General features: G+C 45.5%; 3 protein-coding genes and 1 non-coding gene across 11 annotated transcripts in view; 1 reads left to right on the plus strand and 3 right to left on the minus strand.

The window, feature by feature from the left end:
- Positions 1–16293: 16293 nt before the first annotated feature.
- TRNAF-GAA (transfer RNA phenylalanine (anticodon GAA)) lies at positions 16294–16366 on the minus strand. Its single transcript has one exon. It is a non-coding gene; the product is annotated as a tRNA-Phe (tRNA).
- Positions 16367–28037: 11671 nt separating this feature from the next.
- On the minus strand, positions 28038–69192 carry TGDS (TDP-glucose 4,6-dehydratase). 5 transcript variants are annotated; one of them, XM_074989165.1, is made up of 13 exons: positions 69040–69192; positions 65972–66038; positions 62248–62316; positions 53919–54009; positions 51930–52046; positions 49551–49693; positions 39729–39827; positions 39027–39086; positions 37001–37044; positions 36482–36647; positions 35343–35401; positions 29880–29977; positions 28038–29417 (listed from the first exon to the last, which is right to left on the minus strand). In XM_074989165.1, exons 1-13 carry the CDS (start codon positions 69126–69128, stop codon positions 29326–29328), a joined length of 1194 nt encoding a protein of 397 aa, XP_074845266.1. In that variant the 5' UTR covers positions 69129–69192; the 3' UTR covers positions 28038–29325. The 5 variants fall into 5 exon arrangements, with proteins under 5 accessions (XP_074845266.1, XP_074845272.1, XP_074845289.1 ...); XM_074989171.1 differs by lacking the exon at positions 51930–52046; XM_074989188.1 differs by lacking the exon at positions 28038–29417 and having other exon boundaries at positions 36553–36647.
- Positions 69193–70213: 1021 nt separating this feature from the next.
- Positions 70214–106624, plus strand: GPR180 (G protein-coupled receptor 180). 4 transcript variants are annotated; one of them, XR_012643115.1, is made up of 10 exons: positions 70214–70329; positions 71355–71488; positions 78769–78969; positions 89838–90018; positions 90237–90286; positions 92309–92466; positions 93383–93574; positions 94264–94341; positions 103571–103786; positions 106210–106339. XR_012643115.1 is itself a non-coding variant. In XM_074983100.1 (10 exons), exons 1-9 carry the CDS (start codon positions 70301–70303, stop codon positions 103727–103729), a joined length of 1182 nt encoding a protein of 393 aa, XP_074839201.1. In that variant the 5' UTR covers positions 70214–70300; the 3' UTR covers position 103730; positions 106210–106336. The 4 variants fall into 4 exon arrangements, 3 of the variants coding, with proteins under 3 accessions (XP_074839201.1, XP_074839203.1, XP_074839202.1); XM_074983100.1 differs by having other exon boundaries at positions 103571–103730; positions 106210–106336; XM_074983101.1 differs by lacking the exons at positions 70214–70329; positions 103571–103786 and adding an exon at positions 71024–71261 and having other exon boundaries at positions 106210–106624.
- Positions 106625–143155: 36531 nt separating this feature from the next.
- SOX21 (SRY-box transcription factor 21) overlaps positions 143156–143554 on the minus strand; it is a 2682-nt gene continuing 2283 nt past the window's right edge. The window contains exon 1 of the mRNA XM_074983103.1: positions 143156–143554. This exon is cut by the window's right edge and continues 2283 nt beyond it. The gene's annotated coding sequence lies outside the window, so the exon portion shown is untranslated.

Raw genomic sequence — 143554 nt, forward strand, 5'->3', positions numbered from 1 at the left:
TAGAAGTTCATGATGGGAGCACACTCTCGGATTTACTACTTCTCTGTGTCTTGTCTGTCTCATGTGCTTTGTTAAACTTGTTGATCTCACACTGCGCCTAGGGTGATTGGGAATACAAGGCTTTTTTGTTTGCCAATTTGAAAAAAAAATCAAAACCCTTTACACATGTTAGAAGTAAAATAGCCCTCTAGTTTTTTAAATGTTTATTCACTGGCTGGTGGTGGCATCTGCAGTGAAGCAACAGCTTGTAGACTTGGAGGCAAAGAAAAATAAAGCAGACACCCACAGCTACTATACGGTTGCAAAACTAACAAAAAATAACAAATCTACTCCTAACAGCTAAAGACAAGGGCTGTAACCTGTTAATGGTGTGGCTTTTCATAACATTCTTGTTCTTTCTAGCCACACAGAAAGAGCAAAATACATCCCTGCAGATGTATTATGCACAGTGTAAGTAGAGCAAAGTTAAAGTTCGTTTTTTCCTCTCTAGCCTTTCCCTACACAAATGATCAGATAAGTAGTTTAGCCCCCACAAAGTTCCTCACATTCCAGGTTTCTTACCCTGTTTTTGCCCTCTACTGACATCAGAGAAATACATAGTACTGAAACGAGCACAGGATGGTGATTAGAGACATCCTTCTGAAACTGTGGAGGCTCCCCAAAATCAAGGATTTGTCCCACACTGTCAGATGTTAAATATATATAATTAGTAGTCATTCAGGTGTTCCATACTTCTTGAATTTCCTTATCTAGTTCCAAAGTTATTTATGGAAAATCTTCTCCCTGGTTCTTTCACTGAAGACCAGCTGTTCTGATTTTAATATTGCAACAAATTACTTTGAAAACAGTTGTGAAAGAGTTTGAAGCAATTGCTGTACCAGGGTTTGAAGTGTGAGGGAAAGGCACTGGCTCCTCTAGTCTTTAGCCACACTCCCTGCACCTGCCAGCTCATGTCGATTAGATTGGGTCTGTTACAAAACTCGTATGAAAGACTCCTTCACAAGTATTGCATTAAAAAGCTTCAGTAATACAACGGTAGCATTTAGCCATGAAAATCTTTTGGCACTGGCAGCAACAGGGACTGAGTGTAATATCTATGGCAGGGGGTCAGCAATCTGTCTGAAGGGGAGTGCCAAAATTTGACCTTCTGAGCTCTAGATATGGTCCAAGAGTCAATGAAACTTTTTAAAGTTACTAACAATCCTACTTACAACAGCTTCATTAGCAAATAAATTAAGGTGCAGAGCTTTACTGGTTAGGTGGTGGCTGGTAGCATTAGCTGGTCTTTTGTTAATCCACAGGCGGCATGGCTTTGAGCAAGCTCCTGGCTGCTTTGGGGAGGAAGAGTGGGGGCTGAGCTCCTGCCTCACGTGCCAATGAAAATCAGTTTGCATGCCACTCTGAGCACCAGTGCTGGGGGTTGCTGATCTCTGACCTAGGGGGTTCTTTTCAACAATACAACATAAACCCAGCACTTGTCCCCCAATAACATGGGACAATCACATCCCACAGCTGGGTGCTTCTGCGAGACAATCCTTCCCCACTGGCGAGCACTGTGTCTGAGTGTAGCAAAGAAATGTTTAATAAAAGGAGGGAAGCAATGCAGCATTAGCTTGGGAAAACACTTCAAGCAGGGCTGATAAACCAGTATCAAAAGACCCTCCCCACAAGTAAGTTGGGCAGCATCCTTTTCCATCAGGCTCTTACATCCAGAAACCAAAAGTGAATAGTAACAGAGAGGGAGCCGTGCTAGTCTATACACTATCAAAACAAAAAGCAGTCAAGTAGCACTTTAAAGACTAGCAAAATAGTTTATTAGGTGAACTTTCGTGGGACAGACCCACTTCTTCAGACCATCTGGTCTGGCTATGGTCTGAAGAAGTGGGCCTGTCCCATGAAAGCTCACTTAATAAACTATATTGCTAGTCTTTAAAGTGCTACTTGGCTGCTTCTTGTTTTGAAACCAAAAGTGACTTTAACATGCACTGCATCCCATTCTGTACAGACCCAGAGCCCAGCAGTGCATCTGCAGTGTTTACCTCCCGCTCTGGGAGGAGCGGGTTAAGAAGGCACTTTACTCATTCTGATGCCTGGGCACCCATTTGTTGCTCCTCTTCACTGGCTGCACTACTGGCCCAATGGTGATCCACTCCTCTTCATCAGCCATTCTGCTGGCTCGTCATGCTGCCTCTCCATCCATCACCTTGCCAGACAAACTTCACACCTCACTACTGGCCACCCTGCCAGCCAGTCACCAATTCACTAGGATCTCATCAGGTCCCAGCACTTAACTCTCAGTAATTTCAGCTATTAGTGAGGCAACCTCATTGCAGGTGCACACAAGGCAGTCTGGGGGAATCACCTAACCATCACAACACACACTTCCCTGGTGAGTAGAATCCACCTCCCTTGTACAGCAAGTGCCATTGAATTGAGGGTGCGTGCCACAGTGGGGGTATGCCAAATACAGCTTTGCCACCCTTGATTCACACAACAAGGATAAAACCCTTTAGTACCCTCTGCTTCAACAACAAAGAGACTGGGGAATCCAACAGCGAACAAAATGAGCAGTTGGATGAGAAATCTCATCATGCTGAGCACCAAAGCAGGATGGGTGTGTCCATGTAAAACGAGGTGTGCTCCTGAGGTCCTCTTCCACAGCTCATCACTATGCAAGTGACGTCGAAAGGGGTAAGCGACTACACACAAAACGTGGATTGATGTCCTTTCAACACATGGCTGGCCTCCTGCAGGCTCCCTCCATGGTGTATCCAGAGCTCCCCCTGCCCTGCACCTGCTGTCATCTCTGGCAGTACGCCACCACCGAGGAATGGTGGGACAACATCGTCCTGGAAGAGTGGGACAATGATCCGTGGCTCTGAAATTTTAGGATGACCCAGGCCACCTTCATGGAGCTGTGCGGTGGCTAGCACCAGCACTTTGCCACCAGGACACCGGCATGCGGCCTGTGCTCCCCCTGGAGAAAAGGGTGGCGATCAACATGTGGGAGCTGGCCACCCTGAACGGCAACTGCTTGGTTGGCCACCAATTCAGGGTGGGGAAGGCCACTGTTGGAGGCATCCTTCTAGAGGTAAGACAGCCTGGGCCATGCGCCCACAGTGGGGCCCAGGGAGCAGGTCCCCTGCATGCCACCACACACTCATGGGTGTCCGTGCTCTCCACCTCAAGAAGGTCATCAATGCCATCAACTGGATCCTCGTGCACCACCTCATCCTCTTGGGGAACATGGACACCGCCATGGCCAGGTTCCAGCAGCTGGGATTTCCCATCTGTATCAGCGCATTGGACAGCACCCACATCGCCATCTGGGCCCCACCACACAGCTACAGATGGTACATAAATCAGAAGGGCTACCACTCCATCATCCTCCAGGCCCACGTTCCCCCACAGGAGCTCCCCATGGGGGATCTGACCATGTTGCCGTGCATTGTTGCTGATGAGGCCTGCCCCCTCCAGGCCTGGCTAATGCGCTCCTACATAGGACACACCAGTGACAGCCAGGGCCACTACAATGCCCGGATCAACCAAGCCATGAATACGGTGGAACAGGCATTTGGGCTTCTGAGGGCACACTTCAGGTGGCTGCTGATGCGCCTGGAGGTGGGCCTCCCCAGCATGCCTGTGGTCGTGGGTGCCTGCTGTGCTCTCCACAACCTCATGAAGAGCAAGCAGGAGCTCTTTGTGGTGCACTGGGTGGATGAGGCTGTGCCATGGTATGACCAGCCAAGTGCAGTCCTGTGACGCCAGGTGCACCAGGACAGGGTGCATGTGCAGGAGGCCCTCTGAGAGGCCTTCGCCCAGGGACCCCTATGACCCGGCTCTGTCCCGCCCTGTGCAACCCCCCCTGCACCTTCACCCCCACCTCCGCCCCACCAGCACCACCACCCGCACTGTTCAATGAAGTTAACTGTTAATTTTTCAAAATCTAACAAGCCTCTAACCATTTACAATGGGGGGTAAACTATTTACAAGGGGGTCAGAGGGCCTCAATCTGCTGTAGGGGTGGTGGGATATGAGCCATGGTGGCCCCTGGAGCCGTGACCACTCTGATTCTGGGATCCATGGCGGGGCTGGGACGAGGCAGGGTGCACAGGTAAGTACGGGCGTGCTGAGATTGAGACAGCCTCAGACTTGGGCAGGAGGGTAGTGGAGCCATGACCAAGCTGAGTGCAGCTGCCCACAGCCACTGCACAAGCTCCTCCCTCTTGAACACAGTCATGCCAGGTGGGAGCAGGGCGGGGAGAGCGGGAGGGGCCCCAGGGGGGAAGGGACAGGGGCAGGAGCCATGGGAAAGGTCATCCATGGAGTGGGCGGCTGGGCCAGGCAGCTGGTGACAGCCTGGGTTAGGGTGACGAGGTAGTCCGCGACCTGGTCCTGGGCCGCCCGCTCCAAGGAGACACATTCCTGCAGCAGGCGGTTTTGCTCGTGCCATGCAGCCATGGGGGCGGCCACCAATTTATTGGCTCAGCTGTGGCAGCGGGCCCACCCAGCATGGGGCCCGGTCCTGCGGGGTGTCACTCTTTCCCCCTCCTTGGCTGCTGTGGGGCTCCCTGGAACATCAGGGGGCTCGAGTGGCCTGCAGATGTTGAGGCTGTGAAGACATAAAGGGAGAGGGTGGCGCCCTGTCAGTCACATGACCGGTTACCGTGGGCCAGTGGCCACGTCCCTGCTGCTGTCCCTCCCTGCTTGTGGTGGGGAGCCAGGGGGTGGCCTAGCTGCTGTGGGGTCCATCCACCCTGGGCCGTTGGCAGGGCTGGTTTGGCCCCACTACAGCCCTCCCAAGCATGTGCCCATCATGCTTGGGCCCCTCCCTGATGGCAACCATGGCCATCCCTGGGTCCATGGCCCATGGCTGCATGCCCAGGCCCATGCCAGCAGTGGCAGACTGCCTCTCCCACATGCCCAGGGCACCCCACACCCAGGCACCTGAGGGTGCCTTTGGGGGGGTTCAGGAGAGGCCTGAGCGAACGTGGCCCAGCTCGTGCCCTCTGATGCCTCTGCAGTAGATAGAGGTACCTCGCTCCTGCCCTCACCATCACCGTTGCTGTCGTCGGCTGGTGGCTCCCAGCTTGGCATTGGTGGTGCAACAGGGGGCCCCAGCTCTGGCTCCTCGCCCTGCCCCACAGGCTCCATGGTGTCCAGGGTCTCCTCTGGTGGTGTGGCCTCCCTGGAGCTGAGGAGCTGATGCAGTTTTGTATAGTTGGGAAAGGTGGCAGGCGCTGCCCCCGATCTCCTGGCTGTGTCCCTCGTCTTTGTGTAGCCCTGGCGCAGCTCCTTCACTTTTGACCGCACCTGGTCAGGGGTTCGGGGGGCGGGCTGGCCCCTTGCAGCCAGGCTGGCACCAGGCAGGCAAAGGCAGCTGCCTTTCCTTTCTGCTCTTTCATCCTGAGTAGGACATCCTCATCCCTCCAGATGGCCAGCAGGTCCCAGACCTCAGCCTCCAGCCACAGGCCACCCCTCCTCTCCAGTGACTGCCCAGGGTCCTGGGGGCCCTGCCGCTCGGCGCCTTGTGATCCCTGGGGCTCCCAGGGGTCTTGCCTGCTGGTCATGACTCCAGCTGAGTCCTTTTCTGTATTTCTGGGGGTGCTGCAGAGTGTACGGCCATGAGCACGTGCTCCTGTGGCTGCCAGCACACTCTCAGCTTCCTGCATCGGGTTTCTGTATCCCTGCAGCTTTAAGACAGCTACAGATGACAGCCTTAGAGCCCTGACTGCTGGCCAGGGCATCTCTGTGTGCCGGGGAGGGACCAGCTCTGTGGAGGACTTGTGATTTCGAAATGGTGGCCAGGGGAGTGGGTACACAAGTTTCATTTCGAAATTGATGTCAAAAGAGGGTATTGTTCCCAACACGGGAACATCTTTTTATTTTGAAGTTGATTTCAAAATGAGCGATTTGTGTGTAGTCGCTCTGCTGTTCATTTTGGAATCGCCTCTCCTTTCGAAATCACTTTGAAAGTTACCTCTAGTGTGGCCGCAGCCTACATGTCAGGGACAGTGCATTCAGATTCTGCTTACATATCTATTACTAGCATGTGATCTTGTGTTTGGCATAATGCTTTAAAAATCATTTGTATTTGTTAGAAATTAATTCTGTAGGTATTTCTTTTCTTTAATGCTAGGATCATTTTCAATGTGCAGTTTTAAAAGTGGGAAGTTAAAAAGCTTTATCTGTGCTCCCTTGCCCTGCTCTTTGCAATTTCCCTTCTCTGTCTTCCCCGCAGTTCATTGACTCTTCTCCTACTTTCTCCCCCACGTCTACTCCCTGACCTTGCTTCCATGAAGACTATCCATTCCTGCCTTCATTCACATGCACAATATTTCCCTCTCTTTTTCCCCTCAATCTGTCCCCCTCTCTTTTAAGTCTCCCAGCTGTTTCTTGTCCTTTCATCAGCTTCCTTCATTGCTTCCCACTTTTTCCCCCCACTCAAGTTAAGCATGTGGCAAGAGTTAGGCACATGAGTAGGCCTACTGAAAATCCTAGGCAGTGATTATGTTCCTGGTTAAATTAGGACCTTAATCTCCTTGCTTCTCCAACCTTTGTTTTCCTCCATTATTCCCTAGACACTATTCTGCCCAGCCAGGGCTGACCCAAAGTGCATTGCTCACTAACTAAAGATGGAATGGAATGGCTCCCACCCCACTACTCCTTCAGCTGTTCCCAGCCACCTTTGCACTGGCTTTAGTCAATCTTCAGAAGAAGTACCACAGCAACCACTGCAAATTATTCTGGGAGTGATTACCATTTCATTGTTTGGTGTTTTTCCTTCTCTATCTCTGTATTTCTCTTTCCAGCTTCCACACATTTTCTCCCACCCTCGCTCTGCTTTTTCGTTCTACTGGATCTTTTTAGGGTTAATGTGACAAGGTACATACGATTCTGAACAACAAATTGCAGAAGAAAGAGACTAAACTTGTCAGTCTTTGCTAGCAGTGATAATGGCATCCTAATGCAACCCCTAGCCAACAGAATTATATAAAGAGACAATTAATGCAGCTGTACAATATCAGAACTGTGACGACTTTTCAGACTGTCACGGAGTAATGTTTGTAATTTTTTTTCACTCTCCCCCTCAAAATTCTGGTGCTATTTTTTAAAACGTATCCTTGCTTGTTTGCCTAATTTTTAGAGGAGTTTTGGGGAGAGATTCTCAAATAGGGATGAAATGAACTTGTGAGGGCATCAGCTGAGACTAAGTCCTTTCACAACATGTGTGCTAATACTGAATCTCTGTCAGAAAGATGAAGGGTAATTTGTTTTAATTACTGTGTCATGTAGTTCTGTTTTATACCTGTGGCCACATCATAGACCCAGAACTAACTGAAAGGCTCTCTCTCAAAATGTGGGCACTACAGTGTCTGTGACCTAGTTTAATGAATTCTGTCTTCCCAGTTCAGCCCATACCACACTAGTTTCAAACAGAAAGGCCTAAGGTTACCATATTCACAGTTTATCATGGGACTTTGAACAGTACAACAATTACTTGTAGTAACACTTTTTAGCAGGAAAAAATGAAAAGTGATGATATTTTGTCAGGGATGGATGGAGGGGGCCCTACAGCCTCACTGTCAGGAAAACACCAGTGTACGAAATAATGTAAATTAAATACACTGGACTAAATAACACTTTTGGCAAGGTGGGGCAGGGTACCAAATTCTGGCAGGGACGGTATCAGTAATCAGGATTCTTAGAGTGAGTCACAGAATTCCTGCAGCAGAAATCATCCTGAAGCTCCATTGAGAACAAGAAGACAGCAGATTCAAGAAGAGTTTCTGAAAGACAATATTATTTTGCATATTCCCCCTATCATACTTAAGGATAGATCAATACCGAGCTGAAAAAGTGGCCCATATGGGAAGTATTTAAGTTTTTGGACAAGTGGAATATACAGACAGGACATTCCAGCCATACATTTAAGTGCACCTCAAATATAAAATGTCTCAGAGAGGTAGCTGTGTTAGTCTGTAACTTTAAAAACAACAAACAGTCCTGTGGAGCCTTAGGCTGTGCCTACACAGCAGGCACTATTTTGGGATATGGAGGTATTCTGAAATACCTGCTCATCACAGGAGGAGTACAGGAATGCCTCAAAATAGCACTTTATTTTGGCATGGGGTCCTGTTTAGATAGAGCCACTGCTGAAATAGCTTATTTTGAGGTATAGACACAGCCTTAGAAACTAAAACAAATTTATTAAAGGGTGCATCTACACCAGGAATTAACTTCGAAGTTAACTTCAAAGTTGGTCACCCTATCAAAGTAGCCAGCAGAGAGTCTACACACATTTCCCCTTACTTCAAAGTTAACTGGTGTAATGGAGTAAGTTAACTTTCAAGCAGTAACAGAGAGGAAGCTGTGCTACTCTATACACTATCAAAACAAAAAGCAGTCAAGTAGCACTTTAAAGACTAGCAAAATAGTTTATTAGGTGAGCTTTCGTTGGGACAGACCCACTTCTTCAGACCATAGCCAGACCAGAACAGACTCAATATTTAAGGCACAGAGAACCAAAAACAGTAAGCAAGGAGGACAAATCAGAAAAAGATAATCAAGGTGAGCAAATCAGAGAGTGTGGGGGGAGGTCAAGAATTAGATAAAGCCAAGTATGCAGATAGTGACTCAGAAAGTTCCCATCACGATTTAAACCATGTGTTAATGTGCCGAATTTGAATATAAAAGCCAGCTTGGATGGTTCCCTTTGAAGAATGGTTGGAAAGTTCTTTTTCAGTAACACACATACCTTTAGGTCATTAATAGAATGCCCCATTCCATTAAAATGTTGACTAGCTGGTTTGTGGATCTGGAGTGTTTCGATGTCTGTTTTGTGCCCATTAACCCTTTGTCTAAGGGAGTTAGAAGTCTGTCCAATATACAAAGCATCTGGGCATTGTTGGCACATGATGGCATATATGATGTTAGCAGAGGAGCATGAGAAAGTGCCCGTGATTCTGTGAGTAACCTGGTTAGGTCCAGTGATGGTATTTCCAGAGAAGATATGTGGACAAAGCTGGCAGCGGGCTTTTGTGTTTTTTTTTTTTTTTTTGAAAAAAAAGGTTTTTGGTTTTTTTTGAAAAAGGATGGTGCTTGGCCCTGTTAAGAAGGCAGGAGACCAGACTTCTCAAGGTCCCTTCTAGCTCTATGACATGTATATATTTTTTCTCTCTCTCTCTCTCTATATATATATATCTAAAGCCTTCAACACAGCTTTCTTCTTCTGCTCTCCTCCCCTGCCATTCCCTCTTAAACTTAAAAACAAAAAATCAGAACACTTTACAAAAGAGGGTGTATGGGCTGAAACAGTCATTTCCACTCTGTGGCCCTTTGATAGGGCATAACCCACCCTGTACTGACCAGGGGCCCTGGGGATCAGGCTTATTGGGTGGGGAAGGCCCCTCCCCCACAACCCTGTCAGGCATGCCCCAGCTGCAGCCCTGGTATAAAGGCCAAGGAAGACGGATAGTTGGGGCCTGGCCACCAGGGGAGAAGGAGCACTTGCCCTAGCTTGAGCAGCAGCAGCAGCAGCCGCCGCCGCCACCGCCACAGATTGAGTGGCGCTTTGTGTCTGGAAGTGGGTAGGAAGTCGCCCAAGGCAGGAAGCCAGCAGGCTGCCTGTGAGCTTGGTGTGTTGTGGAGAGATTCCCCACTGAGCTGGTGGTTAGGGAGACACGCCCATCACCAGCTGGGGCCTGGTGACGAGGGAGTGCCCAGGCTCCCCTACCCACACCCCAAGGAAGGGGGACCAATGACCTGCTAAGAGTGCACTCGACTGCTAGTGCTGGCTGTGACATTCATGAGGCCACTGAGGCCTGCCTGGGCCACATAGCCGGATGGGAAGCTTGACTAGGCTGCTGAGGATATCGACTAGGCAGTGGAGGTTGGATGACCTCAGGAGAGGTGTGGGGCTGGTGACCCCATTACCAGCCTTCTCAAGCATTCTCCCAACCCCATGTCTTTCTGCATTCTACATCCACTGCTCCAGGGGCAGTTCCTCTATCTTTCAAATTTTTTTTCACATCTGTCCTTGGTCCTACATGATGTGTATGCTATGGTCTATGATGGTGAACAGCCCCCGCCCCCAAGCAACACTGTTACACTGGTGTAAGTGCTTGTCCGCACAGTGCTACCCCAGCCCGACAGCTCCTCCCAGACAGAGCTTCTGCCGTTTCTAGAAGGGATTTTTTTAATGCCGACAGAAAAAGCTCTCTCCTGTCAGCATGCTGGGGAGATGTGCTTCCTCCACTGCGCAGAAGCAGAGAGCAGCCGGCCAGGAGAGCAGCATAGCTGGGTAGAATAGGCTACTGCCCACATGGTGAGTGAGGGGGAAGCCACAGTACCAGGCCCCCCATTATCCCCCGGTCCCTCCCATCCATAGAGCATAGGGACTAAGGGGGCTGCCCCATTTCATCCTATGGACAGGATGGCTCCGGAGCCCACTTTTGTTCCCTGGGAAAAGCTGTTCCCACTGAAAAGCTGGTGGGAAACAAACTCCTATGGCATATCATATTTTAACCACAGAAGGGTCCATCATGATGGTTTATTCTGACTACCTGCACAACAAGGGCCAGGTAAGGTGAGGACGAAGTCACATAGCTAACCACAAGATGTGGAATGGCACCATCAGGGATGGTGCTCCTGACAGCTTGTAGGTCCATCCTTGGCTGTGTCTACACTAGCCCCAGACTTCGAAATGGCCATGAAAATGGCCATTTCAAAGTTTACTAATGAAGTGCTGAAATGCATGTTCAGCGCTTCATTAGCATGCGGGCGGCCGCAGCACTTCGAAATTGATGCGCCTCACTGCCGCGCGGCTCGTCCCAACGAGGCTCCTTTTCAAAAGGACCTCGCCTACTTCAAAGTCCCCTTATTCCCATCAGCTCATGGGAATAAAGGGACTTCGAAGTAGGTGGCATCCTTTCGAAAAGGAGCCCCGTTGGGACGAGCCGCACGGCAGCGAGGCGCGTCAATTTCAAAGTGCCGCGGCCGCCCGCATGCTAATGAAATGCTGACTATGCATTTCCGTGCTTCATTAGTAAACTTTGAAATGGCCATTTGCGTGGCCATTTTGAAGTTTGGGGCTAGTGTAGATATAGCCCTTATGTGGAATATCGGTGTAAAGAGCTTCTACATTCATGATGGCCAGGATTGTGTTTTCAGGAAGATTACTGATGTTCTGTAGTAACAGAGAGGGAGCCGTGCTAGTCTGTACACTATCAAAACAAAAAGCAGTCAAGTAGCACTTCAAAGACTAGCAAAATAGTTTATTAGGTGAGCTTTCGTGGGACAGACCCACTTCTTCAGACCGGTCTGTCCCACAAAAGCTCACCTAATAAACTATTTTGCCAGTCTTCAAAGTGCTACTTGACTGTTTTTTGTTTTGATGTTCTGTAGTTTTCTCAAGAAGCCCGTGGTGTCTCTGAGGTAACTAGAAGTGCTGGTAGCATATGGTTTGGAAAAAGCCAACATAGCAGGATAATCCTGCTGTAAGGGAGCCAATACCTGAGACAATGAAACGGCCAGTGTTTCCTGGTTTACAGATCTTGGGTAGTAGACAGAATACTCCTTGTTGGGGCTCTGGGTGTGTCCGTATGGATTTGGTCCTGAACAAGGCAATTTCTTGAGCAGATGGTGTAGTTTCTTATATTTAAGATGGGAACTGGACTTTAACAGGTGTGTAGTGCTTAGACTTTATTAAATGCTTGTAAATTGCCGCATGCATTAATCTCACTTACCATACAATTACAATCAGACATAATATTTGCGGTTTTGCTTTGTCACTGGAAAAAAATGTTTGCTCTGAAACTGTGAACCTGTCAGAAGTGATGTGCCCATCAAAAAGGCCAAGCAGAACTAATTTGGCCACTGTGGGACATCACAATACAAAGATTTTTTCATTGATCCTTGTAGTCATGAAGAAGCTACTGGCTCACCCATCAGCTTGAATTCTGGAGGAAGGAAAAAAATAAAATAATCATGTAATAATAAAAATGATAAAATAAAAACAGGTGACCAGAAAAATTTTCATTTCTTTTGCTGTTTTGACTCTCACAAGATTAGAAACAGAGATTCTAGGGCTGACCTGAATTAGCCCTAGAAGGCATTTAAAACTGATGGACTATCATATTTCTATCACATTTCGAACCCCTGGACATTAACTCATTTGCACTCTATCTTTGGTTGAATGCACATATCCACAATTGGTCAATTTGGTCTGCAGGCTATATAAAGTCTTGGATTTCTTGCTGACACTACGATCACACATAGCAGCAGTAATGCTTGCTATCACCATCAACTGGCTATAATGTCACTCTGTTCCCTCTTGAGAAACGAAGACCTGGCCTCAGTTCCTCTCCTCCTGGCCAGTCTATAGCAATGCAAAATAGGCAGGCATGAAGACTCCAGTCTTTTGGAAATTCCAACTAGCAAAGAACACGGCAGGATGTTTCCCCAGCATCACAGGCTACCATGAAGTCCCACTCCCTAAATTGTTTTCCCACACTATTCCAAATCAAGTTTAAGGTCCTGAGCCTTATCTTCTGGATTCTGTACCCAGGATATATAAAGGACCACCTAAGACTCTGAGATGAAGACCACGGCATACTCCTCTGGCATAATGGGACTCTCTACAAGTAGCACAAAGTTCATCTGTGTGGGACACAGAACTTTCTCAATGGCCAGGCCAAGACTGTGGAATGAAATCCTCCAGAGGAGGGACTAAGGAGTGGTTGGTAGCTTTCGGCACACTGTTTCTCAGGGTAATCTGCTGGCAAGCCATGAGATATTTTGCTGACAATGAGAGCTGTGGGTAGGGGCAACTAGCACATCTCTGAGTATGGTGGAGCTTCCCGCAGTTCCCATTTGCTGAGAACAGCAAACTGGCATCACTGGGAACTTTGAGGGGTCTGTGGACAGTCAACATAAATGAAATGTCTTACAGCTCACCAGTGGATTCACCATGCTGAAGGTTGCCAACCCCTTCACAAACCTTACCACCTTCTGCTCCAAGTGCAAGGAACATTTCTTTGACTTTGCTTTATTATAAATACATAGCACATGTTTCTCACTTTGTGGAAAAGATGAGAGGTCAAACATGTGACATACACACAGTCATGTTCATGACTGCAATACTGGAAGGTGCTTAGATACTATAGTAATGTGACAGAGGGGTAGCCGTGCTAGTCTGGATCTGTAACAGTAACGAAGGGTCCTGTGGCACCTTACAGACTAACAGAAAAGTTTTGAGCATGAGCTGAAGTGAGTCTGTGCTCACAAAAGCTCATGCTCAAAACTTTTCTGTTAGTCTATAAGGTGCCACAGGACCTTTCGTTGCTGTTATAGTAATGTGAGGTATAAGAAACTACATAGAAAATAACAGATTGGCTAGATTAAAATATGTCTACAAAGTGCTTTTCAGATATAAACTAGTCAAGTACATGTGGCATATGGTTAAAGTACAAAACTGTATGTGGGCTAGCTTTTCTATAAACTAGATCCTTCAAAGTGGCATTGTTAGCAGGCAAAGTCATACTACTACCAATAAAATAATTATTTTCACTGTCCCACTTCTATCTCTGAAACAATGAGAGCATTTATAGTCTTTTTATTTGTGAAACAGATTTCTGTATAGAGATGAGTGACAGCGTACTAGCTTCACTAGCTATAATTTATGGTTTCTTCATCAGACTATCATGATTATAGAAAAGAGCTCAAATTAACCTTATTAACAGACCATGCTGAAACTATTGGGAACTTCCATTTATTTCTTTGTGAGGTGACAGCTTTATATTCTCCAGTGACTACATACTATGTGAACAACAAGGAGTCCTGTGGCACCTTACAGACTAACAGATATTTTGGAGCATAAGCTTTGTGGACAAAGACCCACTTCATCAGATGCATCTGATGAAGCGGATCTTTGCCCACAAAAGCTTATGCTCCAAAATATCTGTTAGTCTATAAGGTGCCACAAGCCACCTTCTTATTCTCGAAGATACAGACTAACACGGCTACCTCTCTGATACATATACTACGTGTAAGTTAAAATATTCAAAGTGCTCAAGTGACTTAGGAAGACTATGTCACATTTCCAAAAGTGGCACATTTCCCCCAAACCCTAAATCTTATTGAAAACATTTTTTAAAAAGTGTAATGTGGAGATGCTGAGCTTAGAGAGGACCAATCGCAGCACCACCATTACTTCCTGCACTCAGCTGGTATGATCTGGCAAGGCCGCAGCTGTCAGTAGGGAAAGATCCTGAATTTTCTGGGAATTAAGATGTACACACAATTCATGGGTGGAACAGCCCATCCTTTCATTATTGGTCCACCAAGCAGGCTTAATAGCTAACACATACATTTTGGTTAATTGATTTCTGGTCCACATCTTCTATTTTTAACCAAATATGATTTCAGCATAGTCCTTGAATTATATCAAGATGCTGCTTTGTTTTTGTTGTTGCACTAATTTAATCTCTCCGGTTCTCTTGTGACTATTTATAGCATCCATTATTAAAAGCAACTTGACTTACTTTCCATCCACATTTGTTATTATAGGTTGTTGTAACACCTGATAAGCATTTATACACTTTTTACAACTGAGCTCAACCCAATTATATATCACTAACAAACAGAAGGGGAACAAGGATGGACAAGCGGAATGAACAACAAAAAGCACAGTACGTGAAAATAATGAATGTTTCTTTTGTGAAAGAAAGCAGCATATGAAGAGGTATACAGAGATTAAGAAGTATGCCCACAAAAATCTCTACATTGTTTCCTCTCAGAATCACCAATTAATAAAGATAAACAAATTAAGAGTGAAGGCTAAACGTTTCACCAATGGGCATGTGACCTCAGTTGTTCCAAATCAGATTTAGCACACAAAACTCTACATTTTCATAGATGCCTGAGACTATCCAGTCATTATTGGAATTACTCGAAAATACACTCTGCTATTTGCAAATTCTCATAGATTACAAGGCCAGAAGGGACCAAGGTAGGACCATCTAGTCTGACCTAGTCCAACAAAGGTCATGGCACCTCCCCAAAACAAACCCTAGGGCATGTTTTAGAACAACATCCACTCTTCATTGAAAAACTGTGCTTTACATAACACTGACATATGATTGGTTAAGCTTCTTCAAAGTACTCCCCAAACTTTTTACTTCACACCTCACAGATCTGCTGGTGAAGACACACAAAAGTAAGGGGTTGAGGCCACAGCAGAGGTCAGGGATGGGGCCAGGAATGGAGCTGTCTCTCAGTCCTACCCTGGACCCCAGCCAAGCCCCCTGACAGTCCTCTGTACAACACAGCAGCAGGGCACACATCCCCTAGTTTGGGAGACCTAATAGTTTAACATTACTATTTCCAGGGCTTGCTTACTATTATAAATGTAAATGGAATAGCACAATACCAACAACCTGCTCAAACTAGGGAAATGTTAGTGCGTACACACAACAATATGTCAAGAAAAATGTTAAAGAAGGCCACTTGGAGAAGATTACACAAAAGGAAGGCCAGCTGCAGCACTAAGAGGAGAAAACGTGTTGTGCTGCGATACGGCTCTCCCCAGAGGAGCTGCACACCTTGGGAAACTGACAAGCACAGCTTTGCAGAGCTGAACACCTGTGACCACTATGATTTTGAGGCTGAGATGTGCAACTGAGAGAGCAAAATATTTCAGGGTGTGGAGTCTCCAAAACCCACTTCCTCCAATGCAGAGACACTGCATACTTGGGTCCACTGAATGCAAGGGGAGATGGGTGCCTAAATGCCTGGGAGGATAGAACTGTGAGGCTCCTTGGGGCCTTTAACCCTGTAGCCAGGGCCAGTGCAGCTCTCATGGACCTGCCTGAGTTACACCACCACCTCCCACCCCATGCCACCCACACGCTGCACTACCCATCACTGCAGGTGCCCCCCACTCTGTTTCAAGCCATTTTTCTCCTCTCTGCCCCCCCTCACGGAGAGCTGCTCCCCCCCACTACCTAGTAATGCCACCCTCCCTCCACCCACTTTGGGTAGGCACCATTTGTCCTCTGTGCCCTTGCAAGGAGCAGGGGCTGATGGTAGCAGCTGACTGGCTGCTGTTACCAACTTGGGGGCTGCTCCCCTTCTCCAGGTCAGGGAGCAGCCAGAACAGGGAAACGCCCTTGCACGGGTTGTGCTGCTCTCCCTCGTTTTTGCCCTACCCGGATGTCAAGGCTGGGCCGGGCCCAGGCAAAGGAGACGTTCCCACGCTCACTTCCAATTGAGCACACAAAATAAAAACTCATCTGCCGAAACCCGGGATCGAACCAGGGACCTTTAGATCTTCAGTCTAACGCTCTCCCAACTGAGCTATTTCGGCTCATGCTCAGAAGCCTCCGCGGGTGCTCTGAAGTCTCTTTTCCCGGCGTTCCCCGTCCTCTGTAACACGTTCCAACCTACTTCCTGATTGCTACACCGCTCAGCCCCGCTTCAACACGGGCACGGGCACCTCCTGCGGCTCCCAGCGGCTCTTACACTAATGCGCGCGCCCCGGTGGGCTTCTCCTACATGACACAACGCCACGTTTGTAGCGGCCTCACCCTCTGCGTTACCAGCCGGCGACCATCGGCGTTTTGCAGCGCCCCCCCCCCGCCGCAAACGACCCGCCCGCATGTTGGAAATGGACAGCCGGGCGCTGCTCAGCGCACGCGGCGCCGGCCACACAGAACGCGGCACGCGCGTTTCCCTGGCGCCCGGCACCGCTGTGAGTGACAGCGGACAAGGCCCTTCGGTGCGCTCAGCGCTTTCTGGTCGGCACTGCAATGGCGCGTGCTGCGCCCAGCCCCTGTTTCAGGCCGGGCTGCTCCGGCCGCCACCCCGCAGCGAGCGAGGCAGGACGGGAGGGTGACCTCGCGCCTCCCCCCCCCGCGAGCACGCGGCTTTGCAGGCCTGCGTTTGGCTGCCGGTGGTAACGCAAAGCCGCCACAGGGCGCCGCAGAGGCAGCGAGCGCGCTGCGGCCGGCTCGCCCCGGCCTCGTCTCTGACACCCGCTCCCACCCCGCTCTCGCAGGCACACGTGGCGCCGTTCTTCCCTCCCAGGCGGGGTGAGCCCGGCTCCGGCCGCGCAGCGCCCAGGGTGACGTACCCGTCCAACACCACGCCCATAGGCTGGCCCGAGCGGCGGCGTATCTGTCGCCCCCCAGTCGTCCCGTTACCTAGCGCTGGGGGCGGCGGAGCGTGTCAGCGGGAGGGAGGTAAAGCGAAGGACTCGCCCCTCGGTGCGCTCACGCGTCTCTCGCCGAGGGCTGCCAAGGGCTCTGCCCGGGGGAGGCCGCCTTGCACCCAGTGCCCTTGTGGGGGGCAGGGTCTCGGGCATCGGCCTCTCTCTTCCCAGTGGTGGACGGAGCAAAAGGCACCAACGGCAGCCGCGCCACCTCCGGCTGTGCTGGGCTGCACCCCTGCAGGAGGTAGCAAAGTGGGCCGTGGGGCCTGCCCCGGGCAGCCTCGCCCAATAAATAAATAGAGAGAAAGCCATTCTAGCCTAGATACTAGCAAGACAAAAAAGCAGGCCAGGAGCACTTTAAAAACTGACGAAATAATTTATTAGGTGACGAGCTTTGGTGGGACAGACCCACTTCTTCAGACCACAGCCAAACCAGAACAGACTCACGATGTAAGGCACAGAGAACCAAAAATAGTAATCAAGGTTGACAAATCGGAAAAAATATTATCAAGGTGAGCAAATCAGAGAGGAGAGGGGCAGACAGGGAGGGGGGAGTCAAGAATTAGATTAAGCCAAGTATGCAAAAGAGCCCCTAAAATGACCTAAAAAATTCCCATTCTAGTTCAAATCACATTAATGTGTCAAATTTGAATATAAAAGAGAGTTCAGCAGCCTCTCTTTTCAGAGTGTTGTGAAAATTCCTCTTCAGTAAGATGTCAAGGACCTGAGAGTTTGCGTCTTACTGAAGAGGAATTTTCACAATAGTTTGGAAAGAGAAGCTGCTGAACTCTCTTTTATATTCAAATTTGACACATTAACACGTGGGTTGAACTGGGATGGGAATTTTTAGATCATTAGAGGGGCTGTTTTGCATACTTGGCATAATCTAATTCTTGACCCCCCCCCCCCCCCCCCCGTCTGCCCCTCCACTCTCTGATTTGCTCACTTTGATAATATTTTTCTGATTTGTCAACCTTGATTACTATTTTTGGTTCTCTGTGCCTTAAATAGTGAGTCTGTTCTGGTATGGCTAGAATCTGAAGTGGGTCTGTCCCATGAAAGCTCATCACCTCATAAAGAGAAGTTACTCACCGTAGTAACGATGGTTCTTCGAGATGTGTCCCCGTGGGTGCTCCACAATAGGTGTCGGGCTCGCCCCGGCGCCGCAGGTCGGATCTTTTCAGCAGTTTCTGCCGGACCGCGCATGCGCCAGCGCGCGCCGCTCCCTTGCGCGCTCCCGGCCGCGTGCGCAATCCGGTCCCTGCCAGTTCCTTGACCAACCGCCTCGGATGCTCCTGAAAAATACTATACAGAGATCCGAAGCGGGGAGGATGGGCGGGTGGTGGAGCACCCAAGGGGACACATCTCGAAGAACCATCGTTACTACGGTGAGTAACTTCTCTTTCTTCCTCGCGTGTCCCTGTGGGTGCTCCACGATAGGTGACTACCCAGCAGTAACCCAAGATAGGAGGTGGGTAATCGGTTTATGTGCAGCTTGTCCCCGAGAGGACCGCTGTCGAGAGACGGGTATCCTCTTGGAATACCCTGTGAAGGGCAAAATGCTTGGCGAAGGTGTCATAGGATGACCAGGTCGCCGTTCTGCAAATGTCTTTTAGCGCAATGCCCTTGAAAAAGGCTGTTGATGCCGCCACCGCCCTAGTGGAGTGAGCCCTAGGCGGGGCCAGTAAAGGAGTCTTTCTTAGTTCGTAACACATTTTTATGCAGGATACGATGTGCTTCGAGATTCTCTGCGAAGAGAGACCTTCTCCTTTTGATTTGGGAGCGAGAGAGACTAGGAGTCTATCCGTTTTCCAGAAGGACTTAGTCCTGTCTATATAGAAAGCCAGCGCCCTCCTCACGTCCAGGAGGTGTAGGCGTGCCTCTTTGTTGGAGTTATGAGGCTTTGGATAAACGAGGGTAAAACTATAGGTTCGTTAATATGAAACTCTGAAGAAACTTTGGGAACAAATGCTGGATGCAGCCGTAAGGTTACCGCCTCCTTGGAAATTACTGTGCAGGGTGGCGTTGCCATAACTGCCGCAAGCTCGCTCACCCTGCGAGCTGACGTGATTGCAAGAAAGAAGCTCGTCTTTATCGTAAGGAGACGGAGGGAAACCGTGGCTAAGGGTTCAAACAGTGGTCCCGTTAGCGCATTAAGCACCAGGTCCAAGCTCCACGAAGGTGGAAGCGGTTTCTGAGGGGGGTATAGGTTGACCAGCCCTTTGAGGAACCTGGTAACCATGGGATGGGCAAACACCGTGTGCCCTTCCTCCTCATGTCTGAAAGCCAATATAGCAGCAAGGTGGACCTTCAACGAGGATAGGGAGAGCCTGCCTCTCTTGAGGTCCAGTAAATACTCTATCTAGTATTACAGGTATATGTGCAGCAAGGGGGGCTAATTGCTTGGTAGAACACCATGCAGTGAATTGAGTCAATTTTTGCTTATAGGGCTTCCTGGTGGAAGTCCTCCTGCTACTTTCTAGGACTTGTTGCACTCCCTCCGTACACGTGCTCTCTAGGGAGCTGAGCCATGGATTAACCATGCTTGCAGTCGCAGGCCTTGGGGATGTGGATGCACTATGGACCCCTGGGCTTGCGTGAGCAGATCCGGCGCCACCAGGAGGGGCATCGGTGGACGGTCCGACATGCGCAGGAGTAAGCGGAACCATTGCTGTCGATCCCACGTTGGGACTACTAGGATCATTCGGGCTTTCTCTCTCCTGGCTTTCTGCAAGACTTTGTGGATAAGCACTGAGGGAGTAAAGGCGTAGAGCAGGGGGCCCCTCCATGAGATCGCGAATGCGTCCCCCAGGGACCCCCATCCCAGTCCTGCCCTGGAGCAGTATTGTGGGCACGTCTTGTTGTGTTGAGTGGCAAACAGGTCTACCTGGGGAAATCCCCATGCGTGAAAAATTGGTTGTAGCAGATCGGAACGGATCTGCCACTTGTGTGTGAGTGCGAAGCGCCTGCTCAGCTGGTCTGCCTTCACATTGTGAGCGCCTGGTAAATACGAGGCTTTCAAGGTTATATTGTTGGCGATGCACCAGTTCCACAATCGGACTGCTTCTGCACATAAGGCACGGGACCGAGCTCCTCCTTGCCGATTTATATAAAACATGGTGGAGGTATTGTCTGTACTGATCCTGACTACTTGCCTTGTATATGGTCTCGAAAGTGTTTGCAGGCGTTGAACACTGCTCTGAGCTCCAGTATATTTATGTGCAGTGACTGTTCCGTGGAGGACCACAGTCTTTGCGTCACCTTTTCGCCCATGTGTGCTCCCCACCCTATGTGGGAGGCGTAGGTAGTGAGAAAAACAGATATTTGTGGTTGGTGAAAGGGCACCCCGTTAGCATGTTCTTGGGGTTCACTCACCATTGCGGGGATCTGCGCACCTCTGTCGTGGGTGACACCACCCTGTGGACAGTGTGTGCTGCTGGTTTGTAGACGCTCGCCAGCCAGTACTGCACGCTGCGCCTATGCAATCGGGCATTCTGTACCACAAACGTTGCTGCTGCCATGTGGCCCAGCAGCTGTAAGCACGTCAGAACCAGCACCGTAAGGCTGAAGGTGATGACTTGCACGAGGGAACCAATGGCGTGAAAGCGGGCATCTGGGAGATAAACCCTTTCTGTGATGGAATTTATACGTGCCCCTATGAACTCTATGTCCTATGCGGGGTCTAACTTTGATTTTGCCAGATTGATGACCAGGCCCAGCAAAGAGAACGTGTCTGCTGTGACGCGTATCATGCGAAGTACCTCCTCCTTCGAGGCCCCTTTCAGTAGGCAGTCGTTTTTTTTTTTGTTTGTTTTTTTCAGATATGGGAATATAAACACCCCCTGTCTGTGCAGGTAGGCTGACACCACTGCCAAGGTCTTGGTGAAGACTCTGGGGGCCGAGGAGAGGCTGAACGGCAGAACCTTGTACTGAAAATGTTCTTTGCCTACCATAACCCGGAGAAAACGCCTGTGAGCCGGGTGAATAGTTATGTGGAAATACGCGTCTTGTAAGTCGAGAGCTGCAAACCAATCTCCATCGTCCAGTGCCGTAAGTATAGAGGCAACTGTGATCATCCGAAAGCGTTGCTTGCGCAAGTACCGGTTGAGGCCTCGAAGACCTAGGCTGGGCCTCCAGCCTCCTGTCTTTTTCTCTGTGAGGAAGTATCTTGAGTAGAACCCTTTCCCTCGGAGTTGCTCCGGCACTCTTTCCACTAGCCCTATAAACATAAGATGGCCTACCTCCTGCTTGAGTCTTGCTTCGTGGGAGGCGTCCTTTAGGTGGGGTCTGGGTGGAGGTCGTGGCGTTGGGCGCGACTGGAAGGGAATCGCGTAACCCGTGGCTATGATCTCCAGTACCCATTTGTCTGTGGTGATCTTTTGCCACTGGTCGTAGAATGGTCGTAGGCGATGGTGGAACAGTAGCTTCGGATGACATTGCGCGATGGTAGTGATAGTGCAGCCCTCGATCTGTGTGTCAAACTTGTGGCCTTTGGCCCTGCCCCATAGGGTTGTGTTGAGAACGTTGCCTGGGAGTTCTGTACTGTTGGTGCTGTTGCTGTCGCCCTTGCTTGTAGCCCCTGTGGTACTGGGGATGCTGTGGTTGATACTGCAAACAGCTTCTGCGTGTCAAAGGGGAGATCAACGATCTTCGCCTGCAGATCCCTGGGGATACCCGATGTCTGGAGCCAGGACTCCCTGCTCATGACCACTGCCGTAGCTGTTGAGCGTGCTGCCGTATCCACTACGACTAGGGCGATCTGAACTCCTGTCCTCGAGGCTGCGTAGCCTTCCTGCACGATGGCCTTGAGCACCGGCTTCATGTCCTCTGGAAGCGAGTCCATGAGGGAAGTCAGCCTGGAGTAGTTGTCGAAATTATGGTTCGCTAGATGCGCTGCGTAATTCGCCATTCTCAACAGTAGGGTAGAAGAGGAGTAGACCTTTCTGCTGAACAACTCTAGTTTCTTGGCATCTTGTCCATTCCCCCTGTCTTGTACTGAGAAGTTTTCGACCTCTGTTGAGACGGTTACACCACGAGAGAATTTGGTTGCAGGTGGCTGAACAGGAACTCCATGCCCTTCATCAGGACGAAGTACTTCTTATCCGCTCTCCTGTTTATAGGCGGAGTGGACGCAGGGGTCTGCCATATTGTGGTGGCGGACTCCATGATTGCTTCATCAGCGGAATAGCTATTTTGGAAGAGGCCGGAGGTCTCAGGTTTTTAAGGAGCTTATGGTGTTTCTCCTGCACCTCTGCTGTTTGGATGCCTTGCGTGAAGGCCACCCTTTTAAACAGCTCTTGGAACTGTTTGAGATGGTCCAGAGGATGGACGTCCCCTGGGGCCGTGTCCTCGTCAGGGGAAGATAGCGAGGAACCGCTAGGGTAAGCCTCTCTGGACCCCTCTGGGTCCTGCTGACGGCGATACATCCTCTCGCTAGATACTTGCGAGGGAAAATCTCGGGGTTCCAGAATCAACTCCCCCTGAGATATCTGCGTTTCCGTCCTCGTCCGCGATTGCCCTCGTGGATATTGAAACATCTGGGGGGATCTGTCCCTGGGAGTATGCCTATGGTGTCTATGCCCCGCGTGATAGAGGCGACCATGGCAACACGGGCACTGTTCCGGAGATGGAGACCTGGACCACTCTGGAGGCGCATACCCCCTGCGTCTGGGGGAGCGAGATTGTCTGGATGATTGAGATAATGGAGAGACTGATTTGTGGCAGTACTCCAGGGGTTCAAAGCCCAGGAAGGGCGATGGTGGTCCAAGTCATGATGATGCTGGCTGTAGGAACGGGGATGGGGGCTCAGGGTATACTGGAGGTGACCCCTGCCGCCTCGTTGGAGTCTGCAGCATAAGTGGAGGGCTTAGAGCGAGTAGCCCTGCAGCCCTGTCTGGAGAAGGGCTGTGGTACCGGGTTTTCTGTGCTGCCTTTCCCCTCCCCTGTGGGGCTGGCTCCGCTCCTTTCCACGTCGGGGATCTCGGCCCCGCTGTCTGCGCCGCGCTTAGCATGCTCCACTGCGGTGCCGCGCGGGTGGTCTCCCCTGGTGCCTGCAGGCCGTGTGCCTGCGAGCTCTGCACCGCTGGTTCCCCGGGGGTCGGTGCCGCTAGCTGCGGTGCCGCTGGTTCCGGCGCTTGCCTGGCCACCGCCCTGCCCACGGTGCGGGGCGGCTGTTTGATTATCGGAGGCTCAGCCTCTGCCACGTGCATCTCCGCGCTGCCGCCGCTCAGCTGTGACTGCGGCTGGGGGTATGCGCTCCACCCGTCCCGCTCGCTGTGGCTGCCGGCGGGGATCGGGTTGGTGAAAGCTTCCTCCGTTTTTGCACTGATGGGGTTAGGGAAGCAGCTTTCCTTTTATGGGCCCCTGCGGGTCCCTCCTGCTGAGGCCGCTCCGGCGCATCTGGCTGGAGGGCCTTGTCAAAGAGCAGCATTTTCAGCCGCATCTCTCTGTCCTTCCTTGCTCTGGCTGTGAGCTTTGCGCAGAAGGAGCATTTCTGTGCCCATCGGAGGCTGGCATCGCTTTGCGGCATGACTCACACTTTTTGAATCCTGAAGAGGACATTGTGGTGAGTCTTTGAGTTGTTAATAGGGTACTTAGCACCTTCTCTGTGCCTGTTCCCCTCTCGGACTCAGCCTGCCGCGGCAGGAGGCCTAATGGCCTTACGTCCCCGGGCCTCCGCTGCTCCGCTCGCTACTAAGGCTGTAAAACTTTACTTTTTACTCTTTTCTTTTTTTCTTTTTTTTTTTTTTTGAAAACAATAACAAGCTAACTTAAGCTAAAGACTGAAAAAGAAGCTCTAAACACTTTTAAAACATTAAATACGCTAACTCTGGCCGTAGCCTGAGCAGATTCCGTCTGCAGCCGATGGCAGTTAAAGAGGAACTGGCGGGGACCGGATCGTGCACGTGGCCGGGAGCGCGCAAGGGAGTGGCGCGCGCCGGCGCATGTGCGGTCCGGCAGAAACTGCTGAAAAGATCCGACCTGCGGCAAGCCCGACACCTATCATGGAGCAGGGACACTCAAGGAAGAAATTATTTTGTTAAGTCTTTAAAGTGCCACTGGACTGCTTTTTTGTTTCAATAAACAAATGTGTTAGTGCTTACGGTGCTCCAGGACTGTTGGTTTCTAAGGGACAAACCTAAGAACCACATGCCCTCAGCCCTGGATGTTTCCCAGGGGTGGGTTGCGAAGTGGAAGTGTAAAGGAGAGATATTCGTTCAGCAGATATATAAAAACATACCAAGTGTGATTGTTCCAGGAGCTTGAGTGATAGGCAGTGCTAAGCAACCTGATCCTTTCACTGAGCAGTTGCACTGATCACTGCGCCCATGTGACTCCTCCTTGCCCTGTTTCTCCCCTTCTTGTGTCTGCAATTAGCTCCCTCCCTAAGGGAAGGATGATTGGCCTAGATACGTACTACAGATTTCAGCTCTCTGGTCTGGACTTCTATAGTCTAGCACCATCTGTGATTTGGCATCCTCTTGGGTGCTTCGCAGAGAGCAGCTGTCCCAGCTCAGCAACACCTCCTGCATTCTCCCAGAGCATGAGGACCAAACTGAGGGGGAGGAGGAAAAGTGGGGAGGGCAGAAGCTCAGAAGCAGCAGCAGGGTGGTTACAGACCCCCACAGCATTTGAACTATTTTGCCAGGAGGGTGAAGCAGCACTAGAATGCATAACCTTGAGAGGCGGTGGAATCTCCATCCCTAGAGGTTTTTAAGTCTCAGCTTGACAAAGTCCTGGCTGGGATGATTTAGTTAGGGTTAATCCTGCTTTGGGCAGGGGCCTGGACTCAATGACCTCCTGAGGTCCCTTCCAGCCCTCGGATTCTATGATATGCTCACCCTAACCCCCAACTGTGGGACACTACACTCACCCTGCTTCTTCCCTCAAGCAACACAGCCCATGGCAGCAGAGGGATCACTATTGAACTTCCCTAGTCTGGAAAATTCCCTGGGTTGCTACAGGTCAGCTCCCAAGGGTGCTATAGCAGGGAGGTATAACTTGTAGAAGACAGCACCCTAGGTTTGGATACAGATGACCTAGTTTCTAATCTCATCTCTGCTGTCAATCTACTAAGTGACTTTAGGGAAGTCAATTTACTTCTTTGTGCCTCATTCCCCCACACCTCCTAAAAAAAAGATGATATTGATCTCCTTTGTAAAGTGCTTTGGAATCTACTGCTGAATAGCATTATTAAGGATAAGGTATTAGAATCGGGAGGGATAGCTCCGTGGTTTGCACATTGGCCTGCTAAACCTAGGCTTTTAAGGTCAGCCCTGGAGGGGGTAATTTAGGGATCCAGGGCAAGGGGGATGGTGCTTGGCCCTGCCAAGAGAGCAAGTGACTGGACCTACTGACCTCTTGAGATCCCTTCCAGCTCTATGAGATGTGTCTTTCCTTATATTTAGTCCATTGATTCACAAACAACAAGCAGTCATCTAACATTCTAGAAACTAACCTTTATGAAGTCATGAACTTCTGTGGGCAAGACCCCCTTCCTCAGAAGAACTATATTTTTGTAGTGTGCAGAAGCCGGTCTTAAGCCATGAAACTGCACTACCAGTGTTTCCTGTAAGATGAGCACTCCAGCGGCCACCAAGCTGATTAGCAGTGTGCGCCTGGATGCCCTGGAGCACATAAATTTTATCCCACCCATAGATGGAAGAAGTTAGAGAACCCTGCTCATGATCCAATAAAGGTGTTAGTCTTTAAGGTGCTACAGGACTGCTTGCTATTAGGTATTAGTATTCTGACTACTGAAACGCCTCAAGCGCATTTTTGAATCATTAATGCAATAGAATGCAACGAAGGGTCCTGTGGCACCTTATAGACTAACAAAAGTTTAGAGCATGAGCTTTCGTGAGTTAACTCACTTCTTAGAAGTGAGTTAACTCACGAAAGCTCATGCTCTAAACTTTTCTGTTAGTCTATAAGGTGCCACAGGACCCTTCGTTGCTGCTACAGATCCAGACTAACACGGCTACCCCTCTGATACTTGCAATAGAATGCTCTTCCAAAGAGGAGAGGGAATGTGTGCTGTTAGTGATGATTCTCGCACTGCAAGTAATTCTGCATCAGCAAGTGCACCTTAGCTGGGAGCAGGACTTGGTGAAGGTGACAGATTTTTCTCTGTCTAGGGGCTAGCCCTTTGAAGTCTTACCAGCCTGATTCTGCTGTCTGCTGCAGGATAGAAGCAGCAATACACCACACCCTTCCCCTAGGCAGGCCGCAGGGGAGAATGTGGTGGCATATGACCCTATTTTTTTTTTTATTTAGCTTTAGACTAAGCAGTGTGCGTATCTCAGGGTTTTACTGTATTTGTAGGGACTATTTAAAATGAAGTAGGCAATTAATACCCCTGCAGTCTCTGTCTTCACCAACAAGGACTCTCAACTGGAGAAGTGTGTGCTGAAATGAGCCACACAAATACCCCAGGAAACGCTGCTTCCCTACAGAGAAGAAAAAAAAAAAACAAAAAAAAAACCACAACCAAACCATACCTCCCCCCACCACCACACACACACACACACACACACACACACACTCTGCACAACTCTAATTGTCACCCATCACCAAGACCACCTAATTGGGGGCAGAAAACAAATACAACCCATATTTGATGAGGACCACATCCTGAAAGAAATCGTCCCCAACTCCTATTTCTGGCCTTCGAACAACTCAAGCTCTCAGCAGAAGCAAACTCCCCACTAACTAGGATACAAACTCAAAGCAGCACCAGACCCTGCCAGAACAGATGCAAAGCCTGCAGTCATAGCACCACTACGATGATGACCAATAGCACAGCTCCCCATACATACCCTTTAAAATCCAGTAGTCCTACATATACACTTTACAATATGGGGAATACCTTGCCCAATATATCAAATACCCGAACAACTGTATAGATGAAGTCAGACAATCACTGTGTTCTCTAATGAATTCAGGCAGCAAAATGATAATAAAATATTATTTCACTCAAAGATGAAGAGCTTTCAACAGTTCGTGAAACAGCTAAACTGAGTCATCATCCTCAAAAGGAAACAAAAGATGAGCCTGAGATGTTAAATTTATAGCTGTGCTAGACACTAAAAACCATGAACTTAAAGACCTGGTCTTATGGCTCATTACAATTTGTTACACTCTGCTGCTTTTTGTTAACCCTCCATTGTCCTATGACTGGAGAGCTATTCATTGCCTACTTAATTTTTTAAGTGGTTTCTTATAATATGTAAACCCTTCTACTTAACATATCCCATCTCACATTTAGATCTGACACTGTGATTATCTTCTCTAGATCAGAGGAAGAGCTCTGAAGCTCAAAAGCTTATCCTTTCCACCAACAGCAGTTGGTCTACAGAAAATCTAGGCTTTTTTCCATTCTTTATGACTATACCTACAACAGCAATCTGTTGACAGAACTTAGTTAGAAGATATCTTCTGACAAAACTTCTGTTGACAGATTGCGGCCACAAACGAAAGCGGATCACTCGGTCTATTTGCTCTGCTGAGAGAGCAGCCGGACTGCCTGGCGCGCTCTCGACAGAACGGCCAATCAGAAGCACAGTACACAGGGCTGCCCAGTGACCCAGAAGCCCTGTCTGTCAATAGAGGGCCTTCCCCTCCTGCCCCCCGAGCAACCACCCAGCTTTTTTATTGACAGATTTTTTCAACAAAGGCATTCTGCCTCATGGGAGAGACGCAGAAGGCTGTCAACAGTATGCACTTTTAGTGTCGGCGCTCCACGAGTTGTCAAGATAACTCTCTAGTATAGACATAGCTTATGTGTTTAGTTTTACAAGCATGAACATATATTAAACTAGCTTATGAATGCACAATTTTCCTGTGGACAAAATCTCTCCATTTATGCCCTTAACATTTCCAAGAATCAATAATATCTCATTCTCTTACTTAGGTTTACTCTCCAATACCCCTGGAATATTCAGCTAATGTACACTACCATTATTTAACTTTTTTACATGAGACACATTGAATCAACTTGTGCACAAGAGAAGACAATCAAGTCAGACAAGCATTTTATATTCAAAATAAACTGAAAAATCCATCTGAGTGTCTTTTCCATAATTAAAGTTGAAAATTCAGAATATTTCTCTTCATTTAAAAAAAACCCAGCATTTTACAGGAATATTTTACTAACAATGTTTCATCGATACGTGATTTAAACCGATAATGCAAGACATTTCACAATTCAGATGCACACACAAAAAAAAACTGTTCAGCTTTTATCACTATTGAAAAACATTTGAAATACAAACTTAACATTCAAGTTTTTTTCCCCAAACATTCCAGTTGTAAAATGTTCAGAAAGAATTATTTAGGGTAATACAAGAGGTAAAAACTGGATAACGACCACTGTGCCAAAATCCTTTGAAAATAATCTAAACTGATAATGGAATGAAATTAAATACAAGCTTCATGGAAGCTCTATTAGGGTGAGAACAATTTCCCAAGAAAAGTTATGTGCGCTATTTAGGACATTTAAAATTACACCTGACAATGTTCCAGAAAAAATCATCCATAAAGAACAATACTGCAATGGCAATGAAATGGACTAAAAGCATTTAGCTCTCCTCTGTCTTTTGTGATTCTATAACCTTTTGTAGGTTATACAACACTTGCTCCTTAATGATTATGTGCCTAAACAGAAAATACAATTTTGTACCTAATGAGATGGAACTAGTAATGACCTGTCTGGTATGTATGATACATTCCTGAACACCAAGAACTGATTTTCATCAAAAATGCCAAAAGTTGTATCGGATATGTTTGTCAATCAAGATGAACAAAACAGATTGATAAGTTTATCAATTTATAGTGTTATAAAATCCTTCATACAGTTTATTCAAAATAACTTCCTATAAATATTTAAGAATATTGCACTGAAAATAAGAGTTAAACAGATTTATGTCTATAAAATCAAATATTAAAAAATGCTGAATATCTTTCCCATTTTGTTCCCTATTTGTATCTGTAAATTCATAATTGTTCATGTATCTTGAAGCGTGACGAAACTTCAGCTTGGTCACTTGACTGCAAGTTTCTTTGAACAAGAAACAGTCACAAGGAGAGATGATGATTTCCTTTGTTCTTTCTTCACACTACCATACATCAAGCTGGTCTGTCATAGGAAAGGGCCTCAAAGCTTTCTCCACGTTCTTCCAGTTGTGAAAATTGTCTCTGTACCATTCAACTAGCACAAGACAAGAAAGTTGAATTTAAGACACAGATTAAATTAAAAAGAAAAACTGATAGGTAGGAATATGCATAACCCTTTTCCAGATACCACAAATCAAAGAATGCAAATTATGAATAATTAGTATCAGTTTAAATATACAGGTAATAATATTTTGAATCTTCAATGAAGTCCTTAACCAAAACACTACTGAACCATACAAAAATGCCTACATTTGCCCCTGCTTTTACATGACATTAAGATGGGTAAGGTGACAATTTTAAATACTAACAGACATATAAGCTACTTAAAGTGGAGTTGATTCTAACTAGATAGTTTGGAAGAGTAAGGTCAGCAGCATTCTAACTTTAGCTACTCATAAAGTAACACTAAATTTCAAAACCAAAATAGTCTATTTCTTTACACCCAAATAACGCCCCCTTGCCCCCCAGTCAGCTGTAGATAATAAGTGTGGCATACTTGTTTTCTTTATTCCTTCCTTCCAAGGAACTTTAGGTCTCCATCCTAAATTGTGCATTTTTTCTGACTTCATTGGATACCTTAAGTCATTGACAGGCCTTAAAGAAAATAAAAGTTTAGAGAAAAACAGTTGAAGTATGTAAAATATTTTTCAAAACAATTTTGTACCCAGTAGTGTGCTCCACACTGCCCTCAAGCACTTCTATTAGGCATTTTTAAAATTAAAAATGTGATTTTCCCCACCCAAAAAGATTTGCTATGTCACATTTTCAAAACATTTCTAATCAGGCACAAAATTGATTATGTTCAGCTGTTCAGAAAGAAAAGCGAGCCATGTGGATCTCAAGATAACTTAAACCCCACTGTGCTAGTATGTTTGTTTATCCCCTTTACCCCCATCCACAAATCTTGAGGGCATCAGATCCCAGATGTTGCTTTCCCACATAAGCCATGTGGCCTCTGGCAAAGACTACCAGAAGAAGCTACCAGAGAACATCTGATGGGGCAAAAGCAGCCAAAGCAGAGATGTCTGATCCTTTGAACACTCAGACATTTGGCCACTGTACAGTTTTGACTGGACTTTTTGTCCTGTGCTGGTTTCCCGTTTGATCCTGTTCTCCACTTCCTGCCATTTCACCTCAGTTTTACTCCACATCTGTACCTCTTACTGTCTTCTCTATCTTGTCTTTCTCCTTCCTAACAAACCATCCCATACCTCAAAAAGATTATGGAGCTCACTTGATCATAGAAATGTAGGTCCAGAAGGAATCTCAAGAATTCGACAGTCCATCTGGCTGTACTGAGGCAGAATACATCTCCTAGACCATCTCTGACAGATGTTTGTCTAACCCAACCTTAAAAATTTCCAGTGAGTTAGGCAAACATGTCAGAGATGGCTTAGAAGATGTGTTCTCCTGTCACAGAACAGGCAGATGGACTGTTGAATTCTTGAGATTCCTTCCGGATTTACATTTGTATGGTCAAGTTAGTTCCCTAATCTCCATAAGTGATCCATTCTAATAATAAATATAGGAATTTCTATAATCTCCATTGTTACAGAATGAACTGATTACTTCTTGTCCTACCATGAGAGCCAAGGAAAACAAGTGATCACCATGCTCTTTACGTATTTGAAGTCTTATGTCCCCTTTCAGTTCTTGCACCTCGAGAGTCAACATAACAATTCTTTCAGTGGTATTATTTTCCAAACGTCCTGTTTTTTGTTCTCTTCTAGAGTCTTAAATGTATCTACTTCTTACAGTATAGTGCCATGTGATGGGGAAGTTGCCCTGCACTGGAGTGTAAAGGATTAACAAAGCCCTGGGAAAGGGCTGATCCCAGGAGGCAAATCAGGAAAGGCCATCAGGCAGCCAATCAGGGCTCAGCTAGGGCCTATAAAAAAAAAGGCAGCACCACAGAGGAAAGTTAGGGTATGTCTTCACTACCCGGAAGGTTGATCTAGTTGAACTATCAGGGCTCAACAGTCGACCCTGTAGACCTCAGTCTCATGAGTAGTAAGGGAGGTCAACAGGACAGTTTCTCCCATTGACCTCCCTCAGCAAGTATGGCCAGGTAAATCAATAGTAGATAAATTGACTCCAGCTACACAATTGCCATAGCTGGTACTTGTTAGAATAAGGTCCTGATGAAACCACGTTAGCACGTGACCAGTTGTCTTATTGGAACTCATCACATGTGCGTAAACTGATGTCCACAGCATGATTCGAACCCGGGATGCCTTTACCATAGTCAAGGACGATACGATATCTCCATGAGCTCAGAGCATCGGTTTTGGGAAAGGAGCATATGTAGATCAGCTGGACTGATCGCTTTCCCAGATAATTGGACCAACAACTGTTGGTCACGTATGCTACATTCACAAGCAACTGAACTGTAAGCACGCCCCAATCGGGGTTGTGGTAAAGGCCTGAGGAGGCACTAGGGATGCAAAGGGGCAGCTGGGGTCAGAGCAGGTGCGCGTGCAGACACACGTGTGCGCACGCTAACAATAAGCATAACCAAGTGTAACTACAGTTTGTCCCTGAGAGAAGGGGCTAGAGGAAAGATGGCAGCCAGTTACTGAGGCAAGTAGCTGGCTTAGGGGTAGCTGGGTTGCTTGGCAGGGGAAGGCCCAAGAAGATGGTTGCTGCAGTAGGACATTAGCAGGGAAAGGGAGTGCTACAGTCTGGGATTGAGATGGGTCCTGAGAGAGTGCTGTGATGATCTGGGAGAAGCAGGTAATGGCAAGTGAGACAGCGGCTGGAGGAGGGTGGCCCAGAGCTAGAAGAGCTAATTCCTGGACTGACCAGCAGGAGGCATGGTAGTGGTGAATACAAACTTTTTAGGCATGTAACGCAGGACACCACTCCAGTTGAGCCTCACTACCAGTAGATAGGGCAGAGTAATTAACATCCCATGTCTTACATAAAACACTCATAAGAATAAGGGGACTTGGCAGCAGCTGGGGTCCTTTTGAAAAGGAGCCCCATCTGGATGAGCCGCGCAGCAACGAGCCGCGTCAATTTTGAAGTGCCGTGGCCGCCTGCATGCTAATGAGGCGTTGAATATGTATTTCAGCGCTTCATTAGTAAACTTCGAAATGGCCATTTGCATGGCCATTTTGAAGTTTTTGGATAGTGTAGATGTAGCCATACTGAATAAAACTGAAGTCTGGCCAGACCCCTGCAAGACCCCACTTGATACATTTTCTAAGTTTGACAGCAAAACCACCAATATTCTTGAGTAGCCTTTCAACATATTATGTACCCACCTTACAGTAATTTCGTCTAGACCACACTTTCCCATTTGCTTATGATATTTAAAATTGTATAAAAAAATCCAGATATATCCTGTTTATTGCTTCCCCCCAACCAGTAGGCCAGTTACCCTGTCAAATAAAGGAATCAGATGTGCTACAATTTGTTCTGAGAAATTCACTTTGGCTATAAAATTATCACCTTATTTTTCCTCTAGATTTGAGAAACTGATTTAATAATTGGTTTCAGTGTCTCTGCAGGTATCAGACTGACTGGTCTAGAATTCCCCAGCTCCTGTTCTTTTTCCTTTTTCTGAAGTTTTCTGAGACCTTTTCCATGAGTTCTTGAGGATAATAGTTAATGTTCAACTTTCAAGTTCTTTAAGTACACTAAGGTATATTTCCTCATTGTCTGTTGCCATCACACAGTTTATTTTGCTAAAGTGTAATACCCTTTTCCCATATACTACTCTTTATATGCAAAGAGTTGGCTCTTAGAGTCTACCATAATAAACATGATTCATAACGTTAATACTACACTGTTAGGATGCATCAAATATTCACCTCGTTCAAAGCTCTCAAGACATGGCAATATCCTAGAAACCTAGAACAGCAATGTCATCATTAGCGAGAGCTCACTGCCTTGGAACCTAAATTTACCAAGATCTACTGATGGAAAGTGAGTGGGGAGAATCCTACTTAAGTATCTCAACTTTAACCTCAAGTGCTGCCTACTTGAAAAGATGCTGCATCTCTACATCTAGGAACTCAAACACGAGGCAATAAGCTGCACCTACACTCCAGAAGTTGACCCCACTTCCACAGGCAGCAAGAGTAAAGACAAACTATGTTCAGCACTCTCCCAGTAACCACAATGATTTATGTCACACAAACAGGACTTTCGTCTGTTAGTATCTGAAAGATACATGATTTAAATAAAACATAATATTAAGTGTCTTGTGCTATATTTTAATGTTATACTACTGCCATCAAGATTCTTTTCTGAAATGCACCCTGCAGAATTAGTCTTTCCAATTTCCTTCTTTATATGTCTGTTCACAGCAAGAGAGACAGTTCGCATTTTCTTGAAAAAACTAAGTTTTAAAAGGACAATGTCCTATTTTTCTAAAACACTGCAGGGCTCATCTGTTCCCATCTCTATAAAGCTCATGTGTTTCTCAATCTTATGAGTACAATGAGATCTTGTGTATTTTATGCGCTAGGAATTTTTCTGGGGAAATTCTATGACATGTTATAGGTCACACTTGATGATCATAATGATGCCCTCTGGCCATGGAGAAATCAGTGATAACACATAGCCAAAGGGCTGCATTTGGCCCCCTGGTGTATTTACACAGCCCATATAACTACACTCAGATTGTCCAGAATCTAAGTTAATAAATTTGAAGTCCATCTGGCTGCCAAGATATTCTGTTCATATTTGGAAAGTTAACTCATAGTTAAGGATAAGATTCTATCATGGTGCTCACAAATTCCATGACTTCCCAGGATCTCCACAGTTTCTTCTGGGACAAGGCTGAAGCAGATGACAGCTCTTGGACCACCAAGGCAGCAGCTGGCTCCAGCTCCACAGTCCTGGAGCAGCAGAGGGCAGCCCCTGCTGAAGGAGCATTATAACAATGTGTGGTCATCCCTCCCACCCACCCACACAAGGTATTTTTAGTACAGATTGAACCTCTCTAATCTGGAACTCTCTCTTCCAGCAACATCCATAATACAGCATCATTTTAGTTATCTGGATGACCAATTATTATGGGTGTTGCCAAGTTTCCCGTGGTCCCATAAAGTTGGTTTTCAGCCACCAGTCCTGGATGTCAGTGTTCTGTGCTGCTGTTTAGATGTAATTTATTCCTATATGTCTTCTAAGAGACAAGCAAGCAAAAGAAATGTTGTTAATGCTCCTAGACAATATTGATCTCCTGTGAGCTGGCCAATTCTCTCATCTGGCACCAGTCAATCCTGAGGGTGCCAGACTAGAGAGGGTCAACCTGTGAAAGTCAAGGACAGGTCACAGCCTTCTGTCAATTTGTTATCCCACCACATGTCCCTGACTTTTATTAAAAATATCCATGATAGAATTTTAACCTGATAGTCTCGCTGAGCCTGAAGATCACCTGAAACAATGATTAAGAGGTATTAACCCCACTGGAGTGTCAATTCTCAAAATGTAATCAAAGACACATTAATGGCAATATTAAATACTGCTTTTACAATAAAAAAAATGTGTGTGAAAGTGAAGCCTTCAGGACGGTGGGAAACTGGTAGTTACATCAGGGAATGAAATACAAATGGAGACCAGAGACGACACACTAAAACAGAAGGAAACAAAGTGCAGAAATAAAAGTGGTATACAGGGCAAAGTTTCTTCAATCACGAGTGATGGTAAATGTGACAATGTACCAAACAAACAAATTAGAAGAATTTAGTTTTCACACAAAGGCCATATTTATACCTTTTTTCTCTCTGTGCAAAGGTATTCCTCTGTGGACTGAGGGGAAAACGTACTGAAATCTCACTCACTCGCTCATATGCCCTCCTTCACTGTGAGCCTGACATCACTGATCTATGCAGGAATACACTACTTTCACAAAAGGGTATAACCAGAACTTCATTTTGTTTTTCGTTTGCAGTGGCGCAAACCAGAAAAACATAAAAAACCCCCAATAGACACTCAGCCAGTTCCTCACCTATCTTTGACGTAATCCACCCAATATTCCATTTCAGATTCTGAACCGGTCTTTTTTATCTGTCAAGCAGAAACCATTGTTTTTTTAAGCACACATCTGGTTATGATGCACAGACTTAAATCAATATAAAGATTCAAATTTAACACTTGATTATATAAACCACTATTTCTGTATGTTTTTACATTTTAAGAGCTGTTGCTGGCAAACTTATTGCAAGGTAATTAGTTTTGACAATTTAGAGTGATTTCAATGGCAACTCTGTACTTAACTGGATTTTTGCATGATTTTAAATTATAACAAGCTTTCACTTTTGGCAATTCCACATTCCCTGACCAAAATGAAAGAGACAGTCTCAAAGACTAATTATGAACTGATGACTGGTCATTAGCCTATATAAAAAGCAGGTGGCGAGTGCTCAATGCTGCCCCCTTAAACATAAAAGCACTCATTTCAGTGAGACAATAATAATAATTTTTTCTTACACAGCACTTTTTCAACGGTTTATCTCAAAATACTATAAAGACGTTAAATGCATTTATCCTCACACTATCCATTTCAGAGATGAGACACTGAAGCACTGAGGGGCTAAGTGACACACCCAAGGTCATGCAGGACATCTATGGCAGAGGAGGAAACTGAACCCACGTCTCCCAAAACCTAGGAAAATTGCATTTGCACAGAATCTAAGCTACCCTGACTTACAGATAATTTCTTTCAGTCAGGATCCAGGACTGACAAAATGCTCTAGAGTGGAGTAACTTACATGGCTATATCCGTACTACTTGTTCTGTGGATCTATGGTTCTTCTGTCTCAAAGCCATGGTGGTCAAAATGCTAGCCACTATGCACATGCTGCTATTTGGCCAGTTGAATGTGGCTAGTTGGTTTGAACAATAAATATATTTTCAGAAAAAAGGTGGCTGGTTTGCTATAGCAACGACTATAGCAGCTACTGCTTCAGCACCGATTAGATACCACAGCTCTACGGGATTGTTGAACTTCATCTTTCCGACCCTTCGAATATTAAACCCACATAAGCCCCAAGTAATTCAAGCCTTCTGCAGTTCAGCTGCAGATGTATCATCATCATAAGGAAAGAAAACCCCAAGTACTCTGAACTGTCTGCATTGTTTACTTACTAGATGGATTAATTCTTTAGCAAGTTGTACAACAGACATTTCAAAACTGGTTCCAATGTTATAAATTTCACCTGGCTTCCCCTTCTTTAGAACCATAAGGAATGCGTCTGCTACATCAGTGGCGTAAAGAAAATTCCTTCGTTGAAGCCCAGAACCATGAATGCAGCTAAATGGGGGAGGAAAAAAAAAAAGATACTTTGTGGTGTAACTTTAAACAGAAATAGCCAATTATTCTGTCAACATTTAGATGTGTGTTTTTAAATGGAAACAGAAATTAGACGCTTGCTGGTTGAAAGAAGATTCCATTGAATTTTAAAATAACCCTTTTCTAATTCTGAATGCAATGCACCTAAAATGCAAGTAAGGAACACTCAAATTACTAATGGTACTAATTTTAAAAAAGTGTTAAATTTATGATAAACACTGCCTTTATTACAACTTAACAATGGCTATTCTACCACATACTCTCTTATCACAAAACAAAAAAAAGACGTCTGTCTAGCAAACAAAGTTACATACCATTTCCTGTTCTGATGCAACAAAGATATAAACTTTGGAATAACCTAAACAGAAAAAAGCATGTTCATTAAAATAACCTTGAAATGCTAAAAGGGCCTACCAGGTGAAATCCTGGCTTCACTGAAGCCAATGCACCCAGAATTTCACCCATAAAATATTTCAAAACAAAGCAACACAACTGAAAGTTCGATGGAAGAACTGGCATAATATATCCCTTTGAATTTTAAAACATATAATAGAAGAAATTTTAGGATTTCTTTTGAAAAGAGCATTTGTGAGCACGCATGCTTCCCAACATTCATCTTAACCAAGCTAAAAGCTCCTTGGGCATAAAAGTCACATGCATATTTATTTTCTTGTTCAATGTGAGCATATACATTCAGTTCAGAAGTCTGTTCAAAGGATTTAACTCAAAACAGGAAATACAAATCACTACGAGTCTGTGAAACAAACCAGCTTAATAGGATATACACAACATGGAGAAATAGAATTCATGATCTTCCACTCTAAAAGAACAGGTTCTTATCACTGAAGATCACAGGATCTGTAGCTTTAAATCTTGTTCTCTTTAGGCAGCCACTGTGGCCCTAATCCTACAAACACAGCCTTTGCTTAACTTTATCCATGTGGAGGAGCCACAGAGATATCAACCGGGCTGCTCAAGTGCATGAAGTTAAACACCTGTGAAAGCATTTGTAGGATCAAGACAAACAGGGCTAAACACTTGAGCAATTATGACCCTACCCTGCAAGGAGCAGTTACACCCAAACATCCTCACACAAAAATTTACTCAAACATCTGTCAGCATGTTGAAATCTGGTGTTCTGTTACCTACCTGTAATAAATCCATAGCTATAAACAAGCTTAAGTTGCCATCTAAAAATCATAAATTGGCACAAAAATAGAAAGATACTGAATTTTGAGCAAGAATCCCAGGGCTGCCTGGAAGTACTTAACTTGGCAATTGTGAAATCCAGCTGTAGACTAGGATTCATCAGAAACACAAAACTTCCTACAAAACGGTGGATCCAGGTATCATTTTGTTTCTAACTATAGAAAGAGAGCCATTTTAAAACAAAAAGCAGTCAAGTAGCACTTTAAAGACTAGCAAAATAATTTATTAGGTGAGATTTCGTGGGACAGACCCACTTCTTGGGTCTGTCCCACGAAAGCTCACCTAACAAATTATTTTGCTAGTCTTTAAAGTGCTACTTGACTGCTTTTTGTTTTGATAGTGTATAGACTAGCACGGCTCCCTCTGTTTCTATATAGCCATTTTAGTTCATTTTGAGTCTTCAGTGGTCAGTCCATGAGAACCATACACATCTTCATTCTCCTTTTTTACGAGTTACCTCTAATTTGTCTAAGATTTTCCAAGCTGCTCAGAAGGAAAAGCAGTTTAGACAGGCACGACCTCACCAAAATACTACATATGCATTTACAAAATGCTGCATTTCAAACACTATCATGCTATACATGGACAACAGCAATACAGAACAACTCCACTGATATTTCACTTTACTTCTGACCAGATTTTTTTTTTTTAAACTTTTTTAGGTTTTAACTGATGCAATTCTACCCCCTTTCACACCTGGGTTTTGGTTTTTTTTTTTAAAGCCTACTATTCACCTGAATTTCACAGCATGACTGGAGCTGTTAATTAAAACTGGAATCAACACCAATGCCTATGGCACCCTGATATCCTCTGAAAATATAGAAGTACTATAAAAAATTCTGACAATGCCCAATAAAAATTTGAGACACTCCTCCAAATGCTTTATTGTCGCCAAGAAATTTATTTCCTCTTTTCTCCTACATCCACCAGCATGAGTCACGTAGGAGGGAGTTAAACTGAGAGGTTATTATTATGAGACAAATACAGGGTGCTAACAGAACTTTACTGGCTTTGCGATATAAAATAATTTATTTGAAAAACAGTCCAAGTACATTCTGACCAAAAATAAAACATCTAAAACTTTTTATAATGGTTCAGAGAGTTTAGACAGATGTATACATCTAAACTTACTTTTTCTGGATACTGATGTGGTCCATAAACATTGCTGCTTCGCGTGATAACAACTGGAAACTTAGAAATAACGTAAGAGATATAGTATCTGTCAGAAGAATGCAAACCCAAACTGCCTCAGCTTTGTCAGTGCTACTATTGCTCACTATTCTGCAATCTGCAATTTTGTTCTGCCTACCCAAAGATCTGGAAGCACTTCATGAAGAAATGAAGCCTCCTAACATACCAGCCCGTAGATAAGTGCCTCTTCTCTCCCACTCTCCCCACCTCAGCAAACAACGTAATCTGGCTACCTTAACTTCACACACAGCCATTTTGGAATTAGGGAAGTTAATTGTGAACCTATATGTGGCCTGTAAGATGTTTTGTTTACCGTTGCCCACACCCATGGTTGCCAGATTCTGCTGGTCTCCATCCACACAGTTTTTTTTTTTTTTCATACTGGTAACACTAAAGGGACACTCTGTAAAGCAAGGGCATACGAAGTGAGTTGTGTGCTCACTGCACACGACTGTAAGAGCCATGTGTTCTCTCTGCATTCAAAGTGCTGCTAGGGATCAGCTGGCACATCCCACAAGTTGAAGATATGCAAACACAGTTAGCAAAACTACACTATCCCAGGAAAACATCTGGATTACAAAAATCAGGCAACCTAAGCTAGTGACTGGGCCGCATATCACTGAATATCCTGCATAAGCTTACCTGATATCTTTCCCAGTAAGACTGAACAAAGCATTCTGCAGCTGCTTTAGATGAAGCATAAGGATTTGTTGGTCGTTTGGGTGAAGCTTCATCAAATTCCTGAAATAAAAAGAATGATAACTTGTATTATATAGCTTCTTTCATCTGAAAGAATGCTAGAATGTTTTAAAAGATTCATACTAAAGCCATTATCAAAATATTTCTACTACGAATGAGGTAAAAAAATACAGCAGTTGTTTAATAGTACTGGAAGTGAAGAATGCATCATTCGGCTGAATGAAAAGGAGAAATTTAAGACAAAAGGATAAATGCCTGTACTACCAATGGGTAAGACCACAAGAGCTAACATCCATATACTTCCACAGAAACTGCGTCTTCACAAAAGATCTTTGACTTCCATCTTGTGTAAACTGGTACCTCCAGAGAAGTCACTTAACACAATAAACATTATTCATACCTCAATAGTGGTGGGACTTTAGTTCAAATCTTACTTAGCCCTCAATTCTTCAGAATTCCACATGGACATATCCTCCCAGACATCAAGCCATACACAGCTCAATGCAGAACGGGTGCCTTCAAGCACTGCACCCATTGGGCCACCACCACAACAGGCAACATCTAGACTAGGGATATAAAATTCCATTTAATTAGTTAAACCACATGTGGCCCAGGTCACAGCACTTCTGTATATGGATGTTTGCCCTTGTGTTCTGACCCATTTCCAGTGTAGGCATTTATACTCTGTCTTAAATCCTCCAAAAGTTCACTCAAAATCAGAATAAATAGAGCTAGACCACTTAACCTACAAATGGAGAGAGAGACAAAACTAACACTGGCATTTTATTAATCTATGGACCTTCAGATGTCTAAATTTTAGGCTATGTTTAAACTGCAATTTCAGCTAGTAAAGCTTTTGTTGGCCAAGGACATGTGGGGGGGGGGAAAACATATCCTTGACTGACAAAAAGCACAAGTGGGGACAGCATATTTTCAGCTAGAGATAATCTCCCATCACCAGAAATACCATCCCTCCTTGAGGTTGGTTTTATTTTGTTGGCATGAGATCTCTTCTCTCCTGACAAAGAACAGCTACACAGTAGACCTTAAAGTAGACATAACCTTAGTAAAAGAACTGAGAGATTCTATCTGGCATGGTTAAATTCACACTTCTCTTGGGGGAAGTTTAAAATCTACCTAATCAATGGCACAAAACCTCCTACTCAATCTCTCAACATTCCTTAAGGTAATCTTCAGAGCACACACAGCTATACCCTGAACAGCCCGAGTATTGTATAGCAGTGCACCCCGTCATGCCAGTGGTTTCTGCCTCAATTTCAACAACTGGTACTGATAAAGACTATATCATAACTAATTTGGTATGGTGCACAACCTAACAAAGTAATAGATCTAAGAATCTCATAGGTGTAGGTGCAAAGTAGGCCATATAAAAATTTCTGAGTATAGCGATTCATCCATGAGAAATAATATTCCTTTTCTCTTTCTGCATCCAAATAGGCTGAAGTTATACCCTGCTACCTGCTGATTAAAAAAAAAAAAAAAGTTATGCATGAGTAGCAATCAGTAAGATTTCCCTCAACACTGATGAAGTTATTGCACTAATTTTTTCACTGCTGAAGGAACTGCCGCCATAAATTATGTCTTTCCTTATTTACAGGATATCCAAGAACGTGTTAGATATTTCAGATTTTTTCTACAGTGCACAAGCTTGCTGCTCAGAAACATCCTGTGTGGTTATTAGTACAGCTCAGTTTATGTCCCGAGGTGCAACTTGACATACTACTACTACTAGAAAGCAGTTTCACACCGGGGCTTGCCATGCTGTAATTTACCATCTGTAGTAGTAGGCATCCTTCAGTCTGCATAGACTATGGATCGAGCCCTTTAAAGTTTCAACTGAGGACTTCATTTACAGCGTCTGTTGTGACTATGAAGACCCACACGAGAGTGACAGTCCTTGCTGCATCTCTTGCAGATGTAGTGGGTGTCTGGCAAGTCCTTATTGTGCTTTTTGTGCGCTCACTTCTCCTCTGCTAGCTGTCTGATCCTCATCTCGCCCTTCTAAAGGCCCTTGTGTAACCCCTGCCTCCATCTGCTGCGGTCATCTGCTAGTTCTTCCCAGTTGTCCAGCTCGATGTCTACCTCTCTGAGGTCTCTCTTGCAGACATCTTTGTAGCGCAACTGGGGGCATCCGGGAGGTCTTTTGCCAGAGGCTAGCTCACCATACAGGATGTCTTTTGGAATCCTTCCATCGTTCATCCTGTGGATGTGGCCAAGCCAGCAGAGTCGACGCTGCCTGAGGAGGATGTGCATGGTTGGGATTCCAGCTTGCTCGAGGACGGCGGTGTTGGTCACTCTGTCCTTCCATGATATTCCAAGGATGTGCCTGAGGCAGCACAAGTGGAAGACGTTCAGCCTCTTTTCCTGGCGGGCATACAGGGTCCAAGTCTCGCTGCCATAAAGGAGGGTGCTGAGGATGCAGGCTCTGTAGACTTGCTTTTTGGTGTGAGTGTACAGCTTGTTGTTATTCCACACTCTCTTGCTGAGTCTGGACAGAGTTGTGGCCGCTTTTCCAATCCTCCTATTTAGCTCAGTGTCCGACGATAGGGGGTCAGTGATGGTGGACCCGAGGTAAACGAACTCGTGGACGACCTCTAACGTATAGTTGTCAATGCTGATTGCAAGGCAGCACTACCAGGAAAAGGAGTCTCTGAACAGAAGAGCCTGAAGAGCAATGGGGGAAGGTGACCTGGTGCAGCCAGACAGCCAGCCCCCTCTCAGACCAGCATTGCTGGGAACACAAAGGAGCCAAAACAACAGGGCACTTAACATAAATTCCAGCACAGCCTTTGAAGCTGTGAGAAGCACAGGTGTGCTGCTACAATGTGCCTCTGGGAACATATACAACAATTAGGCTCACAGCAGACAGAGAAGCTGTGACAGACATGGCTCTTAGCCCCTACTAAATAACGTGATGCACACACACCAACATCCTAGGTGGGAAAATATTTACCCTAATAAAAGGAATGTCCAGTAGTCGAAACTTATTGTTTCTCTCCCTTGCAAGTGTAAACTACTCTTGCGAGAGCTGGCGTTGCCCAGACAGACCAGCCCCAATTTGGCATAAGAAAGGAGAAAGAGAATAAAGGAGTACAGAGGTATAAGTATGGGACCTACAGCACCATGATTTTTGAGTGCTTTTCACTATCTATCTGCTGGTCAGATAAGTGACAGCCTCCCAAGGCTTCTGCAGCTAAAAGGGTCCCTGAGCCTTGTCCCTTATTCATCTTTCCGTGGAATTGAGTGACCGATCCTGGCTTGGCACCGCTGGAATCGAGAGATGCAAGGAGGGTAAGAAGCACCCACACCTGATCTCCTATCTTTAGTGTACACATAGTTTGAAATAGAGCTCTATACTTTGTTTTCTTTCTTTGGGATCGTGGTTTCAGTTTTGTAACTTGTTTGTGTGTGTAACATCTATACATTTAAATAAGTAGGCACTAGCAATTTTGTAACCACATGATTAGAATCTAGTTTAATAAATTTTGGTAACCATTTGTGCATAAGCCTGACTTGTTTCTCTGGTTTACTGTAAAGCAGCCAACACAATTAAAGAACCTCAGCCGTTTTGGCTATAAAGCCTGGCCATTAGGTGAGAGTACTAAGAGCCTAGCGTTGAGTTGTCCCGCCTCCACGGGGCAAACTCTTGGGGCGCCTGTCAGTCAATCCTGACTGCCCACTGCGAAGGGGCTCTGAGCTCTAGCAGTTAAAGTCACGGGTGTGGAAAGGCTCTTAGTGCTGCCATTGGGGCACCTGTCAGTCTAGCCCGGGCTGCCCGCCGCGAAGGGACAGTGCGTCCTAGCGGTTAAAGTCACGGGTGGTATAAAACGGGCATAGCTGGCACCTCACCAAACATCCTTGGCCATCGGCTAACACCTGGGGGCACTAAGAGCAGCTGGGGGGAGAGGGGCCACTGCAGTGAGGAGGGCAGACATGGGAGCAGATGGGGTTAGTGGGTTGGGGAGGGTCCTATGGTGATGGTAGCTGGGGGGAGTGGCGGAGAAAGGTGGGGAGGAGGGTCCTGGGGATATGAAGTCATTGCTCCACAGGGAGCTATGGTGACTCGCGGTGACAGGAGGTATGAAGTAGCGGGATCCTTAACCCCATTCTCCACACCCCACTGCCTTGTGGGTTATCCTGGGAAGGAGAAAGGCTAAGGGAGTAAACCCTGACAGAAAATCTGGAGTGGAGTCCGAAGGCGGTTCGGTGTCAACTTCTGGCACTGTCCTGGCAACTCCTGCAGCTGAGCTGGTATCAGACGTGGAGGTTATCCTCTCCTTTGGACTATATCAGTAAAGCCGAGAGAGGGACACTGGTGTCTGGGCAGCCCAGAGTCTCCATAATAAGTGCCCAGGCTCGCACCCAGAGAGGTACTCTGGCATCACTGAACAGCGTTGCATCAACACAGGAGGCAACAGATACCGGTTATAAGCTCTTGCTCGACTGGCGTAGAGAACAAGCACCAGGGGTTGCCTTCAACGGTGGGAGAGATCCTTGCATCTCACTGGACAGTCACCGCCCGCCTCAAGCTGGGCAGCCCCCAGCCAATAGGGTACTGTCCTGCCACAGTTCACCTGCCTCGCTGGGTGCGTGAGGCTTAAGGTTCCTGAACCTGACAAGTGACTGGAATTTGGGCACCAGGCAAACCAGTAAGAAAGTCAACAATAAATGAGAAACATCAACAATTTAAGCTTGCTTGCTGGAATGTGCGGACCATGCTGACCGGCTTGACTGAAGATCTTCAGGCCATCAGTGACACCAGCAAGACCACTGTCATCAACGAGGAACTGAAGAGGCTCAGAGTTGATATCGCTGCACTGCAAGAGACGCGACTCGCAGATTCGGGATCTCTAAAGGAAAAGGACTACACCTTTTTCTGGCAGGGTAAAGCCCAAGAAGAACCTAGAGAGCATGGTGTTGGCTTTGCTGTCAGAAACACCCTTCTACAAGTGGCTGATTTAGTCATGGGCGGATCAGAAAGACTTCTTCGGATCACGCTTCAAACTTGCGCCGGTCCCATCCACCTGATCAGCGCTTATGCTCCAACCCTGTACCATCTGTAACTGTAACTGTACATTTTGGGTGACTTCAGTGCAAGAGTTGGAGCTGACTGGGCCTCATGGCCTTCCTGCTTAAGACACTTCGGTGTGGGAAAAATGAATGACAATGGACAGCATCTCCTTGCACTGTGCACGTACCACAATCTGTGCATCACAAACACATTCTTCCAAACGAAGCCACAGCACAGTGTCGTGGAGACACCCATTCTAGAAGCACTGGCATCAACTAGACGTGGTCATCACTAGGTGTAATAACCTCAGAAATGTCCTTCTGACATGCAGCTATCATAGTGCTGACTGTGATACAGATCACTCGCTAGTTTGCTCCAAGCTCAAGCTGAGACCCAAAGAAGCTGTACCCCTCTAAACCTGCTGGAAGGCCCCGCACTGACGCCAGAAAGACGGCAAACTTGGAGAAAGCTGAAAAGTTCAGAGAGACCCTCCACGAAAATCTGTGCAGCGGCCCTGGGGGCGCCGATGTGACATCCAAATGGCAACATCTGAGGGATACAGTTTACAACACGGCCTTGTCGGTGTTCGGAAGAAGAGGTAGAAACACGAACGACTGGTTCAAAGCTAACTCCCATGAGATGATTCCAGTCATGGAAAAGAAGCACGCTGCACTCCTGGAGTACAAACGCTCACCAAGCCGGAGTACACAGCAAGCACTTAGAGCGGCCAGAAGAACAGTACAGCAGACAGCCAGGCGCTGCACCAACAACCACTGGCTCCAGCTATGCAGCAGCATCCAGACCTGTGCTGACTTTGGTAATCTCAGAGGAATGTACGAGGGTATGAAGAAGGCATTAGGACCCACCCAGAACAAGATGGCACCTCTGAAATCCAAATCTGGTCAAGTCATCACTGACAAAGCCAAACAGATGGAGCGCTGGGTCGAGCACTACTCTGAGCTGTACTCACGCGAGAATGTTGTGGCTGATGCAGCCCTCGATGCCATCGAGCTCCTACCAGTAATGGACGAACTGGATCAGGAACCGACTGTGGATGAACTGAAGAGAGCCATTGACAGCATTGCAGCAGGAAAGGCCCCTGGCAAGGATGGTATACCACCAGAGGTAATCAAGTGTGCTGCGGACACACTCCTGGAACCCCTACATGAGCTACTGTGCCTGTGCTGGAAAGAGGGTGAGGTTCCACAGGATATGCGCAACGCTAACATTGTAACGTTGTATAAGAACAAAGGAGACAGAAGCGCCTGCAACAACTGCCGTGGAATCTCCCTCCTAAGCGTCACTGGTAAACCGTTCGCTCGCGTCATCCTTGGCAGACTCCAGTACCAGGCAAATTAGTAGAAACACTAGTAAAGAATAAAATTGCAAGGCACGTAGAAGAGCACGAATTGTTGGGCAAAAGTCAGCATGGTTTCTGCAGAGGGAAGTCGTGTCTAACTAATCTATTAGAATTCTTTGAAGGGGTTAATAAACATGCGGACAAGGGGCACCCAGTGGACATAATATACCTAGATTTCCAGAAAGCCTTTGACACGGTCCCACACCAAAGGCTTTTATGTAAATTAGGTGGTCATGGGATAGGAGGAAAGATCCTTTCATGGATCGGGAATTGGTTAAAAGACAGAAAACAAAGGGTGGGAATAAATGGTAAATTTTCACAATGGAGGAGGGTAACTAGTGGTGTTCCCCAGGGGTCAGTCCTGGGACCGATCCTGTTCAACTTGTTCATCAATGATCTAGAAAATGAGGTAAGCAGTGAGGTGGCAAAGTTTGCAGATGACACCAAGTTGTTCAGGACAGTCAAAAGCAAAAGGGATTGTGAAGAACTACAAAAAGATCTCAGCAAACTGAGTGATTGGGCAGCAAAATGGCAAATGAAATTTAATGTGGGTAAGTGTAAGGTAATGCATGTTGGAAAAAATAACCCAAATTACACGTACTACATGATGGGGTCAAATTTAGCTACGACAGATCAGGAAAGGGATCTTGGAGTTATAGTGGATAGTTCTCTGAAGACATCCACGCAGTGTGCAGCGGCAGTTAGTAAGGCAAATAGGATGTTAGGAATTATTAAAAAAGGGATCGATAATAAGACAAAAGAGATCATACTTCCCCTATATAAAACTATGGTACGCCCACATCTTGAGTACTGCGTGCAGATGTGGTCTCCTCACCTCAAAAAAGATATATTGGCATTAGAAAAGGTTCAGAAAAGGGCGACTAAGATGATTAGGGGCTTGGAACGGGTCCCATATGGGGAGAGGCTAGAGAGACTGGGACTTTTCAGTTTGGAAAAGAGGCGATTGAGGGGCGATATGATAGAGGTATATAAAATCATGAATGGTGTGGAGAAAGTGAATATAGAAAAATTATTTACCTTTTCCCATAATACAAGAACTAGGGGACACCAAATGAAATTGATGGGTAGTAGGTTCAAAACTAATAAGGAAATTTTTCTTCACACAGTGCACAGTCAACCTGTGGAACTCCTTGCCCGAGGAGGCTGTGAAGGCCAGGACTCTATTAGGGTTTAAAAAAAGAGCTTGATAAATTTTTGCAGGTTAGGTCCATAAATGGCTATTAGCCAGGGGTAAAGTATGGTGCCCTAGCCTTCAGAACAAGGGCAGGAGATAGATGGCAGGAGATAAATCACTTGATCATCGTCTTCTGTTCTCCTTCTCTGGGGCACCTGGCATTGGCCACCGTCGGCAGATGGGATGCTGGGCTGGATGGACCTTTGGTCTGACCCAGTATGGCCATTCTTATGTTCTTATGATGATTGCTGAGAGGGTGTACCCTGAATCACAGTGCGGATTCCGTGCAGAGAGGTCTACCGTTGACATGGTCTTCTCTCTAAGGCAGCTACAGAAGTGCAGGGAGCAGAGGAAGCCACTCTACATAGCCTTCATCGACTTGACCAAGGCCTTTGACTTGGTCAGCAGGGATGGTCTGTTCAAACTGCTCCACAAGATAGGCTGTCCTCCACGGTTACTCAAGATGATCCAGTCGTTCCACGAAGACATGAGAGGAACTATCCAATATGACGGCGCATTATCAGATGCTTTCAGAATCAGGAGCGGCGTCAAACAAGGATGCGTGCTTCTTCCGACATTGTTCGGGATCTTCTTCGCACTCCTCCTGAAGCATGCCTCTGGATCTTCAACAGAGGGCATCTTGCTGCACACAAGATCTGATGGGAAACTGTTTAATCTTGCAAGGCTGAAAGCTAAGTCTAAGGTGCAGGAAGTCCTCATCAGAGACATGCTGTTCGCAGACGATGCTGCTGTAGTGTCTCACACAGAAGACCAGCTTCAAAAACTGCTGGATCAGTTCTCCAAAGCGTGCAAGGACTTTGGGCTTACCATCAGCCTAAAGACGACAAACATACTCATTCAGGATGTTGCTGAAGCCCCATCAATCAGCATTGACAACTATACGTTAGAGGTCGTCCACGAGTTCGTTTACCTCGGGTCCACCATCACTGACCCCCTATCATTGGGCACTGAGCTAAATAGGAGGATTGGAAAAGCGGCCACAACTCTGTCCAGACTCAGCAAGAGCGTGTGGAACAACAACAAGCTGTACACTCACACCAAAATGCAAGTCTACAGAGCCTGCATCCTCAGCACCCTCCTTTATGGCAGCGAGACTTGGACCCTGTATGCCCGCCAGGAAAAGAGGCTGAACATCTTCCACTTGCGCTGCCTCAGGCGCATCCTTAGAATATCATGGAAGGACAGAGTGACCAACACCACCGTCCTCAAGCAAGCTGGAGTCCCAACCATGCACACCATCCTCAGGCAGCGTCAGCTCCGCTGGCTTGGCCACGTCCACAGGATAAACGATGGAAGGATTCCAAAAGACATCCTGTATGGTGAGCTAGCCTCTGGCAAAAGACCTCCCGGATGCCCCCAGTTGTGCTACAAAGATGTCTGCAAGAGAGACCTCAGAGGTAGGACATCGAGCTGGACAACTGGGAAGAACTAGCAGATGACCGCAGCAGATGGAGGCAGGGGTTACACAAGGGCCTTTAGAAGGGCGAGATGAGGATCAGACAGCTAGCAGAGGAGAAGCAAGCACACAGAAAGCACACTAAGGACTTGCCAGACACCCACCACATCTGCAAGAGATGCAGCGAGGACTGTCACTCTCGTGTGGGTCTTCATAGTCACAACAGACGCTGTAAATGAAGTCCTCAGTTGAAACTATGAAGGGCGCAATCCATAGTCTATGCAGACTGAAGGATGCCTACAGAAGCCCTTAATATATAGGGAAACAAGTTTCCAGCCACATAAAACAAAACAAAAAAAATTACACTTTATGTAAGCACAAAGAACACTAAGCTTTTACATAAAGCAGCTCAAAAGAACCTGGGAAAAATTTGACATGACTTTCTTCCCATACCACTTCTTTCAAATACATTTGTTTTTACTTTCTACCCACTGTTCAAGGCAATTTGCATGCAATATAATGCACAAATCAGAGAAATATTTGTAAGAGACTGTTACTAAACTATACTTTTGTTCAATCAGTACTTGTTTATAAATTTCACCGTGGTTAAAAACAGCACATGCAGGATATGATCATCCAAATCACAGAAACCATGGCAAGTTATTTTTTAAACAGAACAAGATCTGAAAAAAATATACATAAAACAAGCAAAGGTATAAAATTACACACACACACACACACACACCTGTTTTCAAGCTCACCTCATCAATGCTGCCTCCATATACTTCATCAGTGCTGACATAAATGAACTTCTCCACACAGGCTTCATAGGCAGCAGTGATCAAAACATGAGTGCCATAAACATTCACATAAGTGAATTCCGGGGTACGCCAAAATGAAAGATCTATAACAGAATTAGTTTATCTTAAATTTTAATATCACTAGGGTAAAGAAAGAAAAGTTTTCAGTTAAGGCACTGAAGACCTTAGAAAGATCACAAAGTAAAAAAAATGGATTAAGGAACCATATCAATAGATACTGTAGGGTTGATTGTTTTTGGTGGTGTTTGAACTTATTGATTGCCAACTAACATAATTACAGTAGACCCCCAACGTACGCAGAAGTTGTGTTCTTGTGCAACCCCACATAAATCAAATTTCATGTTACTCAGCCTTCATCGACTTGACCAAGGCCTTTGACTTGGTCAGCAGGGATGGTCTGTTCAAACTGGTCACTTTCCTGTCTCCTGTGGTGGTGGGCAGCAGATAGCCTGGCTCCCAGCTCCCTGACTCACAGGAGCCAGGAAACTGACGAGCGCTGCAGTGCTGGCCAGTTTCCTGGCCCCCATCAATGGCAGAGAGCCCAGAGCCAGGTGCCAGCTCCCCACCACCCTGAGTTACATTAAATCAATACACACACAACTTGAGTGCACATATCTTGGGGTTCTACCATATAAAGGCAAATACAGACATTCCTCCATTTGCTCCATGGAACGTATGAACCTGGTACTGAACCATGACCAATTCTAATGTGAACTGCAACCAGGAATAAAATGTTTAAAGAGTACTTTTACAGCAGAGTTAATTAACCAATTTAAATGGCAGTCAGTCAATTAATTTTAGTTACAATACAACCAACCCCCTCTCATATAACAAAAAAGACTAACAAGCATGGCCTAAGTACAGGTTACAATACAATATCCAAAACATTAATTTATTATTACTGAAACAGTTTTTACAACCCTCATTAGATAAGCCAGGGGGTGAGCAAACGTTTTACTTTGGGCCCCACATTTTTTCCCTGTAAGAAGTGCTCCCCACACAACCTGTCTAGTGTAATCCAAACCAATGGAAATTTCACTTATGTTCATATGAATAAAAAAAGCCAAAAATTTCAGTGCATGCAAGAAAATAACCATGTTCAATGTAAAAACTTTATGAATTGATATAAAAATCTGAATACACATACATAAAAACTAACATTTGTTATCCCTGTGTGTCTATGGGCGCATGGTAATCAGGGCCACGGAGGTTACTAATGTAAGTGCTGTGGTGAATACACAGCACTTCATTCAGCTAATTTTCCCCTGTGGCAACTTTGAAGCGTCAAACTTCGAAGTGCTGGCACACATGTAGCCACAGGCACTTCAAAGCACCCATGCTGCTTCCATTCCCTTTACTCCTCAAAATTTTGAGGAGTAAAAAGGACTTCAAAATAGCACGGGAACTTCAAAGTGCCCATTGGTACGTGCGTTCCAGCACTTTGAAGTTTCAAGCTTCAAAGTTGCCATGGCAGAAAGTTAGCTTAATGAAGTGCTGTGTATTCACCACAGCACTTCATGAGTAATCTCCCGTGGCCCTGATCACCATGCCCCCTTCAAAGTTGGGGGCAAGTGTAGACCCAGCCACAGACAACTACACCCAAATGATCTATGGTGTTAAAGTCTACTTCAAATCTGACATTCTAACAATGTCAGAACTTTTTATAATTGTAATGCTCCAGCATTTCTCTTTGATACAATAATGTGTAATAGATAAATGATCCAATCTAGGGTGGAGGTTCACAACAGAAGAGGGGGAAGAATATTCCCGTTCATTTAAAAATCACCTCCCCAAGAAAGAAGCAATCAAAAGTTAGAGTTTCATGTACAAGCCCTGAACCACCAGTTTTCACGTGAGACCTCAGGGCAAAAAGGGCCCCAACCTGAAATCTCATGAATGACTTTAAATCTGCTGCAGACTGTGAAATACAATGCAGGTGTCTTGGATTGTGGGGAAAAAATGTTCACAAATCAAAGTGCCATGTTTTTCTAGAACAAACAGAACAGGTTTATAAGGCATTGTGCTTCAGAAGTTGGGTGAGAAACAGAGGCACTGAAGCAACCTTTCAAGGCCCAGCCTCAAGAACTGACAGTGCAGGAAACAAAATGAAGGAAAATTTCTGTCCACCCATACAAAGCTATGATTCTAGTCAAGATGGCTCTGCAATACTTATCCTTAAACCTATCTGTACCAGAAATAAACTGTGCCCTGCCCTTAATACCAGTATAATTTATTTTGGGGAAAATGGGTAGGAATAGTGGGAGTGAGGAGTACAAGGAAAAAAAAAAAAAAAAAGGGTAAAGGAATTTTATTTTGTACCTGGTAGCTTTTGAGAAAATAGAAGTATCTGAAAATGCTCACTGTGGAATGGTAGTAGTGGTACTGATGGAGAAGAATTACTGTGTGGAATGCAGGTAAAATAATCCCAAAAAATATCTGAAAAACGGAATTTATCTTATTGATACTTCTGTTGACATACCCATTGAATAATGTTCATTTATATTTAGGCACCCCAAAGGATTTTACAAAACTCCTACATTTTAAGTCCAGTACTTTCCTGGATATTTACATGACTCCAGTTATGTCTACACGAGAGCATAAAGTCAATTTTAAGGCACTCAGCTTGATTTTACAATGCAACTGTCTTCACTGAAAATAAAGTAAACCCTCAAAACGTGTGATTAATGTGAGGTAAGCACAACTGAAAATCCCACTTCTCCTGGCCCTGCACAGCCCAGGTTCAAACCTTGCCACCCCAGTTCAAACCCTCTGCTCCAGTTCAAACCCCCACAGTGTCCCTCTGGTTCACACCCACGTGCAGCTCCAGCTCCCCACCCTGGTTCAAACCCTCCACACACAGATCTGGCTCAACTCAGGCGCACCCCCCAGCACTTGCCCACACCAGCTTTAACCCCTCTTCCCCCCTCCCATGGCCCCAACCCACCACCAGGCTTAATCCTCCCCAACTGCCCCCTCCGATCCCTCCCAACCCCAGAACTTTCCTTTCAAAAGAAGCCCCAAGTACTCTTGCTGCTTCCCCAGCTACAGAATGTGCAGTCCATTGGGGAAATAAAGCCACCCCTTACTTACGCGAAATTCCAGTTATGTGAGGGTGCATGGGAATGGAACCTTGGTGTAACCCGGGGGACCATTGTGCAATTAGGTTGATTTTAACAGGTGCTACGGTTGACTTTCTCTCCCCATCCCTCCAATGCAGTGTAATGCCAAGTTCAAATTTAAAATACTGAACTAGTGCTAGTGTGGAAACAGCGTTACTTTAAATCAATTTTATGGGCCTCTCGAGGCATCCCACAATGCCCCAAATGTGTCCATTCTTGCCACTTTCACCTCTGCTGCTCTCCAGGTGTGCAGGAGGAAACATGAAGTCCACCAATTTGAACTCCTATTCTTTCCAGCCCGCGGGGTGACCACATCACATCATGATTTCTCAGAGTCACAAGAGAGCTCCACACATGGAGCCATCCTCTCATTTCTGTGTGGGTGGATGAATCTATGCTGAGTAAATATCAAGGATGCTCAGTGTTTTCAGTGAGAGGGGAATGAGAACAATGCAGTGTGGGAAGATGACATCATATACCCACAACCACTTGTGGGGCTTTTTTCCCCCCCCATTTGTTCCCAGCAAAAGAACACAGAATGCCACGGGGGTGAGGGAACTGTGGGATAGGTTCCCACAAAGCAGTGCTGCAACAGTCAAACTTTGGCAATTAAGTGGGGATGCACTTAAGTTGACTTTATGGGCAGGTGCAGATACTCAACTTCGATTTCATAAAATCCAGTGTTAAAGTCAAATTTATTAACGTTGACTGTTTTTGTAGTGTAGATCTAGCCTCACTGATTTAACTGGAAATTGAACATATGCTTCTGACAACAATTAGAAGCAAAGTGTAATGTCATACTACTCATTTAGGTTCAGAGGGATGCAAAATTGATAACTCTCACCAGACATTAGTAAACTATATTTTGCACTCTTTTAGCTTAAGAATCAAAGTTGTTTTTAAGCCTACTCCCTAGATGAAACTTTGCAACATCTACTTTTTGCCTGTGGACATTTTTTTTTGTTGTTGTTGTTCCTAAGTTATAAATCTGTTTTCAGAGATTTACAATGGAAACACTGACAGACCCTGAGTCTTACAGTGCTACTTCATGTTGCTATACTAAAAAGACATTTATAGTCCTTTGATTTAATATGAAGGAAACATGAATGAAAATAGCAACAACATAAATAGGTTACTTGTTTCAAACAAAACACTTAGTGGATTTATTACAACATTCAACAATGCTCACCTACATGGGTTTGTGCTGCAAAATGTAGTACTATATCAATTTTCTCAGTTTCAAACAGCAGCTTTATAAAATGGGGTTCACAGATGTCACCCTAAGGAGAAAAACAGAGTAAAACAGACAGCAAACCACTTCAGCTTTTGATAATGGAATTATGACTCTTAATTGTAACGTGTTTTCTACAGTGTAAAAACAGTATACAGTCTGGTTTGTTCATTTTACTGGTGACTTTTTGCAGGACTGCATTCCTGTTGATTACTTGTATACTGCTAAGTCAGTCTATAATTTTTAAATATGCTTTTCAATAATATATATGTAGTACAGGAGAATCAAAAAGGGCTACACTATGGAACACATATAAAAGTGGGACTGCCTCAAAGAGTAAATGCTCATCAGCACAAATAAGGGCTTTACAATCTGGCTCAGAGTTACAAAAAATGCTCCCCTTGGAACTGCCATCTATTGCAAAATATACTATAAATCTTCTCCCCACGCCTCACTCTCTCCTTCCCTTGAATTAAAACTCTTAAAAATGTCCAACTGTAATTTAACTGAAAACTTCCTTTTTTCATGAGAAGTATCTATTTTTTCTGAAGACGATTTAGGAAATGGAAAGAACGGAGATGAACAAGTCCATTTCAGATAGCATAGTTCCTCTTTCCTTAATCAAATTCTCATTTTGGATGCAAACTCCTATTTTACTGGCAGCTGCACCCCATCCACCAACATACTCCTAACCCGCTCTTAAAACAGCAAAGTGAGGAATACTTGCTCTCCAACCAAAAGTTGCATCAGTTGCCCAATTCTGTCAGTGAGGTATATGCACTGCCCAATATGTCATACTAACACAACTGCTGTTAATCTATAGCCATAAAAAAAAAAAAAAAAAAAGAGAAGATTAAACACAAACTAATTCTACTCTGCTGATAGTCACAATAAACTACTGTTTGGACCACTCTCGTCCAGAAAACTTATTTCGAAATGTCTGTAATCCAGCATGATTTTAGTGAGCCAGACCACTTATCATGGGTGGGCCAAGTTTCCCATGGTCTCAAATTTTGTTTACAGCCACCAGCCCTGGCCCTCAGTGTTCTGTGCTGTAATTTAGCTGTAAATGTATAAATTACATGCCTTCTAAATAGTCCAGTAAGCAGTAGAAGTGTTGGTAATGCTGCTAGACAATACTGACCTCCTGTGGTCCAGCAAATTCTCTAATTTGGCACCAGTCAGGTCCTGAAAGTGCCAGACTAGAGAGGTTCAACTTGTATTTGACAAAATAAATTCCCAAATCATGTTTAGTCATTTAGTCCCCTCCATACATTTTACAGCTAGAAGAAATAAAATGCTGGAAAACCCTCACGCTTGCAGGTCAAACTAGCCCTATTATTAAAATATCAGCAATATTACTTTTATCAGTAAGAGAACCAGTTAATTTAACCGATATTCATTAACTGAATAAAGTGCATATTACTAAATCAATCTGAGGGATTTTTTTCCCAAACTAATAGCTTCCGCATCAGAACAAGCTGCTGTCAAAATTAAAATAATTCTTAAATTACACAGAATAAATAGTGATTGACTTAGTAATGGCAAGAGCAACTATCAGTATTAGAAAACATCACAAAATTACATCTTCGAAATTATCTAATTAACTAGAAAAGACTCATTTGGCTTTGCTCAGGTCCAGCTCAGAATGGGGAGGTTCCTGCACAGGCCATCTGCCGGCTTTCCCCTGGGACTGGGCAGCAGGGGCTGCAGCCCAGGGCAGCAGGGGCTGCATGGCACAATCTCACTGCCCTGGCATAACTAAACATTGACCTTTGCTTTAAGTTACGTTAAGAGGAAACTGCATACCATATTTGGGGGTCCTAGCACTTACCCGTTAGGAGTTCTTGAACAAACAAACAGTTTCATAGATAGACGGACAAACACAGACAGATGCACAAACTCTCTAAATATACATAGTAGGTTTACCTTAGCACATGCATATTAACTTAGGAACATATTTTCATGAATTGGAATGTGAACTATCACCGACACAGCAAGTGAAAGAACTCTGCCTTATAACAATATTCCTTAAGCCAGAATTTGTGCACTAAGCCATAAGGTCAAAAGTTCTGTCACTTAAAAGAAAAAAATTGGTTAAAAAAAATAGACTACCTATATAAAAAAGAAAAAGTCTTCAGAAGAGCAAGCAAAAAAATATTGCTAAAAATCAAATCAAACACCCACTTTAAAAAAAATTAAAAACTGGCAGTTTCTGTAGTTTATGTATTAAGAATCTCATTTTTCTTTGTGATCAAATTTTAGATAACTTAGATCTCCCTCTAAAAAAAAAAAAAAAAAAATGAGGAGCTCGACACCTACTTCATGTTTTTCAAGGCTCTTTAATGTATACAGAATCATATTTATTTTTAAATATGATTATTTATGTACATTATCCATTAACTGTGGAGCTGCATTAGCTCCAGTAGAAATTTAATAAATATCTCTTGTGATAGTACCCAAGCTAACCAGAAGTTTTAGCTATATTATGGAGAACTATAAAAGGTAGTATGACTATGTGAATGAATAGCGACACCTAGTGGCTTCTAAAAGTGGAAGATCATTCTAGGTAGTCCAGGGATCAGCAACCTTTCCCAAGCAGAGTGCCAAAAAGTTGACCTTTTGACCTCTCGCTACTACACAAGTACCAGCGATACTTTTAACATCACTAATAGTCCTACTTAAAACGGCTTCATTAATAAATTTCTACTGTCAGATTTCATTTTAATCATGGAAAATAATTTTTATTTTGGTTAGTTTCTTACAGAAAACTAGGATCCCTGCTCATAACCCAGGAAAAAGGCGACAGTAAAATGAAACTAAAATGCAACAAATTTAAAACTGGTCAAAGAAAATGATCGTTTACAAAACATGTACTTCATCTTTGGAACTCACTGTCTGTGGGTGACCCTGGGACCAAGAACTTAACCTGAACATCCAAAGTTTTATTAGATGGGTGCCATGCTTCAGGGCTAGCTGCATCTCTCCCCCTTGCTGGTCTCTGACTGCACCCCTCAGTATCAGGTCTCAGCAGGGCTTTTACCTTGACTGGGGTGGTATTCCACTTCTCTTAGACAGGGCCCTGGGCTTCAGTACCCTGCTTCTGGGGGGGGGTGGGGGGGCAGGCTTCGGCTCCAGCTCCACACTTGGGCAAGAGGGGTGGTTGGGAATGGGACGGGGTATAGGGGGCAGCTCCAGCCCCAGGCTTGGGGTGGGTGTATGGAGAGCTCCAACCCAATGCTTCAGAGCAGGGTCTAGCGGAGGGCATGCGTGTGTAGTGGCTCCAGCCCATGTTCCCACCCCCTCCCATGCTGCTCCCACCTGCGACTTGAAAGTGGCTTGTGTGCTAGAAGCGGCACTCATGCTGGGGGTTGCCTACCCCTGATCTAGTCCATAATTTTCAGAAGCAGAGCAACCAACTAGTCAGCAATAGTTCCAATAATGTAACTATTCTGTAGAACAGGCACATCAAACACACTGTTATGGGGCCACATGTGCCCCTATCACCTTTTTTCTCGTGGCTCCCAACTAGACATTAATGAAACATCTACGTGCAGCCCACCCAGGCCCTCACAGACAGCCTGAAGACCCCCCACTGCACACGCGTGGAGAAACAGGAGCCCTGGCATTTTAATATGCCTGGGCTGGACACAGGCAGTCAGAAGAGGCAGGACAACACCCATACCTGCCCCTGCGGCCACCAGCCCAGTCCCCTTCTTCCTGCCACCAACTGGCCTGTTTGTAGCACAAACGCTGCAGAGTCCTCTGGGGACGTGGCAGTCACTAGAGATTTTGCAGGGAAGAAGCCCAGAGACCATGGAGACGGGCAAGGCTAAGCCCCTTAGAGAGATCTGTGAGTGGTCAGAAGGAGCAGGAGGAGGAAGATAACTGTCTGGCTCTACAGGGGAAAAGTAGGTCCTTGTCAGTGCTTGTGATGTACCCTGTTCTCTGCCCTCAGAGCTGCAAACAGAAAAGGGGGAGAATGGAAAAGACATGGGGTGGGCGGAAAGGTTTGAGAAGGAAAAGCCACTTTGAAACCCACATGGGCTGAGGTGGAGAGGTGTGCCTGCCTGCCAGCTGCAAATAGGCAGCTACAGGAGGTGGAGCAAGGAGCAGAGGAGGGCAAGGCAGAGTTACATGGGTGGAGTGCAATTCAAGCCTCAAAGGGCCCAGGCGCTAGCGCATGGAAGGGGGAAATGCAAGCCTCAAGGGGCCTTGGCAGAGCCTCGAGCCCCATGCCTAAGCTGAGGACTTTCCTGTTGCCCTCAGGCCTCCACAGCTTGGTCTGTGTCCCCTCAGTCAGGCCTTACGAGCAGGTCAGGTCCCAGAAGCCTAGTCAATATTTGCAGGCCCCAGCAGCCCAATCAGTCCTCCACCGCCTAGTTGGGTCCCAGTGGCCTAGTCAGGCTTCACAGGCCTAAGCAGCCTAGTCAGTGTTCACAAGGGTGGGGGCAGGGGAGCTTGGGCCCTCCCACTCCACCAAGTTGCAGCCTAGGGCCTTGTTGGTAGTGGGCATGTGGACCCAGCTACAGGCTCAGGAGGGATTCCCACTACAACAAGCTGAGCCCCAAAGTTTCCTGCCAGTTCCCTGCCCTGGGCCTTTCCTATCCCATCTCCAGTTAGATGCACTGCTTCAACTCTGGCTGCACCTCCTAGGAGTGATGCTGCTGCTGCAGCTGCTGCCATCATTGTTCCTTGGGCAGCTACTCTCAGCTTCTGCGAGGAGCTCCTTCTCCACTGCTGGCTAACAACAAGTGAAAGACCTCCCCAGCCTTTATACTTGGGCAGCAGTTGAAGCATGCCCAGTATGGCTGCGGGGGAGGGGCCTTTTCCACCCAGCAAGCCCAACCGCCGCCCCTCTGGTTAGTGTGGGTTTGGTACACCCCATCATAGGGCACCTCTTCCTGCTTCCTTGGTGCAGGGGGAAAAAAAAAAATGTTCCATTGTGATTTCCTCTGGCCTGCTGAAAGAATGGGAATCTCTATTAGGGGAGGGGTTTCCTGTGTACTCACTTGGTACAAAGGCAAGGGAGAAAATACATAACATTAGCCAAAGCATCATTCAAACCTGTTCACAAACGACTGACAAAGCAAAGCCTGTACAATGCAAATGTTCTGATTTAAGTACACCCTTAGTGACATAATATCGGGGCGTTCCACCAGCGACCTGGTGGTGACCAGTTTGTCTCAGACCTAATATTCATTCTCTGAGTCTGTACAGCTCCAGTGCCCTTGGATATCTCTTCTTTAAATTAACTCTTGCTGTTGCTCCTTCCAGCCACAGATCTCCAAGCCCATTCATTCACATTGGTAACTGGACTTTCCTATGCGATAGGTTATTCTCATTTTTAGAGATGATGAAACTGATGGCAAAGAATGCAGTCATCCTGATACCTAGCTGGCACGTTCACTGCAAAGCCATCTGTCCTTTCTTTCTTCGAGATATTTTGGCTTTTCCGAGTTGGCTTTTCTCCCTGATCTATCTCCTTCTTTCCTCACTGCTACATTTGTCTTTTCTCAAATTTTATGAACAATAAAATTTATTAAGTATTAAAATCTCAATTAAAAAATTGTATTGTATTCAAATACCTGAAAAATATTATAAAATATACCTAGAACATAGTCTATAATAATAAATATGGACTTTCTAGAAGTACTTTTTTTGGTGGCTCTGAAAGCTGTTTTTGTTTGTGTGGCCCTCAGTAAGCTTTGAGTTTGATATGCCTGCTGTAGAACTTCACAGCAAAGGTTCACCTTTGCTCAGGTGGGGGGGATACCACCCAACACAATAGGAAATAAGGCTGACATTTTCCTATTTCTTCACCTTATAGCCAACACACACTGATAAATGCTCTTTAAAAAGCATTAGTATTACTCAATATTGTTTGTTATTGAAGATTGTCAGATTTTTGACAACTGTGCTGTAGGTTGCTGCACTTCCATGTTAATGGAAACCAGTGCATTTGCAAAAAAGCATGCAAAGGATTTAAAACGTGTACCATGCTGTACCTCTAGAAAAACAAATACAACTTTCAGAGAGTTATAAAACACTCTGGTGATTTTCAGTGGGGAATGATGAAGAATGCTAATTCTCTTCAATTTACCCAAACATATTAAAATCTCAGGGTTTTGGTCCTTCCAATATGTATCTGTACCAGATACTACATTCTGTGTATATGAATGATTGTTCCTGCGAGTTACTTAAAAACTTATGTGCCTCAGTAGGAGGATAATACTTCATTATACATCTCAAAGTTGTTGTGCAAATTAATTAAACGATGTTAGTAATTTGCTTTCACCATCTTAAAATATATCAGCCCCATTTTTCACATTGATACTTTGCATTTATATTAGGCTTTTCAGTTTCAGAAGCAATCTCCCAATCCACCAAGGAAAAAAAAAGAGTGCTTTACCACACCAGCAGAGAATTTTTAAAAGAAAGGGAACAAGCAGCTAACCCAATTTATCTGGAAAAATAGCAGAGTAACCCAAATGTCTATATAGGAAAGTTATATCTTATATAGATTAACTACCCTGTGTCCACACACTAATTCCCCCTCATCCCTACCCTTTACTGGCTTTTTATCCCACTTTAACCTTCTTTGAAAGATCCACAACTATTTTTGAGTGAGTTATACTGCAATATGGTTTCTGTAGGGACTCTTTCCTATTTCAGGCTAACCACATCACTTCTGGATGCACCTCCACCTGCCATCCCACATTAATCTGCTTCACATCTGGATCAGCCTCTTTACCTGCCTGCCCTCTACCACTCTGGGATCAGCTTGATTAGATATAGCCATCCTGCGTACATATTGGCATATTCCCACATATAGCCCTTTATGACTCTAAATCATGGCAAGTCCATACACATGAAGTCACATCCCTGTTATATCAGCAGCCATGTCACATTCACATCCTCGCCTTTGGAAACTTGACCAGTTCCAGGCTTCTGGAACATGCCACCCCATAAGCAGTCATTGCCAGTCTGACTAGGGCAATGGTATCAAGTTGGGTTTAAACTAAAACTTCTTCAGCAGTGTCATTTTCCTTCTTAGGTCTCGCTCCACTGAGCTCAAAGCTTTGAAAAACATTTTACAGTAAAATTCCTTTAACCTGGCCTCTGATAACAGGAAATCCTGATAAGGCACCTGGTGAAAAAGAGTTCCATTTATGGAGATAACCCGGCAAAGTTTGACCGTCTGGCATACAGTACTCCACTGAGATACTCAGGAGACTTGGGTGGTGGGCTGGGACCATGGGAGGGGGCAAGGGAGTTAATCCTAGGGTGGGTTTAGGCTGCAGAGGGGCCAGGAGGTGGTGAAGAAGCTGGAGACGTGAGGGGGTGGTTCTGAACTAGGATGTGGGGGTTATGGTGATGCCCAACAGTCCAGAAAATTTGGTAATCCAGCACCTGTCCAGTCCAGAAATGCTGGATGAAAGGAATTTTACTGTACTTGTTTACACTTATTACTAAAATGAGTATACCTATCCTTCAATTTACAAATGTAGTTAGTTCAATGACAACTGTTCGCAGGGTGAAAATTCGTAAGTCAAAAGTTGAGCTGGCGATGAAGCACTGACTGCACCATGGATCTCAGATGAAGGCTGACTCTCTGTTGTAGCAAAAATAGTGTTCGTAAATTGAAAAATAGGTATATATTTACATGGTTCACTGTAGTGAACATTTGCAAATCAGAAGTTCATAAGTTGAGGCATAGGTGTATATGAACAGCAGACACAAGAAGCCACAGGATTTACAGGCATTTAAGGTTTCTAAATGGGCAGGATACATTTAAAACACACATTTGTAAAATCTTCAAGGAACATTTGATATTTTGAGTCATGGATGAGAAAACATTTTCAGCAGATCAACAAGAGCACAGGAGTTTACCTAATACAACATACAAGCAGCCCATATAGTTCAGTATTCTGCTCTGCCAGTAGTCTGTATTTGATTCTCCAAAATACTATTGTTCCAATAGTTAGTCCAGAAGTTACACCATGCTGAGGCTTGATTAAATTTTAGAGGTTATACCACACATTGATGGTACATACTTTAGATTATAGCCACTGAATCAAGTAGTATGCTGTAATATGCTACACGGACACCCATATATGGGGCAAAAGTGGAAGTTAATTTGCTATAGTGTAAGAAGAGTAGAAGGAAAAGATGGAGATTCACACATCTGGTGTCATTTCTGTAGAGTCCCAGATGTAAAAGCTTGTCCAATCTCAGAGATTTTGCAGTTATAAAACTTGCTAGTTTGCTGCTAAAGTCTGCATACCTGGATAAACTTGTAGTTTCGCTTTTCAGAAATGGTTTCAAGATTCTTCAAGCTTGCACAATAGTCCAGCTGAGGGGCGGAAAAGCAAGTATTAGTACACAGGATTAGTTTTCTTGAAAATAGGAATTCATATAGAATTTTATTTACTAATTGAGCAAGTCTCTAACTGTCTCAAGGAGACAGTACTAAAACTTTTGTTTAAAACAGATGTGCTGAGAAGTCACTTCTCTGTTTAAAAGGTGTATTGCGTCATTATCTGGTGATTGAAACATCTAGTAATAATCAGTTAAACAATATTTTAGAATACTATTCTCCATCAGAACTGATCCACCTGCTCACTCACTTTGACGACAATCTAGTGCTCTGATTTTACATCATAGCCAAAACAGTTCTTTGTGAGATGGCAAATAAAAATGAGAACAGTTGAAGTTTTTCAAAGGAGAGTTATTTTCACGCAAATGCTCTCTAATAGAGGGGAGAAGGAATGGAAGTTGTCAGCTCAGCTGTCTTCAAATAAGAGCCTTCCTCACAACCCTTATATATCATCTGCTTTCAAAAAGTAGATGAAAACTAGATTAATTCACTGAAGATTTCACAAGACCTTCAAAATACCTTGTCATTTTTCCATAGACACGTTACTAACAAATCACAGGTTGTGCAGTCAACCTTGTGCACACATTCCTAGAGGTGTCTACATAGGTTTATAGTGTACAGTAGTCCCTCAAGTTATGCAAGGGTTGTGTTCCCACACACTCTCGCATAACTCAACAAATTTTGTATAAGCCAAGGAAGGCAGCCTTTTTCCCTGGTGGAACGCACATTCTGCAGCTAGGGAAGCAGCAGGAGCACCTGGAGCTCCTTTTGAGAGGTAAGTCAGGGCGGGGTAGGGCACAGTTGGGGAGGGTTAAGCCTGGCAATGGGTTGGGGCTGCAGGGGTGGATGGGACTAGAGTTGAGCTGGGGCTGTGTAGCCCTGAAGGGGGTTGAGCAAGAGCTGGGGGCGGGGGGGGGGGGGGGGAAGGGGAGAAGGGGCCCTGAGCTGGAGCCACGCACAGGGGTGAGAGCTGGGGCTGCACAGGGAGAGGGGTTAAACTGGGGCCAGGGGGAAGCGAGATTAATGTGAGCTAAGAGCAACTCAAAAAAATCGCATTTCGAGGGATTACTGTAATTGTATAGTATCATAACTCTAAGGTTCATTAGTGACATCACGTATTTTTAGGCAAAGGAGCACACAAAGTATTGCGACCAGTCAAAACATTAACTATTGTGTTTCATATAAGAATCACTTGGGTACACTGAAACACAAGAAGGTTTAAATATTTTAAAATTCTATTTTTGTCTAATATCTGTTAAACAAAATCCCTTGAAATCTACAGGAGGGAGTACACTTCGGATGCAGATTAGTGTTATCAATGTTTGAGAGATGCACTGACAGCACCTCAATAATTAGTTGCATTGACATTTTCACTTAAGGCATGACTAAACACTTTAGCTGAAAACAGTCTCAACGTTTATACATAGCCTCTCACAGGGCCTTGATGTTTAGAGGAAACATTTGAAAGTGAACTTTTTTTAAAATTCCCAGGCTGCTTTTTTTTTTTTTTTTTTTTTTTTTTTTTTTTTTAAATAGACCCTGCAGAGATAACATTATATGTCCTGCTTCTAAAACATGCAAATGTAAATAATTCCATTGAAGCAAATACTTATTCATGGGTAAAATTAAGGTTCTAGACACATATTTTTAGGATTGGGCCAGACTTTACTAGGATGTGTACTACAGGAGGCCTGCATTATAAGTTATATGCAAAACAACTGATAGCAATATAAGTCATTAATTCAGGAAATCAGATTCATTATGGGCTTCTCTACACTATCACCCTCCTTCGAAGGAAGGATGGTAATTAGGGTGTTGGCAGTTTACTAATGACGCACACACCTCATTGATGCTCCTGAGAGGAAGAAAGCGACAGCAGCAGCTGCACCAACAGAGCCAGGACAACTCCCTTGCTCCTACTGTGAACACCCATGCCATTCAAAGCTTGGTCTCCTCGGCCACATGCAAGTCCACAACCAATGAACCTATGCACGCTCATGATGTCATCGTCGGACACGACAGACTCCCTACAATGAAGTGCTGCGCTGCATATGCAGCACTTCAATAAGCAAATTCCCCCACACGGCAACTTCGAAGTACTGGCTCGTGTCTAGCCGCAGCTCACTTTGAAGTACCAGCAGGTGAGCCGTGGCCAGATGCGTGAGCCAGTACTTCAAAGTTTAAAATTTCGAAGTTGCTGCAGGGGGGTGGAATTTGCTTAATGAAGTGCTGCATATGCAGCGCAGCACTTCATTAGTGAACTGCCAATACCCTAATTACCATCCTTCCTTCAAAGGAGAGTGGTAGTGTAGACAAGCCCCATGATCTGCCCTTACAACATTCAGGGGCTGAGGGACCAAAAGCCAGGAACACAGGTGAGCTTTGTGGTAGCCAGGTGGCAGACACAGTAATGCAGTGGCCCTGGAAGTGAGCAATGAAGTCATGAGAGACTGGCAGGGAGCTGTGGGGAGGCAACAGGAGTCCTGGGGGGAGGGAGGGTGCCAACAGGTAGCAGGGGGACCTGCAGGGAGCCAGCTTATCTATTTATTTGTTCTATGTATTGCTATTCTTATTTTGTGGGTTATAGGCACATTATATGTACCATGCGTGTGAACTGTATGTTTTGGGAATGTATCTCAGGCTAATTACATTATTCCTTATGGATATTCCTTCCCCTTTATACGTCATTTTACTGTAAGTTGCATTATTTAGGAACGTAACCTGGACTTATAACGAAGGCCCCCTGTACTGTGTTTGGCGATATCATGGAAGCACACAAAGATTTGCTGTGGTGGTGAAAAAGTCTAAATTTCTGCTCAGGGAATTACTTACCTGGAGCTTTCAGTGATTGTATCTGATGGGATATGCAGTTGAGCAGTCTTTAACCTAACCCAGTGGCTCTCAAACTTTCTAGACTACTGACTCCCTTTCATGAGTCTGATTTATCTTGCATACCCACAATACACCTATCACATAAAACTACTGGATTACTATATTGGATATATTTAAAAAAAAGTTATTTCACCACAGAGTTACTGGAAAATTGCTTACTTTCTGATTTTAATCACAAAATTATAAAATACATTGTAATATAAATATTATACTTACATTTCAGTGTACAATATATAGCACAATATAAATAAGTTGTTCGTATGAAATCTTAATCTGTACCGACTTTGCTAGTGCTTTTAGGTAGAAAGTTATGAATTAGACAAATATCTACATGAGTTCATGTGCCTCATTGGAAGGCCTCTGCATACCACCAGGGAAAAAATTATCCCTCATTGAGAATCACTGTCTAACCAAGTAAGTTATCTGGAGGAGGTATTTCAAACCCACTATAACAAGCATGACATTGCTGAGAAGTGGATTTTAAGTCATGGCTACTCCAAATAGAAAATTAGTTTTTAAGGTACATGAAACAAAGAATGTTAACAGAATTGAGGTGGACTTTCAGAATTGGGCTTTGGATCAAGCCCTAAATTAGCAAATGAAACTTGCCAGCTCTGTTTTTAAGAAATTCAAAGTGTAACACACAATTCCTGCCCCGCATTAAGCAAACTCTCAAGATGCTATATAACAAGTGATTCAGATTTCATTTTTCTTTGAAGAGGGAAAAATAAATTCTTACCTTATCTAAGTTTATTATCAGATAGTTTGGATAGTTTTCTACAAGAGACATAACCACATGGGATGCACTGCAGGTTTAAAAGAAAAGAATTACACCGCATTAAATCATATAGTTAACTTTTGGATGGCAGACGCCTATGGACAAAATAATAATAGACACAAAAAGACACTGGGGGGGAGGGCTTTCTATGTGGTTCCACAGCACAGAACTAAGCACCTGACTGTTGACATGATTGGCCATCTGTGTATAAAAAAAAGTTTGAACTCATTTAAGGTATAGAGTTGATCCATCCCTTGACACATTAAGGGCTTGTCTACACTTGCCCCCAACTTTGAAAGAGGCATGTTAATCAGGGTGACTGGAGATTACGAAGCAAGTGCTGTGGTGAATATAAAGCACTTTATTAGGCTAATTCTTCCCAGCGGCAACTTCAAAGCAGGGTTAATTAATATTGCTAATAGTAAGGTTTTAAACTCATGGGTTATATGCATCCCATACCCTCTATTGCCTCATATTTTCTACTGCCATATTACAGCCTTTAAGAGTCTCACCGCATATTCAGAAAGAAATTCCAATATTGAGATGCTTCAACAGAAAAAAATTTTCTGAGAACACTTCTAATAAATGTTATTTACAATATAAAAATACAGAATTGTTTACACCTATTTTACTTACATACGCAATAAGTTCAAAGAACGTATTTATAATTTCTGCCATGATGATGGTTTTGTTACAGAGAGGACTACTGAAAAAAAAAAAAACTATGATTCTATTTTCACAACTTCTTCTTTGTGTAGATGCAAATATAATACTTTCATGTTTCTCTGTTGGGTGCCCTTCCTGTGAAAAGGGAATTCATTTTAATAGTATAGAGCCCTTATACTTGACATAGCTTAGGTCCTCAGAATGTTATAATCTAGCGCTGAGTCTTATTTACTCCTTCACATAAGCATCAAGTTTAAAAAAAATAAAATGAACTTTACACAACGCCCAGCAGACCTGTAGAAGACACTGTCAGGGTATATTGTAAGAGCCAAAATTATAACTGGGTTCAAACAGAAATAGGGAATTTAACGGAGGATAGGTCCATCTTCGGCTATTAGTCAAGATGGTCAAGGATGCAACCCCATGCCCTAGATGCTCCTAATCCTCTGACTGCCAGAAGTTTGTAGTGGATGACAAGCAGATGGATCACTTGATAATTGCCCTGTTCTGTCCATTCATCTGAAACACCTAGTACACTCACCCCTCACTATACAAAAGTACAAATGGTTCCCAAATTCTGCTTGTAAGCAAAAACTCCTAAGAGCAACCCTAAAGTCCCATTAAATCACATGTAAAAGTCTCCGATTTGTTCCAAGTGCTTGTAACTTGACAAACTAATTTAATTTAGGTACTTGTCTGATGTATTTGAACATTTTGGCACCAAAAATAGGATGTAGTATATGTATGTACAGCAGGGATTCCCAACCTATGGGTAGGGACCCAAACGTGGGTCAGAATTAGATTTGTTAAGGGTCATCAGCTGGGCAGTTCTGAGCTGCATGTGGCTGTTAGAGAAGCCATTTGCCGTTTCTTAACACTGCTGCCTCAGGCAAATATCTTATACCTAGGTGCTGAAAGCTTAACACTTGAGTTAAGTGGTTTTAAGGACTTAACTGCTGGGAGCAGGAGGGCTGGGGGAGCTACCCAGCGCAACAGCCCCAGTGAAGAGGCTGTGGAAGGAGGAGGAATGTCTAAGGCTGTTGCCATTTAGGGCTGCAGTGGGACTGGGGGAGGAGGGAATCTAAGGCTGAGGGTGGTTTAGGGATATGGGGGGGGGTGTCAGAGTGGGGGAAGTTTGGGGCTGCAGAGGGGTTCTAAGGCTGGGGACAGTTTGCAGCTACAGAGAGGGGTGCAGGTCTTCCCACGCGCCAGCCAGGGACCCCACGGCTTGCTCATATTAGCAGGGGAAGTTGACTCATTTAGTGAACACAGGTGGGTATACATGTCCCTTGTTTTAGCAAGTACTTGTAAGTAAAGTACTCATTAAATGAGGAATAGGTGTATTGGCAATTATTAGAAGACAAGACTTTTGAGCTACATAGATCATTACAGCTCTACCAGCAAATCCTTCTAGTGGACATGACACACCTCCTTTCCCTATGAGAACATATGCTATAATGGCTAAAGGACTTTTTGTTAGTATATGCCTCTATATTAGGGCATTGGGCAACATTGTTATGCAATTTTAAGGCAATTCTGATCACTCACCACTTGAAGCTGGCATAACTATACCAACAAACCTTTTTAGTAGTATTTGGTTTAGGAAGTAATCAGTATAAATCTGACAAAGAAAGCAAAATGGAGCTTCTGGCATAAGGAGCCACTAAACAGAACAGATAACTGATTCTGTCAGAAACTGTTTGCTTACTACTAAAATTTAAAGCTAATGCCAGGCAGGACCACAGAAATCACTGGTCCCATGAATTCCAGAGACCTACATCACATTTTCCACAGCACCCTGGGCAGCAATCCTGAACTCTAAGATGCAGCGGGCAGAAAGGGGCATCCCCAGAGCTCCCAGCTACCCTGTGCAGCCAACACCCTCCAGGTTTTACTAAAATCCCAGCTTGACTGATAGTAGTAGGTGGGGTGTATGGGGCGGCCAGGGAGGGGTAGCACCAAATCCCAGCATCAAGAAACACTACAGTAGAAAAAAACCGGACGTTTTCCACCTACTATTTACTCGTGCCTGGGACGTGCACAATCCTGCCCTCTATGGCTACTTCTGCGCAGCGGTCCGACAGGGTCGGGGCCGCCACCAGCTCCCCCTGCTCGCTCAAGTCTCTCACCCCGCAAGTGAGTGGCAGCGCAGAGCAGGGGCGCGAGCGAAGGCTGCGCGGGGACGGCCTCGCACACAGCGGGGGGATCAGGTTCGGCAACGCGGGCCAGGCCGGGGGACGGAGGCAGAAGGCAGGTGGCCAAAGCGCCAGCTCAGAGCCCCACTGCCGCGTACGCTGCGGCCCCACAGCCTCCCCTCCCTTCCAGGCTCAAACCCCCCGGCGTCCCCTGCGCCCGTTACTCACATGAACCCGGCTCCGCCCGTCACGAGGAGCCGCTTGGCAAAGCCCGAAGACCCGTCGGCAGCCTCAGGCCCGACCGCCGCCGACATCATCCGCACTTTACGGCACCACCGCAGTTCACTGCTACTGCTACTGCTCCTGCTCTGCTCTGCTCTGCTCTGCTCCCCTCCCCTTACTTCCTGCCACCTCGCGGGCACAAAGGGGGTGTAGGCGAAAGTTCCTCTACCGCGCGTGCGCGATACCGTCCTACAGCCGCTTGGCGGCGGCCATAAATTACATTTTCACGACACTGGACCGCCTTATGGTCAAGCTAAACAACGGACACGTCGCGGCTTGGCTACAGGCTCCACCCCTGAAAACTGTTCCTATTGGTTCTCTCTCCGTCGGCTCCTGCGGGGGGGGGGGAGGAGGGAAGGGAAGTTGTCACGTGATGAAGCTAGTGCTGGGTGCTGTGGCCGGGATGGGGTGGTTGCTGTGGCTGCTCTGCGTGGTCGTGGGCAGCAGCCGCTGGTGGTTGCGTGGCGTCCACGGCAAGACGTTGCGGGGCCGTTTCTCCGGCGTGGGGGGCGGGGTCCAGCCGCTGGCGCGGTTCCAGTTCCACGGTAGGCGCTCGCCGCGAGCGGCCGCGACACCTCCCCGGGCGCGACTGATGGCGCGGCGAGTCCCGTCCGTCCCGGGAGCGCAGCGTGCGCGGGGCTCCAGAAGCCGCGTGGGTCGTGCTGCAAGTCTGGGAGGGCGGCCGGGGCGGGGGCCCTTCCCGCTGCCGGGGAAGTGGGGTTCGCGGCTGTAGGTCATGTACCTCTCTGAGGGGCAGCAGCTGTTTGATTTGTCCGGGGGCTGGGGTAGGTCGGTGTTGTGAGTTGTACAAGACAGCACATGTTTAATACCCCCTTCCGCCGCCCCGCTCTGCATACTAACTAGATCCATCTCGGGTTTAGATACAGACACCAGACTTAGAGGGAAACCACTCAGGGCATGTCTGCACTGCAGTTAGAAACCCATGACTGGCCTGTGCTTGCGGATGGGGGCACAGATGCTGAGACTCAGGCTGCAGCCCTAGCTCTGGGATCCTCCCACCTTGCAGGTTCCTAGAGCCTGGGCTGTAGCCTGAGTCCAGATATTAATTAAACCACAGTTTAACAGCTCTTTAGTTGGAGTCCTGTAAACCTGAGTCAGCTGGCATGGGCCAGCCACAGGTCATGCATCTGACGAAGGGGGTCTTTGCTTACCAAAATATGCTCCAAAATATCTATTAGTCTATAAGATGCCACAGGACTCCTTGAGGTTTTTTATGTAAGTGTATCCATACCTGGAGAGGTTTTTCAGCAATGCTATGCTTTGTAGTTTGCTCCTGGCAGTGTCCAAATATCCTAATAAATTATATACGAATGAAAACTTACTGAGACAAATTGATAATTGCATTTAGTTCTTAGACCCTTGGCATAGGAGATCCCTATCTCCACTTTACAGGGGGGGAAAGTGTGGCACATGGAGGGGAGCAACTTGTCCAACCCACAGAGCAAGCCAATGGCAGAACAGATCCAAAAGAGTTGCCATGTAGTATTAAAAAAAGGCTTATTTTGCATTATGTTTTGTTTAATTTTAATAATCAGATTCTATGTTGTCACTCAGTAGTAGCTAGAATGATACTCCACATTCTACATTCTTAAGCTAGAGAGTTTCAGGGAGCCTGCTAGCTTAGTCCTCTATGTTAGTGCCTTTAAAATTCAAGATGTTTCCCAAAAAATGCCTCTTCTGCAAACAACTTTGCACTGTTTATCAGTTAATAATAATGGGACACATGTTCATTACAAGTCTAAGTATGCAGACAAGGAATTATTAAACTGTACCCTAGACAGGCATAGTGCTTCATAGATAGCTAAGATGCTATCTCTGTCTCCAAGTTCTTAGTATGTAAGACTGCTGTTCTGAAACTGGTTCTGTGGGACAGACCCACTTATGTCAGTTGAAGCCCACTTCTGGAGTTCAGGGCGAGGCTGTTTTTAAGCTGTAAGAGGGACCAAATGAGTCCGTACTGGTTCTAGGTGCTGGGTAGCTGGAGTGAGAGTTCTGAGCTAGGGATTCCAAACCAGGAGCAGCGTCTAGTGGCCTAAAGCACACGGTGCAATGAAGTGAGGCCCCTCGCTGTAGCCTGGAGGGTGATTGAGATTGGTCCATCTGGATCTGTGACATGCTTAAAAAAAGGTGCTGTGGCAGCTCTGAAGGTATCTGTCCAGTTTTATTTGCATGTGCACAAAAGATGTTAAGTTGATTTTATTTTTTAAATACCAAGGTGACCATGCTGTTCTGTATGTCAGAATCAACAATGTAGCAGCAGCTGTTGAAAAAGAGGCCAGACTTCACCTTTTCCAAGCACGGGAGTGGCTAAAGCTGCAGGACGGCACCCAAGATAGTAGCTGTGGAGAGAAACTGTCCAAAGCTCAGCTAACAAGTGAGTTTGTTTGATTTTTTAAATCTAGAAGTCAAGGTTCATTTAATTGTGTGCATTTTGGACCAATTCATGGTCTTGTTGAAATCAGTAAAATCTTTAACAACTGCGTGAAACCAGAATGGTCCCTTCAGTATTTTTTTCAGTTACAAAAAAATGTAGTTGGCTTGCCTGTGTGGACGTTGTTTATTTTACAAGTAATGTCTTGTTAAATAGGTGGGATACTAACATTCTTTGACAAACCATTCAGTGAAACATTTTACAATAGGTAATTTTATATCAAGTCTTGTTATATCCCGATGCTTTCATTTGCTTAGAATTTTGAAAAATACTAGTATTTGTCTGAAATTTTCCATATGTGGGCTCAGCCTGGAGATAATTCTCATGTCAGGATGGTGTAAGATTGTTAAGCAGCGTGCCAAAAGTCTTAACAGAAGACCTTAAAAAATGCAGTCTCCAAGCCTGTTTGCAGAATAAAATTGTTCTGGTGTATAAATGTTTAGTCAAGTTGACAGTGAGAGGCAGGAATTAGGTCTTCAAATGCACGGTTGGGGGAGTGAGCTGATTCTCTCTGTTAGAGCAGAAGAAAACAGGTTTTATAAACTGATAATTGCTGTATACTTCAATAATGACTGGAAGTTAAGGAGATCAGGTTTTAAGGTGAGTATAATGTGTATTAGTGAATAAGGCATCTGTAACAGTAGTTTATCTGAATTGTCCCTCTTTATGTTTTCTTTCACACTTCCTCCTACGTAACTTTAGAATTTCTCATTTTCTTTTGTAAGTTTCATCTCCCTAAAAATTAATTCAACTTTGAATTATGCTGTCTCATTTCATAAAGTTTATTAATAGTAATTTTCTTTTATTGTTTAACTCTGCAGTTAGCAGTTCATTATTAATTCTTTAATTCAGGTGTTTGTAATGTTTGAGTCAATATTTATACCAGCATATCATATGCAAGATGTGTTGTTTTTTGTGTCTAAATGAATAATTTGATTTTGTCAAGAGGCATCCCCCGTCCCTCCCCCGCCCACCATCCCTGTAGAAAATGCTGTGTTGAAAGCGGGGAGGGGAGGAAGAAAAGGCCACCTAGTCAGTTTATGGAACCATAAATCTGTTAGCCTTTGATGTACAAAACCTTGAAGGCCCTCTTAGAATTCAGCTTCAAAGAAGTGTTAATCAAGATCAACACACAAATTAAGCATAATTTGTGTGCTGATCTCAGTTTAAAAAAGTACCAATGACTCATTCTTTAGCCCTGGCAAATTATATAATTGAAAGACACAGATACTAAAAGGTATTGGAGGGGTACTAAAAGGATTATTTGCACCAGTTATTGAATATAACTTTAGACATTCTAATTAAGCAAGCTTAAAGTTTGCTTTTCAAATTAAACAGATATTAGGAAATTTGTTCGTTGGCATCTTATATGAATGTATCTCTGTTTTCATGTTTTTGCTAAGTGCCTTAGAGACTACGCTCTCTAGAGTAACTAAGTGACCTCTTGGCGTGTTGTCAGAATGAAATTTTAATTCAGTCTGACTGTGGTCCAGCTTCTAGGACTACCAAATTCCGAAAATGGTTGACTTTGTGTGTCGATAGGACTTGGATGACACTAAAACAATACACCTTTAAAGAGGTCTACAATACATTTTTTTTCACATGTGGTGGTGTTAATTCTGTTGGAATAAAGTCTGGATACTTTGTGAAGCAACAAAGGTTTATTACAACCAGCTGGCGGAGTGATTCTGAACTTGGTTGGGTTTCAGAATGCACTGACAGGCACCAAGTTATGATAGGTTATATAGAGAGCTGGTAGTCAGAGGAAAGAATAGAAGCAGACTATAAGGAAATGAGCATAATCAATGAGCAATCCAGATGAATTAACGAACAATTTGGGAGTTACACGGAGTTTCCCTGAGCAGTTTACAGAACGTTGTATCTATAAGCAACAAGTCCTTTGAAGAGTGCAGTCCTCAACATGGATGTGTAAAGTGGTGATATCTCGTCTGTAATACACTGATGTGTAAAGCAGTGATGTCTCGTCTGGCATCCTGATGTAATCTTCCCAGGAACATGATCATTTGTGTTATCTCTACAGAATCAAAGCCAGTGGGTAATGCAGAATCAAAGCAGAAGTTAGGGAAAGAATCATGTCAGTCACTCTTAACTATAGTCCAGTTCCCCTCCCTGCAGGGTCCCTTTCTGGAATGTGGCTGCCTAGGGACTTATTTACATCAACTGGGATGCCTTCCACAGGTGGCTGTGGTGGGGAGGCTTACCAGACTCCATTTTGGAACAGTGGTTCTTAGCAAATGTCATGGCCTACTTCAGAATTTTATCCTATAATTCAGTACGGGGGTCCTCAAGTCCACGTTATGTTCCTAAGTAATGCAACTTTTATAGTGAAACAACTTATAAAGGGGAATTAATATCCATAAGGAATAATGTAATTAGCTTAAGATACATCTCCAACACACATAGTTCATATGTGTGGGATATATAACATACCTGTAACCCACAAAAAACAATAAATAGAATAGAAAGAAGTAGAATACGTAATATTAAGATAAAAAATAGAAATAGATAAGTCAGCTCCCCCTGACTTTTCCTGGATCCCTTTAGCTCCCCCCTAGTCCCCCATGACTTCAGGGCTCACATCCAGGGCCCCTGCACTACAGCGCCTGCCACCCAGCTTCCACAAAGCTTTGCTATGTTCCTTGCTTTTGGTCCCTCGGCCCCTAAACAACGTAATTGCAGGTCAGTGTGACTTACAATGAATCTCTTTTCCTGAATTCATTAGTGACTTATATGCAAATGGCTTATAGCAAAGCCACTTATAACAAGGATCCCCTGTATATAAACCCTAATAGTACTCCACGCTGGTTGCTTCACTGGAACATGGAATGTTGTTTCTTTTTGAATCCAGCTGTCGATCACTTTGAGCCAGCGGTTCCCAAACTTCCAGATGGGAACCCATTTTTGACAATTCAGGAAGACTTGGTGACCCAAGGCAATTCAAACCATTTTGGTGGGGGGGGGAACAGAAGTGCTGTAACTAGCTAATTTTGCATCTGGGGCAAGAATATAAAATTGTGCCACATCTATATATTTGCTCCATAAAAAAGGGAAAATACGTTAATAAAATAATAAGGTTTGTTTATTATAGTTTATTATCTTATTATTATCCTTAACCTGAGTTGTAGTGGGGGAAAGACTCATCCTCAAACCACTTTCTCCTGCCCCGACTTAAACCCCACACTCTGAAGCTGGAAGGGCTGGGGAGTGGGGAGTCCCAAAAAAATGAAAACTGAGAAATCAGCTACATGGAAGAGAAGGGAGACTAAAGGCGGGAAGAGAGAAGAGGGGGTAAAAATTACAATCAGAGACAATTTAAGTGGCTTGCCTGGGATCACTACAAATATCAAAGACATGGAAGCTGTCTTTGTAAGGTGTCCAACTTTTTTTTTTTTTTTTTTGCTGGGGGCCATACAGCAATTTTTTTAAACGTTCCAGGAGCTGAACACAAAATAGTCCTAAGCCGCCGCCACCACCTCGCCCCCAGCATTGGACCCCCTCCCACAGCCCCAAACTGCCCCCAGCCTTAGACGCTCCCTACCCCCACCGCCTGCAGCCTCTTCACCAGGGCTGCTTATGCTGGGTGGCTCCCCCAGCCCTCCCAGGCCCAGCAAGTAACAGCTGTTACCAATTAACTCAGGTGTTAAGGTTTCAGCACCTAGGCATAAAGTAATAGCTGCTATCTCCAGCAACTATCTCTATTGATAGTTAGTTGCCAAAGGTGGCAGCATTAAGAAACTGCAAATGACTTCTTTAAGCAGCTTGGAACTGCCCAGCTGCGACAGTTAACAAATCTAATTGTGCCCCATAAGATGGGAATCCCTGATTTAAGCCTTGAAGGATAAGGGGAAACAGTCCTTTAAACTTGATCCGAGTTACAATCATTTAATTACAGCTATTCACAGTGGGTTTCGTAAAGAGAACTGTGTTTTCTAAATTGTTTACCTCAAATATCCTGGAGTAATGTGTTCCACAGGTTTTGTGAATGTAATGTAAGATATAGTTTTTAATTCAGAAGTTTGCATGTCTTCCAACTTAGAATACTCTTTGAGCAGACATAAACTGATGGGACAAAGTCAACTTAAGTTGCACAATCCAGCTAGTTGAATAGCGTAGCTGGAGTAGACATACCTTAATTCAGCTTACCACAGAGTTCCTACGGCAGGGTGTTGATGGGAGAAACTCTCCTGTTGGCTTCCTTTACTCCCTGCTCCAGTGAGGTATTGGGGTTGATGGGTGCACAAGCAGAGGCTGATTTAGTGTGTCCTTACTAGACCCACTGCTGACCCCAGGAGACCAATTTCTGGATTCTGGATCTACTGGTAAGTGTAGACAAGCCCCCCCGCCCCCGCCTTTTTTTTTTTTTTTTTAATGAAAGGGTAGTGAGGTATTCACGTGGTCTCTAAACTATTCATTAGTTTATAAATTTGTCATTTCTTTCGTTTTTCCTTTCCCGTCTAGTCATTTTTTTATGGTTAATTGGGATTCGCCCCATATTGCTAGTTATTTAGTCCTCTTTTTCATTGCTTAGTGTGTCTCCAAAATAGCTTCAAAGAACAAATACTAATTGCTGTGTAGCACTGAAACATTGAAAAGAAATAATTTAAAATAATTTGTGTAGAACAAGAACCTTTTTGAACAATAATATGGAATTCTTCCTGAGACTCAGAAAACTCTCAATGCACAAACTTTCTTTTCTCTCCTTTGTACTCAGTTGCACTATTTTTGTGAAGGAAAGAAATAGAATAAAAGCAATTGCAGGATCTCTGCCTCAGCGCTGCACCCAGGCATGAAACTTTCCCCTTTGACTCGGAAATGTCATGAAGAATACAGCAGGGCCCAGTGACAAGGGTAGTGTTTTCTTCAATGAAATCTAAGTGAGACTGAAGGTACCTGCACCTGGCTTTTAAACAGCCTAAGGCATATTCTACCATCATTTTGTACCTGTTCACCCTGTAATTGAAGAGCTCCTTACTGGAGTCCAAGGTGCTTGTGTATGGCTTCATGAGCCAAGGGAACAAGAGGTAAGCAGGGTCACCAAGAGTCACTATGGGCAGTTCCATGTCCTAGATGTTAATTTTCTGGTCTGGGAAGAAAGTTCCACTGTGGAACCTTGTAAACAAACCAGAATTCCTAAAGATTTGCATGTCATGCACACTTCCCGGGCACCTCACGTTGATATTGGTGAAACAATCTTTGTGATCCACCAAAGCTTGCAACACCATTGAGAAGTACACCTTGCGGTTAATGTACCCTGAGGCCTAGTGGTCCGGTGCCAGGATGGGGATGTGTGTTCCATCTCTTGCCCCGCTGCAGTTAGGGAACCCCAAGGCATCAAATCTGTCCACTATGTCCACGTTCTCTCTTATACGAGTAGTTTATTGATTGCCTTGGATACATGGATAACAAAAGCCCCCACTGTATATTTGCCCACTCCAAATTGATGTGCCATGAACCTGTAGCTGTCTGGCATTGCAAACTTCCACAGAGCAATTGCCACATGCTTCTCACCTGTCAAAGCAGGTCTCCTTCTGGTGTCACTGTGCTTCAGGGCAGGAGACAGCAGTTCACAAAGTTCCGTGGAAGCAGCCTTACGCAGGCAGAAGTTTTGTCGCCGCTGCTGATTGTCCAGTGACCGCAAAACAATGTGATCCCACCAGTCTGAGCTGGTTTTGCAGGGCCAGCAACTCTACGGTGCATCTCTACAGATCTTAATGTCTGTTGGTGACCACGGCAGCAATGACCTGATATTGCATGTGCAGCAAATACAGAAGATACTGTATTAGAGTGTGGGAACTGAGCACAAAACATTGCAACAACTTTGAAGCCTCTCGGGATCCATGTTGGTGGTAATGGCAGATGACAATCAATATAAAACTGTGCAAAAATTCCGTTTGTTTTCAGTGAGAAGCAGGAAGTGGGGAAAATGTTGATGATACCAGGAACCTAGAACCCCTTGTAGCAACTTTTTTGTGCCACAAGACACTGGCACAAAATCCCAAAATGCAACAGGTCTGCAGAAACAGGTCCACAGTCAGACTTACACTTCTTTGTGGGGACACATTGAATAGACTTTAAGCAGTTTGGGACACTCAAATTTGACTTTATAAAATCGAGTGTTAAAAAGTCGACTTTATTCCCTAGTGTAGATCCAGCTATAGTAATTGCAAAATATATGCACAGATAATGTTCAAACAGCTATATATCTATACTGAAGATTAGGTCCTTAAGACCTTGGAATCAAAGCAGGTAATCAGAAGAAATGGAAGGAAATAGTGAGAGAGGCATCAGACACCAACAGGCACTGAGCCAGTGGTTGTTGATGATGATCGGAAGAAGACATCTTTTTGAATTGTTCCCTTTAAACAGAATCACAAATGCATATCTCCTGGTCTGACCATTTGTGTATTTGCACACTAAGGTGCAAATTAAGGGATTGTGAAGTCTCAGAGAAAGAAAACACTAAAAGTAATTATAGAGGAAGAAAAATAGCAGGGGAAGTTGTTCATGAGTAAAGACAAAGGATTGGTCTGATACATCTGGGAATGCAAAGAAACTCAGTGAATTCTTCATTTAGGAGGTAAACTGACAGTGTGCCCATCTTATGAAAGAAGGGTAACAGCCTGGCTACAAAGCACTGCAAGGATTTTGGGCAAACAATACTGTGCATGATGTGACAGTATCTTGCTAATTAAACCTACAGCCTAGAATACATGTTTGTGATTTTATTTGGTATATAACCATTTGTTTCCAATAATTATTGCTGGTACATGAATTTTCAGGATTTGTCAAATAACAGTTTATCCTTAATTTCATATAAACCTACCTTAGTGCTGTTTGTTACGCAAAGGTGTAGCCTGAGGTTATAATGGCAAGCTGGGATGCATGGTTTCTTTGGAAACAGTACATCTTTCAACATTGTGAGTGTTGAGAGGACTTGAACTTGGACACTCCAGGGAGCTGCTCAGAGGGTTCAAGGGTTCGGAAGTGCAAATGGCTAACCTGTAGAGTGAGAAGGAGTATGTGTGTGTTGCCCACTGGTGGTGGAGTTGGAAAGGCTTCCTTATGCTGAGTGTAAGTGGTAGTGATATGTCTCTCAGCCCTGGGTTCCACTGGGAAGCATCATAGTATATTACTTCTCAGAAGGTTTCATAGTTTTCAGAGGAGTTAGTAGTACTTATTTCATTTTTTGTTTCTTTTTAAAGTGCCTATGAACAACACCGAGCAAAATCTGACAGTGACCCAGATTCCATATCCAGAAATGTGGTATGTGTTTTATGTAGACAAGCTTATCTGCGAGGAGAATTATGAAAATTCTGAATCCAAGGAAATTCAATATGAAATCGTATTATTAAATCCAGATGCAGAAGGGAATCCAGTAGATCACTTTAGCGCAGGGGAATCGGGTAAGATGTTTTTTTTTTTTCTTGAAATTATATCCATGAGATAGGGATCTGATCATCAAATAAATCTGTGCTCACAGTGTTTAAAAAGTGTGTATTTGGAGAAATGAATGACTTCAGGTTGCAGATAGAAGCGCTTAGGATAGTTCTTTCTCAGATAGTAGGTAATCATGACAGATTTTTCTAACGTGAAATCCTTCCTAGATGGTTAACCTAATTATCCAACTCTGGTTTAATCAGAGAAACAGATTAATTAGAAAGGATGGCATGGAACAGTCAACTTTTCTTCAAACCACTGAGATCTGCTATTGCATACTGAAGTTTTATGTTGCTGCAATACAAAGCAGTTTTATTGTAATCCAATATGGCTCATTTAGCTGTGGTTATAAAATGTGGTTTATATAAGTTTTTTTTCAAAGTGCTTAACATACATAAATTCTCAACTCATGGGACTGACTTTTGGGATTGGCTGAACCTTTACAAGAATACTTAATTTGCTAGGTTCTAACTCACTGCATATTTTACAGTCCTGATAATTTAGTTCACCGTATACCTTGTTCAACAAGGTTAATTCTCTAGGTTTGTTTATGTGTTTTATTTCTTAGGCTATATCTAGACTGGAGGCTTCTGTCAACAGAGCACGCATCCAGACTCTAGATCTCTTGGAAAAGATCTGCAGATCAGTAGTGTTCTGTTGACATCTGTGTATACCTCGCTCCATGAGGAAGAAAGACTGTCTCAACAGAGGGGGCTTTTCTGACATTTAGGCCTGTGTGGATGGGCCAAATGTCAGAAAAGCCTCTCCCAAAAGAACTGTCGGCAAAAGATGTGGAAATTGTGGTGCATAATTTCCTATTTTTTGCTGATAGTTTTCCACAGTCCAGACACAGCCTTTGTGTCAAGATACAACTGCCCTAGAATTAAGAGACTCACAGTAAAGATTAGATCTCTTTGAAAATTTTGGGGACCTTTCTTTCTTTATTTCACCAAGAGTGTAGACAGCAGGAACAAGTGTAAGATTAGGCTAGCACTAAAATCAATAATGTGTTGCATTGTTTTCTATAATGGGTACCTCTGGGCTTGGACTGAGAATTATTATATATACATGTCTTTGTTTCTACTGTATTGATATTTTCATAATACTAATATGGATTATAGCGTATTCAGTTAGTGGTGTTTTCAGTCAATTCTTTGGCAGTGTTGAGAAGAGTAATCTTGGTCATTTTACTCTCAACTTAATATTGATTTAATTTCTCACCGTACACACAGTTTCAAAACCTCATTGTTATCCTTGACTCCTCTTTTCCTGCCCATATCGGGACTGTCACCAAATTGTCAGTTCTTTCTGTGTATCACTTTAAAATGCCATCCTTGGACTCTCTCTCGAGAATGAACTTGTCCAAACCTTTATGCTCTTTTCCCTATTCCTTGGTTTTATCACCTACTGTCCAAAACACAGCTGCTAGAATCTCTGTTTCCTGGATCTCTTCGTGACACTCACCTCTTTATATCTATATATAGGCTTATTCTTGCCTTTCACATTGTCTAGTATTGCTGAAGGAGCCTGTGTGGAAGTAGAGCATAGAATTCATGTGGTGGTCTTGTATGTGCACTCTTATATCCCCTGAATGTGTCCTATTACCATTTTCACTCTCCATGTACCTGTAAAGCCTCATTCTTGCCTCCTGTTTTTGAATTCTTCATTCACTTTGTCTTCATGGATCATTCCATGCTATTCACCCTTTAGCTTGGAATTTACTCCCTCCTCCCTATGCACCAAACACCCAGTAGCTATGATTTTTGTACTCAAAATAACATTTGGGTCTTCAAAAAAAAATCACACCCTTATTCAAGAGTCATATCAATAACCCGCCTACTGTGGATGCAGTTATTGCCTTATTCCCGTGTCACTTATTCCTCTTCTTGTGTATGAATTGTTAGAACCTGTATTGGTTAAGGCACCAATAGTTTCTTAGACTATGTTTATACTGGCGTGAAAGATCAACCCACTCAGCATCAATCTTCTAGGATTCAGTTTTGTGCGTCTGGCAAGGATGCACAAAATCAGACTATTGGGGGTGGGCATCGGCCCTTTACTCCTGGTGAGACACAAGGAGTAAGGAAGGTTGACAGGAGAAACTCTCCTGTCGACCTTCTTCACTAAGGGTGGCCAGTAAGCAAAGCACAGATACATCAATTTTAGCTATGCAATTGGCATAGCTAGAATTGCGGATCTGCAGTGGACTTACTTTGACTAGTGTAAACATAGCCTTAAATGCCCACACTGTGGGGTTCTACCATTTAATTAGAACAATATTTTTACAGCAGTTCAATTTATGTTTAGAGAAGCCCATGCTATCTGCGCTAAGTCCCTCAGAAATACATTGACGGCTTCCAGGAATTAGACGTAAGTGTGTACAGAAACTATACATACGCACCAGTACCTGCACTACAGTCTGAAACTTCAGTCTTCATTGTTCACGTTTGAATTGGATTATCTGAGTAATAGAGATGGTAATACATAACGGTAGGAATAGTGTCTTCCTCTGTTTCTACAGCAGTCAACTTGCTGTTGCTACCCATAAGAAATCAAGTCCTAGGAAACTGTTTGAACAAATATGACACCTTTTGTCAATAAAATAATCTAGATGTAGATTAATTCCCTGGGTCATTTATTTAGCCCTAGTTTTCGTCTATTCTTTGGCTGTTCATCAATGTAAGGAACTTGTCTGCAAAGAGGGGTCACTGGTCATTTTTACGTGTCTCAGGAGCCCAATTCAGTCACTGCAGATTTTCCCACAGAAATGACATGTAGTCCTGGAGGAGACAAAGGGCAAAAGTTTCTTCATTTGTCTGGTCTCATGAGCACATCTCTTCTTCTCAGAGTGAGTGTTCTATTCTACATCAGGTCCTCCCCATTCATTGGATGGATGTCTTCATTTTTAAGATGTACTTTTTGAAGCGCATGTACTTCCCTGTGTGAGGCTTTCTTCCCTGACTTAATTGAGAGGAGAATACTTGTTTTGGGAGGCAAGTGTCATAACTACATATATAGTGGCCAGCCCATTTGAATTAATGTTTTATAACCTGTGCTTCTACACTGCTGCTGTTGGCTGCAGCGAGAACTCTAATGTTAGTACATCGGTCTTCCCAGCTGTTCCTTACTCAGATCACATGCCTGTAGAAAAGGTGGGATGACAACTGCCTTGTAAACTAAGCCCATGTCTACGCTACATCATAAAGTTAATTTTAAGGCACTTAGCTTGATTTTACAATATGACTGTCTTCACTGCAAATGCCACTAGGTCAATTTTATGGGCTGGTACGGTCAACTTTCTAGCCCCACCCCTCTGATGCAACATAACACCAAGTTTGAATTTAAAAGGTTGAATTAATGCTAGTGTGGAAACAGTGTTACTTTAAATCAATTTTATTGGCCTCCAGAGGTATCCTACAGTGTCCCGAATGTATCCTTTCTGGCCGCTTTCACCTCTGCTGCTCTCCAGATGTGCAGGAATTAGGAAACGGGAAGCCCAGCTATTTGAATTCATTTTCTTTCTGGACAGCGAGGTGATTGCATTTAGCCGTGGTAGAGAGCCCCAGAATAGAACCATCAGGAGATCCAGGATCTAATTTCGGCTGATGGGCTAGCCCCTGCCCCACCACACCACATGGCAGCTGGGCGGTGGGTACCAGACAGCGGCACAGCAGACAGTGGCGTATCCTGCTCTGAGTGGGGTGAAGCCTTCTTCCCTGCACAGGATTTAGTAGGAGAGTCTGAGAAGCTTCTTTTCTGCACTTCACACTTGTGTGGGGCAGCCTCCCTTCACCCCACAAATGCCATGCAGCTTGCAGGCTAGCTCCTGCCCTACAGCATCATGTGCTGGCTGTGTGGTTGGGACCCTGCATCCAGACAGCACCATGTCCTGCCCGGTGCAGGGTGAAGGCTCCTTCCCTGCGAGAAACTAGTTCTCTCTGCTTCACATTTTCTGAGCAGGGTTCACTAAGCACCAAGGGGCTGGCCCCTTAGAGGCAGATTTTGGGGGGGGGTTGGCCCCTTAGAGGCAAAATGCCAAGGGCCTGGCCCCCCAGCAGCAAATATTTTCGGAGGCTGGCACCTCAGAGGGCAGCAGATATTTTTTGGGCTGACCCCTCCTCAGCTAGGCGCAGAACTGATCAAACCATGTCAACTGGTTACTCAGCTGGTCCCTGCCAGCTGAATTTTTTGGGGGCTAGCCTCTCCAAGGCAACACGTGCCAGGGGCAGGGGGGACTGGCTCCTGGCAACTGATATTTTTGGGGGGTTGTCCCTCAAAGGCAACATGCACCAGTACTCTCCCTTCCCCAAGTGTGCGGCTTGGGGGAGCCACAGTCCCAGCAGTGACCTGTTTGGTGTGTTTTCACCAGGGGAGAAGTAATTGAGCAACTTGTTGACATGGCACAGTCAGCTGTGTGCTCCCAGAGCATTTGATTTTCTTTCCCCTGGGATTCCCTACTTTTACCTCCTTTCCTTCTTTTTCTGATAATGATACAAAGTCTTTCCCTTTCCTTTCTTTGACCTTTTCGCATGGAGCCCTGTTCTCCTCTTGGGCATCATGAGTACATGGTACAGTCAGCTGAGTGTATTTGCACAGTGGGTAGAGTAGCTGAGCAATCTGCTGACACGGTACAGTTAGCTCAGTGCTCTCAGAACTCATTTGGGTGGTTCACCTTCTGAAGCCCACCTGTTTGGTGTGTTTTCCCCTGGGCTTCCTTACTTTTACATCTTTTCTTGAGAATAATATGAAGTCTTTTCCTGTTGCATTGAGCCAGTTTGTTTCATTTGAGCATCATGGGCTTCAGCTTCTAAAGCTCAACTGTTTGGTGTATTTTAACCGGGGTAAAAGTAGTGAGGGACCCGTTGAGATGGTGTGGTCAGGTTATTTTTTAAAGTCGCTGTTCTTTAAAAAGGGACAGAATGAAGCACAGTCCCAGCAATGGATGCTTAAAAGTGGCTTACTGGGTTGGGGTGGAAGGCATAATGCAGATAAATAAAATATTTCTTTCATCAGGGAAAAAGATTTCAGAAAAATGGTCATTTTGTTTTCAACGGGAGGGGAAGGAGTGTGGTGCAGTCTGGGAAGATGACATCACACACCCACAACCAGTTGCAGGGCATCTATCCGATGATACACCAGCAAGACAACCCAGAATACCACAGGGCTAAAGGAACTGTGGGATAGGTTCCCACAATGCACTGCTGCAACAGTTGAACTTTGATGATTTAGTGGGGATGCACATCGTCAACTTTATGGGCTGGTACAAAAACTCAGCTTTGACTTTATAAAACCAAATGTTACAAAGTTGACTTTAATAAATTCGACTTTATTTTGTAGTGTAGGATGTAGCCTAAGATCATTGTGCCTCTTTGCAGATCCCATTCCTTGAAGATTTGTTTGAGTAGTTTTCCCATGGATGCGTTGGCACAGGAGATCCTCTCTCTCTTTCATTTGTGTCCGCGCTAGTTGTTTGGGAGGGGTGGCTGTGAAAATATGGAAAATAGTAATCTGCTGATAATGATTTCTGAAATACAAAGAACAGTTTGTGTAGATGATGCCTGATAGAGTGCCATGCTTTTCCAATGTTCGGAGACTAATCCACGCTTTGATCAGGCATCTGAAAAAAGATTTAGGCTATGTCTATGCTACATAATAAAGTCGAATTTAAGGCAGTTAGCTCGACTTTACAATGTCACTTTCTTCACTGCAAGTAACATTCGGTCAATTTTAGGCAACACTAAGGTCAGTGTTATAAGACCTTGAGAGGCAACTCAATGTACCATCAAGTTTGAATTTAAAAGTTTGAACTAAGGCTAGTGTGGAAACGCCATGTCTTTTAATAAACTTAATGAGCCTCCAAAGGTGTCCTGTATGTTTCCCACTGTGCCCCACAGTTGTCCAGTCTGGCCACTTCCATCTCCACTGCTCTCCAGGTGCTCAAGAATTAGGTAACAGGAAGCCCACAAAGTTGAATTTGGTGCTAGGCAGCCCATGGCAGCTAGGCTGTGGGGTCATGACTTCTTCCTTTCTTTGCTATCAATGAGGTGCGCACATCTACCCATGAAAAATAGCCCCAACACGGAATTTGTGGTTCTGTCTCTCCCTCTGTAAGCTGAGTGCTTGGATTTTTTTTTCAGCGCTAACCCACTGCACCACATGGCAGCTAGGCTATGGAGGTTGTGCTTGTATGAGAGGCCGAGAATCTTCTTTTCTGTGGTTTACTCATGTACTGGGGCAGCCTCTCTCCCCCTACAGGCACCATGCAGCTGGGGTCTTGCCCACACTAAACCACATCATGTGGTTAGCCCCTGTCCCAATAAAAGGACATGCCTGCTGTTCAGTGCAGACCATGCTGCTGGGCAGCACCATGTTCTGGCTTGCACGAGGTGAGGGCTCCAAAGATGGGAAACACTTTCAGGGGCTTGCTGCCACGGGGGCGGAATCTGCTCCCAACGCCAAAGAATTTGAGGGGTTCCTCCCTACCTGAGCAGCAATGAAGGGACCATTTCAACTAGCCCTTCAACCAACAGCCCCACACTCCGTGACAACCCCCACAATGAAATGAGGGAGGCCGACCCCCACACAGTTGGGGCTGGCCCCCCCACCTGAGCAACACTGAAGGGACCGTTCCAACTGGCCCTTCAACCACCAATCCCACACCACACATCCACCCACACATGTGGAAATCTGCCGAGCTCCATCTCCTGTGTTGGACATATCTGCGTAATGAAGTGGGAAGCCAAAAACCATGCATTGCAAAAGGTCTTTTTTCCTAACCTTTCCTATCCTCCTCTTTCAAGCTTTGCATGCTTTCTTTCCAATCTTCGTTTCTTTTGGTAAATTCCTTACCAAATGGCTACTTTAAGATAGGTCATACCATACTGTGGTTTCAAGGGTGGGGGGAAAGTAGCGGAGGGACCAGTTGCCATGGCATAGTCATCTGGGTGATCCCAGAGTGCATACGCATTGTGATTCCCTACCTTTCCTTCTGAAAAGATGGCAGTTTGCTTTCCATGGGAGGAGAATGAGGGCAATGCAATCTGGGAAGATGTTGCATACCTGTAACCGCTTATGGGGCATTTTTTTCCCCATACTGCACTAGCAAAAATACCCAGAATGCTACCTAGCTGAGGGAACTGTTGGATAGATTGATGTTTGGCGATTGAGTGTGGCAGCAATAAGTCAACTTGTGCAGAGGTGAGGATAGTCAAATTCGAATTTGTAAAAACCAGCATTACAAAATTTATTTTAATAAATTTGAATTTATCTCATAGTGTAGACGTAACCTTATGGTGCTTTTCAGGTTCACCTCTGTGAGAGTGACACATTCCTCTACGTATTGAAGGTCAGTGATGCCAGTTTTCATGATTTTAGGTTTTATTTGAAGACTTCTGAGATTGAGGATTTGTCCATATGATACTTAGTCCTGATTCCATCAGAAATGCAGTCATGGATGAGAATCAGGAAGATGGCAAGATAAATGGAGGAGTATTGGAGAAGTGACACAGTGCAGATGATGATTGATTCTGTCTCTGAACCATTGCACAGAATGTTGGCAATCTGATAATGGAAATGAATTTCTGTGCACAGACAAACCTACACAGCACCTTCCATAGGGCATCATGATTGACAGTGAAAAGCCTTGGTTAGGTTGATACTAGACTACCACAAACAGTTCCTGGTGTTGCTCTGTGCACTTCATGTGAATCTGTCCAGCCACAAAGATCATGTCTGTTGTGCTTCAAGATGACCTGAAGTCACAACGTGATTTTTTTTTTCCCCCAAAAAGTCGGCAAAGTTTGTGCTGGAGTATTGTTCCACCAATTTTTCTAACCTCACCTAGGATGCCCTCTGCACCTGGTGCCTTGTGATTTCTTTTTGTCTGGATGATGGCACAACAGACTTCTTCAGAATATGGAGGGTTAGCAACTTGTTTCATTGCTGAGTGTTGTGGAATAAATTGATATTGTCTTCAGAGCCATGGAATCACAGTTTAGCAGGCTCGCAAAGTGCTTCTTCCAACGTTATTTAATGGCTGCTGGCCTCAGAGGCTGGAGCCATCCTGGAAATGTAAGGGTATTGGGCCTTTGGAGTTAGCCCCACATATTGCTTTTGTTGCTTGAAAGAAGTGTCTCGTGTTATCCGGAGCTATGAAACCCTGGATCTCAAAGGCCTCGTTTTTGATATCACTTAGCCTCCTTTAGACTTTAAGCAGGTGACAGCACTAGCAATTTTTTAAGAAATATACAAGATTTATTGTATAAATACATTGTGTGAACTTTCTGTCAATTAAATCTCAGTTGTCTCTAATTCATCAAAGACAAAATAAAGCAAGGATTTCCCCCATAACTAGGGCCTCAGCCCTCATATAAGCCATACAATTAGGCCGGTCCCATATTTCATTTTAAAAAGTGCAATTTCAAGCCTTCAAGATAGCAAAGAAAAGCTTGAAAAAATGACCTGAGCATAGCAGATGCATTAGAACTGCCTTAGATATCTCAATGAGGAGTTAATGCCAGGGCCCTCTGCCTTGCAGGGACCCACCAACACACTCCTAAGAAGAGACTGTGTTACAGGCAGGGAAGAATGTAGTGAGCCTGGTGTCAGTGTTCCTTGTAAGGTGTGCGCTTGTGCAGCCTCTCAGGAGAGATTCAAGTGCTGTGCAGCTGATTAGCGCAGCACCCACAGCTAGTTTTTTTTTTTTTCTACTGTTGGTGTACATTTGCACATGTATGCACGTAAAAATGTATTCTGCACATGGATGGAAAAACATCCATATCTGGATGGAAAAGATTGGAGGGTGTGCCAGGCACTGTTCCCACTAATGTTTTCCATTGGGAACATTGCCTGGCATGCCCTCCCTCCCACTCAAATAGATTTAGCCCAGCTGCTGAACTAAGCACTGATTGTCCTCTTACTACTGCCAGAAGAGTCGGGAAGGGATGGAGTGATGGGATGGGATGAAAACCCTATGCATGTTCCTCTGAGAGGAGGGGAACCCTTATTTCATGTGTTCCGGAGTTCCAGACTGCGTTAATCCAACCTGTAAATCAGTTTTCATGAAATTGTGAATTTCAGTGGAACTATTTATAGAATAAGGAGCAGCTCAGTGCAAGTAAAGGTGCTAGACTCTGGTACAGTATACATATTTTCCCTAGACAGTGAAGAACAATGAAGAAAAAAGAGAAATGGATGAACTAGAGGGGAGAAACAAAAGGATCTATTTTTAAAAAGTATGTAATTAATATCTCATTAGCATCTTAAAAATGCAGTGCAAAGAAACTGTCTTTTCACCTATCCTGTGCATGTGTATCATTGAACACCTTCAATCTTAGCTGCATATTTCATCCAACACATATTCCTTCTTTGGTTAATAGATGTGGAACGTATGTTTGGTCAAGAGTTCCTATGCCATTTAACTAGCTGGTTGGAAATTCTGTGATAGATCTTTTTGACATCAGAGGAAGCTGATTGTTGAAATCAAACTGTTCTATGGAAATGGTCCAATTTCAACACAAATCTGGTGGAGAGCAGGTAGATTTTCCTTTGGAAGCATGATGTCCTGCCAGCTCAGCCGTCCAGCTCATTGACCACCTTCTTGGCATACAGAGAGCCTGATTCCCCTGACTGGCTCCCAAGCTTGAGGCTCCTTGGAAGATTAGGCTTCTAGGATCTGTGACTTCAGGATATCCAGCCAGCAGACTGCCTGAGGCAGTCAGGGACCTCAGGACTTTCCCTTTCATACAGAATTTTAAAACTTTTTTGGTTTTATTCCAAACTGGGACAAAACCAGATTTCAAAATACTAAATCCTCCCCAAAGTGGAGTTACCCCATTTTCTCACAGCTCTGCCTTTAACTTTTATCCCTTGGACTCTAGTGCTATCTAGGCTTATCATACTTTATGTGGTGCAAGAGTGACACCCAGTGGCTAAACAGGCTCAGCTCAAGTGTGTAGGGGTGTCTCTCGTCTCATCTCAGACACTCCTGGAAGATAAATAACAGTTGAAACATTACCCTATTTATTGTAGATGTTCCGGACTGCCCATCAAGGTAGGCTATTGTTTATAGATAGGCTTGGAAGGATTTGATTTGTATTGGTAAATGTTGGTAAACCTTGACTTCACTGTAAGCATATGTGACAAAAAATTTCTGGCAATGATGATAGACGTTTATAGAGAGGCAAAGTAATAAAAAAATGGCCTGAGAATTTATTAACATTTAAGGGTACAATAAAAGTTCTTTTACCCAGCATGTCACAAATTAGAAAACTCTATAATTCAGCATTTCTGAAAGTCTGGTTTATAGCGTTGGTGATGGAGGTCTATAAAATCATGATGGGTATGGAAAAAGTGAATAAGAAAAAGGCACCTATTTGAAGTAGAGCTACTGGGTGCACTATGGCTTATTTCTAAATAGGCTGTATTGCCTGTCTACACAGCCCCTATTTCAAAATAGGCACGCTGCTCCTCATACAATGAAGTTTACCAATTTTGAAATAAGGCATCTGCTATTTCAAAATAGCAGTTGTGTACACACTCACATAGTTATTTTGAAATAGCAGTTGCTGTTTTTAAATAACTTTGCTGTGTAGACATACCCATAATGACCAGCTGTCTGAAAGAACTAAACTGGCACATTTATTTTTATATTACTGTGTAGAAAGGGTAAGACAAAGGAATTGAATGCACACCCATCTTCATTATCACTTATACATTACTATGTAGTAACAGCTACATAGCTTAACATGTATGTCTTGTAATAAGAGCATCTTATGTAGCATTTATGTGCCATAATTCACTTTATTAAATTAAACTGCATATCTTCTCTTCACAGGATTACATGAATTCTTTTTCCTGCTTGTACTAGCATATTTCATAGCTGCTTGCATATATGCTCAGTCACTATGGCAAACCCTTCAGAAAGGTGGACCTATGCATACTGTCCTAAAGGTGTTGTCGACAGCATTATTGTTTCAGGCTGGCTCAGCATTTGCCAACTACCTGCATTTCTCAAGGTAACTTCTTACATTCTTGTCTTTCAATTTTAAAATTCCTTGAAATAAGAAAGGGGGCAGCTGGAGAGAGAAGTTAGGCTAAAGGTAGTAGTGATGTGACATAACTTGTAGGCTTGACTTGTTACAACTGTGTGATTATTTAGCTGTATCTCTAAGAAGGAAGAGAAATTTAATACTGAATAATTTAGGCCATTGTTATCTCCTATTTTTTTTATTAGTTACGCTAAAGATGGAATAGGGGCACCTTTTATGGGAAGTCTGGCGGAATGTGAGTATGCTTAAGAAAATTTCAGCATGTTTATGCAGAGTAATGTAGAGAAATGTGATATAAAGCAGTGTTTCTGAAATGGGGGTCTGTGGTAGTATCCAGAGTCCACAATGCTTACAGTTGGAATTAACAGCCTCTTGGTGGCACCTGGCTCCACAGGATTAATTCTTCATTTTAAATAGGTGAACTGGAGAATCTGCACGGACTGTGCATTATCCATGTGATTAAACATTTTCTTTGGCCTCTAGAAGTGAGGTTAGATGGAGTATATGAACCTACTCATGACATCTTTGCTTGGCCCCTGCTGTACACTTTTCTGTTCATTGTGAGTTGCTATGTACTGCGACTTTTAGATTTTCTTGGGTTCGTATTTACAACATAGTCCCCCAGACCTTCATATCCTCTTACTTCAAGGGGATAGTTTATGCTCTGTCCCTTATGTGCCCACACTGTTAGAAATGTAATCCAAGTGCTGCAGATCAAGCAGTGCTCTTTCTGGATGGTTCATTTGTCACTTGTGGGAATAGATGAAGTGTGGTTAGCTATCTGTCTTCTTCTTCCTTAATAGTAGCACCCTTGGAAAGCTTAATAGGAATAGATGGTTGTGGTGTTTTTTTCAAATTGGTTTCTCTCCAGTAGATTAAGCAGAGATGACACCACACAAACCCACACAGGAATTGGAGTGGCTAATTAAGGAGGTTCCTGTACATATAGTCATCAGGTGGGGCCCAAGAGGTGCAAAAAACAAACAAACAAACAAAAAAAGACAGACAATCTGTGACAGTGATATTAGGAAAGACTTTATTTCATTTCAATTCAGAAGTTAAGCCAATTAAACAAATCAGGTATTGGTCAGTATCAGCCTTGAGCGAAGTTAGAAAACCTGTCAGTCTTTGATTATTCTGTAGACCACTCAGAAACAAAAACCCCTAGCATTTTTTTCCCCCTTGGGGTTTCTTTAATCTCACTAAGACCTAGACACATCTTTCTGACTCACCAACTGATCAAGCCACTGGTAACATGAATCACTTGACTAGCCAGTAGGACTTCAGACCGTGCAAATCCAGGTTCCTCTGACTGTGAAAAGTGTGTCTTCCGTTTCACTTCCCCCAGTGAATCAGAACAATATTTAAAGAACAGAATTTGCCCTGAACATATTTTTCTGTTCAGATTGCGGTATTGTTCCTGAAAGATACCATGTAATTTATTTAAGTTAAATGGTAAGAATCTGATCTTGGAAATTAAAATTGTTCTGGGTAAATAAGGGAACCCTTTCTAGTATATTTTGTATTTGCAGGTTAGAAACATACTAAGTAATTGATATATAAGCTTCAGATTTAGTTCCCTAACCTTAGGCAGACTCATGCAGGTGGTCCCTGAAGACCATGCTTAGTCTCTGTCTTCATTGGATTTCTGCATGTATTTATCCATCTGCCTGCAAGAAGCCATTTGCCAAATTTCCTTAGTAAGGGAAATGTTGATGATGTAATTCTCAATTGATTAAATAAAATTTCTCAAAGAATTGTCCGCAGCATGAAAATCATAGCTTGTCTCAAAGTCTATATGGGGTTAGTAATTCCCAGCACGAGTGCCAAGAGTGGCACACAAGGCGAGAGCTCAACCCCGCTCCTCCTCCCCACATGCAGCCAGGAGCTTGCTCAAAGCCATGCCACCTGTGGATTACCAAAAGACTAGCTAATGCTACTAACCACCCCCTAAACAGTAAAGCTCTAAACCTCAATTTATTTATCAATGAAGCTGTTGTAAGTAGGACTATTAGTGACTTTAAAAAGTATCACTGGCACTCAGACTTGTGTCTGAGTCAAACTTTGGCATTCTGCCTCAGAAAGGTTGCTGACCCCTGGTCTAGATAGTGTATGAGAGAAAATTAGGTTGAGAAGTGTCCCTTTTATAGTAGCTTGTTTACCATACAGTTGCCACTATCCTCTGTTTTTTTTTTCTGCTAGGGAGAGGAATTGTTACTATGTTGTGACTAACTTAACTTTCTTTCATTCCTGCTAGTGTGTGACATAATCTGTCAAATACAAATGCTGTACCTGTTGCTGAGCTTGTGTATGGGTTGGACAATAGGCAGAATGAAGAAATCTCAAAGCCGACCCCTTCAGTGGGATTCCACTCCAACATCTACTGGTATTGCTGTAGTAGTTGTTCTAACCCAGGTTTGTATTTCTAATGACTTTTCTTGCCGTACTGTACGTAAACTGTGGGACCAGCTGTACTGATAACTTTGGCAGAAGTGTATTAAGAAGTATGAGAGAACTGGGACTGCTCTTTGCTGGTTCTTCGTGGTGTCTTCAAATTTTTAAAATGAAGAGAGAAGCACAGAGAAAAGGAGTAAAGGGAAATAAGAGACAGTGATGAAATAAAGTAATGTTCTAGGCATATGGCAATGTTGCTTGTATTGGAAAGAAGCCAGAAGTAGACTGGCACAAGATTTTAGTCATCTGTGTGATCTGAACAGAAATAAAATGGTGCCTTGGAACACGCTTAATAGTAGTTGGTTGTGTTCTCTGCTAAGTATGAGCCTCAGACAAGTCCACAGAAGTCAGTTGGAAGCTTTCCCATTGGTTTCAGTGGACTGTGACTCAGATGCTAAGTCACAAAAGAGAGTGCAGAAAAGAGCGCATATTAATTCAGGTTGGGGGGGTCTCAGGTTTTGAGAGCTAATGCCTGTGGGCCTAAGTTTGCTCCTATTAAAGTCAGCTGGCAAATTCCCTCCTTAATTGTGAGCAAGGTTGTGGTTCTCACTCAGGTTCCTCTCAAGGGGGAATGTGAAGTTCAGCTGCAGCTTTGCAGCTGTAGATCACTACATTATTTGACATTTTAAATCTGTGACTTTTACATCAAATCAGAGAAGCCAAGACTCAGTCACTCCCTGCTACCAGAAACATCAGTTGTGCTTAATTGGTGGTGCCCAAAAGACTGTTGTAGCTTTGTTGCTTTTGGTAGTATGGTAGGTTCAGGCAAGAAGACAGAACCTTGGAATTTGCGCCAATAGTTATCACAAATACAGTTAATTATTTAAAGAAATGTAGCTTGTAGGTACAGCATTTGTTCTTTGTTACTGTTTTGCAGAGCGTTTTACTAATTTGGGAGCAATTTGAAGATACTAATCACCATAGCTACCATTCACACCACAGTTTAGCAAGTGGACTCCTAACTGGTCTAAGAGTTTGTCTAGCTCTGTCATTGGCATGTGGTCTTTACCAGATCATCACAGTGGAGAGAAGTACACTCAAAAGGGAGTTCTATATCACCTTTGCCAAAGTAAGGGTCACATCTGGAAAACTAATCTCTTTCTTTACAAATATTTGCATGGTATGCTATTGACGGGACTATGCTTTACCTCTATGGGAGAGTTCATGATTAAGTATTTGGTTTGATTAAATAAACTGTATTCTTTCAGGATATAGGTTGCACCACTCAACTCCAAGATTCCCTCATCTGGCAATATTGCACCACATATGTTCCAGGAGCAGAATCCTGAAGTTGGGGCCAGAACTGGCATTCCTAAGCCAGTTTCTAGTAGCCTGGCCAGAATCAGCGATGGCAGGGCCAAACAGGGTCAGAGTGGTGGCCAGCATCATGGGGCCTGAGCCAGAACCCTTGTCTGCTCCATGGCAGCACAAGCCTGGGAGTGGGAGTTTGAGGCTGGCAGCCCCACAAGCACTGACCACCTCGTGGTGGACCTCCCTGGGCCAGCAAATTCCCTTGTTTCAGGACCCTTCAGGTACTGACCATGCCAAACCAGGGAGCTGCAACCTGTACCTAGAGTAGTTAAATTTGATAAGTGCGCATTAATTACTGTTTTCATTCTGTTGACTGATTTCATAACAATGGATGTTCAAGATGTAAAGTAGAAATGGAAACATGTAATATAAACCCCTTAACTGTCATAGCTATCTTCTGTACTGACATCAGAGTAAATGATATAAAATGCCATTATTCTCTTTCAGGGCTGCATCCTGTGGTTTTTGTGCCACCCAGGTCTTACAACCATTTCTCTGCTATTTAGAGACTATCAAAGAGAGAAGGTATGTATAGTCAACATAAAAATGACATAGAAATTCTGCATAAATTGCACAGGAGCTGTTCCTTCTGTTGAGTGTTCTTTTTTAGCAAACTCTTTGCTGCAAGGTTTCTATCCTTTACGTTTCCTAAGTAATCTGTGGACTTTTATGTTAATTGTCCCTGACACAAACGGGAGCCACGTGGCTGAAACTTTGCATTCTGAATAAAATGTAAAGATGATAGTCTGTAGGAAGAAGCAGAAATTGCTTGCTAATTTAAAGCAAAAGTGATTCCAGTAAGAACAAGATTTTATCTTTTTGCCAACTTTGTTTAAAAAAACTACCTCTGGAGAGACCTACGCTAATTCCTATTTTTCAAAAATGTTGTGCCTGAGGAGATCAGGAAAGCCGCAGCTGAACTGTGTTCTTTAGGTAAAGAGATGTTTTCCAAACGTGATTAAGTTTGTAAACTCTTAATAATGAAAAAAAAAAAAGAGATAAATTTATAAGTAATAAAGTGACTTTCTTGTCACTTTAACATGCTTGGACCTAGTCTGTGGAGTCATCCACCCTTAGATAAAATGTATCATCATCCTCAGGTGGATGAATACATCATTCCAGAGCAGAGTTCTCTTTCATAACAGTTAATGCAGCATGTATATGAGTGTACAAATATTTTCTGAGACTGAATTGTTCAGTGGATAATAGATATGTTACTAAAATATGGAAAAAAATTATCCCTGATTTACTATTTTAGGGCTTTGATTCCGATTGCTGCATTAATCGAGACATTAGTTTTCTTTTGCTGGCTGCAAACCTGTGTTTTTTTTTCCACTCTCTCTTGAGAAGGGATTCAGTGCAGGAAATCATTCTTCCTTGTGATAGGCAGAAATCAGGTAGCACGCGGTAGGAGGATTTCTGCTTTTGAGTGCTGGGCAAGTTTAATCACTGTGCTTGGGCAACTGCAATTCTGAAACCATGAAGAATTATCATTGTTTGCTTTTTAATATAAAAATAAATGTGCTCAGTAAATATCACATACAGTCGAAGAAAAGCGGTTTTAAAAAGAACTCGGATACATTAATATCAAACTTTATCATAGTGCCTACACGTACAAGTAAACTCACACCACCTTTGTGAGCTGGGTAGGTATTAACATGCACATCGTTTCCCCGTGGAAAAGGTGAGGTTAAAAGGTCTTACGTCAACTAGAAGATTAGACCAGTAAATCACCACTATTGCGGCTCCACAGATGGATGTTGTGGTGTAGACAGGAATTATTTTACAGCTGTGTCATCCAAGCGGTAGCACAAAGGGGCCTTAAGCATGGCAGGGCTCTGTGTTGGTCACTAGTCATTCACATTGTCTCTAACCCAATGATTCTGTAAGTATCTCACAAAAAGCGGGACAACTTCAGCTGAAGAGGCTGAGATGTACTGCAGAGAATGCAGAGTGTTTAGAGCATTCATTTGGGATGGGATAGAGCTGGGCTCAAATCCCTCTGTTGCCCAGTTTGAACCCAGATCTCACGCATCTGGACTACAGAGTATGGAGGGTTGTGGGAGTGTTACAAAATGGGTGGTGCTGCTGCACAGTTGACTGCAGGTCCCAGGTAAAAACTCAGAGAACAATTAATTTCCACAGCAAAAAATATTTTATTGCATGCACCTAAGTTAACAGTTTAAAAACCATGTTTAAATTGAGTAGTTAACAGTTAGAAAGCCAATGAAAGTAATGTGTAGCTTAAATGGTTAATGGTCTAATTTTTATCCCAATTTAACAGCCTAATTCTTGACCCAGTTAAGTACATGCACACTCATAAACTCATACACACTCACTCACCCTCTGGGGTTGGCCAAACCCCAGGTAATATTGGTTAGTGGATTGAGGTCAGAGTCTGACATGCACATCACCCCAGTATGCCAAATCGGCGGACTCTGATTTGAGTGGCAAATTGCTGTAATGTTTACTTCTTAGTGGGAGATGATCTAGAGGGAGTGAAGTTCAGTTCATTGGTTTTTCCCCCCAACCCAGGTGGGATGCTGCTCAGTCCATTGGTCATGCCCTGAGTCCAGGTGGGGTTCTTGTCCATGACCAATTTTGGAACATCCTGCTTATGTCACCCCAATTCTGTTATCCTCAGCAATGAGCAACAGAGTGTCCTTGGTGTGTGTCTCTTCTTTGTTAACATTTTATCGAGGAAGAGGCCTTCTTTTGTACAAATTTTGCTTTTCTCAGCATGCAATTCTGTTCACAGTAAACAAGTCCATAATCCACTGGGGCACTGGCTCAGAATGGCCTCTTTTCAGCACACTTTGTTAGGTCATTCATCCTAACCATTTACCCCACTCACTCATGCTTAACTGCCTATGATTCATAACAGGAGTAGCAATTATGACTTCTACTTGAGTAAGGTTACCATATAGAAAAGAGTACACCCCTGAGAGGAAATGTATCTGTATCAGTATTTATCAGCTCACATTCTATTAATGTACTAGGCACATGAATTCAACATGAGTTGGTAGGTACTGATACAGATACATTCCCTCTAAGGGGTGTCCTCTTTTTTTGAAAAGTCAAATATGGTAACCCTATCTTTGAGTCATCTTTGCATGTTAGGGTTGCTAACGTTCAAGACTTGGCCTCTGCTGGAAAATTGGTCCTGTCTCCTAAGAATCCCACCAAGTTTTTGAGTGAGGTATGCTTTAAGTAACTCTGTAGTAACAGGACTTCAGTGTAATCAAGCATGACCACTGGCGGAATTTTAGATGACTTGTGGACTTCACCAGTTGAAAGGTAGCCATGTATGGGATTAGGTAGCAACTGAGCTGAGGATTTATGAATGCCAGTAGTGCCCAATAAGATTTAGGCACCCAAGTCCCTCTTGTGAATCTAGCCCTTAGCGGTGGTAAAGCACAAGATTAAGCTTTCCAAGACCAGACACAGTCAGAAAGGTTGAGACTCATCCGGGACTACCCACTGAGCTAGTATAGATCCATGACTGCTAGTCAGGAGTTCTTCTTCGAGTGTCCCCGTGGGTGCTCCACCATAGGTGACGGCTTGGCCGGCGCCGCAGATCGGATCTTCCAAGCAGTTTCTGCCGGACCGCGCATGCGCCGGCGCGCGCCGCTCCCTGGCGCGCTCCTGGCCATGTGCGCGATCCGGTCCCCGCCAGTTCCTCTCAACCGCCGTCGGCTGCAGACGGAATCCGACTAGGCTAAAGCCACATAGCGTATTCAACGACTTTATTTGTTTTCTCTTTAAAGTTTTTCAGTTCTTAGGATACCATAAGTAACCGGTTGTTATTTTGTAAAAAAAAAAAAAAAACAAACAAGCTACGGAGGGACAGCTCAAGCCAGTCCCAGTAACAAGCGCCGGAGGCCGGGAGCTAGGGCCATCAGCCCTCCTGCGGAGGCAGGCCATCGGACGGGGAAACAGCACAAAGAAGTGCTAAGTACCCACAAACAAACTCAAAGACTCACCAACAATGTCCTCCTCGGGCTTTAAAAAATGTGAGTCCTGCCGAGAGGCGATGCCAGTGTCCGATGGGCACAGTCTATGCATAAGGTGCCTGGGGGAGTCCCATGTGGCACAAAAATGCGCCTTCTGTGCAAAGTTAACGACCAGAGCACGGAGAGACAGGGAGATGAGAATTAAACTGCTGCTTCTTGACAAGGCCCTCCAGCCAGACGTGCCGGAGCGGCCGCAGCAGGAGGGACCCTCCGGGGCCCTTAGAAGGAAAGCTGCCTCCCTCACTCCATCAGCGCAAAAACGGAGGAAAGTTTCTCCAACCCGATCCCTGCCGGCAGCAACAGTGAGTGGGACGGGAGGAGCGAGCAGCCCCCAGCCGCAGCAACAGCTGATCGGCGGCGGCACGGAGAGCCACGTGGAAGCGGCTCAGCCTCCGATGATCAGCCAGCCGCCCCGCACCGCAGGCAGGGCGGCGGCTAAGCAAGCGCCGGTACCAGCGGCACCGCAGGCAGCGGCACCGACCCCCGGGGAACCGGCGGTGCAGAGCGCGCAGGCACGTAGCCTGCAGGCGCAGAAGGACTCCGCACGTGCGGCACCGCCCTCGAGCGTGCCTAGCACGGTGCCGACGGGGCCGGGATCCCCCGCCCATCAGGGGGCGGAGTTACCTCCTCAAGGGAGGGGGAAGGCTGCACACAAGAGGAGGCATTGCAGCCCCTCTCCAGACAGGGCTGTGGAGCTCTTTTCTCACAGCCCTCCGCTCATGTTGCAGACTCCAACCAGAAGGCAGGGGCCCCCCCTAGCCTACCCGGAGCCCCCTTCTCCTTTCCTGCAATCAGCCTCCCCATGGCTGGCACCACCCTCGCCCTTCCTGGGATTTGAATTGCTGGACTATTATGCAAAATCGCTCTCTCCAGTGTCTCGACGATCCCCCTCTCCCAGACACACACGGTACGTGCAAAGGGAATGGTCAAGGTCACCTTCCCAGGAACAGTGCCTATACTGCCATGGTCGTCCCTACCACGCGGGGCATAGACACCACCGGCAATCTACCAGGGAGAGATCCCCACATATTACCTCGTACCCCCGAGGGCAATCGCGATCGGGGACGGAGACTCAAGCATCCCAGGGGGGACTGGCCGTGGACCCACGAGATTTTCCCTCGCAAACCTCCAGCGAGAGGGCGCACCATCACCATCAAGAACCGGAAGGGTCCAAAGAAATGTACCCCAGCGGTTCCTCGTTTTCCTCCCCGGATGAGGCCACGGCCTTAGGGGACGTCCATCCCAAGGACGATCTCAAACAGTTTCAGGAGCTGTTTAAGAGGGTAGCTTTCACGCAAGGCATCCAGACAGCACAAGTGCAAGAGAAACACCATAAGCTCTTTAAAAATTTGAGCTCCCCGGCCTCCTCCAGAGTAGCAATCCCGCTTGATGAAGCGATCTTGGAGTCCGCCACTACCATATGGCAGACCCCGGCAACTATTCCGCCTGTCCAAAAGAGAGCGGATGAGAAATACTTCGTGCCGGCGAAGGGCATGGAGTTCTTGTTTAGCCACCCCCAGCCAAACTCCTTGGTGGTGGAGTCCTCGCAGCAAAGATTAAAAACATCTCAATTTAAAACAGGGGGAATGGACAAAGATGCCAAGAAGCTAGAGCTGTTCGGCAGAAAGGTCTACTCCTCCTCCACTTTAACCTTGCGAATGGCAAATTATGCAGCGCACTTGGCGAACCATAATTTCGACAACTATGCCAGATTAACTTCCCTCATGGACTCGCTTCCAGAGGACAAAAAGCCGGTCCTCAAGGCCATAGTGCAAGAGGGCTACGCGGCTGCGAGGATGGAAGTTCAGATTGCTTTGGACGTTGCGGACACGGCAGCACGTTCCACAGCAACTGCAGTGGTGATGCGACGGGAGTCCTGGCTCCAGACCTCGGGCATACCGAGAGATCTGCAGGCGAAGATAATCGACCTTCCCTTCGACTTGCAGAAGCTGTTTGCTGAATCAACTGACTCGGTCCTTCATTCCAGTAAAGACTCAAGAGCCACACTCAGGACCCTGGGGATTTACACCCCTCCATACTCAAAGAAAAGGTACTACCCACAGCAAAGGCGGTACCAATACCAGCAACAGCGCCCCCAGTATCACAGGGGTTACGAGCAAGGGCGGCATCAGCAGCACCAGCAGTACAGAACCCCCAGGCGACGCTCACAACAGGGACGTACGTCCTCGGGGCGGGGCCAAAGGCCACAAGTTTGACATACAAATCCAGGGCTGCGCCATCACCACCATTGCACAAGATCATCCGAAACGACTTTTTCACCATCGCCTCCGACCATTCTACGACCAGTGGCAAAGGATCACCACAGACAAATGGGTGCTGGAGATCATAGCCACGGGGTACGCCATCCCCTTCCAGTCACTCCCGCCGCCGCGACCCCCGCCCAAGCCCCACCCCCAGGAGGCCTCCCATGTAGCCAGGCTCAGGCAGGAGGTGGCCCACCTAGAGTTCATAGGGGCGGTGGAAAAGGTGCCGGAGCAACTGCAAGGGAAAAGGTTCTACTCTCGGTATTTCCTGACGGAGAAAAAGACAGGAGGCTGGAGGCCCATCTTAGACCTTCGTGGCCTCAACAGGTATCTGCGCAAGCAGCGTTTTCGGATGATCACTACTGCCTCCATCCTTACGGCACTGGACGATGGAGACTGGTTCGCAGCCCTCGATCTACAAGACGCGTACTTCCACATAACCATTCATCCGGCTCACCGACGTTTTCTCCGGTTCATGGTGGGCAACGAACACTTCCAATACAAGGTCCTACCGTTTGGCCTTTCCTCGGCCCCCAGAGTCTTCACCAAGACCTTGGCAGTGGTGTCAGCCTACCTGCACAGACAGGGGGTGTTTATTTTCCCGTATCTGGACGACTGCCTGCTCAAAGGGACCTCGAAAAGGGAGGTTCTCCGCATGATACGCGTCACAGCAAACACGTTCTCCGCACTTGGCCTGGTTATCAATATGGCAAAATCAAAGATAGACCCCTCACAGGACATAGAGTTCATAGGGGCTCGCATAAACTCGGTCTCGGCGAGAGTATACCTTCCAGAGGCTCGCTTTCGAGCCATCGGTTCCCTCGTGCAGGTCATCACCTTCAGCCCTACGGTGCCGGTCTTGACGTGCTTGCAGCTGCTGGGCCACATGGCAGCGGCTACGTTTGTGGTACAGAACGCCAGGTTGCACATGCGCGACATGCAACATTGGCTGGCAAGTGTATACAAGCCGGCAGTACACACCGTTCACAGGGTGGTGTCGCCCCCACCTGGGGTGCGCGAATCCCTGCAATGGTGGGTAAACCCCGGGAACTTGCTAACAGGGGTACCCTTCCATCAGCCGCAAATATCGGTTTTCCTCACTACGGATGCCTCCCTCATAGGGTGGGGAGCGCACATGGGCGAAGAGGTGGCTCAAGGACTGTGGTCACCCACGGAACAGTCTCTACATATCAATGTTTTAGAGCTCAGAGCAGTGTTCAACGCCTGCAAACACTTTCGAGACCGTATACAAGGCAAAGTCGTCGGGATCAGTACAGACAATACCTCCACCATGTTTTACATAAACAGGCAAGGAGGAGCTCGATCCCGTACCTTATGCGCGGAAGCAATCCGCCTATGGAACTGGTGCATCGCCCACGATATAATCCTGAGAGCCTCCTACTTGCCGGGCACGCACAACGTGAAGGCAGACCAGTTGAGCAGACGTTTTGCGCTCACCGAGTGGCAGATCCGTCCCGATCTACTACGGCCCATTTTCCACGCATGGGGGTTTCCCCAAATAGATCTGTTTGCCACTCAGCACAACAAACAGTGCCCACGATTCTCCTCCAGAGCAGGGCTGGGCCGGGGGTCCCTGGGGGACGCGTTCGCGATCCCGTGGGGAGGCCCCCTGCTTTACGCGTTTCCCCCCGCAGTGCTGATCCACAAGGTTCTGCAAAAAGCCAGGAGAGACAAGGCTCGGATGATCCTGATAGTCCCAACATGGGATCGCCAACCATGGTTCCCCCTACTCCTGCGCCTGTCGGACCGCCCACCGATGCCCCTTCCGGTGGCGCCGGATCTGCTCACGCAAGCCCAGGGGTCCACAGTGCATCCGCACCCCCAAAGCCTGCGACTGCAAGCGTGGCTAATCCATGGCTCAGCTCCCTAGAGAGCACATGCACAGTGGAAGTACAGCAAGTCCTAGAAAGTAGCAGGAGGACTTCCACTAGGAAAACCTACAAACAAAAATGGACTCGATTCATGGCTTGGTGTTCTACCAAGCAGCTGGCCCCCCTTTCGGTGCCTATACCTACAATTCTAGAGTATTTACTGGACCTCAAGAGAGCAGGACTCTCGCTATCCTCGTTAAAGGTCCACCTTGCCGCCATCTCGGCGTTCAGACATGAGGAGGGAGGGCACACGGTGTTCGCCCACCCTATGGTTACCAGGTTCCTCAAAGGGTTGGTAAACCTATACCCCCCTCGGAAACCGATTCCACCTTCGTGGAGCTTGGACCTGGTGCTTACCACACTCATGGGACCACCGTTCGAGCCCTTGGCCACGGTTCCCCTTCGCCTCCTTACAGTAAAGACGACCTTTCTTCTTGCAATTACGTCAGCCCGTCGGGTGAGCGAGCTTGCGGCAGTCATGGCAACGCCACCCTGCACTGTCTTTTCCAAGGAGGCGGTAACCATACGGCTGCATCCAGCCTTTGTTCCCAAAGTTTCTTCCGAGTTTCACATCAATGAACCTATTGTTCTACCCTCGTTCTATCCAAAGCCTCATAACTCCAGCGAAGAGGCGCGCCTACACCTCCTGGATGTGAGGAGGGCGCTAGCCTTCTACGTAGACAGGACCAAGTCCTTCCGAAAAACGGATAGACTCCTGGTCTCCCTCACTCCCAAATCTAAAGGAGAAGGTCTCTCATCGCAGAGAATCTCAAAGCACATTGTATCCTGCATAAAAATGTGCTACGAGCTCAGAAAGACTCCTTTGTCGGCCACTCCCAGGGCTCATTCCACCAGGGCGGTGGCAGCATCAACAGCCTTTTTCAAGGGCGTTGCATTGAAAGACATTTGCAGAGCGGCGACCTGGTCATCCTACGACACGTTCGCCAAACATTACGCCCTTCACAGGGTATTCCAAGAGGATACCCGTCTCTCTGCAGCGGTCCTCTCGGGGACCAGCTGCACATAATCCGATTACCCACCACCTATCTGGGTTACTGCTGGGTAGTCACCTATGGTGGAGCATCCACGGGGACACTCGAAGAAGAAAGAGAAGTTACTCACCGTAGTAACGGTGGTTCTTCGAGATGTGTCCCCGTGGGTGCTCCACTTCCCGCCCATCCTCCCCGCTTCGGATCTCTGTTAGTGTTTTGCAGGGGCAACCGAGGCGGTTGGTCGAGGAACTGGCGGGGACCGGATCGCGCACATGGCCAGGAGCGCGCCAGGGAGCGGCGCGCGCCGGCGCATGCGCGGTCCGGCAGAAACTGCTTGGAAGATCCGATCTGCGGCGCCGGCCAAGCCGTCACCTATGGTGGAGCACCCACGGGGACACATCTCGAAGAACCACCGTTACTACGGTGAGTAACTTCTCTTTCCTGGACTCCAGACCTTTGCTTCCCTTTGCAACTACTGCGGTAGCAGAAGGTGTGCAGTAAGTGGGCCATGCTAATAAAAACAGTCATTGGCTTATTTTATTCTTTCTTTAAAGCATTCACTTTTTCTTTCCCTTGCTCCCTTTTTTCTTTAGGTTATTACCATAGGTGTTATCCTCTGCCAGTCTGTCTCCATGGTTATCCTCTATAGACTTTTTCTGTCTCATAGCCTGTATTGGGAAGTGTCTTCTCTTTCATCAGTGACGTTGCCATTGACCGTGGCATCGGGACATAAAAGTCGACATTACTTCTGAGGTATATTTAGGAAAGAATACAGAGAAATAATGACCAGATACAGCCATTTTTGTCAGGTCAGTGTACTGCATGAGTTTCCCTGGAAAAACTGAATCATAACTGAACTGAACACTGATTTGAACAAGTCCTGAAATTAAGTACATTCCTGTAACAAAAAAAAAAAGTGGTATCAAAGTATTGTTTTTGTGTTGCACACAGTGCTTTGTTATATAACAATAAAGGAGAACAAACCTAATATTTCCCATTCATAGACACCATGTTTTCACTTGCAAGAACTTTGTTACTAATATTAGGTTTGAAGGTCCAATAAAATCCAGTCCTTTTAAATGGTTATGACTCAAATATGTCTGAAATAGGCTGATTCTGAAATCAACCTGAAACACTGGACATAAGTTAGCTTTTCTTTTTATTCTGTAAAGAAAATGCATTTTGTATTTAAGTATAAAGGACTTGAAAAACAAAGTTGCTCCAGGAAACCAATGTAAAATGTTTACAGCTAGCTATGCAGTAAGCTTTCTTTCATTATTTGGGCCAAAGGAGGGCACTTTTTTTTTTTATTGATGTTTGCTTAAATTTTAATTTGAGCGCTAATGAGGTTTTATCTATAACATTTTGGAGATAAATGCTACTAAAAACATAGTATGTATATGATGGTCAAGATGCCATTTTAGGCTTTACAGGGGTGGCAACACTAAATAATAAAAACAGCAGGCGTGGGATTTTTAGGAAAGAATGTGTGGTGTACTAGAATTTTAATCCTGACATAATTCATTTCTCTTACATTCAGGGTTCAATCATAATTAAGCCATATACAGAGATTAAATTAACAGAAGCTTTTCAAATAAATGTTGGTTTCAGTCATCAACTACTCATGAATTCCTGCCCAAGGATACTTAATCAGGATTAAATTTTCTATGAATAATTGAAAAACAAAATACTCACTGGATTTGTTATAATCCATGTTGGCACTGGGTTCTAAGTAGTTGCCATCTTCCATCCATTGTAATAAAGCCATACATTTTTGTGATGCCCTAGCATTGAGAGTGCCAGTGTAAATATGTACTTTATTGAAGTGCCTATTTATTGAGTGCAGTTTAAATAATTTGGACTGTTTTTTGTTTTCTTTTTTTCCCTGTATCATGCGGACATTCCTATTAAGTCATTGTTTGGAATCTTCTTGTTTGTACTTCATTTGTTATTTGTCACATAGTTTAGACCTATTATTGTCACATTTTGTTTCTTTGCAGCATTTATTTTATTTTAGGGATGTAGGCTGTGTCTACAGGGGCACATATCTTCGAAATAGCTGTATTTCGAAGATTACTAATGAGGGGCTGAATTGAATATTCAGCGCCTCATTAGCATTAGGACGCTTCCATCCGCGGAGCTTCGAAAGCGCTGCTTTCAAAAGGGCGTGGCTTGGCGCAGCTACACGGGGCTCCTTTTTGAAAGGACCCGCCCCTTTGGAAATCCCCTCATTCCAATCAGTGATCGGGATAAGGGGATTTCGAAAGGTGCAGGGTCCTTGCGAAAAGGAGCCCGTGTAGCCGCACCGAGCTGCACCCTTTGTAAAGCGGCGCTTTAGAAGTGCTATGCCCAGAAGCGTCCTAATGCTAATGAGGCGCTGAATATTCAATTCAGTACCTCATTAGTAATCTTCGACATACGGCTATTTCGAAGATTTGTGCCCATGTAGACACAGACGTAGAGTCCCGTTTGTTTAGTTAACTGGTTAAACATTAGGTTTAACCGGTAACCGAGTAAACGGGGGGTGACTGGGAAGGCTGCTTCTGGGCTGGAGCTATCACCCTACCATGGACAGGAGGGGCTCCAGAACAGCTGGAGCATCCCTGGCCGCAGTGTTGCCGCAGGTGGGGAGTGCTCCAGTACAGCCGGTGCAATTGGAGCAATTCACATTGGCTCGGCCCAGCAGCATCGCAGGGGCACTCCAACCATCCATGGTCCCTGGGTGCACAGTGAGTGGGGGCACGCCAGCCTGATCGGCGCAGCCCCTGTTTACAAAAGGGGGCTAATCCAGCCCAGCTGGGCTAGAACACCCTCTCCAGCTGCGCTGAAGTGCTACCCACCCACGGCAGCTCAAGGGGCCTGGAGTGAATCCCCTGCCCACTGCATTGCTGGGGGCTGCTTCAGCCCCTTACTGGTTAACCATAATCAGTAAGCTTCATGTATTTAGGGTGAGGCTTATCGGTGTAACATTAACATCCCTATTTTATTTACAAGTCAATGTCTTGACATTTTAAGAAATGAAAATTCGTATGTGTAATGTAATGTGTATTTTTGTGAAAACATGAAGATAATACTTTTGTTTAAATACATTGATGGCTTCATTCACATTTGCTTCAAGCATAGACTGATTTAAAACTAACAGTATTCTATTTTATTTTAAATGTAGATGAAATATTTGCTTTTTGACTAAGGCAAAATGGCAAAGTCATTAATTAAATTATCTCCTTGCTAGTTCTTCTCTGTAATTCAGGCCAAGAACGACGGTTTGAGGCTGGAAGAGCTGAGAAGTTATATAATTTCGCATGATCTGCAGAATAGTTGCAAGATGAATTGTCACATTCCTCTGATAAGCAACACCATTTTGATGTTATGTCAGTTTTCCACGTCCAGAAGGGAAAGCATACAGTTCTGGTGTAAATCTCAAGTAATGGGATAGGGATAGTTCTGGGTTTCCTGAGGTACAAGACAAACATGTAATTCACACATTATTTCAAAATTGGTGTATATTTCTAGAGAAGGAAAATATTTTGTGATCTGACATCAGGGTTTCAATTTATTCAGAAAATCTATAACTTTCTAAGGGAGTATCCATTGTTTTCTGTACTCAGTGTACTTTTTGATTTATATTAAATAACAAAAAATCTGTGGCATCTGCCTGTTAATGTAAAGGTATACAATTCCTTGGAGTCCCATTATAACCAAATAGAAATACAAAACTCTAAATCAGAACTCGCAGTTCAACAGAACACAAATATGTAGTATGACGTTCAGTTTTTTTACATCTTCTGGGACACATCCATTAGTTGTTAGATAATTTGCTCCTGCTAGTTTGCATCATATTAGATTATTTGAAAACATTACTCTATCTTTTACAGTCTTCCCCTGCCTTAAGAGGGTAATTAGTTCCTGAAAAACTCTTCTTAGGGCGAATTCTTTTAAGTTGAAAATGTAATTACCGTAAATTTCAATGAGAAAAAATTTTGTGTGTTCCTGAGCCCCAAAATTTAGACCCACATACGCTTACCTGGCAGAGGGCACAGCTGTGCAGAGCAGGTGGCGGTGGCCCCCTAGCTGCCCGGGGAGTGAGCGGCAGGGGCAGGGCCAGGATGGACTGTGCACCCAGCAGCCATGTCTCCCAGGAGCGCCTGGGAGCAGCCACTGGCTGCTGCAGCACCGAGGCAGACACCAGACCAGCCCGAGGTAAAGGCTGGGCTGGGGGCTCCGGGAAACAGTTGCCCCGCGGTGAGCAGCGCTCAAGGCACAGCTGTGCAAGGGGGGTGGAGGCGGCCCCCTAGCCATCCGAGGAGCGAGCAGCAGGGGCAGGGCCAGGATGGCCTGACTTTCTCCAGCTGCAGGATGTCCGCGTCCTGCTGAGGCATTGTAAACACAAGTAAATGCCTCGTAAGGCGAAGTAGTGGTCCTTAATCAAGCTGCTCATAAACTTGAATTCTCATAGCCCAAATGGGCATATCTTGGGGTATGACTGTAATGTAATACAGCAGTTGTGTTACTCAACTGGTAGTAAGCTGAGCCATGTCAAGAAGCCTTTTTCCTGTCTTCTAGCACACAAAAAGCCTTGTTTACCAACTCATTAATGTATTTTTACATAACTACCCATTTTCTAAATTATTTGAAGATCACAGAAGCTAATAGCTCAGCATCTTCTATACCTCTTATGTGTGTGCCCATGTACGTGTGTGTGCATGCACGCATAAAGACTTTAAACCATTCTCCCATGAGTCGGAATAGTTTCCAGCAGTGAACTCACAGTAAGGCCATGTTTATACACATCAGCCAAATCAAACAAAATAGTGGATAGCTTCATCAGCCTGCATGTTTGCATAATGTTTCCTCACTTTGGGCAAAACACTTGGAAGACTTAGTTTAGGCTGACTAACGAATATTTATTCTTCAGTAAAACAGCTCACTGGACAAGCTTTGTAAACATGCAGTCTCAGGAAAATATCCACCATTTTGTTTGTGATAACTAATTGTGAAAAGATGCATGGGTGTGCGGCAAAAGCAGTAAATAGCTTTTAAAAAATTGACAATGTGACCCTATTTAAGACTACAGAATTACAAATTTCCATGCAGGGATTTAAATATATATTAAAAATATATAATTTATTAGGTGGATCATTATGTACATAAAATCTCCAACCTGCTGATGGTGAAAATTTACTTCAAGTTGAATCTTGATATTCATAGTTTAGAACATACAAGAGCAGTTTAGGAATGTTTTTCCAACTTCAATGAGTAAGTTAAATAGTATTTTAAAAGAAAATTCAATTGGAATCATACCAATTCAATTTGCATTTTGGCACACAGTAGATTAGATTAAAAAACAAAATTTGGCATGTGATTAGTCAATTGCTTTATTTTATTGCTTTTGGTATTTGGAAAATAAAAATGAAAAAAATGTTTTACTTTACATGTGTTATAAGCACTTTTCAGAAACACCCAGGGAAGGTTTTCTCCAATAAGCATGACACAGACCCTAACGTCACACGCAAAGCTCAAATATGTGTTTATGTGATAGACTGCGGTAGCTAACAGTCAGTGGCAGTCAGTCATCTAATTTTAATACACACAGATAAAACTGCTGTAAAGTAATACAGAGGGACTGAATAATATATAAAATGCAGGAGATTCAGTCACATCTGAAAATCAAGTCACCATTGTTCATGAAGTATTTCTGTAGAGATGGTAGAAGACTGCAAGTGGAAACTACTAGCATTAGGAATGTCTTTTCTAAGGAAGGTGGATTTGTTCTACCAAGGAATTAGTGAGGTGTTAGGCTCCCAAACACTGTTTTCCCCAAAACACGTAGATGATAGGCACTTCGAAATACCTAAGATAGCATTCCTCCGTAAGCTAAGGCCATCCACATTGTATGCCTATGCCTCTTCACAGCTTTCCTGCTCCTAGCCATCATGGTTCCAGCACCTTCCAGTTGACTGCTACTTCAAACCCCCTCTTCAGAGAGTAGGGGGCTGTTACTTAGTGCTGTGAGGCACCAAGCTAATATGGATAGACTCAAAATTAGCTTACTCTAGGAGTCCCCAGCATGTTAAGGAGGTGATGATGCCGTGATGGCTTGCCTTACTTTTAACTTGTGGAGGCCAATAGCTGCACGATTGCTTTAGGGGCACTGAAGACCAAGAGAAAGTGCACTACAGACCAGGCATTCCCCACCTTGGCACTGTTCCCTTTTGCTCCCTTCCATGAAGGGAAGCAGACGTGAACGTTTGGCTCTTGCTCACTGACCCTACTCCTTTCAAATCACAGTACCTGGTACCTTGTTCTGTCCTTTGAAGTTGCAGACAAGCACAAAGCTTTCGCAGGCACTGGCGTGGCACCAGTGTTATACAACCTAGTTGCCCTTTTTCTATCGAGCTACAGACCTGTATTGGCTGTTGGTGAGAATTTCACAGCTTGAATCAGGCCCCGTACATCTGCGGTTATGTTTTAACCACATAGTTAGGCTCTTCTAAGGTACTTCTGTTTGTTTATATGTGGTTGTATTGCACCTGACCCTCACATACAAAACCACCTTTTTTGTAACAGCAAATTACTAATCAGCCTTATTTAGGGCCCCATATAAATCAATAGTGTTGCATCAGGCCTGTCAAAAATAAATTGTATGTTGAAACTAAGGATCTCCAACACTTAAAGAAAAGAGTGACTTGGACACATGTTCAAACTAAGTAAATGTCTGGTTCTGGAAATAATAGAACAGCAGAGATGAACAATACAGAAATGTTTCTGAGAGAAATGTGTTATAAGGAAACAAAGGCCAAGAGGAACCACATTACACAAAAAGCTCCTTCTCTCCAGAAGTGCCTGTCTTAATCCATTTTCTTTGCCCTTTAACCTCTTGGAAACAGCTCAGTCCCAGCCTCCAACTCTCCCCATTGTTGTGACTTCCTTTAGAAGGTTGTCAGGGAGTGGTGGAAGGTGCTCATCTCTGCCAAGGATGAGGTGTCCCTATTTCACTGTGTTCCCAGTTCCTGTCCATCTGGAGGACACGGACTGAGCTGGAACCTGATCTCTGACCCTCTGAGTGGCAATGTGTTATGTTGCCATTAGTTGAATGACCAGGTCATTGAATCAATCTGGAATCGATGTACGTGTTTCTGGGACAATGTTTCCTTTATCCAACAGCGGAGGAGACCCTAAATGTAGATCTGATGATAGTAGTTTTGTATAAATGAGGGAATTTTCAATACAGTTAACATGCCAGAGATGCATGGGAGTTTTTTATCACTAAGCTTTTCTTATATATTGAATGTTGATTTCAATTGTTTCAACTCCAAGCACTGTTCAGACCTCAAAATATCAGTCCAAACAATATTTGTTGTATCGGTAAGTGTTTTCAATTTGCATGTTGTATCGTGAAAAAGTTAGGGATAATGGAAAGAATGGGATCAAGCTTCCAAATTTCAGAGTGAACTACAAGATTAGGCTCTGGAGAACACATATTTCAGTTCATAAACACCAAATCCACTAGGAAATGTTGCAATTCTACATTTGCGAGTCCTAGGCTTTGCATCTGGATCTTTAATTTTGATTGAAAGTGATTAAAAATTTTGATTTGGATATTTTCCTATTGGGTATGGATTGGAAAAGGCTTCAATGCTTACATTATTTTGTGAAATGGCAGTTGTAATTTTAAATCCAAAATTGGACCCAAATCCTCAAGGAAAAAAATATAAGAACCAGAGTAATTCTGGACCTTCTGTCTAAGATATGATCTGCAAAGAAGAACATAGACAACAGGGCCACCATTCTCATTTCATGCATGCGTGTCTGTCCTGTCTCAATAGAAGTGGAGCTGGCTCATCAAGAGCAGTATATAGACTGATGATTGCACCAAAGGGGTGTGTCTACACTTGCATTTCTCTTTTGAAAGATGTATGGAAATGAGGTAATTGAACATACAGATGAGGTGTAAATTTGCATATTCTGTTCCTCATTTGCATATTCTAATTTCAAAAGCTTCTTTTGAAAGAAGAAAGCCAGTGTAGATGCTGCTCTTTTGAAAGTAAAGCCATTTTCAAAAGAATCCTTCCCTCTATTGAATGGGAAGAAAGATTCTTTCGAAAATGGGGTTCACTTTTGAAAGAGCAGCATCTACGCTGGCTTTCTTCTTTTGAAATTAGAATATGCAAATGAGGTACTGAATATGCAAATGCATACCATATTTGCATTTTTATTTACCTCATTTGCATACCTCTTTCAAAAGAGAAATGCAAGTGTAGGCATAGCCAAGGAGAACAGATCACTGCAGTGCTCTTTTTAGGGTACCTGGCATGTAAAGGAATCCAGTAATGGAAGAGTACTGCAATATATAATAACTTGAGTTCAAGATAAGGAGAGTCCTTTTCAAATTGATATGGTATGAAATTATCATCCCCATGATTTTGGGATGGATGTGTGGAGGTGGTGGGAACTGTGAGCTCACAGAAAACTTCAGTTTGAATGAGATCTCATGCTGACAGTACTAAAATATGATTGGATTTTTTAAACATAATAATGAGGGTTAGTCTTGCTCTGGGCAGGGGGCTGGACTCAATGACCTCCTGTGGTCTCTTCCAGCCCTAGGATTGTATGACAATTTTATTTCTTAAAAAGTGTTGTGGTCAACACAGGGGAGTTTATTAGACTCTGCTGACCCCCAGGTCCTCACCACCCTCTAGCTCCAGATGGATGTGGAAAAGTGCTGCCTCCAACAGGAGAAGTGGGCCCTGGCCTGGCGCCAGAAGGCCTGGGGATCCTTCATGCAAACTTTCGAGCACATCACCGGGATCCTCGAGAGGATCGCAGCCTGGCTGCTTTCTCCCACTGCTCCAGCAGCCCTCCCTCCTGGCAGCCCCCCTGCACTGGAACTGCCGCAGAGGAGCAGGGGGCTCTGGAGCCAGCCCAGCTGTATCTTCCAGTCCTCCTGGTCTCAACAGGAACCCTGGACCCAGTGGGGGGGTCATGCCCCTCCACGCTGGGCGAGGGGCTGTGAGGGGCCAATGACTGGGCCACGTAGGACCCCCTCCACTGTACACAGTTCACCCCCCAACCTCTTGTAAATAGTTGTGTGTCCCCCCAACTTAGGCAGCATTCCACCCCTGGGTACATAGTTTCCCCATGGATGTTTGTTCCTGTAAATAATTGGTTGACACATTTAGGTTCTTAGTAAAAAGCAATCAAGTAGCACTTTAAAGACTAGCAAAATGGTTTATTAGGTGAGCTTTCGTGGGACAGACCCACTTCTTCAGACCATAGCCAGACCAGAACAGACTCAATATTTAAGGCACAGAGAACCAAAAACAGTAAGCAAGGAGGACAAATCAGAAAAAGATAATCAAGGTGAGCAAATCAGAGCGTGGAGGGGTGGGGGGGGAGGTCAAGAATTAGACTGAGCCAAGTATGCAGACAAGCCCCTATAGTGACTCAGAAAGTTCCCATCACGATTTAAACCATGTGTTAATGTGCCGAATTTGAATATAAAAGCCAGCTCGGCTGTTTCCCTTTCCAAAAAGGTGCGATAATTCCTTTTCAGCAACACACATACCTTGAGGTCATTGACAGAATGCCCCATTCCATTAAAATGTTGACTAACTGGTTTGTGGCTTTGGAGTGTTTTGATGTCTGTTTTGTGCCCACTGACCCTTTGTCTAAGGGAGTTAGAAGTCTGTCCAATATACAAAGCATCTGGGCATTGTTGGCACATGATGGCATATATGATGTTAGTAGAGGAGCATGAGAAAGTGCCCGTGATTCTGTGAGTAACCTGGTTAGGTCCAGTGATGGTATTTCCAGAGAAGATATGTGGACAAAGCTGGCAGCGGGCTTTGTTGCAGGGAAAGGTTCCAGGACTGGTATTCCCGGGGTATAGACTGTGGCTGTTAGTGAGGATCCTCATGAGGTTGGGAGGTTGTCTGTAGGAGTGAACAGGTATGTCACCCAGGGCCTTCCGGAGTGTGGCATCCTCATTAAGGATAGGTTGTAGGTCTTTAATAATTCGTTGCCGTGGTCTGAGTTGGGGGCTGTAGGTGATGGGGTGTAGATTGTTAAAGTCTCTGTGGAATTCCCCTATTACCACTCCTCTACTTAAGATACATTGATGACATCATTATGATTTGGACCCATGGTACAGAGGCTCTAGAGGAATTCCACAGAGACTTTAACAATCTACACCCCACCATCAACTTATGCCTCGATTACAACATGCAAGAGATACATTTCCTGGACACTACAGTACTAATCAAGGATGGACTGATCAGTACCACACTGTACCCAAAACCTAGTGATCGCTATACTTATCTACACCCTTCTAGTTTCCATCCTGCACACGTGACTAGGTCCATTGTTTACAGTCAAGCTCTTAGGTACAATCGCATTTGCTCTGATGCAACTGACAGAGACCAAAAACTACAAGAACTTTACCAAATATTCATAAACCTGAATTACCCACCAGGAGAAGAAAAAAACAAATCGACAGGGCCAGACGAATACCCAGAGACCAGCTACTCCAAGATCAGCCCAAAAAAGCCAAGAACAGAACAGCACTGGTCATCACCTACAGCCCCCAACTCAGACCACTGCAACGAATTATTAAAGACCTACAACCTATCCTTAATGAGGATGCCACATTCCGGAAGGCCCTGGGTGACATGCCTGTTCTCTCCTACAGACAACCTCCCAACCTCATGAGGATCCTCACTAACAGCCACAGTCTATACCCCGGGAATACCAGTCCTGGAACCTTTCCCTGCAACAAAGCCCACTGCCAGCTTTGTCCACATATCTTCTCTGAAAATACCATCACTGGACCTAACCAGGTTACTCACAGAATCACGGGCACTTTCTCATGCTCCTCTACTAACATCATATATGCCATCATGTGCCAACAATGCCCAGATGCTTTGTATATTGGACAGACTTCTAACTCCCTTAGACAAAGGGTCAATGGGCACAAAACAGACATCAAAACACTCCAAAGCCACAAACCAGTTAGTCAACATTTTAATGGAATGAGGCATTCTGTCAATGACCTCAAGGTATGTGTGTTGCTGAAAAGGAATTATCGCACCTTTTTGGAAAGGGAAACAGCCGAGCTGGCTTTTATATTCAAATTCGGCACATTAACACATGGTTTAAATCATGATGGGAACTTTCTGAGTCACTATAGGGGCTTGTCTGCACACTTGGCTCAGTCTAATTCTTGACCTCCCCCTCACCCCTCCACTCTCTGATTTGCTCACCTTGATTACCTTTTTCTGATTTGTCCTCCTTGCTTACTGTTTTTGGTTCTCTGTGCCTTAAACATTGAGTCTGTTCTGGTCTGGCTATGGTCTGAAGAAGTGGGTCTGTCCCACGAAAGCTCACCTAATAAACTATTTTGCTAGTCTTTAAAGTGCTACTTGACTGCTTTTTGTTTTGATAGCGTATAGACTAGCACGGCTCCCTCTCTGTTACTATTTAGGTTCTTAGTGTTCGCAGGTTTATTTTGCAAAAATGTGTTTCATGTGCTCTTTGGGGGGCAGTGTGAGGGAGATTCGCCAGGGATGGCAGGGGCAGTGCTCACCCTGCACCCTAATCAAAATAGGTCTGTAGGACCACCCGGACCCGGACCCCCTGCTGGTCGGCCTGACGGCTCAGGGTGGTGGCTGGCTGGTGGTAGGCCGTGCTGGTCTCCACAGCCCACCCCTGCACAAAGGCCTCCCCCTTGCTGTCACCAGATTGTGGAGCATGCAGCATGTGCCCACAACATGGGGAATGTTGGAGAGGCCCATGTCCAGATGGGTGATGAGGCAGCACCAGTGGCCCTTGAAGTGGCCGAAAGCCCGCTTGGCCACCTGGCAGGCATGCTTCCGGCAGCTGTTGAACCCCTCCTGGCTGGCATTGAGGTTGCCTCGTGTATGGCCACATAAGCCAGGGATGGAGAGGTTAAGCTGCATCTGCCACGAGGCAGAGGGGCATGATGGTGTCCCCCAGAGGGATCTTCCTCTGGGGGATGTGGGTCCGCATCTCCATCGGGCAGCACAGGCCTGAGGTCCTGAAAATGCGGGCATCATGGGTGCTGCCAGGCCAGCCACCATATATGTCCTGGAAGCAGCCCTGGCTGTCCATCATGGCCTGGAGAACCAACGAGTGGTAGCCCTTCCTGTTTATAACGCATCCTCCACTGTGATCTGGGGTGTGGATGGGGATGTGGGTGCCATCCAGGGCCCCGAAGCAGTTGGGGAATGCCATACTGGCAAACCCCGTGATGGCCGTGTCCAGCTCTGATCCGCACAAGCCACGTGCAGGGAGGGGACACGGGTACCCATGAGGGTGTGCTGGGTGTGCCCAGCCCCCCGCTGTACCCCTAGGCTCTCCCCTCCCCCAGCCCCTGCCCTTTCCCCTCCCCTGGCCCCTTCCCTGAGTCCCCTGCCTGGATACCTTCCCCTGGTCCCACCCCGATGGGTCCCTGCCCGGGCCTCCTCATCTCTGTGACAATGGCCAGAACAGCGTCCTTGCCTACACCAGACTGGTGTCCTACAGATCGGTAGCTGTCTGGAGTGGCCAACTTCCAGACAGTGATGCCGACCTGTTTCTCGACGGTGAGCGCATGCTGCATGCAGGTGGTGTGGTGCCTGAGGGTGGGGGTGAGCCACTGGCAGAGCTCGAGGAACGTCTGCCAGCGCATCGAGAAAATCCAGATCCAGTGGCCGTCATCCCACTCCGCCAGGACCAGGCGCTCCCACCACTATGTGGTGGTGTAGCTCCATAGCCAGCGGAGCACCTGGTGGGTGGGGGGACGCCCAGGAGGGCCCCATGGTCTGGGGCAGCCCCTTCATCTCCCGAGGAAGGCTCGCCTTCCAAGAGGTGCTGGACGGCCTCCTGCGCAGCGCGGAGCAGGACGGCTCCTGGCTCAGTGACAGCCCTGAGGGCTTCTGGCTGCTGCTGCTACTGAGGGTCCATAGCTGTGTGCACTGGGTCTGCGAGGCTGGTGTAAACTCTGCAGGCCCCGTGCTGTGCAGGCTGAGTGTGTTTGGGAGGGGCCCTTTAAAGAAGTGGGTTGCTGTTTCCCCGGAAGGGCTAGTCTGCCCTCTGACCCTGTCTGCAGGGGTTCCTGGCCCCTTATTTCAAAAGGGGCCACATTTGTGTGTAGACATTCTCCTGGGGGGCTGCTTTCAATGTTGCACATCACTACGTCGATGTTGAACGTCAATGGCCCCAGCCCCGGAGGATGTGGGGACACCACACACTGAAGTAGCTCATTTCGATGTCACTACTTCAAAATAAGCTACTTACACATAGCATTCTAGTGTAGATGTAACGTTGAAGAAATAGGCCGGGCTGGTTAAAAAACTGGCCTGATTTAGAAAGAAAGTGAAGGCATCTGTACAAAATTTTGAAAATAACAAATGGAAGAAAGGGGAATTTGATTATAAGAAATAATAAGTAGATAAAGATTATAGAAAATACATAAGGGACAGAAAGAGAAACCTATGGCCAGCAGAGGACTTCAGTAGCTTGCCAGAGGTTGTGGACTTACTACAATAATGGATTAGTGAGGCTCTGTGGTTTGAAAACTTTGAGGTCAGATGAGATGATCATGATGGCCCTGCTTGTCCCTTACAAGCTGTAAGGTAAGGACAGGAAGTAAGATGTTTTTAAATGTATTAGGAGCAAAAGAATCCTGACAACTGTATAGGTCCATTATTAGGTGGAAATGGTAGAATTATCAGTGATAATGTGGAAAAGATAGAACAGTTCAAAAATATTTGTTTGGTATTTTGGGCAAAAGCAGAAGATGTAGTCTCATCATATGGTCCTAACTCTTTCCATTTCATTTACTTTTCTGGAGGATGTTAACCAGATGCTATTGTCGACAAACATTTTTAAATCAAATAATTTGTACCTCAGACCTTTAAAAGAGCTCACGGACGCGCTTATGAGATCATTAATATTTTTTTCAGTGTTGGAGCACTGGGGAAGTTCTCTAGAACTAGAGAACTAGCTCATATTGTACCATTTTTACATGCAATAGATGGGATGACTCAAGTAATACAGGCCTGTCAGTCAGACATCAATCCCAGGCAAGGTAATGAAGCACCTGATGTGGTACTTGATTAATAAAGAATTAAAAGCATAATGCAATTAGTGCAAATCAGTATGGTTTTATGGAAAATTGATCCTACAAAATGACTTGCTTTTTTATAAGATTACAATCTTGGTTAATAAAGGTAACAATATTAATCTAATATACTTGAATTTCTGTAAGATGTTAGATGGGTACCACATGATGTTTTGATTAGAAAAATAGAAAGATATAAAATTAAACTGGCCCACTTGAAAAACTGGCTAACTGATAGTCTCAAATGTAACAATACACAGAGAATTTTCATCAAGCAGACATATTTCCAGTGGGATCCTGCTGTTTAACATTTTTACTAATGGCCTGGAAGAAAACGTGAAACTGTAAAGATTGCAAATGATACAAACAATGGGGGAATAGTAATTAAGGAAGCAGACAGGTCGCTGATTCAGTGTGATCTGGACTGGGCTTAGTAAATTGAATGACAGCAAACAGTTTTCATTTTAATATACCTAAATGTAAACATTGGCATCTAAGAACAAAGAAAGTAGGCCATTCTTACAGACTAGGGGACACTTTTCTGGAAAGCAATGACTCTATAAAAACATAAGAACAACCATACTGCGTCAGACCATAGGCCCATCAAGCTCAGTATCCTGTCTTCTGACAGTGGCCAATGCCAGGTGCCCCACAGGGAATGAACAGAACATGTAATCATCAAGTGATCAATTCCCTGTCACCCCTTTCCAGCCTCTCGCAAACAGAGGCTATGGACACAGTTCATGCCAATCCTGGCTAATAGCCATTGATGGACCTATCCCTCATGAATTTATCTAGTTCTTTTTTAAACTCTCCTATAGTCTTGGTCTTCACAACATTCTCCAGCAAGGAGTTCCACAGGTTAACTGTGCGTTGTGTGAAAAAACATTTCCTATTGTTTGTTTTAAACCTGCTACCTATTAATTTCATTTGGTGACCCCTAGTTCTTGTGTGGTGAAAAGGAGTAAATAACAATTCCTTATCTATTTTCTCCACACCAGTCACAATTTTATCTACCTCTATCATATCCCCCCGCTTAATCGTCTTTTTTCCAGTCTCATTAATCTCTCCTTATATGGCAGACACTCCATACCCCTAATAATTTTTGTTGCCTTTTTCTGAACCTTTTCCAATTCCAATATATCTTTATTGAGATGGGGAGACCACATCTGTACACAGGACTCCAGATGTGGATGTACTATGGATTTATATAACGGTAATATGACATTTTCTGTCTTATTATCTATTCCTTTCTTAATGATTCCCAACATTTTGTTAGTTTTTTTGACTGCCACTGCACACTGAGTGGATGTCTTCAGAGAACTATCCACAATAACTCCAGGATCTCTTTCTTGAGTGGTAACACCTAAGTCAGATCCCATCATTTTTCATGTATAGTTGGGATTATATTTTCCAAAGTGCATTATTTTGCATTTATCAACATTGAATTTCATCTGCTATTTAGTTGCCCAATGTCCCAATTTATTAAGATCCTTTTGTAGCTCTTCACAGTCTGCTTGGGGCTTAACTATTTGGAGTAGTTTTGTGTCATCTGCAAACTTTGCCACCTCACTGTTTATACCTTTTTCCAGATCATTTATAAATATGTTGCATAGGACTGGTCCCACTTCAGACCCCTGGGGGACACCACTCTTTACCTCTCTCCCATTCTGAAAACTGACCATTTATTCCTACCCTTTGTTTCTCATCTTTTAACCAGTTACCAATCCAAGAGAGGATCTTCCCTCTTATCCCATCACAGTTAACTTTGCTTGACAGCCTTTGATGAGGGACCTTGTCGAAGACTTTCTGAAAATCTAAGTACACTGTATCCACAGGATCCCCCCATCCACATGATTGTTGACCCTTTCAAAAAATTCTAATAGACTGGTGAGGCATGACTTCCCTTTACAAAAGCCATGTTGACTCTTCCCCAATAAATTATGTTCATCAATGTGTCTGACAATTCTGTTCTTTACTAGAGTTTCAAACAGTTTGCCTGATACTGAAGTCAGAGTGACTGGCCAGTAGTTGCCAGGGTCACTTCTGGAGCCCTTTTAAAAGCTTTAGGGCTCATTGTAGGTGATGTGGATGGAAGGTCCTAATGTAAAGCTGTGGCTAGTATAACCTGGGATTCATAAAGAGGTGGGATCGTAAGTAGAAGTAGAGGGTTTAATACATTTCTAGTTGGCAGTGGTGTGCCCACTGCTGGAATACTGTGTCCACAATTCAAGAATGATACTGAAAAATTGGAGACATGGCAGAGAAAGCTGACAGAATTAGAAAACCCGCCATATGGAGACAAACAAGGAGCTCAACCTCTTCATCTTAACAAAGACAAAGTTTAGGGAGCACTTTAGGTACCTACATAGTGATCAAATATTTGATAATGGACTCTTCAGTCTGCGGGCAAGTCTCCAAGGGGGGCAAAGTTGAACTAGCAAGAAGTCCTGTGGCACCTTATAGACTAACAGATATTTTGGAGCATAAGCTTTCGTGAGCAAAGACCCGCTTCATCAGATGCATGAGTGGGGTGTGGTTCCCAGAGGAGTATCCTCTGAACCCAACCCCCACACTCATGCATCTGATGAAGTGGGTCTTTGCCCATGAAAGCTTATGCTCCAAAATATCTGTTAGTCTATAAGGCGCCACAGGACTTCCTCTTGTTTTTGAAGATACAGAATAACACAGCTACCTCTCTGAAAGATGAAATAAGTTATGCAAATCCAGCTACATGAACAACATAGTTGGAGCTGACATAACTTATTTCGACTTATTGCAGCATCCCCACTGTGGGGGGTCCATGAGAGAAACTCTTCCATTGAATTCCCTTACTCCTCACAGCCACGGTCAACAGGAGCACAAGCAGCAGTTCATTTAGTGCATTCCTACTAGACCTGCTGTTTCTACCCCCAGGAGACTGGTCTCTGGAACACTGATTTACCAGTAAGTGTAGACAAGCCCTAAGGAGAGAGGTATAACAGGATCCAATGGTTGGAAGCTGAAATAATGAAGACAGGAAATACAGCATAATTTTTTCACAGTGAAGACCATTAACCATTGGAACAATTTACCAAAGGTTATCATGTATTCTCCGTCACTGACAATTTTTAAATCAAGATAGGATTTTTTTTTCCAGAAGACCTGATCTAGGGAAGATTTTGGAGGAGTTCTGTGGCCTGAGTTATACACAACGTCAGACTGGGTAATCACAATGGTCTCTGTTGGCTGTATAATCTGAACTAGCTCTGTCGCAGTCCTGGGCCCGGACTCCATCACTCATTTTGTTCATAAGTGGCGAAGGCATGGCCAGCCAAGTCCATATAAATGTTTATATCCCACCTCTCTGCCACGTATCTTGCACAAAAATGCTATTTTAGCAATGATTATGATCATTAATTTATTTAGAATGTTTCTTGTATCCCAGCTATAACTATAATACAGGGCTCAGAAGGAGCCATAAAAACAGCCATGAATGATCAAAAATATCTATTTTTGTACCTGTATCACAATTTAGAGTCCATAAAGTTTGGTGTCCCTGGCTAGATTATGTGCTCTGCTCACCTCAGTGGGACTCTGGGAACAGGTGGTATGCTTCTGAAAGGAAAAGCTGGGATTGAATTGTGTCCTGCTGTTCTTCAGCTCAGAGCAGACGTAATTTTTGGGTAGGGGGGAATGGGATAGGGCTGAATGAAGAGGAAAGAATTCAAAGAAATAGATGATTTTGTACTGGTGTTTGAAGCACCTTATGGGTCTAGAATGTTCTAATAAGCGTGAGGAAAAGTGGAGATGCCTGAATGGACAAACGTGCAGGTGAGGCTATCAAAAATACATGGTTAGCTCATTTATTAGATGGCTTTCAAAAGTCTCCTGTGTAGATCAGCCTCTGAGATGGAGTATATTAATGCATTTGCATAAGCAGATTTGTATGTGTCTGTGTGTAACTATACAGTCCTCACATACGTTTCTGTGTGCAGTACTGTGCTTGCAAGCAGCAATGTGTTCTTGAACAGCCGTGGAAACACCACTAGGGGGGATTGTTAAGCTATTCTGCACAGGGAAGGTGATACGACTTGCTTCTTAAAAATGACTGGAAGTTTTATTATTTAAAATGGTCATTAGACAACTGTAAGCAGGCACATCATACTGGAACTCTAATTCAGTCTTTGTAAGCAAACTCCTCTCTCTCTCCCAAAAGCAATCCAAAGCCTGTACACAGGCGTTTTAACTGCAAATGGATTAATATAGGCTTTGAAGTAATAGCTCTTCTCCTGTACCTGTTTAGAGAGAGTTGTTCTCACAATTCCACTACAGGCACCCCCACGAAGCCTTGTCCTGACCTTAACATTTAGACTCTGGGCACATGAGCAGAGTTTCTTCTCCATTCTTAGTCAGCTTTGAAAGCTTCAGTTGCATCCTTAAAATACATTAATTGAGGGGAGCGGAGATTTGAGCATTTTCTTTGCAAGAGTTGTTATAGGAGGGAGGAGTTGCAAGCAGAGGCCAGAGCTGTGATGTTTTATTGTTCTGATAGATGCAGTTTTAGAAGACTTTTTAAAAATAGCTATTACTTACTGAGCTGTGTGAATGAACTGATCCCAGGATGCAAACGTATTCCTAAAACAATCATGAATAGTAACAGAGAGGTAGCCATGTTTGTCTGTACTCCAACAAAACAAAACAGCAGAAATTTAGCACTTTAACAAAATGATTTATTCTGTGGGTCTGTCCCAAGAAAGCTCATCACCAAATAAATCATTTTGTTTTTCCTAAAACAATCAGAATGCTTTGCTTTCCACATCTCGCTGCAAACATTGGACATGTGTGGCAGTGCAGCCTGAACACTTTGGTGGGGACAAATTCACAGTTGTTTGTCATACCAACTGGCATTCTCCTTCTCCTCACCCCCCCCGTCTCCTGACACACGATTGTTTTAGTAAATCTGAGCCACTATTTCAGTGGTTTTTAGGAAAATCTGGTGCCCTCTTTATTTGGCATCACAGCAAATGAAATGAACAAGTGGTACTTTTAGGAAGAAAAGTGTAACATAAAAGGAATCTTTAGAAAAATCCTGGAAGACAGAATGTGTGTATAGGATTTTTCCTGCCAAAGCAGTATGTCATATACTGCCCTTTTATTTTTATTTTTTAAGCATGCTGAAAGGAAAATTCTTCACAGAATCTTAAAGAACTTTTTGACACAACGGCTGCAAAATCTATTTTCTAAACAAAGATTTATACATATTTATATGAGCTTAATCCAGATTTTTTTTTAATAAATCATTCTCAGAACTGCAGAGGTAAACTATATGTAAATACCTCAAGTAATAGGCTTGTAGTGCAAATCACATCATTTTATCTTCAATTTTGCATTCGTTTTTCTGGCTTAAAGGTGCATCAGAGATATGCATTTTAGCATATTCAGAACACGGGGCGTGAAATTAAATGTTTGACAGAGTGAGAAAAATATACAGACTTTGGAGATGCCTTAAAAATAGTAATTTATGCAGATCTAGAGGAGTGAAATCATTTGCAATGGAGTGACCCTCTCTCCAGGAATTTTTTGCTCAGTGTTCTTCTCTAATCTCCTGCTGTATCTTCATTTTTCATTGAACTAGCCAGTTTTCTGCGAAGCAGTCTTGTAGATAAGGGAAGTGCTAAAAGAAGAAAAAAGAAGAAGCTCAGTGGGTCCGTTTCCATTGCACTTTTACCCAAGGCAATGGGCAGAATTTAACGGATTCCTTCCAACATATGTTTTTGCCAGATAAGTAAACAGTGTGTGTCGGAAATGAAAAAGCATTTGCAATTTAATGACATTACAGCTCTCAGCTTAGGCTGGCGTGCTGCGAGGCGAAAAGCAGAAAGAGAGAGGAGAGTAGAAAGAGAAAAAGAACAAAGTTCATCTTCCCTTTTGTGCATTTTTATCAAGGAAAATATTACTTCTTTCCCCCCTTGTTCTCTTTTCTTCTTCTCTTTGCTTTTTTGTCTCACTCATTTACATTTTGTTCTTTTCTCCCCTTTTCTCCCTTCTGTTCACTTTTACCTTTTTCTTATACTGCCACTGAATCATCCCTCCCTCCCCTCATTGTGTTGACTTATTCATCTATTTGGGCCATTCAGTTTTTACCCATAAGAAGCTGTTTATCCAACAATGTATCTTTTTTCCCTTCTGAGTTGTACTCCTAGTGCTATAGCTCACAGTCACCGGGATTGTTGGGGGGATTATAACGTTTCATTTCAAAGCACTACAAATCTGCTCTCCTTCATTCAGTCCCTGCTCCTGCTTCTTCTGATACTTGTCATTCTGTTTCAAACTCATTGCGTTCTTTAGTTTTAGCCTCCCAAAATCAAACGGCCTGGCACTTAGACCCAGCTGGCGGTTCTCCAGCTTTGCCCGGGTTTGAATGGCTGGGAGCTTCATTTGGTAACTGAAGGGCGCCAAGTGGGCTCCACTAGTAGACCATCCACACTAAATTTTAGTTCGAATGCCACTTTTCAAGGAGTCACCTGACATGGAGCAATTCTTCCAGTGTGACAGCAACATCTGCTTCTGCTTTGTTTCTTTGATTGATTGACTCTGCCTCTGCTATTTGGTGCATTTGCATGTGTGTCTTCCAAGCCCCTCATTCAGCCCTACCTCTGTGTTCTGATCAAAAATCCTGTGAAAGATCTGATCCAGTGCCTGTATCAACAATGGAGGATGTTATAGCTCAAAACACTGGGTTTGGCCCTATTTCAGGTATGCTTTTGTATCCTGCTTCCTAGCCTATGGAATGCATTCACATATGGAAAAAACAAAAGCCAAAGATGGACAAGTCAGTTCGTGCCACTCCAGCATTTCCCTGGAGCTCACAGCACTGACTGGCTTGTTCCCTTGTCCATAGGCATGTCGAAAGATCAAGAAATTAGTTCAGAAAATTCAACACACCAAGGTTTCCTATGTTGCTTCCATCCAGGTTCCCTTTTGAAGGCAGTACAGCTAACAAATTTGAACGTGGAGGTATCCTAAAAGGAGTTTAATTTAATGCAACAAATTTTAACACCAATTATATTTCGAGAATGGTACACAAAAGTCACTTGCTACACCCTAAGGTTAACCTTCAAGTTGGGAGTAGTAATTGAAAGTATTTCTAGTCAGTTGCATGTCCTATCATAGAGGCACACATTTGAAAAGATGTTTAAAGAATATGTGCTCATCTAAAGACTTGTGCATGTGTTTAACCATGAAATTTACATCATCCACATCTTCCAGATCCAGTACTTGGTAAGTAAAAAAGGAAATCTGTTTGGACATAAGGAGGTAAAGTAGCTAGAGGTGGTAATTTAATCAACCAAGGATATATTTCAATGTTTTTTCTAGTCTTCTAGGCATTAGCACTTTAAATTCATTATGTCGTTTGACAGATATATGCAGCCTTAAGGATCTAGAAATGAAATCCAATGATAGCCTGCTAGAGGACATATATTGAAGTTAAGAGATTAAAATGGTCTAACTATTGCAAACAGAATGGAACATCTCACATTTCTCATACCTTATAAGCATGAGTATTTTGCAGATGTTAAATACAGTCTGTTCCAATTATATTTTTTAAAAAACTGCTCAAGAGCTATGGCTTTCTAACTTTTATATTGATGAAGAGGATATTAGAAAGGTAGTATTAGCTGTTGTGCAGTCTCAAGATGGGGAAGCTTTACATGGGAGATTTTCTCTATCACTAATCTAATAAGGAGGGTGCAGCCAAAGCAACCTTTCTACATGCTTTAGAGACTCAAGAATCGTGCATGAATTTCCTATAAGGCAAATAACAAAGGAGCCAAATGAGAGAGCAAATCTCTCTCTGTCTAACTGGGACTTGGAAGACTCTGTCATTAGAGCAATTTAGCAATGTTAATGATCTGTAATATTAATACATCATATTTGAGAATGGGAAAGAGTTGTCATAATTAAATGCATTAAGCTACAATTAAAAAGTCATCTAAGCTGTTGTAAAGATACCAGTGATGATAAGGATGTTCATTACATTCCAAACCTCTCTGACCGTATAACATCCTCACTGGCAGGTTTGGTTACAGGCAGTCCTCTTTATTCCAGCATCAGACATGTCAAAATAGCAGCCACACACGAAGTTAGTGGCAGGTATTGTATGGCATAATCGGCTCTTTCCATCACCAGCTACCGTTTAACACCCTTTCTATGTGGGAGTCTTTGCCAGGTGGCATTTTAGCATATCTACTTTAATTCCTCAGAAAGGAATAAAGGACAAGCTAGTGAAATACACGTCAGAACAGTCTCTTATGATATTAGGGTCATTTTTTCAAATCACATTTCAGTCCACGTGCAAATACACTTCCTGATATTATGTTTCAATGGAGATATACAGTTTAAGCATAAACCCAAAATGCCTAACATCTGGTGTCTGATAATCTCTTAATTCTCTTCCTTGCCTCTTTGAATTCTCATCTTCAGACTCACAGGTGTGGAGTCAGAAACAGAGTCAGAGCTGGAAGAGATAGTACAGAACATGTAGTGATGTATCAGGACTGGGATGCAAGAGGAAGAATGATTAAAAATCACCTTATATGTGCCATACACTGACTAAACTGAGAATAACCATGTTGTCCACCCAGAAGATTTTCCAACCTGGAATAATTGCAACCATTGCATTTTTCCAACTTTGCACACAGCTGGGAATCAAAGGCTCTCAAAATCAAATTAACAATATAAAAAAATTATGGGCCTGCTTCTCTCCTGCACTGCACTTTGTACAGACATTTGCACCTGTGTGAAGTGGATATAAAAAGTGTGTCTGCCACAGTGGTACTCTCTACTCACACTGTTTACAGCTCTTCTTTACTCAGCACGCATTTTGCGGAAGGCTAGACCAGTGGTTCTCGAACTGTGGGTTGGGACACTAAAGTGAGCCATGACTCTTTTGAATGGGATCACCGGAGTTTGCGTTAGACTTGCTGGGGCCCAGGGCAAAGACCTTGGGCAGTGGGGCTAAGGTTATGTGTCTCAGGCCACCTGCCCAGATCAGAATTCCTTGAGCTTCTCATTTGGGCCCCCACCTGGGGCTCAGGTAGGTTCAGGCTTTGGTTCCCCACCTTGGGGTCATGTAGTAATTTTTGTTGTTAGAAAAGGGGTCACAAAGCAGTGAAATTTAAGAAATGTTGGGCAAAAAATAGTTCTCCTTAAAGTCAACAGGAATCTTTCCATGAACTTCAGAAGGAGCTGGATTTAGAATCAGGGCCTGTGAAACTGACTTTTTCTTGTATGTGGTGTTCTTAGTGCTAGGATTTGATTTAAACACAACATGCTTCATAGAAAAGAAATTCAAAGACAGGGCAACATTCTGAAATGCACCTCAATTATTTAAGAGCCCAAGTCCCAGTTTCAAAGAGGACTTTTAGGAACCTAGGGCTATGTGTCAAGGAAACGTGGACTCCAGAGTGTCTAGTCTTTTTTGTAATGGCACTTAGGAGAGTTTTAACTGTATCATCCATTCAGCAGGAATGTGGATCACTACCTTTAAAAATACAGGAATGAATTAATGATTTTTTGCATTTGCCTGTTAAAGCAACATTCTATCTAGTCACCTTAACAGCTAAAACAAACTTCAGGTATCAGTTTATAATGTGGCATACTCTGACATAAGACCTTTTCATATGCTGCATTGTGGGGTGTCATATTGATAAAACCTCAATGAAATACACAAGCCAGATAAAGAAATGCTTTGAATGCCAAAAATCCTTTTCATGCTCTTCTGGCTTCCCCATAACTAGGAGGCTTATTCACAAAATTGTGCATTTAAGGGCCTTATGAGACTAATGTATGTGTCTGAGGTTTGAAGCCAGACTGTCCTCTGCAGTCAGGTTTCTCTGCACTAACAGAATGGTGCAAAGGGGCTGCAAGGCCCCCCGGAGATTCCTCTTTCATGGGAGAGTCCTTAAATGGTGGCAATCCAGCATAACCACTTCCTCTGCCACCCTACTATAGAAGGAAGAAGTCAGACTTGACCTTCAAACTGCTATGCTCCAGCTGGTGAACTGACCCCTAAAGAAACAACAGGAAGTCCTGTGGCACCTTATAGATTACCAGATTTATTGGAACATAAGCTTCATGGGCAAAGACCCACTTCATCCGATGCAGCTTTTCCCATGAAAGCTTATGCTCCAATAAATCTGTTAGTCTATAAGGTGTCAGAGAACTTCTTGTTGTTTTTGCAGATACAGACTAACACGGCTATCCCTCAACTACCCAACTGGTGTTTCAAAGTGTTAGGTTGTGCTTCCCATTCCAGTAGCATTGAACTAGACCTTAGGAAGCCTAGTCAACTTGTCCATTCTCATTGATTTGATTGGCACTGATGCAGTACTAGTACAGCTGGAAAGCTCAAGTACTGTGCTGACTTAGTCATAGAATCACAAACTCATAGAACATCAGGGTTGGAAGAGACTTCAGGACAGCGGTGGACAATCTGTGGTCCACAGACTCCCTGTCTGTGCCCCATGTACTTCTTGCACACTGGGGCACGAGAGCTCTGCACTTCCTAGGCCGTCCCTTTCTTTCCAGCGCTTTTGGAGGAGTTGCAATTCATCTGATTGCCACAAATCAGCTGTTCACAGTGTTCCGGCTCTGAGAGGGAGAAGAAGGAACAAGAATGGAGTGAAAATCAGGTGATTCATGTGCTCTGAAAGTGCTGGGAGAGAGGGGAAGGAGCAGATAAAGTGTGAGGCTGTGGTTCCCCAGTGTGTGAGAGCCACATGGAGGAGGGGGCAGCCAATGGGGATGCAGGTGAAACCCCTGTGGGCCGTGGGCTACTGTGGCCCACTGAGGAGAAGGAAGGCCACTCATGCGATCCATCCACTATTGGGGGTTGCCCATTCCTGCCTCGGGAGGTCATTTAGTCCAACCAGCTGCTAGGAACAAGACCAACCCCAACTAAATCACCCCAGCCAAAGCTTTGTCAAACCCGGCCTTAAAAACCTGTAAGAATGGAGATTGCACGACTTCCCTAGGTAACCCATTCCAGTGCTTCACCACCCTCCTAGTGAAATAGTTTTTCCTAATATCCAACCTAAACCTCTCACACTACAACTTGAGACCATTTTTCCTTGTTCTATTGTCTGCCACCACTGCTTCTGTCCATCCTCTTTGTAACCCCTCTTCAGGTAGTTGAAGGCTGCTGTCAATACCCCCACCTGCTATTCTTCTCTTCTGCAAACTAAATAAGCCCTGTTTCCTCAGTCTCTTCTCATAAGTCATGCACCCCAGCCCTCTAACGATTTTTGTTTACCTCAGGTGGACCAATCCAAATTGTCCCTATCCTTTCTGTAGTGGAGGGAGTCACAAAACTGGATGTAAAACTCCAGATATGTCCTCACCACTAGAGTTACCATATTTGAACTTTCAAAAAAGAGGACACCCCTGAGAGGGAGTGTATCTGTACCAGTATCTACCAACTCACCTTGTATTAACATGTTATATATTATCTGTTATATTATGTATTAGATTAGATTAGATAACACAGGGCTGGCATGCTGAGTGGGTGAGAAGACCTGTCCATCAGTGTAGGACTGCAAGAGCTGCTTCCAGATGAGAAGGAACACAGAGAGAAAGGGAGATGGAGATACTGTGGGCTTAAGGGAGCACATGTGTTCTGGAAGAACAATCTTCTTCAAGGGAGTGCTTTGAAATTTCAAGGGGATACTCTTTGGTGAGGTGGCTTTGTTTCTGAAAAAGGGAGAGCTGTTATTTGTGGTGAACCTTTGGTTTAAAAATAGAAGCCCTTCATTCTTGTAAGAAGGCTCCTGTTTTCTCAGATTAGTGAAATCTGCCTTTTGTGGGAGGTTTGGTATCTGCTCATTGGGAGCGGATCTCCTTGGGAGGTTTAATACTGCATATTGGAAGCGCTCCCCTTTGCAAATGGAGCTGTGGTGGTGCAAAGCAAGGCAATTATTCTTTCTGGGTGAGGCCGTCAAGTCACAAAGTGGAAACCAAGATTTTGTGAGAGGCTTAATGTTTCCAAATAGGGTGTGCATTCTTGCTTCAGGAAGGCTGGTGTTTCAAACTTCTACTTTTCTGGGGAAGGTGAGAGAGGCTTATGGTTCCAAATTCTGAGGAAGCTGCTTATGTTGTTAGTGAAGCAGGCCTCCTGAACCCTTCACATATGCATCATAATGTCATCATTTATTTATTTATTTATTTATTTATTATATAGAAGTACCAATCAGGGTTCAATTCCCTATTGTACTAGGAATGGGACACACGTGGAATAAAAAAAAAAAAATTACCATTCCAGATAGTTCACAGGCCTGGTCAATGATGCAAGACAACAGAAGCGTACAACAGATAAACAAGATGAGGTAAAATTAGTATGTTTATTATAAGGAGCAGTCACGAAGACTGGCCACCTAGACATTGTTTTGTAAGCATCATGGCAAAGGAAAGTTTAAAGGAGGGATCTGAAGGAGGACAATATATTACTAGCATTACAAATGATTCTGAACTACCAGCTTTACAAAGAGCTGCTCCCAGACAAAAGGGATAGCATAGAAGAAAGCATGGGTAGGTTGAGGGAAAATTGGTCAATGGGCACCAGAGGTTGGCATCAGTTGCAGAGCAAAGGAAGTTAACAGATTGGTAGTATATTAGAGTTGATAGGCAGGATGGGGCTAAGAGGTGAAGTATCTTAAAACTAAAAACCAGTATGTTGTGTTTCATGTGGTGAAAAAATGGAACTCTGTGATGATATGCAAAGAAGGTGACATAATCGAGGACTATACAAGGAGGTGGTGTAAATGAACATGAAGGGGGAAAGGCCAGAAATATGATGGAGTCTAGAGTAGTTTTGGTCCAGTGGCTAGGGAGGAAAGGCCAGCTCCTAGAGGTGCTGAGTAGCAGAAGCAATGAGTGATAGACATGGCCTGTAAATGTAGGTGAAGAGAAGAAGATGAGTGAGAGAGGATACCTAGATTACAGGCTTGAGAGACTGACTGGGAGACAGACAGTGTTATCTACAGTGATAGTTAAAACATGGGAAAGCTTTGTGAAAAGATTAAGAATTCAGTTCTGGGCGTCTTGATCACTTAAGATCAAGTGTACTTAAGTGTAGCTTCGGACATGCGCAAGGCAATGTCACAAAGACAGGCCAATGTTTTAGTCGGGACAAAAGGAGAGCACAGCATAGTGATAGTGTCTGTAACTTGCTAGCATAGAGATGATAGGTGAAGCCATGTTTTAAAATATGATTACCTGGTGATAGGATGTAAAGAGAAAAAAGGAGGGGGTCTCTGCTGGACCTTAGTAAAGGGGACAAGGGGAGACCAAAGCCGTACGGAATGAGTAACTGAAGGAAGCGAACCGGAAAGGAGAAGATCACAAAAACTGAGGAAGAACAAGATTCCAAAAAGCACAACTCCTGGTGTCAAAGGCAGCTGAGAAAATGAGGATGTGGATGAAGTCTGGGTCCTGCAATTTGGCTAGGAAGATGTCATTAGAAAATATGGTAAGAGCACTTTCAGTGAAATACATAGAGAGTGGTGAAGTGTGGCTCAAAAAGAATCTGGGATGGACTGAAAGAAAAGAACCCCGGAGACCAGATATTGATTGTGTATGTAAAGAATGAAGAAACCAAGAAAAGTGAGAGATTGGGTGGGGCAGATGCTGTGATCAAGAACGGGGATCTTATTTGGGGGAGACTAAACCTGTGTCATTTCCACTTCTAGAAGGAACTACCAGCTACTCATAAATTTCAGGCTACAGCCGTGCTTTATATATGTCAGCTTCTCTGTGTATCTATGACATTTGTCAGTAGAGCAGTATGGGTATATTCCTTTGCTAAGGCAGGATGATGTGACTTAATCTGTGTTTAGCCCTGCTTCCATTGTAGCTGGTCATAAGTAAGTCATTTTTAACAGATGACTTTTTAAAAAACTAGGCTGTAAGTCTACAGAAAGGCAGCTGCTGCCAGGAACATTAAAGACTATTTTTCAAAAACAGTGCCTTTTTAATGCTGAGGACAAATTCATCCTCAGACAGGAATTTATTATTTGTATTGAGACAGTGCCTAGGGGTCAGGGATCTAGGTGCCATGCTGCTAATCACAAGACAAACGTATAACCAACAGATGGTCCCGGTCCTAAAAAAAGCTTGTAATCTTGCACGTGTATACTTTGAAAGTAAAAGACCTGAATCAAAGGCTGATGCTGAAAGTGAAGTACTGATTTCAGCTCACTCTGGTGTCACCAAATACATTTTGTTTCCATAAAAATATTTTTTCTGAAATTTAAGATAAATTAAAAGAGGAAAAAAATTAGGAGAGAAGGGGTGAAAAACTTTAAATACGGCTTCAAAGTTTGTGGTCATAAGTGATCTAAAGCTAATATTTTCAACAAGTAAATCCACGGTCCCGTAACAGCACAGAGTAGAACCAAATTTACTCAGTCAGGCTGACTTTTTCAAAGCTTATGCTATGCAAGTATTTTTTTACTTTCTTTGGGACGGCGAGAACATCTGACATTTTTCGTCCCTTTTGTGATGGCCTATCCCTGAAGATCACACTGATTAGCACAACATGTGTAGACTACTTAAAATGGGTCATTTTCTCTTATTTGAAAAAGCTTGTTTATTAGGCATAAATAAATACTTATTTTTGCATCACAGATGATCTTTTCTATCTTTCAGTTCTGTAGGCCATGGGATTAAATTTATTTTTAAATTTCTTTCACATACCTGAAAGGGATCCAGATACAGTATCAAGCATTCAGAGATATCATGTTTTCAAAAGGATTTATGACATACCCTGTATGACTTGTGGCCCATAAACAAATTGATTTATTGTACTGTTGCATACAGGTAAGAGGTGAAATCCTAGTTCATTGAAGTCAATGGAAATTTAGGCATTGATTTAATGGGGACAGGATTTCACCCAATATTTCTTCTGTGACTCATATAGTCTTGTTGCAAATTCTTTAACAATAAAGTTTTAATTTGTTTTGGAAGATAACACCATTGCAATTTTTTTCTACATAAAATGAATGTACTAACATAGGATTTTAAATAAAAGAATAGTGATGTAACAATGGTCCTTGATTCGAGAAGTCTAGAGAGTCAAAACTGCTTATACGAAGTGTTTTGGTGAATACTGATCAGCTATTCTATATTACTAAACTGTACATGTTGTATTACTAAACTACATGTGCAGCGAGCCAACAGGCTTGCTGGGTCCCTAGGCAAGGGGTGGGGGGTGGGGCAGGGCAACTCTGCTCCTGGAAGGGGCAGGGCCTCAAGTTGAGGGGCAGGGCTGGGAGCAGCCACCCCTCAGAATTTGCTGGATACCTCAGGGTGCTTAGATATCATTTTAAAGGGCCCAGGGCTCTGCCCCCACCACTGCCACAGTAGTGCATGTGGCCTATGAGAACCAAGAACAAATATTATCTGTGCTGTATGTTTAGGGTGACCATATTTCCCTCTGCCACATGTGGGAAATCGGACTTCAGACAGTTCAATGGAAACCAGTCAGAGCTATACAGTATAAATGTTCAAAATACCATTACCCGTACTGAGCTCCCGTTAAAAAGACACACTGCATTAGTGTAACTAATAATAGGTGAAAATGAAAAATAGATATTTACAACTGAGGGGTTACTGCTGGTTAGAAGGGCCTGCCTTGTCCTCATCTTGCTGTCCTCCAGTGTGTGATGCTTCTTGCAGACTGTATTTGTCACTTGAAGTAGTTTTTTAAAGGACATGCTTGGTGGCCCCAGGCATAGAGACTGCAGCTTCCTAGCAGGGGCAGGGACCACAGGGATGGGGACTGCAGCCTGCAGCGGGCACAGAAAGCACCAGGGATGAAAGCTGCAACCAGCAGAGCTGCAGGGGTCCTCCCCAGCTGTTAGGGTGGCTGCCCAGCCATGAAGCACCAGGAACGCAGCCCCATGGAGAAGGGGAGAGACTCCCTTGCTGGAGGGGGCAGCTGTTATGCAAGCGGGATTGGGGGACTTCCCACCTGCCCTGTGCCGCCTGGAATGGAGCTGCCTCTCCCAGGAGCTTCTCCAGCTGCGGGGGTGGCTGCACTGCAGGGTGGAGTTCCCTGGCTCCAGGAGCAGCTGCCCTGAGAGGGAGGCGGTGTTCCTAGGTGTCCCATGCTACGGGGCGCTGGGAACTGGCTGCCACACTGCAGGGGAGTTTCCCAGCTGTTCCATGCTGCTGAGAACAGGGGCTGCCACCCTGCAGGCTGCTGACCTGCAGGGGGAGAAGGGCTGTCCGGCTGCAGGGGATGGCTGCCGCCCACAGGGGAGATCCTCATTTGCGGGCGCTGCTGCCCCATGGGGTGAGCGGGATTCCCTGCCTGTGGGCGTGGCTACTATGCAAGAGGGGTGGGGGGGGGCTCCACGGCAGCCCCGTGCCCCTGCTGCCCCACAGGGGAGCCTCCCATGTGCAGAGGCTGCTGCCCTCTAGGCGGGAGGAGGAATTCCCTGGCTCTGGAGGTGTCTCCCCTGTGAGTGTGACTCCTCAGCTGCCCTGCACTGCAGGGCATTAGGAATGGGGCTGCTGCCCTGCAGGGGGCTCCCCGACTCCAGGGGCTGCTGCCTCATGGGGGAAATCCCTGGTTTCTTTACACTGCAGGGCGCCTACAATGGGGCTGCTGCCATCTCGCACATGGGGAGCTTCCCGGCCAAGGGGGGGGCAATTTTCCCACACTGCCAGGAATGGGACTACGTCCCTGCTGGGGTCTCCGCCCTCCTGCAGTCCCCCTTAAAATCTTGGAGGGGGGGGGACAAACAATGCCCCCCCACCCAACATTTCCTGCCTTCCCCCTATGGCAGGGGCCCTGGTTCCTCTCCTGCTGCTGCCTGTGCTCCGGGCTGGTCAGTACCTGCTGTATGTCCTGTCCGGCCAGCCCCTGATTGATTTTAGCTTCAGCTACGGCTGTGCTGGGGAAGGGCAGCTCAGCGGGGGAGTGAATAAGTGAATATATGGGACAATTTACCCCTTTGTTAAAAAAAAAGTCAGGATGCCTGCCTAAAATACCAGGACTGTCCCGCTGAAAATGGGATGGATGATCACCTTCCATATTGAATACTGAAGTCATGCATGGGATATATACAGGAGCTGTTTGTACTCTGCCATTTCAAACACATTGGTTACTTTTCACAATGTGCTGCTAATCACAGTAACCAAAATGGTCTGGTAAGGAAAAGGCTGTATCATATATATATGACATTTGATCCTGGCCTGCCTCTGTTGGAAGGTATTGTGATGAGTGAAGGACCAGCCTCCAAATGTTGGAAGGCTGGGATAACCATTGGGATAAAGCGTGTGTGTTTCAAATCTCAAAGGGACCCAGTGCTGCACTCAGAACTCCCACTGACTTCACTGGTTAAACAGTGCCCAATTCAGGCCCCTTGAACTCAGTGGAAGGATTTTTACTCACGTGGATGGGGACTGGATCAGCCCCAAGGGCCCACCTTTGAACATCTGGAGCCTGTAAACTGGGATGGAAATCTGAGAACAGCCTTCCTTCTGAAAATTTCTGAAGTTAATGGGAGCTTTGTCAAGAACTTCACTGACAGCAAGATCAAGCCCAGTTAATAAGGAAAACTGAAAATTCTCCTCAGAAAGACAATAGATTTCAGGAAAATGTAAGTGGGCTATTTTTAAGCTCTGTGGTTTCCCTAAGTAAACATACAGGCTTATCCATGTTATTATATAGTGTACTACACCCCTTCAATTAGGAAACAAAAGGATAAACAAGACATTCTAAGCAGGATTTGCTACCTGTTGTGTTAGTTGCTCAGGGATTCAAAAGTTAGCAAGGACCATCATGACACCTAGTCTGATCATCTGCACGTTGTAGGCTGCTCCCACCCTCCCCTGAAATGGACCCCAAACCTCTGGCTGGGTTACTGAAGTCCTCAAATCATGCGGTAAAGTTACAGAGAATCCACCATTTACAGTCTTTCAAAGCTTCAAGCAACCCATGCCCCATGCTGCAGAAGGAAGGAGAAAAACCAGGATTTCTGCCAATCTGCCTGGGGGGGAAGTTCCTTTCCACTCCCAATATGGTGATCAGTTGGACTGTAAATTATATGGGCAAGAGCCCTTGCCAAACACATGGAAAAGAATTTGTTGCAGTAAGATCAGTCTCCTCATCTAGTGTCCCATCACCAGCCATTGCAAATATTTGCTTCCACCAGGGGCAGACCCCCTACTTGCTATTGTAGGCAGTCTTATTATACCCGCAAGTAACTGTATTCTGTACGGTACCAAGATGCTACGTGGTCAGCTCTTTGGCTAACAGTGGAGGGGAACCACCGGCTCATGGACTAGGTGTGGTTCTTCAGGATTATCAGCCACAGGTCACTAAACTGTTTATCTACCTGAGCATCTGCAGAGGTGGCCTCTCACAGCACCCAGTGGCCACATTTAGCAGTTCCTGGCCAATGGGAACTGATGGCTCTAAACCTGCTGGGACACTTAGTTAAACAAACATCTGGCAGCCCACCACCAGCTGTCCCTGATAAATCACATGTGGCCGGCACGCTGGAAGTTCTCCCCCGCCCCCTCCACCCAGGACAAACGCCAGCAGTTGCGGATCTAACCAAAGGTGTAGTTGCCAAATGAATCTCTGAGTCTGCTGATTAGAAACTGCCTCTTTAACCCCTCGGTACCGGAGGGGGCCTCAGCTTCTAAGTGAAAGGACCTGATTCAAATTATTATAGTTAAAAATCCGTAGTCACTGAGATGGCTTAGAAAAGAAAGGCCCATAACTGAAGGCCAGTGTTATGATCTCATATGGTGAATAACTTGACTAAATCATTTGTAATTTTCTTGTCTCCATCCTTGCTCGTCTGACCCCACCTCACCCTTTTTCCCTGTCTCCCCCTACCCCTAAAAATACTGAAGACTTTGACCTGGCCTCCCATACTTTATGGCTCGTAGGGCTCATAATTCATGTCTGGCGAGTAAGGCATTCTTCATAAAAAGAAGCAAGGAGGAGTCCTGTGGCACCTTATAGACTAACAGATTCATCGGCACATAAGTTTTTCCGGGCAAAGACCCACTTGGTCAGATGAATCTGAAGAATCTGATGAAGTGGGTCTTTGCCCACGAAAATGTAAGCTCCAATAAACCTGTTGAGCTACCTCTACACTAGAAGCATCTGTCTACAGCAGTTACTGTTGGAAGAGATGTTCCCAGCTAAGTTCTGTTGACAGATCGCACCTACGCATAAAATGGATCCATCTTTTTATGCACTCTGTTGCCAAAAGGGCCCTGGAGCAGCTACACAGCTTTTTTGTCCACCGTTTCTGTCGACAGAATGTATTTGTGTACATGCTCTGCAAGTTTTGTCTACAAAACTCCCTAGTGCAGACATAGCCTTAGCCTACGAGGTGCCAAAGGACTTCTCTTTGTTTTTGCGGGTGCCGCCCTCTGATATACATAGCAAGAAGGTGTAGCAGCATTCCCTGGGCACTAAGTCGAACAGGAAGCACTGCTCTTGTTTGGCATCAGCCCCGCAACGTAGGAAAAGTTGCACAATCCGCCCTCACGTTCTTCTCCTCGCTGAACTCTTTGCAGCATTGATTCACTGGCTCATTTTCCTTCTGCTGAGCGTGGCTAAAAGTGAGAGGGGGGGGGCTAAGCGGCCTTGTCGTTTTACTGACCCTAAGCGATGTGATCCTCGTTAGCAGCCCGCTCCCGGGCTGCCCAAAGCACAGCCAGACTCCTGCGCTCTCCCTTGGAGCGTGTTACCGCTGGTGTGCAAAGCTCCTGCTCGCAGGTGGGAATGAAAGCACCCGCCTCGCCGGAAGGGGTGTGCGTCCGTCTCCCTCCCCCAGCAGAGCCGAGAAAGAGCAGGAGCGGGGTTTGGAGTGGGCCCGGCCGGGGAGGCGAAGGACTGGCTGGAGGAGGGAGGGGATGGCCCGCGGTGCTCTCCGTTTCTGGGGCCAGCTCCGGGGTTCCTCCGAAGAGCCCCTCTCCGCACACCGAGCAGTGATCGCTTCTGGGGGGTCCGACCAACCTCCGCCCTGAGCCCCCCACGTGTGTTCACAACGCCCCGCCCGGGTGCAGCGTCCTGCTCCGACCGCGGCAGACTTCCCGGGCCCGGAAACCCCCTTCCCGGCGCCCCCACTCGCAGCGCGGCCAAGCGCCGCTGGGGACGGGCTGCGGCGCCGGGAGCCCGGGAGGAGGCGGCTCACCCCGCGCCCTCTGCCCGCCCGGCGGCGCTTGGAGCTGTTCAGCGCCGCCGCAGCCCCCGATCGCCTGGGCTATAGCTGGAGACGGAGCGCTTCGGGGCCGAGGAGGCCCGAGCTCCGCCGGGCCGGGCCGGGCCGGGGCGTCGCAGCGGGACCCATCCGCTGGGCTGCGTGTGGCCCCACGCGGGCTGTGCCACGCGCGGCGGGCAGGGCAGGGCCGCGGGGCCGTTTCCAGACAGGGCCAGCCCGAGCGGGGGCGGCTCTGGAGCCGGCCCTACCGCGCTCCGGTCCGCCGGGGGCCCCGCTCGCGGGCGGGATCCCCTGCGCGGGCCGGCTGGCCCTGGGGCACACCGCCGCTGAACCCAGCGGGGGAGGGGCGTGGATCCACGCGTGTCCGGCGCCCCTGCGTCTCTGCGCCGCTGGTCGCTTTCCGGGGGCGGGCTGGGCGGCCAGGCCTAAGGCGGGCAGAGGAAGGGAAGGGCCCCGGGCGGCGCTGCTGTCCCGGGAGGCGCGGTCACGCCGCAGCCTTCACCCCCGCGCGCGCCGGTCCCGTGACCGGCTCCTCCTGCCCCAGCCCGGGCCCGGGGGGCTGCAGGAGCAGCGCGCGGAGCGGCCGGACCAGCGGGCGCCTGCCCCACTTCCCGGGCCGCCGCCAGCTCCCCCGGCAGGCAGCGAGGGGGGCGAGCGGGCGGGCCGGGGTTTCCCGCAGTGCTGCGGGGCTGAACCCTCCCGCCGTCCCCAGCGCCCCCGGCCAGGCCGGGAGGGGATCTCAGCTCGGGGCCGGGATGACTCCCGGGACACCAGGGCGCTCCCAGCACTGGCCGGCCGCGTTCCTGGGCACTGCCCCTGCGGGGAGCCAGCGGCCCGGCCTGCGCCCTTGCACCCCAGGAACGCCCACCGTCGGGCCCGGCTGATGCTCCGGCGCCTGCCAGCCTCGCCTGGGCGGGGCCCGGGGTGCAAACAGCCTGAGTGGCTTCACTCAACTCTTCGTCCCGCCGCTAGTTGGAGGCGCCCCCCGCTTCCCCTGTCTCTGTGCCTCGCCTTTTGAGCACCGTTTCTATGTAGTTTCCGAAGCGACGGGGCTTCCATTCCTCCCCTGCCCGAAGTGCTCTGAGCATCGGTTTGCAGAAGAGCGCTTTTCCCTCCTCCGGGGCTCGCCAGGCCCTTCCTGTGTGCCGGCCCATGTGTCCCAGGCGCGTTCAGATCCGCAAGCCTAACACAGTCAAGGGCTAATTACTTGTTGTCGTTGGGAGCGGGGGAAAGGCAAACGCTGGCCCGAAATTGACATGCCAGGGAGCTCTCCGGGAGGAGAGTTTACAGATAGCCTCTGTAATTTCCCAGAAGAAATCTGGTTATACTGGTTAATTTCAATTGGAGAATTCTTTGCCTAAAGGCAGGAGATGAGTAATATGCTGCGCGTTTCGCACTTCACTGCTAATATGATAATAAATGCAGTCAAGAGAAGCCATGAGGTGTTTACAATTACTCCTTCAACTTCCCTTTGTTCCCCCAAATGTTCCTGAAATCGAAGTAGGTAGCTTAAAGATTTGGCTCAGCTTAATCGCCTGTTCACCTAGGTGCACAGAACACAAAGCCAGCTCTTCCGCCTTTTTTCTTTGCTTCCTCTCCTTCGGAAAAGTCGGAACAAGGTGCCACACAGCGGCACCTCCGCTTCTAAAGTCTGCTCGACAGGACAGGGCTTCCGAAAAAGCCAACGGTGCGTGCGCCGGGGAGAGGGGACATTAGAAAAGCGCGATCGATCGGGTTCTTCTGTGCAGTGCGACCGGCCCCTAGCCGAGGCAGAAGCGTCTTCTTCCCAAGAAGTCCCGCGGCAATGTCTAGACTAACAAATCTTTTGGCGCATACGCTTTGGTGGGCAAAGACCCGCTGCATCAGTGGCGCGCATCTGTTCTGCCCACGGAAGCTTGTGCTCCAAACTCTCTCTCGGTCGAGAAAGTGCCACAGGACTTCTTGTTCTCGAAGATCCAGACTAACCCGGCAACCCCTCTCTGAAGCGCATCTTCTTCCCAAGCGGTCAATGAAGTGTTTGCAAGAGGCCTGGGAAGAGCCCGGGGTAACTAGCCAGCTAGACACGCCAGCAACAGGTCGCTGACTCGGCAAGACGGACCCTTACTACGATTGCTCTGATTTTACGCCCCAGGTTGACCCCCTTTTTTTCTTTCGGGAGATCTCTCCGATCTACCAGCCGTTCCCTAGCGAAGCGATGAGAGGCGACAGGCTTCCCTTAATACGCGCAGAGCGAGCGGGGGGCGCTTCGGAAGTTGGGTATCGAAGGCGATTTTTCCCCCTCCTTTGAACTCTCCACGAAACACGGCCGGCGCGGTAACACAGGCTCCCACCAAGGCGGTGCGTTTGTCCCGGGCCAAGCGGGGTTTGCCCTGCAGTGCGTAGCGCGATGCGAAGCGTGCTGTGACCGCTAGGCAGGGACGCGTCCTGTTCTCCAGTCCCCAAAGGCGCAGGGCTGAAAACGGGCGCGTCCGCCCGGAGCCGGAGGAGCTGCGCGGCTCCCCCAGGCAGCTGATGGTGAAGTTGGGGTTCAGCCCGCGCTGCAGCCGGAGAAGAGCCCCTGCCTCCCCCCCCCGCCCGAGCAGCGGGGTCTGTGCCTGAGGGGTGCACCCAGCCAAAGGCGCTGGCCTGGCACTGCGTTTAGCCAGGCGGTGGGACGCGCACCTGGGGAACCCCCGGGACGGTAGTTGTACCCTATTGGAATGAGGCCCAAAGAAGCCCCGGTTATTTCCCGGGCGGCCCAGAGACCCCCACGCCGCGGAAAGGCCCGGAGCCGCCTCGCTGGGCCGTGTCCCCCCTTCTCATCGGCCCCAAAGGGAAGCAGCAGCCCCGGCCCGTGCAGTTCCCACTGGGGGTTTACTACGGGGTCCAGCCCGAGCTACGCGCGCCTCTGGCGGCACTGTCCCTTGGCGACTCCGGGAGAAGTTTGCGCCCCGCCTGGGCTCCGCCTGGGGAGCCGGGGCTTGCAGGCCCCTTCCTCCCACGCCCGTCACCCCGCCTCCGCCACCACCTGCTCTAGCCGGGCTCACTCCCGCCAGGGCGGCCGGGCTGGCCCTGGGAGCGGGTCCCCGGGAGGCGCTTTCGCAGCGGCTGAGCGGGCAGGCGGCGAAGGAGCGCGCTAAGCGGCCTCCAGCCTGCTCTCTCGGGCACTGCGGGACCCCACGGAAATCACGGGGGTTCCTTCGGCTTCGCGCCTCTCGGAGCGGCCAAAGGCCACTCCTGGACGGCCGCAGGGCTGCGAAGGCTGCCCTGTCCCCAACCCGGGCCAGTCCTCGCTGCGCCAGGGCCGTGCAGTGATCGCAGCGGGACGCATCCTGACCCGGGGTTCTTCCCCCTTTGGGGTGCGCGCGCGCGCGCGAGTTAAAAGAGCGCTCCAAAAAGTTCCCTCACTCCTTCATTTGCATAGCTTCATCTTTACCTTTTCTCCTTCAGCCCTCGCAAGGAGCATATCTATTCAAAGCCCTTGCGAAAAGCATATCTATTCAAAGGGCATTTAGTCCATTTCTTTCTTGGCCGGTAAACCTATTCATCAATTGTTCTGCCTTGTAGATTGCATTCTAATGCTAATCTGGCGTGTTAAATATCTTTTTGTTCCCCTTTCACCGTTTTGTCATTCAGTTTATCCAGTTTTGGTCACCCATTTTATTTATTTATGCGCCTGCTCCTATTCAGGGGCTCATGTATTTTTTATTATGTTGTTTCACTGTCATGCAGTGTCAACTTAGCCTATTCAATGGGGGCTACTCGAAGGGCCGGAGGGACAAAGCGTGTACACATTGCACTGCTATTCATTCTGGCCAGCTGGAGCGGCTGAAAAAAAAACCCGGTGAAAAGAAATGCCTCACAATGGACACAGAAGAAGTGCACAATGCTAACAGTTTTCCAAATACCACTGATTGGTTTCTTCACAATGCGGAGAAAGCCGCCGCTTTTTCTTAGCTCCACTTCAACAAACAACACTCTCACAAAACCTCCCAACCCCGGGTTTTGTTCGCGGACAAAACCTCCTCGACTGTCTAAACGCTCCCACTGAAGGACAAAAAGAAGGAGAAAAATAAAAGCTCTTTTCACCCCCCTCCTTTTTTTTTCCCCCTGCGAGGGAGCAAAGAAAAGGGGGGAAGGCGCAGAAAGAGGGAAATTGTCAGTGAATTAATACTATCAGGCCTTGAAAAGGAAGGGGTGACCTTTGAGATGCACCGGGCTGGGTGACAAAGGCCGGCCGAGGGGAGATTAATAAAGTTTCCGAAGCGCTCGCTCTCTGCGCCCCGCGCGGGGCAGGCTGGAGACGGCGGAAAGCAGGGAAGCTGCCTCCCGAGCGACCTCCCAGCGGCGAAGGGGCTCTTACTCGCCCCCCGCCCCGGTGACCGCTGCTGGGCTGCGTCTGGCCAGGAGGCCGCGGCTCACACCCTTAGCACCGGCCCCGCCAGACAAACGCGAACTCCCGGGGCCCAGGGGGACCGCGTGGGTCGCTCTGATGGGGAGACCCGGGCCAAGGCCCCAGGGATCTTCGGCCTCCGTCCTCCCCGGCAGCGGCCAGCGCTCCTGCCCTGGGAGTTCCCCGCGGGGGTAGGGAAGCCCTAAGCCCAGCGCTAGCTCCTCCCAGCCGGGCGTTACACCGCCCACTCCCGCAGGGCTCCGCTAGGGCAACTCCCCCGCTTCGCTCGCGGCGCGCCGGGCTCCGGGGCCCCCGCAGGTGGGAGCCGGCTGGAGCAGAGAAGGGGGGAGCCTGTCTCCGAGCGCGCTCCCCTCCGGCCCGGCTCCCCGCGCGCTGAGCCAGGGGCCTGTCCGCGCCCGGGGACCGAACGGGACGCAGGGAGGACACTAAGATTTAGGGCCGGGGGGTTTCCAGGAAGTGCCGCGTTCAGAAGTGCCGGGCGGCTACAAAAGGGAGCGGCGGGGCCCTGAAAGGGGGTAATTAACCGTGGCGAGGATAATTACCCCCGGACAGTCCAAATTAGTTTTGCATAATCGCTCCGAGCCGTGTGAATTAAGGTCTAATATCGCACAGCGCGGGGGGCGGGGGGGGGGCCTCGCTTTAATTAGCCAGCCAGGGCCAGACCGCCAGGCTGCCCCGCGGCTCGCCCAGCTCGGCGCTTCCCGAGCCGCGCCCGGGCCGCGGCGGCGGATTTTACGCGCATTCGTTGCGGGGCGCTGGCACCAGGCCGGGCAGGCGCTGGGCGCAGCCGGGGGGAAGGGGGCTGAGAGGTCGGCGGCTGATGTTAAAAGGCGACTTCGGGCCGTTATCTCCCCTGGCCTTTCCTGCGCTCGCCCTTCCGCACTGCCCGCCCGGCCGCTTTCCTGCGCGGCTCAGTCGCTTTCAGCGCCGCCTCGGGCCAGGCTCTCACGCCTGCAGCCGGGGGCTCCGTGGCACTGAAATCGCGGGGGGGGGGGGTCGTGAGCGGCTCCCCGAGCCCCAGGGAAACGCCTGGAAGCAAAGCTCGCTCGCAGAGCTGCAGGGGTTGCACAGGTTTCAGGAGGAAGCGGGCGGCCAACTTTGCGCTCTGCCAAGGGACCTGGAAAGCGATGCAACCAAGCGAGCGGCCTGAGCGTATTCAACAGACCCCGTCCTACCGGTTCATGAATACCTCTTCTGCAAAACGCCACCGCGACTTTTTAATCTTCTTTCCTATTCACGACGGAAAATGGGATCAATCAGGTTTTTGGCTCTGAATAACAATGGCTTGATTTAGATTTCCTAGTAAATCTATTCAAAAGCGAAACAAAGCCCGCCTTCAGAGGATACCTTACACTTCACCTGCACCAGGGACGGAACGGCAGTTCAGATAAACATCTTGGTAGGAACTCCACAAGAAGTAGAGGATTTCTCTTTTCCCTGCTTCAGGCTTTATTTAAACTCTTTGTTCAAAAACGAACAGAGTGGTAGGCGGATTCTAATGTACAGATATAGTTTAGACGTCTAATTTTAAATTAGAAAATCACACGAGAAAAACATTTACACTTAAGTGTTAAAAAAAAACAATACTTAAAACTTTTCCCCTTTATCTTACAGAGAGCCAAAAGGAAACTAAATACAGGTTAGCCATCTTCAGTCACAAACATTAGTCAAAATATACACATTACAAAAAGTTTTAAAAAAAAACCGAAAACAACCAGCAAGAAAAAAAAATAAACCTCTAGTAGACGAAGGTTTTTCTCTATTTTGTTTTGTTTTGTTTTAAAATCATTCTTTGCAATTGAATTGCAGGCTGCTCTAAAAAAACCTAAGCGGG

This window comes from Carettochelys insculpta, chromosome 1, assembly GCF_033958435.1.
Source record: "Carettochelys insculpta isolate YL-2023 chromosome 1, ASM3395843v1, whole genome shotgun sequence".
Lineage (NCBI taxonomy): Eukaryota > Metazoa > Chordata > Testudines > Carettochelyidae > Carettochelys > Carettochelys insculpta.

Bases quoted from the DNA above. Each gene is read 5' to 3' on its own strand.
- GPR180 (XM_074983100.1), top strand. From the start codon at position 70,301: ATGCCACAGGACTCCTTGAGGTTTTTTAT. The intron at 70,330-71,354 runs GTAAGTGTATCC...TCTGTATGTCAG, and splicing joins GACTCCTTGAGGTTTTTTAT to AATCAACAATGTAGCAGCAG. The intron at 71,489-78,768 runs GTGAGTTTGTTT...TTCTTTTTAAAG, and splicing joins GTCCAAAGCTCAGCTAACAA to TGCCTATGAACAACACCGAG.
- TGDS (XM_074989165.1), bottom strand. From the start codon at position 69,128: ATGATGTCGGCGGCGGTCGGGCCTGAGGCTGCCGACGGGTCTTCGGGC. The intron at 62,317-65,971 runs GTAAGAATTTAT...TCCGCCCCTCAG, and splicing joins TGATAATAAACTTAGATAAG to CTGGACTATTGTGCAAGCTT. The intron at 35,402-36,481 runs GTAAGTAAACAA...TCTGCTTGACAG, and splicing joins CTAAAGAATTAATCCATCTA to ATAAAAAAGACCGGTTCAGA.